We start from the raw sequence: 124,744 nt of genomic DNA, 5'->3' as shown, positions 1-124,744 counted from the left end.
AGGTTTTTTAGTTGCATGACCAAATTATGGCATTCTGGAGTGTATCTTTGATTTTTGACATCATACAAAATTACTTCTTCGCCACGAGGTTGGGACTTACAACCAGTTTTTTTATTTGCCAAAACTTTATTATTATTAGCCTTCGCGCGAATCAATTCTTTTGAGGTCTTCCTTAGTCGATTTTTTAAACGGAATTTTTTTTTTATACGTATTGACCCTTCTTAATAAATTCTTATTTTTCCTATTTAATTTGGTCAAAGTCGCAGCATCGACAGATGGCTGTGTCTCTCTATTTATTAAATGTATCGTGCTGGTATCTACCGATGGTGTCTTGTCCACTAACCCGGGGAAAAAAGGACTGTCGAGATAATCGTCATATAATTTTAAAGCGTTATTAGAATTATTTTTATTTTTACCCAGCTTTCTAGTCTTTGTCTTCAGTCTGACCAGCCTACTTTGAATACCCTTGTCATCAAACGTCACGCAGTCGTCATGTAAAGCAGTAATTATAGACCGGTGCTCCGTATTGGTCGGAAATTTATTAATAATGCCTAGTACTAGCCTATTTGTAATTCTTGAAAAGGGACGTTTAGTTATTGTACTGAGATCATAGTGATTGGTCGGAAATTTATTAATAATGCCTAGTACTAGCCTATTTGTAATTCTTGCGAAGGGAAGTTTAGTTATTGTACTGAGATCATAGTGATCGCCCAAACCAATGCTGGATAGTAATTCATCGTTGGACGTCATGTTTGCTAATTGAATGGGTTGACAACAAATTAAAACAAGTCCGTCGGTCAATTCCTAAACAAATTAAAAAGATTTGTTTACCTTTAACCCTAAAAGCCAATAGTCTCGAACAGTAAATATAGTCAACCGAGACTATTGTGCGTTTCGATTAATTCCCGGTAGCAAATTTAAGTGCGAAACAATTTGTTTATTTTCTAACTTGACATCAGTCGTCTGGTCTTAGCAATTCCACGAAGATTTTAGGAACCTTTAAAAGATTAAAAGATAACTACGGCTTTTTTTCTTATCTCGTCTAAAACAAGTTCTACGGAGATGTGATATCGCCGAAACTAAATGACAACACTCTGTAGATAAATAGCGAATTGAAAAATAAAAACGACAATAATTTTTAGAATTTTGAACGTAGTTTGCGATCAAATAATTTCCAAAGACAAACGCGTGGTGAAATAAATTTTAACTTGTCTTTATATATCATCTGATGTTGTGACAATACCACGTGCATGGCCATATATAGTGGATATTTGCTGCGATGAATTACTCGCACGTGCTCCCAGTGGACCCGGCGCTGTTTCGTCATCATTCAGAAATTCGTCGTTGGACAATTAACAACTCTCCAGGTAAGACCGAATTTCTTAGCGGATAAATTATTGTAATTGTTGCATGGGTCACCCTATCATTGCAACATTCGATATAAAAGCAGGCCAGAGCGCTGCTGACCAAAATAAATTTCCCCCATAGTTCACTGCATGACCCATGTCCGTTTCATTAGACTAGTTAGAGGTTGCTGAGATTCTTCATATAACCAACAGAAGTGACTTTAAATATGAAAGCTTTCATATCTGCGTTGCAGATCTAGTTATTATTATTTTTTTTTTTTGTGTACTTTCTGCAAATCGGATTTCTCAGAATCTAACCATAGGATCTTTCTGAAACTTTGACCTACTCCCCCCCCCCCCAAAAAAAAAAAAAATTGGGTGGCAGCTTTTGACTAAATATATTTTCAAAACGTTTTAGGAACCCGAAATCACCGAATTTTACGAACGAAGATATTAACCTACATACCAATAACTCTGTGACTATGTGACCTATTTTACTAATTCTTTTTTCTTTGAGTACCTTGAAATATTGACTTGAAATCTGCTATTTCCGATTTCGAATTTCGAAAATAACCTCATTGACATTTTGTCCCGGAAGTAAAACAGAATTGACAACTTCTTTAATATTGGTACGATTTTCATGAAATTTGGAATGTATGTAGATCCCATTGACCCAACTTCGACGATACCATTAAAAATGCCCTAACTTATCTCCCCTTGGAGGAATTAAGGATTAAAATTTTCAAAAAAATCGACTAAATATAGGTCAGATTGCCTTGAATTTTTTTTTTCTTTACTAGCTACGACACTTCTGATTCGTTCACAGAAAATGGAGTTTGTAGCCCATTCCGGAAGTGCCACCATCTTGAAATGTGAAATATCGCTAAGGCTTTTTTGATATTTTACTTACAGACAAGGGAATTATATTTTCCGAATCCTTGAAGAAAAGCCCATAAATTGTAGGAATTAGCCTTACTCACATTTTGATCCGATTAAAAAAAAAGAGTTTTAGCAAAAAAAAAAAAGATTTTCGGTCAACTGATGGTCTCCATTTGGAATTGAATATGAAGAACAGTGAAAAATCCACTTGAACAGACGTGAAAATGAACCACAATAGGCTGTAATATGTTCAATGCGTCTCTTATTTCTGAAATTAATGCATTTCAGGATAGCTCGAGATCAAGATCGATTTTTTGGTGTTTGAAAATTTTCAAAATTTCGTATTTCGCCTTTGACCTTTTACGTGCCGACAAAGTTGTTAACAGGACAATTTATGCCTTTAATTTTCAAAATTTACAAATTTAACCTAAATATTCGAACAGCTAAGGTCAATCTGATTCAAACAATGTTAGTTCCGTTCAAAGTTATTTCATTTATTTTTTTGATATTTTCCTGTCTCTTTTTAGTTCTTTCCCGCCATTTTCGTTTCATGTTCTCATCCGTCCCGTTTTTAAACGGCTTGATCCATTTTTCTGAAACTTCTGGAACGGAAAGTCATTCCGATTACAGCAATCCAACTCTCAGTTATTTCCCTTTAGTTTTCAGATTATTTTGTTGCCCGGGTGCAATGTTTCTCACATTTCAAGATGGTGGCACTTCCGGAATGGGCAACAAACTCCATTTGTTGTGTACGAATCAGTAGTGTCGTAGCTAGTAGAGAAAAAAAATTCAAGGCAATCTGACCTATATTTCGTCGATTTTTTTGTAAACTTTGATCCTTAATTTCATCAAGGGGAGATAATTTAGAAAATTTCTAATGACATTTTTCAAGCCGCATTGGTAAGATCGACATACATACTAAATTTCATGAAAATCGTGCAACTATTAAAGAAGTTGTCAAGTTGGTTTCAACTTCCGGTTCGAAATCACAGTGACGAATTTTCGAAATTGCAGATTTGAAGTAAATGTTTCAATGTACTCAAAGAAAAAAGAATTAGTAAAATAGGTCTCATAGTCACAGAGTTATTGGTATGTAGGTCAATTTCTTCTTTCGTAAAATTCGGTGATTTCGGATTCGTAAAACGTTTTGAAAATATATTTAATCAAAAGCTGCCACCCAATTTTTTGGGGGGGTAGGTCAAAGTTTCAGAAAGATCCCATGGTTAGATTCTGAGAAATCCGATTTGCAAAAAGTACACACAAAAAAAAAATAATAACTAGATCTGCTACTGTCCCATGCAGATATGAAAGCTTTCATATTCATCGTCACGTGACATGGATTATATCAAGTATCTTAAAAGAAAAAAGAACAACAAAAAATAATTATCAAAATCGGTGAAAAAGTCGCGAAGTTACAAGTCTAAATATAGTGAGAAACATTGCACCCGGGCAACAAAATAATCTGAAAACTAAAGGGAAATAACTGAGAGTTGGATTGCTGTAATCGGAATGATTTTCCGTTCCAGAAGTTTCAGAAAAATTATTTTTTGTTGTTCTTTTTTCTTTTAAGATACTTGATATAATCCATGTCACGTGATGATGAATATGAAAGCTTTCATATCTGCATGGGACAGTAGCAGATCTAGTTATTATTTTTTTTTGTTTGTGTACTTTTTGCAAATCGGATCTTTCTGAAACTTTGACCTACCCCCCAAAAAATTGGGTGGCAGCTTTTGATTAAATATATTTTCAAAACGTTTTACGAATCCGAAATCACCGAATTTTACGAAAGAAGAAATTGACCTACATACCAATAACTCTGTGACTATGAGACCTATTTTACTAATTCTTTTTTCTTTGAGTACATTGAAACATTTACTTCAAATCTGCAATTTCGAAAATTCGTCACTGTGATTTCGAACCGGAAGTTGAAACCAACTTGACAACTTCTTTAATAGTTGCACGATTTTCATGAAATTTAGTATGTATGTCGATCTTACCAATGCGGCTTGAAAAATGTCATTAGAAATTTTCTAAATTATCTCCCCTTGATGAAATTAAGGATCAAAGTTTACAAAAAAATCGACGAAATATAGGTCAGATTGCCTTGAATTTTTTTTTCTCTACTAGCTACGACACTACTGATTCGTACACAACAAATGGAGTTTGTTGCCCATTCCGGAAGTGCCACCATCTTCAAATGTGAGAAACATTGCACCCGGGCAACAAAATAATCTGAAAACTAAAGGGAAATAACTGAGAGTTGGATTGCTGTAATCGGAATGACTTTCCGTTCCAGAAGTTTCAGAAAAATGGATCAAGCCGTTTAAAAACGGGACGGATGAGAACATGAAACGAAAATGGCGGGAAAGAACTAAAAAGGGACAGGAAAATATCAAAAAAATAAATGAAATAACTTTGAACGGAACTAACATTGTTTGAATCAGATTGACCTTAGCTGTTCGAATATTTAGGTTAAATTTGTAAATTTTGAAAATTAAAGGCATAAATTGTCCTGTTAACAACTTTGTCGGCACGTAAAAGGTCAAAGGCGAAATACGAAATTTTGAAAATTTTCAAACACCAAAAAATCGATCTTGATCTCGAGCTATCCTGAAATGCATTAATTTCAGAAATAAGAGACACATTGAACATATTACAGCCTATTGTGGTTCATTTTCACGTCTGTTCAAGTGGATTTTTCACTGTTCTTCATATTCAATTCCAAATGGAGACCATCAGTTGACCGAAAATCTTTTTTTTTTGCTAAAACTCTTTTTTTTTTAATCGGATCAAAATGTGAGTAAGGCTAATTCCTACAATTTATGGGCTTTTCTTCAAGGATTCGGAAAATATAATTCCCTTGTCTGTAAGTAAAATATCAAAAAAGCCTTAGCGATATTTCACATTTCAAGATGGTGGCACTTCCGGAATGGGCTACAAACTTCATTTTCTGTGAACGAATCAGAAGTGTCGTAGCTAGTAAAGAAAAAAAAATTCAAGGCAATCTGACCTATATTTAGTCGATTTTTTTGAAAATTTTAATCCTTAATTTCTCCAAGGGGAGATAAGTTAGGGCATTTTTAATGGTATCGTTGAAGTTGGGTCAATGGGATCTACATACATTCCAAATTTCATGAAAATCGTACCAATATTAAAGAAGTTGTCAATTCTGTTTTACTTCCGGGACGAAATGTCAATGAGGTTATTTTCGAAATTCGAAATCGGAAATAGCAGATTTCAAGTCAATATTTCAAGGTACTCAAAGAAAAAAGAATTAGTAAAATAGGTCACATAGTCACAGAGTTATTGGTATGTAGGTCAATATCTTCGTTCGTAAAATTCGGTGATTTCGGATTCCTAAAACGTTTTGAAAATATATTTAGTCAAAAGCTGCCACCCAATTTTTTTTTTTTTTGGGGGGGGGGGAGTAGGTCAAAGTTTCAGAAAGATCCTATGGTTAGATTCTGAGAAATCCGATTTGCAGAAAGTACACAAAAAAAAAAAAATAATAATAACTAGATCTGCAAAGCAGATATGAAAGCTTTCATATTTAAAGTCACTTCTGTTGGTTATATGAAGAATCTCAGCAACCTCTAACTAGTCTAATGAAACAGACATGGGTCATGCAGTGAACTATGGGGGAAATTTATTTTGACCTGCTTTTATATCGAATGTTGCAATGATTCTTTTATGTGGATGACAATAGGGTTCTTAATGTTGCAGGGTAATGTGCACAAGGTACAGCAATTTTTGTTCGATCTGAATGACTGAACATTGCTCCATGCCATATACTGTCCATCGTGAGATTAGAATATTTATTTGATTCCCTGGTTGTATGGACAAGGAGTAGGGTTGTCTGATCCAAGTTTGGGGTTTTTCCCCCCGGTCCTCCGGTTTTCTCCCACTGCTGAAGAGACTACAGGATGCAAATTTTTGAAAGAAAATTGAACGATAAGTTAGTTCTGAAATGACCTAGTTTTGAGTAAACTCGATTTGTTTCTTTCCCTTCGTTTCAAGGTGGTGGCACTTCCGGTTCAATTGGTAGACTTCATATTTTGTGTACACATCAGTACGTTCTTTGCTAGTACAGAAAAAAAAATTCAAGGCAATCTGACCTATATTTCGTCGATTTTTTTTTTAAAATTTGATCTTTAATTTCATCAAGGGGAGATAATTTAGAACATTTCTAATGACATCTTTCAAGTCGCTTCGATAAGGTCTACTTACATACTAAATTTCATAAAAATCGTGCAACTATTAAAGAAGTTGTCAAGTTGGTCTCAATTTCCGGTTCCAAATCAAAGCGATTTGAAGTAAATGTTTCAAGGTACTCAAAGAAAAAAATAATTAGTAAAATTTAACCTCTAGAGCGTCCACAAGATTTTTTGAAGAGATCAATGGCCATAACTATTACAGTAAATATCGGAAATCGCCGAAAATCAACAGGCTTCTTCGTCTCATGACCTTAAACACTGTGTATAAATTTATTTAAAGTAGCTAAGTATCTAACTCAATATCATCCAAAGTCTTACACGTTGAAAATACGAATTATTTGTCAATTCAAATCAACATTGATGTTGTGATCTTACCAGGAAAAGACAGGCTTCTGATATCCAAGACAAAATAAACATTTTACCATTGGTACACGAACCGTGTACCATAGTCCGTTTTAGCGTCATTTGCAACAAGTGACCAGAAAGAACGAGGCTAGACATATTCAACTGGGGAGCCTGCGCAATAGACTGGAATAACCAGACGCTAGAAATTACTATAGGGTTGAGACACATCGCGTATTTCGCTGGTCATTTGAAATTGATTTGAAATTAAGAGTCAAAACGGGAACAATTGAATGTAAATCAGTTTATATACAATCAGATTACATTATTATATGCGTTGCGACCCATTTTGGTCAATTTCTAGGTCTCAAATATGAGCGATTTAGCTCCTTTAAAGTCAATCGGATACTAAATTTAGCCTCTAAAGCGTCACCAAGATTTTTTCAAGTGATCAAGGGCCATAACTCTGAGAGTAATTATCGGAAATCGCTGAAAATCAGTAGGCTTCTTCGTCTCATGACCTTAAACACTGTATAAATTTAAAGTAATCGGATATTAACTTTAGCCGGCCGGACGTGGGCGACGACAATATACGACCACATTTCAATGTGGGCGTATAAAATTAACCGCATGCAATATAATATTTAATATATGATAATATCAAAATAGTCGATTTCGGTTTTTAGTGTTGCGGTCATTTTAAAAAAATGTCTTTTAAGGACAATGTGTATAGTACTAATAGCAATCGCATACGGAAGAAGCGATAAGATCCCTTTGCATTTGCAATTTCAAAATTAATTAAAACAAAATTTAAATTCCGAAAATCTTTTTTTTTTTTTTTGCTAAAACTCTTTTTTTTTAATCGGATCAAAATGGGAGTAAGGCACAGAGTCCGGGGTGATAATGGGCGTATTGTGTCCAAATTTCATGGTTTTCGGACAATCGGCGCCGGTGTCGTGGCGAAATTCCACTTTTTTCGCCCTTACTAAAGCCGTAAATGGTGGAAAAACTCGAACGGCAGGAACCGTGTGAAGAACAAACGACCTGAACGAATGCAGGTATCGCCTTGAATTTTTCAGGGCACCTAGGTACCAACGTACCTTGGTTCCAGCGCGGCGCATGCGCGAAGTCAAAAGAAATTATGGTCGATTTTGGGATTTTGAGTATATTTCGGAGTGGTTTGGTAAGTGACGGTGTACCTAAGATGGCGGTCATAACACAATATTATAACTTTGAAGAATGAGCAAATTTTCGCGACTGGGTTGATTTGCTCTGCCAAGGCAACGTTCCTGTGGTCCGATTGCCTTCAAATTTGCACAGAATATACCTTGGGATTCTAGCTATCACATATTAAAAATAGAAGAGTGTAGGATTCCGAGAACGTTCAAAATAATTTCAAAACCCACCCCCAACCATCAAAGTTTTTTTGCTTAAAAAATTGCCGTATTTTATCGAATTTTTATTGTTCTTGATATCTGAACATTTTCTCATTTTAATATGTGATAAGTATCATCGAGGCGCAGCCAACCGCTAGAAATTCCAGAGATTTGGACCACCGGAAGGATGCCTCAGCAGTCAAAAAAGGTCAAAATAGGCGATTTCGGTTTCTAGTGTCGATACATCGTTATGGTCATTTTAAAAAATTGTCTTTTAAGGATAATGTGTATAGTACCAATACCTATCACACACGGAAGAGGCGATAAAATCTCTTTGCATTTGCAATTTCAAAATTAATTAAAACCAATATTAAATTCCGAAAATATTTTTTTTTTGCTAAAACTCTTTTTTTTTTTAATCGGATCAAAATGAGAGTAAGGCACAGAGTCCGGGGTGGTAATGGGCGTATTGTGTCCAAATTTCATGGTTTTCGGACAATCGGTGCCGGTGTCACGGCGAAATTCCACTTTTTTCCCCTCATGGAAGCCGTAAATTGACTTGAGGCCAGAGTCCTTGAAGTTGTACAGCTGCACCCGGTGACCGATATTTATTTAACGGGGAATAAGTGATAATTCATATTATAGCTGTAAATAATTAAAATATTTCATAGGGATTATAATAATATGTATATCATGTCTGGGTATTACAGGGTTAAAACCAATATTAAATTCCGAAAATCGTTTTTTTGCTAAAACTCTTTTTTTTTTTTAATGGGATCAAAATGGGGGTAAAGCACAGAGTCCGGGGTGGTAATGGGCGTATTGTGTCCAAATTTCATGGTTTTCGGACAATCGGACGACGAAAGGCAGGTGACAAGAACAAACGACTTGAACGAATGCAAGTATCACCTTGAAATTTTCAGGGTACCTAGGTACCAACGTGAAAAGTTGCCCGCCGGAATTTAGTACTCATGGTACCGTTGGTTCCTGTCTAGCGCGAAATCAAAACCAGCTAAACTCGAAAACAACCTTGTCAGCACGGAAAACATCAAAGGAGAAATTCGAATTTTTGAAATATTAAAATACCAAGCATTCGACCATGATCCAGGCTATCCTGAAATGTAATAATTTCGGTAATAGGAGACACATTCTCTAAGTCACGACCAATTGTGTATGTTTTCAAGCCCATTAATGTGGATTTTTCACTATTTTTCATTTTCAATTCAAGTCACTTGTTAATTCTCTGGTCACTTCTCGATTAGATAACTTTAATTCACTTTTAGTTGGTTTACCTTTAAAGATTATAGATAAATTACAAAAAGTACAGAATACTGCCGCTAGACTTGTTACTTTAACTAAGAAATGTGACCACATAACTCCTGTTTTATATAATTTACACTGGTTACCTGTTAAATATCGAATTGATTTTAAGATTTTATTACTTACTTTTAAATGTTTAACTAATTTAGCTCCTGTTTACCTCTCAGATCTTTTAGAACTTTATACACCTGGCCGAACATTACGTATATCAGATAAACTACTTTTAAAGCCCAAAACTGTTCAACTAGTCTCTTATGGTCAGCACTCTTTTAGTTATCAAGCACCTGTTTTATGGAATAATCTAGCATTTAGTTTAAGATGTTGTACATCTCTATATTCTTTTAAAAAAACAACTTAAAACACATTTATTTAATCAGGCTTTTAACTGACTCTGTATACAATCGTTAACATGCCCATAATCTTGTTGTTTATGTGTGATTTACATTGTCACTTTGTAAAGTGCCCCTGAACATGTTATATGAAAGGGTGCACTATAAATATGCTGGAATAATAATAATAATAATAATAAATCAAAATTCTACTGCCTACATTTTATGGGCTTTCCTTCAAGGATTTGGAAAATATAATCCCCTTGTCTGTAAGTAAAATATCAAAAAAGCCTTAGCGATATTTCACATTTCAAGATGGTGGCACTTCCGGTTTGGGCTACAAACTCAATTTTTTGTGTACGAATCAGTAGTGTCGTAACTAGTAAAGAAAAACCATTTTAAAGCAAACGGACCTATATTTCGTCGATTTTTTTTAAAACTTTGATCTTTAATTTCATCAAGGGGAGATAATACAGAAAATTTCTAATGACATTTTTCAAGTTGTATCGGTAAGATCTACTTACAGACTGAATTTCATGAAAATCGTGCAACTATTAAAGAAGTTGTCAAATTGATTTTAACTTCCGGTTCGAAAACACAGCGACGAATTTTTGAAATTCGAAAATCCGAAATTGCAGATTTTAAGTAAATGATTCAAGGTACTCAAAGAATTTTTTTTTTAGTAAAATAGGTCAAAAAGTCACAAAGTTACAGCAATGTAGGTCAAATGCATTCGTTCGTAAAATTCGGTGATTTCGGATGTGTAAAACGTTTTGAAAACAAACCTATTCCAAAGCCACCACCCATTCTTGGGGGGGGGGGGGTAGGTCAAAGTTTCAGAAAGATCCCACGGTTAGATTCTGAGATATAAGATTTGCAGGAAAAACACACAAAAAAAAAAATAAATAAATAATAATAACTACATCTGCTACTGTCCCATGCAGATATGAAAGCTTTCATATTCATCGTCACGTGACATGGATTATATCAAGTATCATATAAGAAAAAAGAACAACAAAAAATAATTATCAAAATCGGTGAAAAAGTCGCGAACTTAGCTACGAGAACGTAACTAAAAACGATGAGATATACTGTTGTGCTTGTTTTTAGCTACGATTGGATGCCTTTAGTTCCAAGTGGCAAACTCAATTTCTTTATTAATGTGTGTACCATCTTAAAAATAAGTTAATTTTATACTATTAGTACTTATTACACATACGCAGTCCAGTCTACTGAAACAACATTCATTTATCAGCAAATATTGAAAATAAAGTAAATGAAGCGTTGTTTTTAGGCAGTGTCTATTTTGCCGGCAGTCGCGCTCTGATTGGTTCATTTTCACTTCCGTTTGACATGCGCAGTTCTCTTATTCCTGGACTTTCGCTTTGGCAATGATGCCGGCTATTTCAACTCGTGGGCTACTTTGCCGTCTGACATTAACCCATAACCAGAACCAGAACCCTAACCCTAACCCAACAGTTTTATTCCTCTTTTGTCTAACATTACTTCTTTCTCCGTTTCTTATAAAGGGACGAAATAGCCATTCTTGAATTTCTATGGTAGAAACTCTTAAAAGAAAATAAGATAATAAATGTAAATTGTAGAAAAGCATTTAGAATATTATTCTATTTTGGTCGAGGGCGCATTTCTGTTCTGCGGAATTTGGTTTTTAATTTAAGTACTAAGACTGTCAGTGTTTTTTGTTTTTCCCGTAAAATCGTGCTTCTGCGCCGAACTTTAAAGACAGAGTCGTCAAAATGGTGGAATATATCAAGAATCGCACAACAGCGCATGTCGAACGGAAGTGACGGCAAAATAGCGTAAACGGAAGTTTTGCCGGTGCCGGCAAAATAGACACTCCCTTGTTTTTATCAAAATTGATTCGGACGTTCATAATTACGCCGTAATACCTACTGCGCAACTCTGATCAGATGGGTACTTTGATTGGCTATTGCACACGAGGCCCCGCCTTTATGTGTGTACAGACGTAAATTTAAAATGTCGGAAAAAGCGATCTACTGTCACTTTGATTTAAAAAGAGGGGATTTGTACCCGTTTAAGGTAGGATTATATGCTTAATTGTAGTTGGGTATGGCAGAAATATTATAAATAACAAAGACCAATCGTTGTTTTGATTAAAAATATTGTCAATTTTGTTTACAAATGCCGAGTGCGAATCGCTCCCGCATGTGCTACATTGAAGGCAATGGCCTCATCTCAATCTCGAAACACGGAGGATTGAGGGATTAAGGTTTGTTATCTAGTGTAAACTAGGCTCGGCTTGCTCAACTCTACTTATTCCACTTTTTTCGCAGTTACTGAAGCCGTAAATGGCGGAAAAAGCCGAACGACAGGAACCGTGTGAAGAACAAACGACCTGAACGAATGCAGGTATCGCCTTGAATTTCTCAGGGCACCTAGGTACCAGCGTGAAAAGTTCCTCGCCGGAATTTGGTACTCATGGTACCTTTGTTTCCAGCGATGCGCATGCGCGAAGTCAAAACAAGCTAAACTCAAAGCAACCTTGTCGGCACGGAAAACATCAAAGGCGAAATTCGAATTTTTGAAATATTCAAATACCAAACATTCGACCATGAGCCAGGCTATCCTGAAATGTATTCATTTCGGTAATAGGAGACAGATTCTTTAAGCCACGACCAATTGTGGATGTTTTAAAGCCCATTAATGTGGATTTTTCACTATTTTTCATTTGCAAAAAAATCAAAATTCTCGAAAATGTGGGCGTATCCTGCCTGGCAGCCGCTGGTTTCTCAATAAGGAATCACATAAAATTTGTTAAAACGCAACAGATATAAGTCAGCCATAGTCAGTTTTAAATTGACAGTTGAGTGGAAATAAATAGATGTAAAGCAAGATGAAGCCATAAAAATAGAGATTCCACAAGAAATATTAATAAAATTTAGATGAACGAAAGAAAGTTGTGTTACGGCCTCAAATTTTGGAGCGTTATGAAAAGAAAGAAAGAAATAGACAATTCATTTTTAGATAACACATTTGACAATTCATTTTTATTCTGTTCCCACTTCTTATGGGTGAGCAAATGAAACCATTGCAAAACAAATGTATATCAAGCAGCCCGGGAATCATATTCATTACATTGGACTTGTCATAAATCCAGCTTTTCCATTTTTAGGTGCTACACCAGATGCAAGTGTTTGTGATAAAGGCGAGACTGAGCTCATTGAAATTAAATGTCCTTTTTCAGCTCGAGATATGACACTTACAGAAGCATGCAATACACTGAAAGATTTCTTTTCAGTGCAATCTGATGATGAATATAAATTGTAGAAACCATATTCACTGGTTTCAGATTCAGGGACAATTTCTCATAACTGGGGCTCAATTTTGCGACCTTTTCACTTTTACAAGACAGGGTTTCTGCATAGAGAGAATATATCCTGCAAAAAGAAACCATGCAGCAACTTGTCTCAAAATTATCATGTTTTTATGTTGAACATTTAAAGCCATTTTATCTTATAAAATATTCTACATGTCTATAAAATAAGTTTAGCTAACCTTTGGCAGCATCATCTATATTCCCTATCTGTACCATTTTATTAAAGCATTTTCTTCACAGTTTTCATACTCAATCAGATTTGACTTGATAGAATATCTGTAAAGAAATTTGTACATACATGATTATATTTTAGATGTCTGAAAGCCCTCAACATATTGAGAGTCCTATCAAATACTGACTGGGGAGCAGACCGTAAGGTCTTGCTTCGATTATATCGAGCATTAATTAGAGCAAAACTCGATTATGGGTGTATTGTGTATGGGTCTGCTCGCGAGTCTTATCTCAAAGAGCTCGACACCATACACAACCAGGGACTTAGAATTCAGATTCTGAATATAGTTCAAGTTACAAGTATTCCTACCAGAATCAACCAGAAATGAGACAACCAGAAAACCCTAATCAAAGTACCAATACAATTAATTTAGAAAATGTATTGTATCCTGAAATGAAACTTGAAGAAGTTTGGGAAGATGTAAGAAGAATTGAACCTATAGCTGAGAAAATAGAAGTTGGAAATTCTGGAGTTGTTTCAAGTTTTCACCCAGATAAAGGTGTATTTATTAATACTAAGTTAGATGGAATTGATGTCAGAGCACTTACCGACACCGGAAGTGATATTTCTATTTCATCATTGAAGTGGCTGAATAAACATTTACCAGAGATAAACTTGCGACACGTTAATACTAAAGTTTCTGTAGCATCTGAACAAACTTTGCCAGTTGCAGGATCATTTGTTGCAGCAATCACTTTACCCATGAATGATAAAACTTATTCCCATACAATATTGGTAACTGGAAAGTTGAATTGCGATCTTAATTTAGGTACTGATTTCATGAGAAGATATGGTTGTAATTGTAATGTAGATCTATTGAGAAATGTATTCACTATTGAAGGTCAAGACTTGATGTTAGTTTCTTCAAATGGAAAGCCCCTGACCGATGTAAAGCAAATACCTTCAAATAAAACAATACTTGTTAAAAACACAGTTATTCCCCCTTATTCAGAACGTGTAGTACTAGCTGAAGTAAACTGGGACTCTGAAGATGTGCCTAACCTAGATAATAGACAATTTAGTATTAATCATAATGGTAATTTTCAGATGGAAGGACTTGTTGTAACTAATTGTTTCGTAAAACCTGAAAGAGACTTAGTAAATATACTTGTTGTAAATAAAACCTGCAAGCCAATTCAAGTCAAGCGTGGAAGCTGTTTTGGTGAAGTTGAAGAAGTGGAAGCATTTTTCCATGAACTTGCTGAATTAGACTCAAAATCAATGAGCCAATTGAATAGAATCGTTCAAAGTACAAGTGAAATTCAATTTAATTCTAATCATTTAACTGTTAAACGCCCTGAAGATGTGAAAAATGACAAAATTGTAGACTTTGAAAGCATTGACATTTCTCCTGACTGTAAGAAGAAATTAGAAAATGTGTGTGCTGATTATCATGAAGTTTTCTCCAGAAATAAATGGGATTTGGGAGAATGTGACATTGTACCACACAAGATACAATTAAAACCTGATGTCAGGCCAATTCAGTCATTGCCTAGACGAGTACCCTACCACCTTAAGGAGAATCTAAAAGAAGAACTGAAGAAAATGTTAGATGCTGGAACCATAGAGAAAAGCACAAGTAACTGGTCAAGCCCATTAGTAATAGTACAGAAAAAAGATAGAGGTATAAGAATATGTGTAGATCTTAGAAGAGTTAATGCCCAAGTGTATAATGAAATTTTTCCAATAACCAACATCGAAGATGTATTAAGCCAACTACATGGAATGAAATATTTCACCAATCTTGATTTAAAGTCTGGTTTCCACCAACAAGTTTTAGATGAGGAAAGTAGACCAATCTCAGCCTTTGTATGTTCTGAAGGTACTTTTCAATATCGCCGTACCCCATTTGGTTTGAATCGAAGCCCTGGAAGTTTCTGTCGTATGATGAAGGCTGTTTTAGGCGATCTTGAAGGAACAGTATGTTTCGTATACATAGATGATATCATAATATGCAGTAAAGATGAAATTAGTCATGTTGAAGCCATAAGACAGGTCCTTGCCCGCCTTAAGAAACACAATCTACACATCAAACCTTCTAAATGTACCTGGTTTAAGACAGAAACACGTTTTGTTGGATATAAGATTTCTTCCGATGGTATCGAGATGGATCCTGATAGAATACAGATTATCAAAGATTGGCCGTGTCCTGAAAATGTAAAAGATATCAGAAAATTTATGGGAATGTTACAGTATTATCGAAAATTTATTAAGGACTTTGCAAAGATGTCAACCCCCCTTACAGAATTAACTAAAGATGATGTTAAATGGAACTTCACAGATGAAAGACAAAATGCTTTCCAAAAACTGAAAGAATTCTTATTCATGCAAACTTTGATAAGCCATTTCTGTTGACAACCGATGCAAGTGGATTTGCGATTGGTGCTGTCTTATCACAGGAAATTGATGGTCAAGATAAACCTATAGCTTTTGGTTCGAGACAGTTAAATGGTGCAGAGAAAAACTATTCAGCCCATAGACAAGAAGCTTTGTCAATGATTTATTTTGTACAAAAGTACAGGCATTTTTTATTAGGTCGTAAATTCATTCTTCGAACAGACTGTCGTGCCCTAACTTACTTGATGTCGAGCCAATCAAAGCAGTCAGCAATTTTAGCTAGATACATTGAAATATTGTCAAATTATGATTTTGAAATACGTCATCGCCCAGGTATGTCGAACCGGGTTGCTGATGCTCTTTCGAGGTATCCTTCATATGAAAAATGTCAAGATTGTTTGATTACAGAAGATGATGTTGTGACTGCAGTAAATTTGCAAGATTCTTCATGGTTATCCTATTTATCTAAAGAGGAGATGGAACTTGCACAGTCTGATGATAAATATCTTTCTGTCGTTATTGGTTGGATTAATGATGGTAAAAGTGTTCCCTTGAAGAGATTGTAGATAATACTGAGCTGAGATCTTATTGGAACATTTATTCTAAATGTAAAATTGAGTATAGACTATTATGGTATGTACATCCAGATGATAATGTGCATAGACTTATCATTCCTGAAAAATTTAGATATAGAATTCTGGAATTGATGCATGATCATATCTTAGCTGGTCACAGAGGTGTTGCCAATACACTTAATAGATTGCGTTCAAAATTCTTTTGGATTGGTATGAAAAGAGACTGTAAAAATTGGATTAACTCGTGTAAATCGTGTGTTGCATGTAAACGTAGTGTCCAAGTGCCTCCTTTATAAGAACCGTTAAGGCCCATGTCTCCAGATCAAAAACTTTGTATTGATTGTATAGTTCCTTTAACTCGATCGAAAGAAGGATATCTTTATGCAGTATGTGTAATGGACGATTTCTCTAAGTTTTCACAACCTTTCCCTTTAAGGACTTTAACTGCGAAAGAAACTGCTGATACTCTAGTGAGAGAATACTTCTGTAAACAAGGTGTTATTCCTAAAACAATTTTGTCCGACCGTGGAAGTAATTTCACAAGTGAACTATTTAGAGAAATGTGTAATGTACTTAATGTTAAAGGTGTCAGAACTCTTCCTTATTCTCCTACAAGTAATGGTGCTATTGAGAGGTGGAACAATACTTTAAAAAGTATGCTAAAAGTGTACACAAATAATAATTATCGTTGGGTTGATATGTTGCCCTTTCTTTCTTTGGCGCATAACTCAACAGTCCATAGTGCAACAGGATTTACTCCTAACTTCCTACATCGTGGTCGTGAAACCCAACTTCCTGCTGAAATGATGTTTCCTACAATGAATGTTGACAATAAAACTTCGAGTATAAATGATTACGCTAGGAATTTGGAAAGGAAGTTTACAAAAGCAGTTCAATTTGCTCGTAGTAATTTAGAACTTACTCATAATCGTTATAAATTAGAATCTTTAGAAGTTGGCGACAATGTGCTAATTAAGGACTGTATTAATCAAACGTGGGACCACAGTGGTCGTGTAGTTGAGAAATTCAAAGATAACCCTGTGTTGTATAAAGTAGAGAGAAATGATGGTAGAAAAGTAATGATTCATCATAACAAGTTGAAGAAAGTGTGTAATCGAACTTTATTCCAAGATAAAATTATAAATAATAATAATGAGAAGTGTCGGTATACAAAACAGAAACAGTGTACTTATCCTTCAGTGAATACCGAACAATATGACTGTGATTATTATTCTTCTGATGAGGATGACAATTTAATTGGTTATGTGAAATTCCCCACTCCTGTATTACATGAACCTAATGTGTATAGTGATACCGATACCACTGAAATTCCTCAGTGTGATAATGACAGTAATGATAATTTGTTACCAAATACACTTGTTAACCCTCAAGTTGAATATGTTAATCAACCAGTGTTGGGACAATCTAAAAGACAGCGCTTTACAAAACATTATGATGGTTTTGAATTATATTTATATGGTGATGCAGCAAAATGTGGACAATATAATAATTAATTCTTAAAACTATTAAAGTCTAATTGAACTGTTGGTAATATACATCTACGTAGGTTAGAAAGTTAAAAGAAACATTTTGATATTATGATATTGGCTGTTGTTATGAAAACTGAGAATCTTGAAGTACCGTACATGTAGTTTATAGTAAATATGGAACTATAAGAAATAGTTATAGAATTTTGTGTTATTTTCGTATGAATTGTTATTTGGTAAACTTATAAATGCTTGTTGGAGTCATAATAATAACCATTAGTTTCTATCATCACTTGAAATGTTAATATTAGATGTTGAATTATTATTCATTGTTTTAAAATGAGTTGAATTTAAATATGTGTGTACATCTTCATAATAACATTATAATGACGAGGACGTCATTCAAGCTAAGTGTGGGAGGATGTCAGGATTCGGGTCCCTTTGATTAATTAGGAAATCTATTTAAGGAATTATTAAATGTAGTTGCCTCCCTTTAACTGTGTGGAGATGAGTCGGTTAATTATAATTATGCATGACGTGGGTTTTGGCGCGTGCTGGAGAAGCGAGGGGGCGAGAGGAAGACAGGTGGTGGAGCGGTTAGCTCGGCGGTCAGCCAATAAGTTTTCTAATGAAGTTGTGAGGCGGTTAGCCATATGAAACTCCTACAGACTTATAATAATATGTAGATATATGCTGCTACGTAATGACTTATTTGGAGATGAATAAATTTTCAAGTTTATGATGAACATAATTAGTCAAGTCTTATTTGATTTGTGAATGTGATGAACGATACACCCGGCCGGTGACAAAACTTATTTAGTCAAATAAATAAAAGTGTAAAGAATATTTCAGGGTGTGTAGTGTTTCCCTCTTATTGGGACATTTTTGCGCTATCACCCTGATTTATTAATTAATAGTTTTATTTGTGGTGTAGGACAGGTGGCGATTCCCTCTAGGGGACGATTTTTCGCTTCATCCTACATTGTATAATTTGATTTATTAATTTTATCGAAGTTTTATTAGTAGTGTAGGGCGGTTTACGCTTCCTTCTAGAGGACATTTTTACGTTCCGCCCTACTGTTAATTGATTAATTTTATTAATTGCTTTATTAATTTTATCGGAGTTTTATTAGTAGTGTAGGGCGGTTTACGCTTCCTTCTAGAGGACATTTTTACGTTCCGCCCTACTGTTAATTGATTAATTTCATTAATTGATTTATTTGGTCATGCCTATATTTATTATTAGTGTAGGGCGGTTTACGCTTCCTTCTAGAGGACATTTTTACGTTCCGCCCTACTGTTTAATTTTATTATTTTATATATTTGGTCATCCCTATATTCTCAATAAAATCCCAGACAAGTTGTGATGTCCAGTATCTATCGTCGGGTTGTGGAGAAAGGAGAGATTTGAGACAGAGAGTTTTTCCCCTCTCTGCTAGATTCTTAATTACGGATTGACGTTCTTTGTTTAATTGATTACAGTTGATTAGCAGGTGTGACGTGGTCGCAATTTGTCCACATGGGCATTTAATTGGTGTAAAGGTGAAGTCTTTTATTACGTTTATCGTTTTAAGCCTCGTGATGAGTTTGCATATTTTGATTGAGGGATGATTGATGTAAACCTTGTCTACAAGATTGCTGGAAATACCTTAACCTTTATTTACGTGTCTGACCATAGATATCATTAGTGATTGGTTGATTTATTGTTTTGATTATGCAGTCACGTGATCAGCACCGATTAAGATAACTTATTTTCGAGAACAGTACGCTAATTATATAGTGATTTTGAAAATATTTCACTACAAAGTCAATAGGGGGCAGATCATATATCTAGTTGGTAATTGGCTGATTGGGACCATGGCTGATTGGGACCTGGCTGACTGGGACCAGATTTGTGGCTGACTGGGACCAGATTTGTGGCTGATTGGGACCATATTCTTGGCTGACTGGGACCAGATTTATGGCTCATTCGGATCATATGTTTGCATGACAATAAATATTTTAATTGGTAAATATCATTTTATTTCATATATAACGAGACATTTGGTGGCGATTCAATTCCTTTACAAACCAATATTTTATTATTTAGTAGTAGCCGAGACAGAGACCTTCCTGATCTAGTCAAGTGTTGAATGCAATACACTAAATTGGTTGACAAATGTGTAAAATTTTCTTAGTAATATACACATTAAACAAAGTTAATTAAATCACACTTTATAGTATAAAACTCCGGTAGCAATATATACAAGACCCTTTTCACACCATTTATTGTTAATTAAGGCGACATAAAAAAAATTAGTTGGTGATCGTCCCCGCCCGCCCAGAAAATTCTACCCGACCAGAATTTTTTTTTATTTTTTATTTTCAAAATTTACCTTCTTACGACGTTTAAAACCAATGGTTAAAGTTACAAAAATAGCCAGACTAAGAAATTCCTAAGCGCAAGAATTAATGAAGTGGATATAATTATTGACACGTGTTCCAATACTCTTAAAAAAATGCGTAGGACTGAATGAAATAAACAAATTGCGACCTGTTTAACGGCAGCAATGGCCGACATTTTCGTTTGCACGCGTACAGCACCAAATACAATAATTTGAATTACAATACAACCTGGAACTATATGTTAAGATGGACGTCTCGCCGATTCTGAATGACATGGAACAGTCTCTCGAATAAATGTAACAACAGATTTTTCGGAATGGCCATTGGTGGTATGAAATTCTATGAATGACTAAATCGACTGATCATTAGATCTAGTGATCGTAAGTCATTATGCAAAATGTTTTTTTTTCGGGTTTTTTTTCACACACTATACGGGTTCTTCTGGTCTTACTTTTCGCAAAATACAATATTATGAAAGTTGAATGTCTACAAAGAATATCAGTCCAAAGACATGATATGAATTGAAAATTTTGCAACATTTGATATCCTGCAACATTAAACCAGCACCACCTATAGGCCTAAGTGTTCAGTTATAAATCTCTTTATATTATTATCTGATATTAAACCCAAGCCGGAATATCTAAAGTTTAAATAATTAATCTGAACAATTCAAATGACGATCAGCGGCTTTATATGCAGATGAGTTGTGTTTTGACATGAAATAAAAGGTTAATATTCCTGAAGTATATTGCTTATTCTGTATATTCATTAAAAAAAAAAAAAACCTCCCCCCCTCCCTCCCACATTTTTTGAAAAAAAGGACGATCACCAACTATTTTTTTTTTAGGTGACCTAATGACAAGCCTAGTTATAAAAACCAATAAAAAATCAGATCCAATCACACATTGAGTCAATAAGACATGACAATATAGACACATTTTCAAATAATCTAAATAAGGCTGTCTAGCCAAAAGTATCAAAAGTTTTGAGTTTTAAAATTTTGTTTTTGTGATCTTTATTTTTGACATACCTATCAGTCCGTTCATTTCACCGACACCCTCCCCTCCGAATCAAAGTGGTCTGAGCTTCATTTGTCTAGCTTACCCTTCTAATTTTACCAGAATCTCTAAAATCTAAAGCAACAAGGGTGGTGGTTGTGAAGGGTGTCGGGGTATATTACATAATCACTATATATAAAGGCAGAATCAGTCTCTTTTTATTTCCTGAAGAAGGGGCCGGGGGTGGTGGAGGGGGGATAGTTAGTACTGGCAAGGAAAAGTTTGGCATAGAAATTCACTTTTTTCTTCTATTGATTGATGGGCATGTGGGACAAACCAGTAGTTGGACTAAGTCCCAGAAGAGGCATGATTTTTTTTTATCATTTTATAGTAAACTAGACCTTTTACTGATAGCAATAGTACTAGTAGGAGATTACTACATCCACTAGCTTTGTGATGATAGGGCAACTATAATTGGCTGGCGTCCTGCAAAAGAGGTCTTAAGAAATGAAATGGGGCTTAACGTCCTACTGTTCTGCTCCGACTGAGCTAATGAAGTCAGCTAGGCCTTAGTTAAGGATAGCAATATGCCAATAGTGCAATAGTATATATATTAGGCTTGTAGTTAAAGTAAGAATTACTACGCCCACTAAAATTTAAGATGACAGGGCATCTATAAATCATTAACTCCGAGGCCAGCCTAGACAGTTAATAAGGTGTCCAGGCCAAGCGCTACAACTTGGAACTAAACAAACTACAGTGTATGCTATTGGTTTGGGAATGATATAATATATAATGATACATAACCAATCAAATGGCATGCTCACTCAGCTTTTTTTTGTTTTGTAATTTATTGAAAAATAGGCTAGTCTGTGTGCTGTCTCTAGGCCTAATCTATGACTATGTTCCTTTTAGATTCGAGACACCAGTGTTGGACTTTTAGGCCTAGCAGTTTACTTTGAACTTTAAGAAGACTATTCATTCCCATTCTTTTTCTGGGAAGCCTACCGACGGACCAGGATGTCTAGCTTAGCTACAGTTACAGTACTATTCACTATATATTCACTACTACTTAGCCTACTAGACTAGAGCCAGACGGATATTATCTATGGCCTAGACGAGTACTGTGACCCGAGGAGTAGCGTAGGCCTACAGAGCAGGGACAGGTAACAGTTACAACAGGCCTGATTCGTAGTCGAACCCTAGCGCAGTAAATTAAAATTACATAAATAGATCCTTCTTTCCGCTCCAATCTCGCGCCAAATGGTCCGGGAAAGATAACTCACAATACCGAGTGAGAAAGACGAGATAGTCCAGTCCCTTGTTAAGTGATCGGCCGTTGTTATCTATTGGTATAAGATATTATGGTACCGTACGGTACGGACGGCCTGCCGTTGTTACCAGTAGTATAAGGATTTTGTTACTAACAGATTCCTTATAGTAGTGGGTAACATTGCTGGATCGGGTGCTCCTTCTGTTAACTATTGTCTTCTGTACATATATATAAAAACCTAATTATCCTCTTTTTCACTAATCACATTGTAAATTATTGCACCTTGAATACATAACATGTTATTGTCTGCGATATCACCTCGGTGGAAGCGGACGTAAAATACAACTAACTAACAACAACAACTGTCAGTGGACATCGTCCGCTCCGAGACAGTTCCTAAAGGAACTACGCTAGGGATGAAGATTGCGCCTAACATCTAATAGACACTATAGTAGACGTCATTGTTACCGTCATACAGCCGAGATGTCTCATGTAGAGTAACGGAATCCACCGAAGTTTGCCGAGTGTACGTCGGATGTTAATATGACTACGCCATCTTGTTGATTAGAGAAGTGCATGCGATTTTGTGTTTTCAGAAACTAGGCTACTGGCTAGTAGTTTCAAGCAAAAGCAATGGCAACCCTTTCACCAGATGCGGTAAGCTTATAGTGAAGGCATGGACGGAATAAGGATTAGAGTTCAAGTATAGGCCTAACACTTTTAGACTAGATACGTAGAGTTGAGCAAGCCGAGCCTAGTTTACACTAGAGTAGATAACAAACCTTATTCCTTAATCTCTCAACCCTCCGTGTTTCGAGATAAGAGATGAGGCCATTACCTTCAATGTAGCACATGCGAGAGCGATTCGCACCCGGCATTTGTAAACAAAATTGACAATATTTTTAATCAAAACAACGATTGGTTATTGTTATTTATAATATTTCTGCCACACCCAACTACAATTAAGCATATAATCCTACCTGAAACGGGTACAAATCCCCTCTTTTTAAATCAAAGTGACAGTAGATCGCTTTTTCCGACATTTTAAATTTACGTCTGTACACACATAAAGGCGGGGTCTCGTGTGCAATAGCCAATCAAAGTACCCATCTGATCAGAGTTGCGCAGTAGGTATTACGGGTTATGGACATAACGGCCAAAAGCAAAAACGGCCAAAACATATTTGGTCATAATGGTCAAAATTTGGTCACAATGGCCAAAATTTGGTCATAACGGCCCAAAAAAATTTTGGTCACAACTCCCAAATTTTCTCCTACCTGCCCTTAATAATAGCCAAGTTTACAGAGTTTTAGATTAAAAAAAAAATAATTAAAATTTTGTTAATGGTTGTCAAAACATCCTTTATAACTTTTTCAATCTTGCAATTTATAAAGTTTTAAAGTTCTTTTGTCTTATGTGATTGTCACAACATTATCCCAAATTAACCATCTGGTATAATTCGAGCCTTTTCTCACAATGATGAGACATTCTTGTCTCAATGATTATCAAAACATCCTTTATAACTTTTTCAACTTTTAAAAGACACCATTGTTTAAAGCTTTTTTTTTATGTAATTGTTGAAACCCCTTATTAAATTAGCCCTCTTTAATTGGACCATTTTTGTATAATGTTGAGGCATACTTGTCTCATGTTCTCACGACAATTTAGATTATATATAAATTAAAATGAAGTGAATCATAATCATATTTTGTCTACAATATCACCTTAGGTGGAAGTGGACGTAAAACCCCAGAAACGAACGAAACGAATCATAATCATTCGTTGATCTATATTTCCTAAGATCAGATGCTTGACTCTACTCTTGTGTCATAATGAAGTGTGTTTATTGTGCCAAAACTGTCAAAAAAATCAGCATGCTGTTTCTTGTGATGCATGTGGTAGTTGGACACACAGATTATGTGGTACAGACATTTCGAAGGAAGACTACTTAAGAGCCCAAGACCAGACTATCAGTTTTGTGTGTTCTGTCTGCAATGTCCCTGTTGGAAACTTTTCACTAAATGCAACAATTGAATCATCACTATTAGCTTCTTCTGAAAGGTAGGTTCAGATGTTTTATCAATTTATTTATTTAGATTATAAATAAATGTATACGGTGCATTTTCCATATGTTATGAAGATCATATTAATGTTTTTCAGAATTATATACAGTGTATGCATATGTATTTGATAATTTTAATTTTATGTTTTTCAGAATAAATATAAAGTTCATGGTGGCACCCATAGCTTCATAAAAAAAACTAATGAGTTTACCTTTTTTGCCAAAGTCACACATACGTGACATTTTACCAACTTCAGGGTAAAACCACAAACGATAAACTAATTGAGTTAATGGATTATATGGAACGTCAGTGGATTGACCATAGCCTTTTTAAAATGTCATCTTGGAGTGTGTTTAACCAGACAATAAGGATAAACAATAACATAGAAGGTATGTAAAGTGTACAGACTATTCAAAAATTAAGTTTTATCTGGCTTAAATGCATGGTCGCCTATAATGTAATATACCATTTTATTCTACATGAATTTAATTATTTGTTAAATTTTATTTCAGGGTGGCATCGACGCATCAACCACAAGGCTGGTGAGCAGCAGTTGGGGATGTATGTATAAGCTGATAAGCTTTCTTTTTGGAGAAGTCGACATGTTGCCCCTTCAAGCCGCATTATTGTTCGAAGGAAAATTGAGGCGTTATTTCATCCGAACATGTACGAACGCCCAAGAAGAGATTTACCATGCTTGGAGAGAATATGAGAATGGAGATTTGAGTGCTAGCATGATGTTACGGATATGTTCCCGTCACCGTGGACCCGTTGAATAGATAGTCTGGGGCCATAACTCTGGCAGTAATTATCAGAAATCGCTGAAAATCAATAGACTTCTTTATCGCATGACCTTAAACACTGTGTATGAATTTAAAGTCAATCGGATATTAACTTTAGCCTCTAGAGCATCCACAAGAGTTTTTAATGTGATCAAGGGTCATAACTGGCAGTAATTATCAGATGTCGCTTAAAATCAATAGGCTTCTTCGTCCCATGACCTTAAACACTGTGTATAAATTTAAATTCAATCGGATATTAACTTTAGCCAACTCTAATCTCCCTTAATGTATCTTTAAGTGTTAAAACACATTGTATTTTAATACATCGCATTCCTGATATTTCTTCTTCCTCTTTTGAATTAATATATTTGTTTCAATTGATCATGAACATATGCCTCCGTGTTTATTTTTTGTTGTTATTTTTGTTATAAAATAATTTATGGCCATTCAAAAATAAAATATATTAAAATTGTTTTTGTTCTTATGTTTTTTGAATATTTTGATTCATTAAACCATTACCAAAAAATATTTTGGCCGTTATGACCAATGTTTTGGCCGTTATGACCAGAAATTTTTGACCGTTTTTTCTTTTGGCCGTTATGTCCATAACCCGATATTACGGCGTAATTATGAACGTCCGAATCAATTTTGATAAAAACTTCCGTTCGACATGCGCTGTTGTGCAATTCTTGATATATTCCACCATTTTGACAACTCCGGCTTTCAAGTTCGGCGCAGAAGCACGATTTTACGGGAAAAACAAAAAACACTGACAGTCTTAGTACTTAAATTAAAAACCAAAATCCGCAGAACAGAAATGCGCCCTCGACCAAAATAGAATAATATTCTAAATGCTTTTCTACAATTTACATTTATTATCTTATTTTCTTTTAAAAGTTTCTACCATAGAAATTCAAGAATGGCTATTTCGTCCCTTTATAAGAAACGGAGAAAGAAGTAATGTTAGACAAAAGAGGAATAAAACTGTTGGGTTAGGGTTCGGGTTCTGGTTATGGGTTAATGTCAGACGGCAAAGTAGCCCACGAGTTGAAATAGCCGGCATCAAGTCCAGGAATAAGAGAACTGCGCATGTCAAACAGAAGTGAAAATGAACCAATCAGAGCGCGACTGCTGGCAAAATAGACACTGCCTAAAAACAACGCTTCATTTACTTTATTGTCAATATTTGCTGATAAATGAATGTTGTTTCAGTAGATTGGACTGCGTATGTGTAATAAGTACTAATAGTATAAAATTAACTTATTTTTAAGATGGTACACACATTAATAAAGAAACTGAGTTTGCCACTTGGAACTAAAGGCATCCAATCTTAGCTAAAAACAAGCACATCAGTATATCTCAGCGTTTTTAGTTAGTTCTCGTAGCTAAGTTTACACTAACGGATGGCCCATTCACTTCTTGATTTGATATTTGGAAAACAAGGAGGGGTACGGCAACACTCCCTTGAATAAGTAGAAAAGCTGGACAGGCTTGTACACCTGCGTAGGATCTGGATCAAAAAATGATGCCGGCGGGGCGGAATAGTAGAATAGATAAAATTCAAGAATCCCCGCCAAACAGAACCAGCAACAGACTTGTAGATTTAAAAGATCTTTATATTAATCCAACGTTTCGGGTGCAATACCCTTTTTCAAGAATCTTGGCGGGGATTCTTTAATTTTATCTGATTTGATATTTGTTTATTTGGTGCAATGTCTATTTTCTGTCTTGTCTGCAGGTTTATCTTGTAGATTTTTGTTTTACTTGTAGTGCGGTCCTCCTGCACTTACTATTAGAGTAGAGATTTAACCCTTCGTACTGCAGAATGACTAAATGTTCTCGTCAGATTTTGCTCCGGTTTGCTCACTAGACTAGGCCTACACTTATTATTTTAGCGTTTTCCGAGATTCTATCCGGATTATCGCCCATATAAATATTGTAGGGTGACCCACCATAAATAAATATCTCCAAATATCTTGACAATTTCACCATAATTTCTATCATTAACTCCGTCATTCGCCTGGTGAATCTGTGTCATTGTCTGTGTCAGACACTTTGTCATTCATCCGTTCGGTTAATTCTGTCATTCACTTTGTCATTCGTCCTGCAAATCTATTGTATTCTCTGTCATTTGTCTGGTGAGGCTGTGACATTCTCTTTGTCATTCGTCTGGTGAACGTGTGTTTCATTCTCTGTCAATCGTCTGCTGAACTACTGTCATATTCATCTGGCTGATATTCACTTTGTTAACCATCCAGTTATCATCTTGTCATTCTTTTGGTGAACCTGTGTCAAGACTCATTCGTCTAGTGAAGCTCTGCCATTCACTTTGTCATTCGTCTTGTTAACCTGCCATTCTTTTTGTCATTCGCCTTGAGAGGCGGCCTGATGAATCCCTGACAGTCACTTTGTCGTTTGACTGGTGAACCCCTGCTGAATTCGTCTTGTCATTCACGTCAGTCGGCTGGTGAACCAGTGTCATTTAGTTTGTCATTCGCTACGTCATTCGTCTGGTGATTTCTGTCATTCACTTTGTCATTCGTCTGGTGTAGCTCTGCAATGACAAAATGGCACAGGTTCACACACGAATGACAAAGGTTCAATACACGATTGACAGAAAATGACAGAGGTACACCAGACAAATGACAGACAGAATGACAAACAGAATGACAGAGGTTCACCAGACGAATGACAAACAGAATGACAGAGGTTCACCACACGTATGACAAAGAAAAATGACAGATGTCCACCAGACAGATGAAAAACAGAATGACACAGGATCACCAGACGAATGACGGAGGAACACCAGACGAATGACAAACAGAATGACAGGTTCACCAGACGATGACAGAGGTACACCAGACGAATGACAAAGAATGATATAGAGATTCATCACACCAATGACAGAGGTACACCAGACGAATGACAAACGGAATGACAAGTTCAACACACGGATGACAAACAGAATGACAGAGGTTCACCAGACGAAGGGCAAAGAGAATGACAGAGGTTAACCACACGAATGACAAAGTGAATGATAGAGATCAACAAGAAGAATGAAAGGTTCACGAGAGGAATGAAATAAAATGTACACAAGTTCACCAGAAGAAGAGCTTCGCCAGACAAATGACAGAAGTACACCAGATGAATGACAAACAGAATGACAAGTTTAACACGCGAATGTCAAACAGAATGACAGAGGTCCACCACACGAATGACAGACAGAATGACACATGCCCACCAGACGAATGACAAACAGAATGACAGAGGTTCAATACACGAATGACAAACACCAATGACAGAGGTACACCAGACGAATGACAAACGGAATGACAGGTTCAACACGCGAATGTCCAACCTCGTGGGTTTTCTCCGGGTCCTCCGGTTTCCTCCCACTGCTAAAGACCCCTACGTGCAAGCGAATTATGTAAATAAAATTAAAACCATATGTTAGTCCCGAAATGACCTAGTTTGTGTCGAGTGGACGTTAAACCCCATTTCTCTCTCTCTCTCTCTCAACACGCGAATGACAAACAGAATGAGAGAATTTAACCAGACGAATGACAAAACAGAATGACATAGGCTCACCACACCAATGACAGAGAATGCCAGAGGTTCATCACACAAATGACAGAGGTTCACCGGACGAATGACAAACAGAATGATAGAGTTTCACCACAGAATGACAATCAGAATGACATAGATTCACCACACGAATGACAAACAAAATGAAAGAGATTCACCACACGAATGACAAACAAAATGACAAAGGTTCACCACATGAATGACAAACAGAATGACAGAGGTTGACCACACCAATGACATAGAATGACAAAGGTACACCAGCCGAATGACTAACAGAATGTCAGAGGTTCACAATACGAATGACAAACATAATGAAAGAGGTTCACGGGACGAATGCCAAACAGAATGACAGAGTTTAACAACACCATTGACAGAGATGCACCAGCCGAATGACAAACAGAATGACAGAGGTTCACCACATGAATGACAAACAGCATGACAGGTTCACCAGATGAATGGTGAACTGAATGACACAGGTTGACCACACGAATTACAAAGTGAATGACATAGGTTCACCACACAAATGACAAACAAAATCTATATGACCTTATGAATTTTATTAATATGTGAATGTAAACCAAAAGTTAAAATTATTAATACATATTAAATAATTCTTGGTTGAACAAAATATTGATTTTAAAATTTAAAAATGCATTTTTTGACAAAATGGCGTCACTTTCGGTGTCAATTTTAAATTGTAATCAATTTGATACGACGCATACTTGCTTTTTGAATCAAATGGTGTCACTTTTGTGAAAATCCAATAATAATTGACTATTTTACAGGCAAAATAACGAAAACAGTGACTTATGCAAAATTGCCCATTTCTAGGTAACTGCTTATATTACAAACTTATTTTAACATACATTTTCTTCGTATGGATTATAGCTACAAGTTTATAAAAGTTACGTAGAAATATTTTAAAATCTGAAAAGCCCGAATGGGTTGTAAATAGGTCAATTTTACACCTTGAAATGTGGACGTATATTGCCGTCGCCCCCATCTGTCTGTCGGTCCGTCCATCGTCCACAATTTCTTGTAAACGCTCTAACGCCAAAAGTTATCATCCAATTGTTTTAAAATTGATATATGTTGTTTACATTTGTGAGATGAAGAAGCCTATTTAATTTCAATAATTTCTGTTTATTATGTCTAGAGTTATGGCCCTTGTTTCACTTTGTTGAACCTTGTGAACGCTCTAACGCCAAAAGTTATCATCCGATCTTTCTGAAATTTATATGCATTATTTAGATTACTGAAACGAAGAAGCCTATTGAATTTCAGCAATTTCCGTTTATTATGTCTAGAGTTATGGCCCTTGTTTCACTTTATTGATCCTTGTGAACGCTCAAACTTCAAAAGTTATCATCCGATCTTTCTGAAATTTATTTGCATTATTTTGATTACTGAAACGAAGAAGCCTATTGAATTTCAGAAATTTCCGTTAATTACGTCTAGAGTTATGGCCCTTGTTTCACTTTATTTATCCTTGTGAACGCTCAAACTTCAAAAGTTATCATCCGATCTTTCTGAAATTTATTTGCATTATTTTGATTACTGAAACGAAGAAGCCTATTGAATTTCAGCAATTTACGTTAATTACGTCTAGAGTTATGGCCCTTGTTTCACTTTATTTATCCTTGTGAACACTCTAACGTCAAAAGTTATCATTCGATCTTTCTGAAAATTATATGCATTATTTAAATTAGTGAGACGAAAAAGCCTATTGAATTTCAGCAATTTATGGCCCTTGTTTCACTTTATTGAACCTTGTGAACGCTCCAACACCCAAAGTTATCACCCAATCTTTGTGAAATGTATATGCATTATTAAGATTAGTGAAAAGAAGAAGCCTATTGAATTTCAGCAATTTCCGATTATTACGTCTAGAGTTATGGCTAGAGGTGGGCGATATAACCGGTATACCGGTGTATTGCGATTCAAACTTGCCAATACATCATATCGTGATACACGTCCAAGAACCGGTTCAGTCAATACGATCGGCAACTTCCGTAATAATTATCGGAATATTCCGTGAGATTGTCAATTTTATTGAAAACTTGAGAATTTCCTTAATAATATTACACACTAATAGTTGCGAGAATGTCATTTGGTCATTTAAGAAATAAAACTATGCTTTATTTATGGCTAAACCATGTAAATTAAAAAAAGATAGTCTCGTTCATCTTTCGTTGTCCCGTAAACAAACCAAAATGGCGGGCGTCGAAGCAGACGCCAATTTTACAAAAGTGGCCAATACTAAGGCAAAAGCTGGTATCTGGAAACATTTCAGTTTGAAGAAAATGAAAACAGATGGGCATTTAATGTTGAATGTTGCATTATGCAATAAATGTAACGCGGAAGTGAGGTATTCCGGGGGGACAACAAATTTAAACACGCACATGAGGCGACACTATTCGTTTACAATAGGCCTATCATCACAATCAAATGAATCGAAATCTGTCAGTAACACAACACTATACAGTCAAGCTCCCAGCAGGTTTCTACTGTCAAAAAACGAGAGTCAAGCACGATCTCAGGATATTTTGGAAACACAACCAAATACAGCTCAAAATCAATACGTGCTTTATTAATCACGGACAAGATTGCTAACTTTATTGTGAAAGATCTCAGGCCTTTTCGAATTGTTGAATCAAAGGAATTTCGAGAATTATTATCTACTTTGGACCCACGATATCAAGTCCCGAGTCGTAAGCAGTTCTCTGAAATAATCATCCCTAAGATGTATGAAGAAATGAAACTACTTGTTCAGAAGGACTTGTCATCAGCTGAAACGGTAACTTAACATGAAATTCTTATTTTCTGTATAATCATGCTTCTTGCATTTGATATGTAAACTGAAGCGTAATAAAATCATGAATAATTGTAGACACTTTGAATGATAATTGTTAATTTGTTATAAAAAAATTTGTTATTTCAATATCTGCCTTATTTTAATATGTTTTTTTAATTTTAATCTGGTGTATTTGAATTTTTTGAAGTGTTTAGTTTAATTTCCATTATTAAAAAATCAAATCAAATCTATTGTGCAAGCTATAACAAATTTTGATCAATTCAATTTTTTTCAAAAACCAATATAACACAGTAAACTATAGGCCTAATAACAGTGCACAATCACAGCCTGTATTCAAACGTATTCAATGACTGAGTGATCAATAATCAATAATCAGTTATGTAAATAGATCCATTTTAAAAGTTCATTATCAATTAAATATTTATGTTTGTGTAATATATATTTTAAAGACTAGTAGTTTTTATTCAAATTTAAATCATTGGCTCATAATTTAAATTTACAGGTAGCACTTACAACAGATGGCTGGTCCTCACGTGCAACAGAATCATACATGACGATTACTTCCGTCCACATTAATGTTGATTGGGAGCTTGTGAACTATGTGCTGCAAATACGTGCACTCCCAGAAAGTCACACAGGTAGATGAATATAAGTTGACATTTAAGTTAAAATTCTAAATATTCCATATTAATGTATTCTTCATTCAATGACTCCTGAGAGAGAAATGAATACATTTAAAATGTATATTCCAAATTCAAATCTCATTATTTATTTATTTTTATTTATTACTTCATAGAATAGTCTTTACTCATTTGACTGATATCTTTGATTCAATGTCTAATAGTCTATTATCTGACCTAAAATAGGGAAACTTAAAATTGGTATGAATTTTAGATAATTAGACAAATGTAATTGTAAATTCAGTAAATTGTAATGAATGAAATAGACAACTCTCCATGTTTGCTTTATATTTACAAATTTTGAATAATTATATTAAGTCTTTTCAAACCTCACCGTTAATTTCAATTTTCAAATGTGATGAATGATAATAATTTAATGAATAATGTTTAAGTAAACAAAACATTTCTTAATACAACAGTTTGTTTCTTAGCTGTAATTTGCTTTATTAAGTTCATTATTTGAAAATTTACAGGTGAACATGTGGCAGAGGTTCTAAACGAAGCAGTTACTGAATGGAACTTGCCAGCAATTGATGGAGCCCCTCCCTTGGTTACCGACAATGCAAGTAACATGTTGAAAGCAGGAAAACTTTTCGAAACCAAGCTGCATGTCACCTGCTTTGCTCACACACTTAACCTTGCCTGTCAAAAATGTCTAAAAGTAAAGCGTGTGAGTCATCTACTTGCTAGGATTAGGCAACTGGTCTCGTACTTTCATCGAAGCAACATGGCATCAGCAGTATTGAAAACTAAAGCCCATCTTCTTTCTGTACCAGAGCACAAACTCATCATCGACGTGTGTACCCGTTGGAACAGCTCTTACGACATGTTACAGCGATTCCTCGAAATGCATGTGGCTGTTTTTGCTACACTTCGGTCCAAAGAGTTAAAAGTTAAGGACTATAAGTCTTTTTCAGATGAAGACCTTACACTAGCTGAAGAGGTTACCAAGCTTCTCAAGCCCCTGAAGGATGTGACAGTTGCTCTGTGTTCAGAAAAGATTCCCACGGTTTCTCTCATCATGCCTTTACAACATCAGCTGATGAACTGAGTTTTAGTGCTATCTGATGACGACTCTCCAATGATCCAGGAGATGAAAGAATCTCTGATTGAAGACCTGAAAAATAGGTATCTTGAACAAAAACCAATGCTGTACATATGCTCTGCCTTAGATCCAAGGTTCAAGATGTTACCCTTCCTCTCAGAAGAAATCCGCTTTGATGTCTTCAACCAGGTTGCAGCTAAAGCTGCTACGATTCACATCAATAGTCCTGCAAAGAAACTCAAGATCAAGAAAGAAATTGATCCAGCACTTCCTGAACTTCCTACTCTGCCAGATGATCCCACAGAAGATGATGGACATGATGGAAAAGATGCAGATGCAGTAGTATGTCCAATTTTCCCATCACCTTTGAAGAAGATCAAGCAGGAGCCAGAAAGTTGCGGAAGTACCAGCAATTTCCTTGGTGACATCTTTGAGGAGGTATATATCTGTGGACAAGATCCACGTCAAAAGCAAAGCCCACATGTTCTTGCTCAAAACGAATGTAAACTTTACAACGAGCTACCCCCGATTGCTCTCACAGAGTGCCCGCTGGCATGGTGGAAACAAAATGAATACAGGCTTCCAGTTTTAGCAAGACTTGCTAAACAAGTCTTGTGCATTCCTGCTACTAGTGTACCCTCAGAACGTGTGTTTTCTACGGCTGGCAACATTTTAACAGCTCAAAGAGCTACACTGAAATCCAAACATGTTGATGTTCTCCTGTTCTTGAAAAAAAACTCAAAATGACTTGTGCGGCTATTGCCTCAATAGTGAAAGTGGTTACATTGTCACAAACTGACACTAAGTAGATTTTTACTCAACTTTTTTGACAGACAATCATTAGAATAATGTCTCACTTGCTTTTTAAGTTGTTCACCAGTTAAGGAGTTTTTACCAGTAAAGAGGTTTTAACCAGTTAAGAAGTTTTAAATTGTTAACAATGTTATTCAAGTTTGAAGTGTTGAGATTTCCAGGTGCCTTATTCTAGTCACTCCTCAGTCCTCAGTTAAGACTTTGTTGTGACTTGTGAAGTTGTGAGTGACAAGACAATCATTTCAAAACTATTTTGAATTGATCATTGAATGACATTTAATCATTGATAGATATTATTCTGCAATGTACTCATTGTACTATCAGTCTGTCAGACTGTCACTCCCAGTGTCACATTGGACATTTTTTCAAAGATTACTTATTGTTGAAAGAAAGAAATAAACACATGGGTTTTGTGGATATCTTGTTCTTGTAGTTGACTAGTTGTACAATAGAGGAATTGCATGTTCAAAGACCTTCACATGAGTTTCAGTGTTGCTATGAGATACATTTAAGGCTTTACTTTTGCAATAAATCTGGAGTTAACACTTTCACAATATATTGCAATATGTATTGCAATACAACAAATCGTATCGCAATATATCGCAATACGATTTTTTTGATCCTTGTGAATGCTCTAACGTCAAAAGTTATCATTCGATCTTTCTGAAAATTATATGCATTATTTAAATTAGTGAGACGAAAAAGCCTATTGAATTTCAGCAATTTCTGTGTATTACGTCTAGAGTTATGGCCCTTGTTTCACTTTATTGAACCTTGTGAACGCTCCAACGCCAAAAGTTATCACCCAATCTTTGTGAAATGTATATGCATTTTTTAGATTAGTGAAACGAAGAAGTCTATTGAATTTCAGCAATTTCTGTTTATTACGTCTAGAGTTATGGCCCTTGTTTCACTTTATTGATCCTTGTGAACGCTCTAACGCCAAAAGTGACAATTTATATTGTGAAATTTATATGCATGATTTAAATTAGTGAAATGAAAAAGCCTATTGAATTTCAGCAATTTACAATAATTACTTCTAGAGTTATTGACCTTGTTTCATTTTGTTAAACCTTGTTAATGCTCGATTGATGAAAGTTATCATCCGATATGTATGAAATTTATATGCATTATTTAAATTAGTAAAACGAAAAAGCCTGTCAAATTTCAACAATTTCTGTAGATTACTTCCAGAGTTGAGACCCTTGTTTCAGTTTTTAGAACCTTGTAAACCCTCAAACGACAAAATTTATAATCTGATCTGTATGGAACTGTCTTGTAAAGGCCCCCAATTACCTTCAAAGGAATAAAAATGCGACAACCCTTGTCAACCGCTCGGACGATTTAGCTGCTTTGGGCGTATGTTTTGTTGCCTGGCAACCTAACTTTTCACCTCTTAATCGAATTTGCTCGAAAATGAAATCGAAATTAAAAAAAACGATCCCAACATTTTATGCGCCTTTAAAGGGCACACTCTTTTAGTTATATCAGTTTTTTAAAAAAATAATATTTGCTTTCGAAAAATGGTACCTAACTGTCAAAATTGTTATTTTTGGTAAAATTAAGCCACTTCCGGTGCCGACAGATAACTCTATCAGTAACAAAAAAAATGACAATTGAGACAACGGAGTATATGAACTTTGTTTTATACAAATCGAGCAATAAATAATTAATCTAGGACTGAAAAACTGAATTAACCAATGACGACTAAGGAAAATTACTGAGACAAAAAAATTTCATATTTTTGCCCAAGTCAGATGACTCGTTAATTTTGTGTAAAACACGACTAAAAAATATTCATAAATAAAAAAGTTTTTTGTAAAAATTTAAATTTTCAAATTTCGAACGACAAAAGCCATAGATGATACATTTGTTACATGTAAGAGTACAGTACTTCCTGTGATAATGAAAATGTTCAATTAGTTTTATGAAATCAGTAATGGCATAAGGCATCACATGATGAAAATTTTATGTAAATCGAATAATAATTGCCACTTTTATAGACCAAAAACCTTGAAAAGTGACTTGTAGAAAAATGTCTATTTCTCTGCAACCGTACAAGTTAGAAACCATTTTCTGGTATCTGTATGATCGTATGGGTTCAATCTATTTGTTGATTGGAATCAAATATCATAATTTTAAAAACATTACAAATCAGACTCATTTGAATAAAATATCTGTTTTGAAGGCTAAAAATACAGTTTTTGCCAAAATGACGTTACTTCCGGTGATAATGAAATTTAAATTACTTGTATGAAATTGTAAATGGCATTAGGTATCACTCACACAGTGAAAATTTTATGAAAATCGAATAATAATTGACACTTTTATGGACCAAAAACCTTGAAAAGTGACCTGTTGAAAATCGCCTATTTCTCCGCAACTGAACAAGTTAGAAACAATTTTGTGAAATCTATATGACCGTATGAATTTTAGTAATATGTGAATGTAAACCAAAAGTTAAAATTATTAATACATATTAAATAATTCTTGGTTGAAAAAAATATTGATTTTGAAAGTTAAAAATGCATTTTTGACAAAATGGGGTCACTTCCGTGTCAATTTTAAAATGTAATCAATTTGATACGACGCATACTTGCTTTTTGAATCAAATGGTGTCACTTTTATGAAAATCCAATAATAATTGACTATTTTACAGGCAAAATAACGAAAAAGGTGACTTGTGCAAAATTGCCCATTTCTAGGTAACTGCTTATATTACAAACTAATTTTAACATATATTTTCTTCGTATAGATTATAACTACAAGTTTATAAAAGTTACGTAGAAATATTTTAAAATCTGAAAAGCCTGAATGGGTTGTAAATAGGTCAATTTTACACCTTTTTATGCGCCCACATTGAAATGTGGACGTATACTATTCAAAAAAAGTAGGGGATATTTGATTTTTAAGTGTTATTAAAGTCACCTAATGAAACTGACGAAGAAACAAATGACAAAATGAAATGAAGTTCACATTCATCGATTTATTCCAAATGATCGTTAGACTAAGTAAGGCACAGACTGACCATTATAAGGGTAAAATGATACCCGGGGTCAAACAGCAAAGTTACCACAGCATCACAACCAAGTCAGTAACGGGTAAATCCTCCTGTGTTTGCCAAACAAGCATTGATCCGACGTTGCATACTCCTAATGAGACATCTTAGGTCATTTTGGTCCAGATTGTCCCATTCCTGTTGCAACGCAGCAGCAAGTTCTTGGACATTGGCAGGACGTTGTTGACGTTGACGTAACCTCTGTCCAAGCATGTCCCAGACATGCTCGATGGGGGAGAGGTCGGGACTCAGTGCTGGCCAAGGTAATGTGGTGATGTTCTGTTGTTGGAGGTAACCTGTAACGATCCTGGCCCTGTGACATCTTGCTTGTCATCCTGGAAGATGAAACGGCGGCCATGACGTCGTGCGAACGGCACAACATGGACTGCCAAGATGTTGTCCCGGTAGTACTGGCCTGTAACACGCCCTGCAACAACATGTAAAGCCGTTCTTCCAGAAACAGTGATGCCTCCCCACACCATAACAGAACCACCCCCAAATCGATCATGTCTGATGACGTTAACGTCTTGGAAGCGCTCGTTTCGACGACGCCACACCCTCCTACGTCTGTCCAAAAAATCAACAGTGAACCTTGACTCATCTGAAAACATCACATTGCTCCAGCGTCGATTATCCCAGTGTTGACGATCCCTACACCAACGACGTCTTGCCTGAATGTGATGATCTCTCAAACAAGGGATCACGCGAGGACGTCGGGCGCGAAGGTGACCCCTATGCAGTCGATTCTGAATCGTCTGGCCACTCACTCTCACACCAGTGTCTGTTTGAAGACGGGCGCTGATCTGATTTGCTGTGATGACACGATTTCTCAAGGCCAAGGTACGGATAAATCGATCCTGGGCTTGAGTTGTCGCCCTTGGTCGACCTGAGCGTGGTCTGTCCTGTACAGATTGTGTATCACGGTATCTGGACCATAGCCTGCTTATGACAGACTGAGAAACATTCATCGTCCGCGCCACAACCGCCTGTGTTGTGCCGATCTGTAGCATGCCAAGGGCACGTAACCTTTCATTTTGGGTAAGCCGACGCATATCAAAATTTGTTTTCTGGTCACTAAAACAATTAAACTGATGTTTCCACCCTGGAATTCAATGCCACAATGACTGTAACATTCAAAGTCAGAGTCGTGCAAATCTTGGGTTGGACCCCCATGATGATCCCAAGCATCACCTGCATTCCATGCGGTAGCTATTGGTGCGTTTGGGCGTCACATGTAACTGGAAATGTTTCTTCTGTTAGGTTCTATAGTGACGTTTTTCGTAGTCATTTGCATATTTTAGTATTATGCCCCCAAAATCAAATATCCCCTACTTTTTTTGAATAGTATATATTGCCGTCACCCCCGCCCGTCCATCCATCGTCCACAATTTCTTGTGAACGCTCTAACACCAAAAGTTATCATCCAATTGTGTTAAAATTGATATATGTGGTTTACATTAGTGAGATGAAGAAGCCTATTTAATTTCAATAATTTCTGTTTATTACGTCTAGAGTTATGGCCCTTGTTTCACTTTGTTGAACCTTGTGAATGCTCTAATGCCAAAAGTTAACATACGATCTTTGTGAAATTTATATGCAATATTTAAGTTAGTGAAACGAAGAAGCTTATTGAATTTCAACAATTTCTGTTTATTACGTCTAAGAGTTATGGCCCTTGTTTCACTTTATTGAACCTTGTGAATGCTCTAATGCCAAAAGTTAACATACGATCTTTGTGAAATTTATATGCAATATTTAAGTTAGTGAAATGAAGAAGCCTATTGAATTTCAACAATTTCTGTTTATTACGTCTAGAGTTAGGGCCCTTGTTTCACTTTATTGAACGTTGTGAACGCATCTAACTCCAAAAGTTATCATCCAATCTTTCTGAAATTTACATGCATTATTTAAATTAGTGAAACGAAGAAGCCTATTGAATTTCAGCAATTTCCGTTAATTACATCTAGAGTTATGGCCCTTGTTTCACTTTATTGAACCTTGTGAACGCTCCAACGCCAAAAGTTATCATTCGATCTTTGTGAAATTTATATGCATGATTTAAATTAGTAAAACGAAAAAGTCTATTGAATTTCGGCAATTTCCGTTTATTACGTCTAGAGTTATGGCCCTTGTTTCACTTTGTTAAACCTTATAAATGCTCGATTGATGATAGTTATCATCCGATATGTATGAAATTAATATGCATCATTTAAATTTGTGAAACAGGTCTATTGAATTTCAGCAATTTCCATCAATAATTTCTAGAGTTATGGCGATTGTGAACGTTTGAATGACAAAAGTGATCATGTGATCTGTGTGAAATTTATATGCATTATTTAGATTAGTAAAACGAAAAAGCCTGTCAAATTTCAACAATTTCTGTAGATTACTTCCAGAGTTGAGACCCTTGTTTCAGTTTGTAGAATCTTGTAAACCCTCAAACGACAAAATTTATATTCTGATCTGTATGGAACTGTCTTGTAAAGGCCCCCAATTACCTTCAAAGGAATAAATATGCTACAACCCTTAAGAACCACTCAAACGATTTAGCTGCTGTGGGCGTATGTTTTGTTGCCTGGCAACCTATCTTTTCACCTCTTAATCGAATTAGCTCGAAAATGAAATCGAAATTAAAAAAAACCGAGCCCAACATTTTGTGCGCCTTTAAAGGGCACACGCTTTTAGTGATATCAGTTTTTTAAAAAAATAATATTGGCTTTCGAAAAATGGTACTTAACTGTCAAAATTGTAGTTTTTGGTAAAATTAGGCCACTTCCGGTGCCAACAGATAACTCTATCGGTAACAAAAGTGACAATTGGGACAACGGAGTATATGAACTTTGTTTTATACAAATCGAGCAATAAATAATTAATCTAGAACTGAATTAGCCAATGGCGGCCAAGGAAAATTACTGAGACAAAAAAAATTTCACATTTTTGCCCAAGTCAGATGTCTCGTTAATTTTGTGTAACACATGACTAAAAAATATTCATAAATAAAAAAGTTTTTTGTAAAAATTTAAATTTTCAAATTTCGAACGACAAAAGCCATAGATGAATGTTCGAAATTGAAAAATGTGAGATAGCCATTGTCTCGGAAAAGATTCAGGGTTTCCAAAAATGTGAATTGTTTCCGATAGAAAATTGAACCCCAGATCGATATCTGTTTTCGATCATGGAGAAAATGGCTCCCGCAGTAAATAATAATAATAATAACTAGATCTGCTACTGTACCACGCAGATATGAAAGCTTTCATATTCATCATCACGTGACATGGATTATATCAAGTATCTTAAAAGAAAAAAGAACAACAAAAAATAATTATCAAAATCGGTGAAAAAGTCGCGAAGTTACAAGTCTAAATATAGTGAGAAACATTGCACCCGGGCAAAAAAAATAATCTGAAAACTAAAGGGAAATAACCGAGACTTGGATTGCTGTAATGGGAATGACTTTCCGTTCCAGAAGTTTCAGAAAAATGAATCAAGCCGTTAAAAAACGGGATGGATGAGAACATGAAACCAAATTGGCGGGAAAGAACTAAAAAGGGGCAGGAAAATATCAAAAAAATAAATGAAATAACTTTGAACGGAACTAATATTTTTTTAATCAGATTGACCTTAGCTGTTCGAATATTTAGGTTAAATTTGTAAATTTTCCTGCAAACAACTTTGTCGGCACATAAAAGGTCAAAGGTGAAATACAAAATTTTCAAACACCCAAAAATTGATCTTGATCCCGAGCTATCCTGAAATGCATTAATTTCAGAAATAAGAGACGCATTGAACATATTACGGCCGATTGTGTTTATTTTCACGTTTCTTCATATTCAATTCCAAATGGAGATTATAAGTTGACCGAAATCAAAATTCTGTTCTGAACGTTTTTAGGCATTCCTTCAAGGATTCAGAAAATGTAACTACCAGGTCAATAAGTATAATATCGCAAAATTTTTCTCCTTTTAATATGTGATAAATATTATCGCTGCGCAGCCAAGCATTGGAAATTCCAGAGATTTTGACCACCGGAAGGATGCCTCAGCAGTTAAAAAATGTCAAAATAGGCGATTTCGGTTTTTAGTGTTGCGGTCATTTTAAAAAATTGTCTTGTAAGGATGATGTGTCTAGTACTAACACCTATCACATACGGAAGAGGCGATAAGATCCCTTTGCATTTGCAATTTCAATATTAATTAAAACCAAATTTAAATTCCGAAAATCGTTTGTTTTGTTTTTTTGCTAAAATCCGTAAATTGACGAACGGCAGGAACCGTGTCAAGAACAAACGACCTGAACGAATGCAGGTATCGCCTTGAAATTTTCAGGGCACCTTGGTTCCAACGTGAAAAGTTCCTCGCCGGAATTTGGTAGTCATGGTACCTTTGGTTCCAGTGTGGCGCATGCGCGAAGTCAAAAAAAATTAAGGTCGATTTGGGGATTTTGGGTATATTTCAGAGTGGTTTGGTAAGTGACGGTGGATGAGTTGATTTGCTCTGCCCAGGCAACGTTCCGTTGGGCCGATTGCCTTCAAATTTCCACGGGATGTACCGTGGGATTCAAGCTATCACATATTAAAAATAGAAGAGTCTGGAATATCGAGAATGTTGAAAATAAATTCGAAACCCCCCCCCCCCCACCGATCAAAGTTTTTTTGCTTAAAAAATTGCCGTATTTGATCAAATTTTTATTGTTCTTGATATCTGAGCATTTTCTCCTTTTAATATGTGATAAATATCATCGTGGCGCAGCCAACCGCTAAAATTCCAGAGATTTGGACCACCGGAAGGATGCCTCAGCAGTCAAAAAAGGTCAAAAAAGGTCAAAATAGGCGATTTCGGTTTCTAGTGTCGATACATAGTTACGGTCATTTTAAAAAATAGTCTTTTAAGAATAATGTCTATAGTACTAATACCTATCACATACGGAAGAGGCGATAAAATCTCTTTGCATTTGCAATTTCAAAATTAACTAGAACTGCGATGCAGTAATGACGGGTTTCACCGGTGCCACGTTACCCTAAACATGTCACTTCCGGTACCAATGAAACCATTAAACAGGTTTCCACATAAGCATTGCACACATCAAATAAAATGGACGCCGAATCAACCAAATCAAACAATATCAATTCATTTTATACATTTGTTACATGTAAGTGTACAGTACTTCTGGTGATAATGAAAATGTTCAATTAGTTTTATGAAATTAGAAATGACATAAGGCATCACATGGTGAAAATTTTATGTAAATCGAAAAATAATTGCCACTTTTATAGACCAAAAACCTTGAAAAGTGACTTGTAGAAAACCGTCTATTTCTCTGCAACCGTACAAGTTAGAAACCATTTTCTGGTATCTGTATGATTAGATGGGTTCAATCTATTTGCTGATTGTAATCAAATATCATAATTTTAAAAAAACATTACAAATCAGAATCATTTGAATAAAATATCTGTTTTGAAGGCTAAAGGGGGGGTTGGATTGCTGAATGGTTAGCGCGCGCTGTATCATAAAGTCTGTCATTGAGTCGACTGGTGTGGTTTCGAATCCCCGGTTGTACGTGACAAGGAGTAGGGTCGCCTGTCCAACCTCGTGGGTTTTCTCCGGGACCTCCGGTTTCCTCCCACTGCTAAAGACCCCTACGCGCAAGCGAATTATGTAAATAAAATTAAACCGTATGTTAGTCCCGAAATGACCTAGTTTGTGTCGAGTGGACGTTAAACCCCATTTCTCTCTCTCTCTCTCTCTTGAAGGCTAAAAATACAGTTTTTGCCAAAATGACGTTACTTCCGGTGATAATGAAAATTTTAAATTACTTGTATGAAATCGTAAATGGCATTAGGTATCACACAGTGAAAATTTCATGAAAATCGAATAATAATTGCCACTTTTGTGGACAAAAAAACTTGAAAAGTGACCTTTTGAAAATTGCCTATTTCTCCGCAACTGAACAAGTTAGAAACCATTTTGTGATACCTATACGATCGTATGGGTTCATTCTTTTAGTTGATTAGATTCAAATATCAAAATCTTAAACAAACACTAAATACGACTCATTTGAATAAATTATTTGTTTCGAAGGCTATAAATACAATTTTTGCCCAAATTTCGTCATTTCCGGTGACATTGAAAATTTTAAATTGAGTTGAACTAGTCACAATTGACATTATGCATCAAATGGTGTCACTTTTATGAAAATCCAATAATTGACTCTTTTACAGGCACAATAGCGTAAAGAGTGACTCATGCAAAATTGACCATTTCTCGGCAACTGCACATATTACCAATTAATTTTCACATACATTCTCTCCGTATAGATTATTGCTACGAGTTTATGAAAGTTATGAAGTAATATTTTAAAATATGAAAACGCTGGATGGGTTGTAAATAGCCTAATTTTACACCTTTTTTCACCTTTTGATCGAAATAGCCCGAAAACGGAATCGAAATTAAAAAAACTGGGCACAACATTTTGTGCGCCTTTAAAGGGCGCACCCTTTCAGTTATACCAAATTTGAAAAAAATATTTGCTTTTGAAAAGTGGTACCTAACTGTCAAAATTGTAGTTTTTGGTAAAATTACGCCACTTCCGGTGCCGACAGATAACTCTATCGGTAACAAAAAAAAATGTCAATTGAGACAACGGAGCATATGAACTTTATTTTATACAAATCGAACAATAAATAATTAATCTAGGACTGAAAAACTGAATTAGCCAATGGCGGCCAAGGAAAATTACTGAGACAAAAAAAAATCAGATTTTTCCTCAAGTCAGATGACTCGTTAATTTTGTGTAAAACATGACTAAAAAATATTCATAAATAAAAAAGTTTTTTGTAAAAATTTTAATTTTCGAAATTTGGCGCCTAATATCTGCGAAGATTTGCCGAAAATCAAAAATCAAAAGTAGCGTAGCTATGTGCCCCGTCTCCGGCTATGCCAAAATGTTTCGAAAGTTAAAATCCAATGATTATTGTTAAAATTACTGTAATATTTCTAAAAACGATAGCTTCTGTGATTTCAGACATTTCGCATTGTCGCAGAACGTTCAAAATAGCTTTATCCTCTAAGTCACACCCACTTTTCCTATTAAAACCGAAGAAATTGTAACGATCCGACAAGCAGTTGCTGAGATCTACTCAAAACAAAAGAAGAATAATAATAATAAGAATAATAATTTTAACAAAAACAATAGTGTTTCACACAAGCTACTCAGTGTGAAACCCTAATTAAAACCAATATTAAATTCCGAAAATCGTTTTTTTGCTAAAATTCGGTGATTTCGGATTCATAAAACGTTTTGAAAATATATTTAATCAAAAGCTGCCACCCAATTTTGGGGGGGTAGGTCAATGTTTCAGAAAGATCCCATGATTAGATTCTGAGAAATCCGATTTGCAGAAAGTACACAGAAAAAAAAAAAAAAAAAAAAATAATAATAATAATAACTAACCCTGCAAGCAGCGCTGAACCGGCTTTCAGGAATAAGACAGGAAGTGAGTCATACAATAGCCCATTCATCGAGCTACCAAACGATACTTTCTGTGTTTTTATCCGGTCACACCCGACGGTGAAATCACGATTTTTGCAATAACACCTATTTTTACTGGGTTTTTTTTAATATCAAATATTATTTCGACTTCTTCCGGTTTACAGATCATTGTCGGGATAGATTTAACACGTTGTATGGGAATTTAACTTCCTGTACCAGAAGTTTCAGAAAGATCCATTGGACAGTTTTTAAAAGAAAGGAAAATCAGAAGATATTTAACGATATTTAGCAAATAGAACTGCGATGCAGTAATGACGGGTTTCACCGGTGCCACGTCACCCTAAACATATGTCACTTCCGGTACCAATGAAACCATTAAACAGGTTTCCACATAAGCATTGCACACATCAAATAAAATGGACGCCGAATCAACCAAATCCAGCAATATCAATTCATTTTATACATTTGTTAGATGTAAGTGTACAGTACTTCCGGTGATAATGAAAATGTTCAATTAGTTTTATGAAATCAGAAATGGCATAAGGCATCACATGGTGAAAATTTTATGTAAATCGAATAATAATTGCCACTTTTATAGACCAAAATCCTTGAAAAGTGACTTGTAGAAAACCGTCTATTTCTCTGCAACCGTACAAGTTAGAAACCATTTTCTGGTATCTGTATGATCGTATGGGTTCAATCTATTTGTTGATTGGAATCAAATATCATAATTTTAAAAACATTACAAATCAGACTCATTTGAATAAAATATCTGTTTTGAAGGCTAAAAATACAGTTTTTGCCAAAATGACGTTACTTCCGGTGATAATGAAAATCTTAAATTACTTGGATGAAATTGTAAATGGCATTAGGTATCACACAGTGAAAATTTTATGAAAATCGAATGATAATTGACACTTTTATGGACCAAAAACCTTGAAAAGTGACCTGTTGAAAATCGCCTATTTTTCCGCAACTGAACAAGTTAGGAACAATTTTGTGAAATCTATATGACCGTATGAATTTGATTAATATGTGAATGTAAACCAAAAGTTAAAATTATTAATACATATTTTATAATTCATGGTTGAAAAAAATATTGATTTTAAAAGTTAAAAATGCATTTTTTGACAAAATGGCGTCACTTCCGGTGTCAATTTTAAATTGTTATCAATTTGATACGACGCATACTTGCTTTTTGAATCAAATGGTGTCACTTTTGTGAAAATCCAATAATAATTGACTATTTTACAGGCAAAATAACGAAAAAGGTGACTTATGCAAAATTGCCCATTTCTAGGTAACTGCTTATATTACAAACTAATTTTAACATACATTTTCTTCGTATGGATTATAGCTACAAGTTTATAAAAGTTACGTAGAAATATTTTAAAATCTAAAAAGCCTGAATGGGTTGTAAATACGTCAATTTTACACCTTTTTTCACCTCTTAATCGAATTTGCTCGAAAATGAAATCGAAAATTAAAAAAAAAGAGCCCAACATTTTGTGCGCCTTTAAAGGGCACACTCTTTTAGTTATATCAGTTTTTTGAAAAAATAATATCTGCTTTTGAAAAATGGTACCTAACTGTCAAAATTGTAGTTTTAGGTAAAATTAAGCCACTTCCGGTGCCGACAGATTACTCTATCGGTAACAAAAAAAAGGACAATTGAGACAACGGAGTATATGAACTTTGTTTTATACAAATCGAGCAATAAATAATTAATCTAGGACTGAAAAACTGAATTAGCCAATGGCGGCCAAGGAAAATTACTGAGACAAAAAAATTTCACATTTTTGCCCAAGTCAGATGAATCGTTAATTTTGTGTAAAACGCGACTAAAAAATTTTCATAAATAAAAAAGTTTTTCGTAAATAGATGAATTTTCGAAATTGAAAAATGTGAGATAGCCATTGTCTCGGAAAAGACTCACGGTTTCCAAAAATATGAATTGTTTTAAAATAGGTAAAGAATTGACGAAACCATGGCCGATTTTTGATTTATTGCTACCGTTCCAAATTCGGCCACTTCCGGTCTGCGCAGAGAGAAAATTGAACCACAGATCGATATCTGTTTTCGATCATGGAGAGATAGGCTCCCACGGTAAATAATAATAATAATAATAACTAGACCTGCAAGCAGCACTGAACCGCAAGATCACCATTTTTTTTACTTTTTATGGGTTTTTTTTTCTCAATATATCGGATATTTTATCGACTACTTCCGGTTTTTGGATCATTGTCGGGATAGTTATAACAAATTGTTTGGTTACCTAACCTTCTGTACAAGAGGTTTCAGAAAAATCCATTCAGCTGTTTTCCAAAGAAAGAAAAATAGAAGAGCATTTTCAGTAATTTAAGGATTTTTCAACTTTTTTCCAAGATTGAGGCTCTGTTTGGACCACTTATATTATTTCAATGCTTTTATTTTTGGACTCAAGCCATAGTCCACCGATAGGACTGTGAGTAAAAGAAGTTTAAGAAAAATCGTAGTTTTAGTTTCCGAGAAAATGGCGTCTCAAAATGCTCCAAAACGGAAAATACTTGATTTTCGGCGTACCATAATTTATTTTCTAGCCATCTAAATCGTATCATTCAGATGTCAAATGATAGTCCATTAATGGGGCTATCCAGCGATACTTTAGTTCTTTTGATCCGCTAACATCTGATGGAGAAATCAAGTTTTTCGCAAGAGTGCTATTTTTTTTAACCTTTTTTCTTCATTTTTGTCGTCGCCCCCGTCTGTCCGTCCGGTGGTCCGGCGTCCACAATTGCTTGTGGACGCTCTAGAGGCTAAAGTTAATATCCGATTGACTTTAAATTTATATACAGTGTTTAAGGCTATGAAACGAAGAAGCCTCTTGATTTTCAGCGATTCAAGATAATTACTGCCAGAGTTATGGCCCTTGATCACTTCAAAAAATCTTGTGGACGCTCTAGAGGTCAAAGTTAATATCCAATTGACGTTAAATTTATACACAGTGTTTAAGGTCATGAGACGAAGAAGCCTATTAATTTTCAGCGATTTCCAATAATTACTGCCAGAGTTATGACCCTTGATCACTTCAAAAAATCTTGTGGACGTTCTAAAGGCCCAAGATAATATCCGATTGACTTTAAATTTATACACAGTGTTTAAAGTCATGAGACGAAGAAGCTTCATTGATTTTCAGCGATTTCCGATAATTACTGCCAGAGTTATGGCCCTTGATCACTTTAAAAAATCTTGTGGACGCTCTACAGGCTAAAGTTCATATCCGATTTACTTTAAATTTATACACAGTGTTTAAGGTCATGAGACGAAGAATCCTATTGATTTTCAGCGATTTCCGACAATTACTGCCAGAGTTATGGCCCTTGATCACTTTGAAAAATCTTGTGGACTCTCTAGAGGCTAAAGTTAATATCCAATTTACTTTAAATTTATACACAGTGTTTAAGGTCATGATACGAAGAAGCCTTTTGATTTTCAGCGATTTCCTATAATTACTGCCAGAGTTATGGCCCTTGATCACTTTGAAAAATCTTGTGGACACTCTAGAGGTCAAAGTTAATATCCGATTGACTTTAAATTTATACACAGTGTTTCAGGTCATGAGACGAAGACATCTATTCATTTTCAGCGATTTTCAATAATTACTTCCAGAGTTATGACCCTTGATAACTTCAAAAATCTTGTGGAAGCTCTAGAGGCCAAAGTTAATATCCGATTGACTTTAAATTTATACGCAGTGTTAACGGTCATAAGACGAAGAAGCGTATTGATTTTCAGCAATTTCCGATTATTACTGCCCTTGATCACTTCAAAAAATCTTGTGGATGCTCTAGAGGCCAAAGTTAATATATGATTGACTTAAAATTTATACGCAGTGTTCACGGTCATAAGACGAAGAACCGTATTGATTTTCAGCAATTTCCGATTATTACTGCCCTTGATCACTTCAAAAAATCTTGTGGATGCTATTGTGGCTAAAGTTAATATCCGATTGACTTTAAATTTATACACAGTGTTTGAGGTCATGAGACAAAGAATCCTATTGATTTTCAACGATTTTTGATAATTACTTCCAAACTTATGGCCCTTGATCACTTTGAAAAAACTTGTGACGCTCTAGAGGCTAAAGTTATCATCTGATTGACTTTAGATTGATAATTACTTCATGAGTTGTTACTCTTAATCAGATTTTAGTGTATTATAAATGTTTCATTACCAAAAAAAGTAAAAAATATGCGACAACACTTGTTGACTGCCCGGACGATTTAGCTGCTGTGGGCGTATGTTTCGTTGCCTGGCAACCTATCCTTTGAATACTTCCGATATGGAGATTATTGTCGGGATAGTTTTAATAACCAGATTGGCTTATCAAATAGCCACAGGGCTATGTAATGAAATATTACATTGTCTAATCAGATTTAGGCCGAATTCTCGGGGTGAAAATCTTGTCACCTTCGCTCCCACTAAACCGGTCTACAAATCGGACTATCAATAATCGTGCAATCAATATGTCAACAAAGTTCTCCAATAAAATTTGCCAATTTTATAGTTTAAGCTCGAAATAGGCTAGAAATCGATGACTTATTTCTTTATAGTGCGGAGCCATATTTGCGTAGATGTGAGTTGGATCCTGCGCAGCTATTTAAAATTTGGCCAATCAGCGGTCGCGCTTGCAGGGTTGCGGTCAAAAATGATGGGGTCAAGTGCCAGGTCATAGCATTTGTAAACAAAGCCATGTGCACTATTTACCTTGCAAATTGCTCGCGATCAGGACGAACAGAGATGAAATTAACCCAAAAAACGTCCCATCCGTGTAGAGAAGTGGTGTATGAGAGCCACAAAAGGTATTTTGATCACCCACTGACATAAAATGTGGCAGTCAGTCAGGTTTTTTCGACACTGATTAAGGATATTGGACCTGTCGATTTCACTAGAAAAATGCCTTAATTTCAAGGGAGACTACAGAGAATACAACAAGGTCGCTTCTTCTATAAGTGTAATTCAAATAAAATCATTCATTTTACATAACAACATACTTAAAACCTGTCTAGCCTACTGTCTTAATAATGATCATGGATAGGCTAGTGTATAGCTAAGATTAAGAATGAAAAAACATATTTTGAAATAAAGGTTGGAACTTAAAAAGTTGCAGAAATATTAAGAATAAATACTTAAATAATTTGAACTAGCTCAGAATTGTCAGGGAAAAGTCCATATGGACGAAATAAAATTATGCATCTACAATGTATAAGCTTACAAAAGATATATAAATTCAAATAACACTTGACTGTAATTAAAAGTTGTCATATTTCATTCTCATATAGAAAAATGATTTTTGTCTGCAATTGCGTAGTGTACATGTAATCATCGATAAAAGTGCCAAACACATTTTCAATGTTCGAATCTTGCTTCTGATTAATAAATATTCTGATTTCTTTAAACAATTATAACAGATACTGTACATGTAGTTGATCAAATCCAAAACTAATTGCCTTTGATTTGAAAAATATTTTTGATCGCCTAAGATAAATAAAATACAATTTAATAGAGGATTTACACTAAGAGTAAGGCACTAACTCATTTAGTAGTTAGAATAAGGCTACCGGTATTTGTTTCACTGGACTTATCAAAGCAGCAAAAATGTTATTGGTGCTTTAAATAAAATAATAAAAATGCTGTTTTTATTTCGCACTGGACTAAATTGTCCCTCTTTTGTGTGGCCCTTGCTCGAACATACTTGGATTTTTTCTTGCAAATTATACAGATCTCTGATAAAACTGGCTTCTTTAACTCTGATGAAGTAGTAACAAGTACTGTACCATCATGTGATTCCTTTGGTGAGATTAATTAAGGAGTAGGGGTGAATGAGACACACTTTTAATTTTTAAAGTTGTCAAGTACTAGGCCTAGTAGTAGGGGTTTTGGACATAAAGGCCCTAAACCAAAATGGCTCAAGTATTTGGTCATAACGGTCAAACATTTTGGTCATAACTACATAATGGCCAAAACATTAGGGTCATAATGGCCAAAAAGAACATTTGAATTTTGATATATTATGTATCATATGATATTTATTAATATAAATATTGCATAATATAAATACCAATATTTCTTAATAGATAATATTTTCATATACATTATTTAATACATAAATTTAAATACACTGTAGACATTTATACTTATCTCACTGTATAACTATAACATACATAATTTACAAAGACATCTACTTAATATGGAGGGTGGGTGGCGAATGGTTTAACATTTACACATGAAATCATAAGGTCTGCCATTGCGTCAAGTGACGTAGTTTCAATTCTCCGCTTGTATGTAACGAGGACTAGGGTCACTTGTTCAACCTTGTGGGTTTTCTCCGAGTCCCCCAGTTTCCTCCCTCTGATACAGACCCTTACACGCAAGCGAATTATTTAAATAAAAAGGAACCATATGTTGGACCCCAAAATGACCTACTAATGTTCAGCTCATGTTACTTTATCAGTGGGGTGTAAAGGACTTAATTAGGGATTATCAAAAACTTTGATTAATTAGTATTCCCCTCTTTCCTTTGAATCACAGCATGCAATGTTCTGGGTTGACTTGGATGGTTATATTCAATTCTTTCATTCACAAATTTTTCTGGACTTATGGTCTGTAGCCTATGATGCACCTTTATTACATTTATTTATTACTTCTACTAGTTGGAATAGAAGTGGTAATATCTTGTTGAAGGTTCGGTGAAACCGTTTTTAAAATATTATGTTATGAGTGAATTGTTATTTTTGTTGAATGATTAACATACTAATAGTCAGTTGTTAAATAATGTTTGGTAAAATATATTATGACCACATGAATCACAGTAATAATAGTCTGTATGTGATGACAGTTTTAGTTGCGGTTGGACTGACTGAATGTAGATCTCACTCTCTTTCTTTCTCGCATCATTGAATTGTTTTGTTCTTAAAACATCCATAAAACGTTGGGTGAAATCCAAAATCACTGCCGACTGTATCTTCAATATAGTATCCTTCGTAATAAATCCATTTGTATCGAAAAATGCTGCAATGGATTGGTCATTTCCAAACGATTGATGAAACCAGTCTATAGCTACCTCACGATATTTGTCTCACCTTCTGTTTGTAAAGGGTTCTGCACCTCCTTTATTAACACTGTCTAAGTGAACAATACAAGTTACTTCAGCCTTTGTCGCCATTTCATGTAGCTTCTACATGTATAACTGCAATGTGATCCTCGTGAAGCACACCATTTTGTGTTTACCAACAACACATGCGAATGTAGACAATAACGTGATTGGCCGATTGTGGAAAAAAAGATCACGTGACGCGGCGAACAACGCTGAATTCTGTCCAGTGACCTCGCGCACTATGAATTTTACTATCAATAAATAGTCCGGATTTCAAAGAAGAATATCACCGAAGAACTATGAACTTTTTTGGAGAAAATTACAACAAACGAATATCTCTATATGAACTATACGCTGACAAAATTTCTTCTAGACCGGATTTGTAGGAACGAAAATATTTTTGCAACGACAATTTGTGCCGATAGAATGCGGCCTAATTCAAAAGTGTCAAAAATTTCAAAATATCGAAAATTAAATTTCAATAACTCAATACATATTATACATGGTTATAATCGTAATTAGGACAGCTATCTGAATGTGTAACTTTTTTGTTAAAAATTTTTTAAATAATAAAGTAATAAATCTGTTAAAATAAAGAAATAATAGAGCATTTTCTAAAATTTGACGATTTTTCAACTTTTTTCGATTTTCAGTACGTTATTTTACCTATTCCAGAAATTTCAATGTCTTATTGGATGGATTCATGCACAAGACTACCAGAGGGACTCTCGATAGGGAAAGTTTAAAAAAAATCCTTTGAGCAGTTTTCGAGTTACAGGCGTCCAAAAACGCTCCAAATCAGAAAATACCTGATTTTCTATATGTCATATTTTGCTACCCTCTCATAGGATCCATGTGAAATGGGCATCATATGACAGTCGAATCCCTGGACCACCCAACGATACCTTAATTTCTTTAATCCGTTGATATCGGGTGAAGAAATCATGTTTTTCCCAAAAGCACCCATTTTTCGTGTTTTCTTCAAAATATCGGACATTTTTTCGACCACTTCCGGTTTAAGGATTCTTGTTGAAATAGTTTTATCAGTTGGTTTTGACTATAACTTCATGTTCCATAAGTTTCAGAAACGTCAATTCGGCTGTAAAACGAAACTCGGACACACAAAATGGGCAGAAAATTCGATAAAAAAATTCGAAAAATAAAGGGTGATAACTCTGAAAGAAAGTTATATTCCTGGAATCGGATTGCCATCAGGTATCCAAAAATGTAGGTCAAATTTGAAAATTTTGAAAAACTACAAAAATTGTCTCCTTAACAACTTATTTTCAAATTTCGAACGACAAAAGCCATAGATGAATGTTCAAAATTGAAAAATGTGAGATAGCCATTGTCTCGGAAAAGATTCAGGGTTTCCAAAAATGTGAATTGTTTTAAAATAGGTAAAGAATTGGCGAAACCACGGCCGATTTTTGATTTATTGCTACCGTTCAAAATTCGGCCACTTCCGGTCTGCGCAGAAGTTTCAAAAATACTTTATCAAGTAACCACCACATGGTTTCCCGATAGAAAATTTGGTTCCAGATCGATATCTGTTTCCGATCATGGAGAAATAGGCTCCCGCGGTAAATAATAATAATAACTAGACCTGCAAGCAGCACTGAACCGGCTTTCAGGAATCAGACAGGAAGTGTGTCATACAATAGCCCATTTATCGAGCTATCAAACGATACTGTAGATGTTTTGATTCAGTCACACCCGACGGTGAAATCTCGATTGTTGCAAGAGTACCGATTTTTTTACTTTCTTTTTTTAAAAAAAAAAAAATATTGAATATTTTTTTGACTACTTCCTATTTACGGATCATTATCGGGATAGATTTAACAAGTGGTATGGGAACTTAACTTCCTGTACCAGAAGATTTAGAAAGATCTATTGGACAGTTTTACCTCCCTTATACCATTAGAACTAATAGAAGCAGATTTACAGATGTAACGATTTTTCGGCCTTTTTCAAAGATTGTGGCCTTTTTGGACCATTTATACAATATTGAGGCTTTTTGTCCCCCGCCTTTCGAAGAAAGCAGGGGACTATTAAAATGGGTTCGTCCGTCTGTCTGTCTGTCCGTCTGTCTGTCCGTCTGTCTGTCCGTCACACTTTTTGGGACACAATAACTCTCTTCCTAATTGAGCTAGAATGTTCAAACTTGGTGTATGTGTTTATTAGGTCAATGCCTTGATGGAGTTCGAAGATGAGCATTTTCCGCTTAGGGTAAGCAGAGATAAGCAATTTGATTGGTTGATGCTTTGGGACACGATAACTCTCTTCCTGAGTGGGCTAGAATGTTCAAACTTGGTGTATGTGTTGATTAGGTCAATGCCTTGATGGAGTTCGAAGATGAGCATTTTCCGCTTAGGGTAAGCAGAGATAAGCAATTTGATTGGTTGATGCTTTGGGACACGATAACTTTTAATTGAGCTAGAATGTTCAAACTTGGTGTATGTGTTTATTAGGTCAATGCCTTGATGGAGTTCGAAGATGAGCATTTTCCGCTTAGGGTAAGCAGAGATAAGCAATTTGATTGGTTGATACTTTGGGGCACGATAACTCTCTTCCTAATTGAGCTAGAATGTTCAAACTTGGTGTATGTGTTGATTAGGTCAATGCCTTGATGGAGTTCGAAGATGAGCATTTTCCGCTTAGGGTAAGCAGAGATAAGCAATTTGATTGGTTGATGCTTTGGGACACGATAACTTTAATTAACTCTAATTAAGTGAGATTGATGATTGATGATTGGTGTATAGTTTCATTACAGTAATACCTTGACTAAGTTTGATAATGAGCATTTTCTGCTCAGGGTAAGCAGAGCGATACGCAATTTGATTGGTCGAGACTTTGGAAAACAATAACTCTCCTACTTTGATTGTCCCCCGCCTTTCGAAGAAAGCAGGGAACTATTAAAATGGGTTCGTCCGTCTGTCTGTTTGTCTGTCTGTCCGTTCCGCTTATGGTAAGCAGAGATAAACAATTTGATTGGTTGATCTTCGAATTGAGTAAATGTTCATGCTTATTGTCCCCCGCCTTTCGAAGAAAGCAGGGAACTATTAAAATGGGTTCGTCCGTCTGTCTGTTTGTCTGTCCGTTCCGCTTAGGGTAAGCAGAGATAAACAATTTGATTGGTTGATGCTTTGGGACACTATAACTTTAGTTCTAATTAAGTAGATAAACAATTTGATTGGTTGATGCTTTGAGACACTATAACTTTAGTTCTAATTAAGTGAGAGTGATGAAACTTGGTGTATAGTTTCATTACAGTAATACCTTGACTAAGATCGATAATGAGCATTTTCTGCTCAGATTAAGCATAGCGATAAGCAATTTGATTTGCTGAGACTTTGGAACACAATAACTCTCCTTCGAATTGAGTTAAAATGTTCAAAATTGGTGTGTATGCTTATTGTCCCCCGCCTTTCGAAGAAAGCAGGGGACTATTAAAATGGGTTCGTCCGTCGTCTGTTTGTCTGTCTGTCCGTCACACTCCTTCGAATTGAGTTAAAATGTTCAAAATTGGTGTGTATGCTTATTGTCCCCCGCCTTTCGAAGAAAGCAGGGGACTATTAAAATGTGTTCGTCCGTCTGTCTGTTTGTCTGTCTGTCCGTCACACTTTTTGGGACACAATAACTCTCCTCCCAATTGAGGTAGAAGGTTCAAACTTGGTGTAGGCCTTTATTAGGTCAATGCCTAGATGGAGTTCGAAGATGAACCTTTTCTGCGCAGGCTAAGCCGACATAAGTCATTTGATTGGTTGATGCTTTGGGACACGATAACTTTAGTTCTAATTAAGTGAGAGTGATCAAACTTGGTTTATAGTTTCATTACATGAATACCTCGATAATGAGCATTTTCTGCATAGGCCGAGATAAGCTATTTGATTGGTTGATGCTTTGGGGCACGATAACTTTAGTTCTAATTAGATGAACCTTTTCTGCGCAGGCTAAGCCGACATAAGTCATTTGATTGGTTGATGCTTTGGGACACGATAACTTTATTTACACTGGTTACCTGTTAAATATCTTATTGATTTTAAGATTTTATTACTTACTTTTAAATGTTTAAATAATTTAGCTCCTGTTTACCTCTCAGATCTTTTAGAACTTTATACACCTGGCCGAACATTACGTACATCAGATAATGTATAGTTTCATTACATCAATACCTTGACTAATGTGATAATGAGCATTTTCTGCTCAGGGTAAGCAGAACGATAAGCAATTTGATTGGTTGAAACTTTGGAACACAATAACTTGCCTTCTAATTGAGGTAGAATGTTCTAACTTGGTGTAGGCATTCTTTAGGTGAATGCCTTGATGGAGTTTGAAGATGAGCATTTTCTGCTAGGGGTAAGCGTAGATAAGCAACTTAGTGTATAGTTTCCCTACCAAACCAGATACTTCAAAACCTTTACTGGATTTGATTGTGAACATTTTATGCTTAGACTAAGTATAGATAATCAGTTTGCTTGCTCTATACTTTTGAAAAAAATAAATGTGCAATTAAGCAATATGTGTCATCTATTTATTTTAGTATTTTGGCGGGGGACATCAGCCTCACTGTTGGCTTGTAAATTTGGATTCACACCATAGACCACCGTTAGGACTCTAAGTAACAGAAGTTTAAGAAAGGAAATAAGAGAAGTTTTCGAGATAAAAGCGTCTGAATAGCCTCCAAAAAGGAAAATAATAGATTTTCAGCGTTTCATTATATATTGCCTAACCCGCGAAATTTTACCATTTAGATGTCATAGGATCGTCCATTGTTCAGGCTCTCCAATGACTCTTTAGTTATTTTGATTCGGTGAAATATTACGTAGTAATAACTTTTTTCGCAAGATCACCATTTTTTTTCCTTTTTTATGTTTTTTTTTTCTCAAAATATCGGATATTTTTTCGACTACTTCCGGATTTTGGATCATTGTCGGTATAGTTTTAACAAGTTGCTTGGTTACCTAACCTTCTGTACAAGAATTTTCAGAAAAATCCATTCAGCTGTTTTCCAAAGAAAGAAAAATAGAAGAGCACTTTCAGTAATTTAAGGATTTTTCAACTTTTTTCCAAGATTGAGGCTCTTTTTGGATCACTTATATTATTTCAATGCTTTTATTTTTGGACTCACGCCATAGTCCACCGATAGGACTCTGAGTAAAAAAAGTTTTAAGAAAAATCGTAGTTTTCGTTTTCGAGAAAATGGCGTCTCAAAATGCTCCAAAACGGAAAATACTAGATTTTCGGCGTACCATAAATTATTTTCTAGCCATCTAAATCGTATCATTCAGATTTCATATGATAGTCCATTAATGGGGCTATCCAGCGATACTTTAGTTCTTTTGGCCTGCTAACATCTGATGGAGAAAACAAGTTTTTTGCAAGAGCGCTATTTTTTTAAACCTTTTTCTTCATTTTTTGCATACTTCCGATATGGAGATTATTGTCGGGATAGTTTTAATAACCGGATTGGCTTATCAAATATCCACAGGGCTATGTAATGATATATTAAATTGTCTGATCAGATAAAATGCCCCTGGGAAATCATATGTTCAATATTGCCAAGAATGCAAAAATGTCAATATATCGAAAATTAAATTTAAATATTTCAATACGTATTATACATCGTTAGAATTGTAATTACGTCAGCTATCAGAATATGTAACTTTTTTGTAAAAATTTGTTTAAATAATAAAGTAATAGAGCATTTTCCAAAATTTCACGATTTTTTAACTTTTTTCGATTTTCAGTACGTTATTTTACCTATTCCAGAAATTTCAATGTCTTATTGGATGGATTCATGCACAAGACTACCAGAGGGACTCTCGATAGGGAAAGTTAAAAAAAAATCCTTTGAGCAGTTTTCGAGATACAGGCGTCCAAAAACGATCCAAATCAGAAAATACCTGATTTTCAGCATGTCATATTTTGCTGCCCTCTCATAGGATCCGTGTGAAATGGGTATCATATGACAGTCGAATCCCCGGGCCACCCAACAATACCTTAATTTCTTTAATCCGTTGATATCGGGTGGAGAAATCACGTTTTTCCCAAAAGCACACATTTTTTGCGTTTTCTTCAAAATATCGGACAATTTTTCGACCACTTTCGGTTTAAGGATCCTTGTCGAAATAGCTTTATCAGTTGGACTTGGACTATAACTTCATGTTCCAGAAGTTTCAGAAACGTCGATTCGGCCGTAAAACGAAACTCGGGCTCACAAAATGGGCAGAAAATTCGAAAAAAATCGAAAAATAAAGGGTGATAACTCTGAATAAAAGTTATATTACTGGAATCGGATTGCCTTGAGGTACCCAAAAATGTAGGTCAAATCGTATCATTCAGATGTCATATGATAGTCCATTAATGGTGCTATCCAGCGACACTTTAGTTCTTTTGGTCCGCTAAGATCTGATGGAGAAATCAAGTTTTTCGCAAGAGCGCTAATTTTTTTTAACCTTTTTCTTCATTTTTTGAATACGTCCGGTATGGAGATTATTGTCGGGATAGTTTTAATAACCAATTTGAGCAATTAGATAGCCACAGGGCTCTGTAATGATATATTACATTATCTGATTAGATAAAATGGCCCTGAGAAATCCTATGTTCAAAAATTCAAAAATGTCAAAATATCGAAAATTAAATTTCAATAACTCAATACATATTATACATCGTTAGAATCGTAATTAGGTCAGCTATCTGAATGTGTAACCTTTTCGTAAAAATCTGATTAAATAATAAAATATTATAGCATTTTCCAAAATTTCACGAATTTTCGACTTTTTTCGATTTTCAGTCCCATTTTTATCCTATTCCAGACATTTCAAAGTCTTATTAGATGGTTTCATGCACAAGACTACTGAAAGGACTCTTGATAGAAAAAGTAAAAATTAAATTGTAGGTTAAGTTTTTGAGATAAAGGCGTCCAAAAACACTCCAAATCAGAAAATACTTGATTTTCAGCTTGTCATATTTTGCTGCTTGGTCATAGTATCCGTATAAATTGGGTATCATTCGACAGTCTATTCCTCGGGCCACTCAACGAAAGCTTAATTCGTTTAATCCATTGATAATGGACGGAGAAATTGAGTTTTTCCTCCAAAACACCCATTTTTTGCTTCTTTTTTTTCAAAATATCTATAATTATTTCGACTACTTCCGGTTTCCGGATCATTTTTGAAATTGCTTTATGCAGTGGTCTGACTAAATAGCTTTATGTTCCAGGACTTTCAGAACTATCGATTTATCCTTTCCAAAGAATATAAGGGTTGGGAAATGGGCAGAAAATTCGAAAAAAATCGAAAAATAAAGGGCGATAACTCGGAATGAAACTTATATTTCTGGAATCGGATGGTCTTCAGGTATCCAAAAATGTAGGTCAAATTTGTAAATTTTGAAAAATAACAAAAATTGTCTCTTAAACAACATTTTTCATTTTTTGAACGGTAGAAGTCAGCGACGAAGTTTCGAAATTTCGAAATTTTCAACTGCTATTGTCCGAGAAAAGACTCAGGGTTTCTGAAAATGTCATTTGTTTGAAAATAGGTAAAGAATTGACAAAACAACGGCTGTTTTTTATAGGCCCACATTTTCATGTGGACGTATATTGTCGTCGCCCCTGTCCGTCTGTCCGTCCACAATTTTTTGTGAACAGTCTACAGGTCACAATTTTTATCCGATTACAATGATCTCGGTTCCTTTCGATATTGGCATGTATCGGAGCGTAACTTCATGGATTATGGCCCCTGATTGTAAGAAAAATCACGTTTTTAGCTTGTGAACACTGTAGAGGTCACAATTTTTATCCGATTTGGTTTAAACTTGAAAGGTATGCTTATAACCCAAAGATCTCGGTTCCTTTCGATATTCGCGCATATCGGAGCTTAACTTCCTGAATTATGGCCCCTGATTGTACGAAAAATTGCGTTTTTAGCTTGTGGACCCTATAGAGGTCATAATTTTTATCCGATTAAAAAAAACGTATTATTACATCACCGTTACACCCTAAGGATGACTGAGTTCGAATTTCATGAAAATCGGCCCAAAACTGACAGACAAAATGGCCGCCCTTCGTTCTCAAATAGCGTAAAAATATGGTATATCAAGGTTGTGACCCTATAGAGGTCACAATTTCTATCCGATTTTGTTGAAACTTGAAATATAAGTTTATAACCGAAAGATCTTGGTTCCTTTTGATATTCGGGCATATCGGACCGCAACTTCCTGAATTATGGCCCCTGATAGTTCGAAAAATCGCGTTTTTAGCTTGTGGAACCTATAGAGGTCATAATTTTTATCCGATTTAAAAAAACGTATAATTATATCACTGTTACACCCTAAGGACGGCCAAGTTCGAATTTCGTGAAAATCGGCCCACAATGGACAGACAAAATGGCCGCCACTCGTTCTCAAATTGCGTAAAAATATGGTATATCAAGGTTGTGGACCCTATAGAGGTCACAATTTTTATCAGATTTTGTTGAAACTTGAAATGTAAGTTTATAACCCAAAGATCTCGTTTCCTTTTGATATTTGCGCATATCGAATTGTAATTTCCTGAATTATGGCCCTTGATTGTAGGAAAAATCACTTTCGTTTTAGCTTGTTTTCTATCCATCTCTCGAAAATGTGGGCGTATCCTGCCTGGCAGCCGCTGGTTAACTTTTTGACACCATACCAAATTCGGCCACTTCCGGTCGGCGCAGAAGTTTCAAAATTGTTTTATCAAGTAGCCACCACATGGTTTCCCAATAGAAAATTTGGTTCCAGATCGATATCTGTTTTCGATCATGGAGAAATAGGCTCCCGCGGAAAAAAATAATAATAATGATAATTTTAGTAAAAACAATAGTCGTCTGTGAAAGCCTAATAATTTTAGTAAAAACAATAACTTCAGACGAAAGTCTGAAAGCCTAATAATAATAATTTTAGTAATCTCAATAATCTTAACAAAAACAATAAGCTTAATAATAATAATAATAATAATTTTAGTAATTTCAATAATTGTAACAAAAACAGTTCTGTTTCACACAGACTACGCAGTGTGAAACCCTAATTAAATGTTTGAGATTACCCAAATCCGATTGACTTTAAATTTATACACAGTGTTTAAGGTCATGTGACGAAGAAGTCTAATGATTTTCAGCGATTTCCGATAATTACTTCCAGAGTTATGGCCCTTGATCACTTCAAAAAATCTAGAGGTCTAGAGGTCAAAGTTAATATCCGATTGACTTTAAATTTATACGCAGTGTTTAAGGTCATGAGACGAAGAAGCCTATTGATTTTCAGTGATTTCCGATAATTACTGCCAGAGTAATGGCCCTTGATTACTTTGAAAAATCTTGTCGACGCTCTAGAGGCTAAAGTTAATATCCCATTGACTTTAAATTTATACACAGTGTTTAAGGTTATGAGACGAAGAAGTCTTCATTTTCAGCAATTTTTGATAATTACTGCCAGAGTTATGGCCCTTGATCACTTCAAAAAATCTTGTTGATGCTCTAGAGGCCAAAGTTAATATCCCATTGACTTTGAATTTATACACAGTGTTTAAGGTCATGAGACGAAGAAGCCTATTGATTTTCAGCGATTTCCAATAATTACTGCCAGAGTTATGGCCCTTGATCACTTTGAAAAATCTTGTGGATGCTCTAGAGGCTCAAGTTAATATCCGATTGAGTTTAAATTTATACACAGTGTTTAAGGTCATGAGACGAAGAAGTTTATTCATTTTCAGCGATTTTCGATAATTACTGCCAGAGTTATGGCCCTTGATCCCTTCAAAAAATCTTGTAAATGCTCTAGAGGCTAAAGTTAATATCCGATTGACTAATATTTCCTTCGAAGACCAAAAGTTGTTATATGGGACTGTAAGAGGATACCTGACAATTCAATAAAGTAATTGAATGTCATTAGATAAGAGAACACGAGAAAAATAGAAATAGTCCGTACATTCCCTTGTTTATATTCATTCTATACCTTATAAAAACATGGTAATGCACAGACTTTTTCTGTTTTTCTTTCGTGTTCTCTTATCTAGTGGCAGTCAATTCTTTTTATGAATTGTCAGATATCCTCTCACAGTCTCACACAACAAAACTTTTGGTCTTGGAGGGAATTATTAGTGAGCAGAAATTCGGCCATGTATCTGTTATCACTCGTCACATCAGTCAGTTATATAGGAGTATGACTTGTGTTTTCCTTTGGCGTTCGTCACTTCCGATTCAGGAAACCTGTATTACTCAGCTATCGTAGCAATGATCTCTGTGTTAAAATTATATTTGGAACGTGTTTAATTAGTTCTATCACATATGTGATAATGTCTGACACCAATATTGTATTACTCAGCTATCGTAGCAATGATCTCTGTGTTAAAATTATATTTGGAACGTGTTTAATTAGTTCTATCACAAATAGAAAATTTGGTTCCAGATCGATATCTGTTTTCGATCATGGAGAAATAGGCTCCCGCGGAAAAAAATAATAATAATGATAATTTTAGTAAAAACAATAGTCGTCTGTGAAAGCCTAATAATTTTAGTAAAAACAATAACTTCAGACGAAAGTCTGAAAGCCTAATAATAATAATTTTAGTAATCTCAATAATCTTAACAAAAACAATAAGCTTAATAATAATAATAATAATAATTTTAGTAATTTCAATAATTGTAACAAAAACAGTTCTGTTTCACACAGACTACGCAGTGTGAAACCCTAATTAAATGTTTGAGATTACCCAAATCCGATTGACTTTAAATTTATACACAGTGTTTAAGGTCATGTGACGAAGAAGTCTAATGATTTTCAGCGATTTCCGATAATTACTTCCAGAGTTATGGCCCTTGATCACTTCAAAAAATCTAGAGGTCTAGAGGTCACAGTTAATATCCGATTGACTTTAAATTTATACGCAGTGTTTAAGGTCATGAGACGAAGAAGCCTATTGATTTTCAGTGATTTCCGATAATTACTGCCAGAGTAATGGCCCTTGATTACTTTGAAAAATCTTGTCGACGCTCTAGAGGCTAAAGTTAATATCCCATTGACTTTAAATTTATACACAGTGTTTAAGGTTATGAGACGAAGAAGTCTTCATTTTCAGCAATTTTTGATAATTACTGCCAGAGTTATGGCCCTTGATCACTTCAAAAAATCTTGTTGATGCTCTAGAGGCCAAAGTTAATATCCCATTGACTTTGAATTTATACACAGTGTTTAAGGTCATGAGACGAAGAAGCCTATTGATTTTCAGCGATTTCCAATAATTACTGCCAGAGTTATGGCCCTTGATCACTTTGAAAAATCTTGTGGATGCTCTAGAGGCTCAAGTTAATATCCGATTGAGTTTAAATTTATACACAGTGTTTAAGGTCATGAGACGAAGAAGTTTATTCATTTTCAGCGATTTTCGATAATTACTGCCAGAGTTATGGCCCTTGATCCCTTCAAAAAATCTTGTAAATGCTCTAGAGGCTAAAGTTAATATCCGATTGACTAATATTTCCTTCGAAGACCAAAAGTTGTTATATGGGACTGTAAGAGGATACCTGACAATTCAATAAAGTAATTGAATGTCATTAGATAAGAGAACACGAGAAAAATAGAAATAGTCCGTACATTCCCTTGTTTATATTCATTCTATACCTTATAAAAACATGGTAATGCACAGACTTTTTCTGTTTTTCTTTCGTGTTCTCTTATCTAGTGGCAGTCAATTCTTTTTATGAATTGTCAGATATCCTCTCACAGTCTCACACAACAAAACTTTTGGTCTTGGAGGGAATTATTAGTGAGCAGAAATTCGGCCATGTATCTGTTATCACTCGTCACATCAGTCAGTTATATAGGAGTATGACTTGTGTTTTCCTTTGGCGTTCGTCACTTCCGATTCAGGAAACCTGTATTACTCAGCTATCGTAGCAATGATCTCTGTGTTAAAATTATATTTGGAACGTGTTTAATTAGTTCTATCACATATGTGATAATGTCTGACACCAATATTGTATTACTCAGCTATCGTAGCAATGATCTCTGTGTTAAAATTATATTTGGAACGTGTTTAATTAGTTCTATCACATATGTGATAATGTCTGACACCAATATTGTCCTTTAAAAGTTTCCTATACTAAACGTTAGCATGGGGCAAAATATAAAAACCAAACAAATTCTAATGGTTTTCTGATAATTACTTTTAATCAGATTTTAATGTATTATAAATGTTTCATTACCGAAAAAAGTAAAAATATGTGACAACTCTTGTTGACTGTCTGGACGATTTATCTGCTGTGGACGTATGTTTCCTTACCTAGCAACCTATCTTTGTAGTTTTGAAAGTAGCTTAACTAGTAGACCAGTTAACAGGGAGTTCAAGCAATCAAGACGAGAAATAACAAGAGATTGAATTAAAGTTCTAGTAGCATCATTAGATAAATATTTACGTTTTCTGCTGATATTGTGCAGATTATAATAGCCATTCTTACAAATATTATTAACATGATTTTCCATTGTAAAATATGAGTCAATGATGGCTCCTATGTTTCTTGCAGTTTGTGATGGAGATTTAACAGTTTTACACACTTGAAGGATCAGAGTCAACTTTACTAAGCACATTTTTAGAACCACTTTGGATAGATATTCATTTTTGTCATCGTTTAACTTGAGAAAGTTTGAAGTCATCCAAGTTTTAATGTCATCTATATGCACTGTTTAAGTTTTGACTTAGAAAATATGAAATGATTGTGAACAGAGGGTTGGATTGATAGTTAAATCTGAGTATCGTCAGCGTATAATTGGAAACACAGCCCATGCTTACGTACTGTGTCTCCCAGGGGTGATGTATAAAGACTAAAAAGTATTGGTCCCAGAACTGATCGTTGCGGAGCGCCACAAGTGAGAATGTTTTTGGGTGAAGCGTGATCACCAACTATAACTGTTTGATGTCGGTTTGTTAGATACGAAGTAATAAGTTCAAGAGCATTTTCTTTGATTCCAAACACATTCTGTAGTCGATTTAGATGGTCAACAGTTTCGAAAACTGCCGATAAGTCTAGCAGTACAAGTAGAACACATTCACTCTTATCTACAGATACGTGGATGTTGTTGTGTACACGTATGAGAGCAGTTTCAGTACTATGGTATTTTCTGTAGGCGCTTTGTAACTTTTCCAATAAATCATGATCACTTACAGTAGAATCTGTATTAAGCAGCCACTCAAGGGAATTTTCATGACTGGCCGCCTAACGGGAGTGACCGCTTAATAAAATCTGAGTGTTTGTTAGTGCTGACATCAAGTGTTATGCTTGGATGCATTGGGAGCAAACATCAATACTTGCATCAGTAAATTTGGCCGTCGCTAAAACTTGCTTGGGACGAAAATTATTTGACACAAATCTATGATATATCTTCTGTAAACGTGTCATTTTGTACCAACATTGATACTACTGTCAACCACTGTGATGTATTCAATATTATTTATCCATTTTTGTGAAGAAAATCCATGAATTAATTATATTATACGCCCACATTTTCATGTGGACGTATATTGTCGTCGCCCCTGTCCGTCCGGACATCCGTCCACAATGTTTGTGTACAGGTCACAATTTTTATCCGATTTGAAATATAGGTTTATCACCCTAAGATCTTGGTTTCTTTCGATATTGGGGGATCACGTGGCTAAGTGGGTAAGGCGCTGGCTCGCTAGCCTGGAGGTCAGGTGTTCGATCCCTGCATTGGCCGAGAAAGTTCATCCCGATTTTCCAGCGTGGTTTCTCCTTGTTAGTGATGAAGGACGGAGGGCCTGACAAGGACAGCTGTTAAGTCGTTCGGATGGTACGAAAAACCGAGGTCCCGTGTACACATTGGCGTGCACGCAAAAGATCCCTTGGCAGTAGGAATTCGATATAAGAGTAGGCCGTAGCGCCGCTGCCCGGGCAAAATTTCCCTCATAGCACACTGTATGGCGTATGCCCGTCTTCATTAGCCCAGGTTAGGAGCAGAACAGTAGGAGGTTAAACCCCATTTCATTTCCTTTCGATATTGGCATGTATCAGACTGTAACTTCATGGATTATGGCCCCTGATTGTACGAAAAATCACATTTTTAGCTTGTGAACACTGTAGAGGCCACAATTTTTATCGGATTTGGTTCAAACTTGAAATGTATGCTTATAACCCAAGGTTCTCGGTTCCTTTCGATATTCGCGCATATCGGAACGTAACTTCCTGAATTATGGCCCCTGATTGTACGAAAAATAGCGTTTCTAGCTTGTGGACCCTATAGAGGTCATAATTTTTATCCGATTTAAAAAATGGTATTATTATGTCACCGTTACACCCTAAGGACGACTGAGTTCGAATTTCGTGAAAATCGGCCCAAAACTGACAGACAAAATGGACGCCCTTCGTTCTCAAATAGCGTAAAAATATGGTATATCAAGATTGTGGACCCTATAGAGGTCACAATTTTTATCCGATTTTGTTGAAACTTGAAATGTAAGTTTATAACCCAAAGATCTTGGTACCTTTCGATATTTGCACATATCGGACCGTAACTTCCTGAATTATGGCTCCTTATTGTACGAAAAATCGCGTTTTCAGCTTGTGGACCCTGTATAGGTCATAATTTTTATCAGATTTAAAAAAACGTTTTATTATATTACCGTTACACCCTAAGGACAGCTGAATTCGAATTTCATGAAAATCGACCCAAAACTGACAGACCAAATGGCCGCCCTTCGTTCTCAAATAGCGTAAAAATATGGTATATCAAGGTTGTGGACCCTATAGACGTCACAATTTTAATCTGATTTTGTTGAAACTTGAAATTTAAGTTTGTAACCCAAAGATCTTGGTGCCTTCCGATATTCGCGCATATCGGAATGTAACTTCCCGATTTATGGCCCCTGATTGTACGAAAAATCGCGTTTTTAGCTTGTGGACCCTATAGAGGTCATAATTTTTATCCGATTTAAAAAAACCTATTAATATATCACCGTTACACCCTAAGTATGGCTGAGTTCGAATTTCATGAAAATCGGCCCACAATGGACAGACAAAATGGCCGCCGCTCTTTCTCAAATAGCGTAAAAATATGGTATATCAAGGTTGTGGACCCTATAGAGGTCACAATTTTTATCCGATTTTGTTGAAACCTGAAATGTAAGTTGATAACCAAAAGATCTCGTTTCCTTTCGATATTTGCTCATATCAAATTGTAATTTTCTGAATTATGGCCCTTGATTGTAGGAAAAATCACTTCCTTTTTAGCTTGTTCTCTATCCATCTCTCGAAAATGTGGGCGTATCCTGCCTGGCAGCCGCTGGTTTTATCAAAAAGCACATGTCCAAAAAACATTGCTGAATTTGTCAACGATTTTTAGGGGGTGTAACTCTGTATGTAATATAGGGGTGCTAAACCCCATTTCTCTCTCTCTCCCATTCTTCTTAGATTTAAAAATTTCCTTATTGAACATGAAGTTGGGTCTTATACCAGGTTTTATCTGATTTTGTTGAAACTTGAAATGCAAGTTTGTAACCCAAAGATCTTGGTTCCTTCCGATATTCGCGCATATCGGAATGTAACTTCCCGAATTATGGCCCCTGATTGTACGAAAAATCGCGTTTTTAGCTTGTGGACCCTATAGAGGTCATAATTTTTATCCGATTTAAAAAAACATATTAATATATCACCGTTACACCCTAAGGATGGCTGAGTTCGAATTTCGTGAAAATCGGCCCAAAACTGACAGACAAAATGGCCACCCCTCGTTCTCAAATAGCGTAAAAATATGGTATATCAAGGTTGTGGACCCTATAGAGGTCACAATTTTTATCCGATTTTGTTGAAACTTGAAATGTAAGTTTATAACTAAAAGATCTCGGTTCCTTTCGATATTTGCTCATATCGAATTGTAATTTTCTGAATTATGGCCCTTGATTGTAGGAAAAATCACTTCCTTTTTAGCTTGTTCTCTATCCATCTCTCGAAAATGTGGGCGTATCCTGCCTGGCAGCCACTGGTTTTATCAAAAAGCACATAAAAAACATTGCTGAATTTGTCACCGATTTTTAGGGGGTGTAACTCTGTATGTAATATAGGGGGTGCTAAACCCCATTTCTCTCTCTCTCCCATTCTTCTTAGATTTAAAAATTTCCTTATTGAACATGAAGTTGGGTCTTATACCAGGTTTTATCTGCCTTTGTGTTGGGCTTTTTTAGTTCAAGGAACTCATCAGTAAACCAAGCATTATTTGGTTGGATATTAATAGTTTTGGACTTGAGTGGTAGGATTTGATCAAGAACTTATACTATTATAAGCACTGGCTTTTTGATTGACTCTTTCTAGTTGAGAAATTGAGAAATAATTAGCATTCTGAAGTTTTATTAAGAAAACACCTGTTATCAAGTTTCTTGAAGTTTCTTAAAGTGAGTGTTTTAGTTTGAAGTGAAGGCTTTCGAATACTCAGATTAAAATTAACTGGAAAATGAGATTATTCGAAACACTTACGTTATGAATAAGATTTCCACAGTCTAGATATAACTAAATCCAAAATATTACCAAAGGGAATGTGCTCTAAGTAAGTCATTAAATCGAACAGATCCTGCAAGTGAAAATTAAAATCTCCAAGAAGTAGAAGTCTATTGTACGAACAATTGTGTTTTTAGCTTGTGGTCCCTCTAGAGGTCGCAATTTTTATCCATTTAAAAAAAACGTTTGAATTTATCACTGGTACATCATAATGACAGTCAAGTTTAAATTTTGGACCGAAACTACTGGACAAAATGGCCGCTCCCTGTACGCAAATAGTGTTAAAATATATAATATCAAGGTTGTGGACCCTCTAAAGGTCATAATTTTTATCCGATTTTGACGAAACTTACATGTGTTTATATCCCAAAGATCTTGGTTCCTTTATATATTCGCGCATATCAGACCGTGACTTCATGGATGATGGCCCCTGATTGTATGAAGAAAATGCGATTTTTAGCTAGTGGAACTTCTAGAGTTCACAACTTTTATCCGATTTTAAAAATCCTTTAAATATATCATCGTTACACCCTCATTATACAAAAAAATCGCATTTTTAGCTTGTGATCCCTCTAGAGGTCACTATTTTTATCCAATTAAAAAAAACGTTGGAATATGTTGCTGTTTCATCAAAATGATGGTTGAGTTCAAATTTAGCAAAAATCGGACTGAAACTGCCTGACAAAATGGCCACTCCTTCTATGCAAATAGTGTTAAAATATATAACATCAAGGTTGTGGACCCTCTAAAGGTCACAATTTTTATCCGATTTTGACGAAACTTAAAACATGTGTTTATATTCCAAAGATCTTGGTTCCTTTATATATTTGTGCCTATCAAACTGTGATTTCCTGGATGATGGCCCCTGATTGTATGAAGAAAATGCAATTTTTAGCTTGTGGAACTTCTAAAGGTCACAATTTTTATCTGATTTAAAAAAAACGTTTAATTATATCACCGTTACACTATAATGAAGGTTGAGTTCAAATTTCGGGAAAGCAGATACGAAACTGCCCGACAAAATGACTGTTCCTTGTATGCAAATTATGTAAAAATATGTAAAATGAGGCTGTGGAGCCTCTATAGGTCAGAATTTATGTCCGATTTTCATGAAACTTAAATCCCAAAGATCACAGTTCCTTTTGATATTCGCGCATTTCAAACCTTAACTTTATGGATTATGGCCCCTGATTTTATGAAAAGTCACATTTTTGTTTTAGCTTGTTCTCTATCCACCTCTTGCAAAATATAGGCGTATCTTGCCTGGCAATCACTGGTTAATTTAATCATGTTTAAATGTGTTGACCAATGGACTAATGAACTAAAATGGAAAACAAGTTTTATTAGATGCTGGGTAGACTTTTGGGTAATCTGTCATACAGTCTGATCTTAGAAATATTATATAGTATAATTTGTTTCTTGTTTTTTCAGGAAAATGATGTTCAGGTGACATTTGAAGATCAACAAAAAATAAATAGATTTGCTAGACACAATGCCAGATTACAAGATATTAAGGAAGAACTTGTTGCAAAAAAGGTTTCTTCTTTACATTTAGTTTATTGTCCCCTGTCTTTTGAGGAAAGCAGCAGACTATACATTAAAATGGAATAGTCCGTCCATCTGTCTGTCACACTTTTTGGGTCATAATAACTCTCCTTCTAATTGAGCTAAAATGTTTAAACAGGATGTAGGTGTTCATTAGGTGAATGCCTTGATGGGATTTGAAGATAAGCATTTTCTGCTTAGACCAAGCAGAGATAAGCAGTTTGATTAGTCTATTCCATGGGAAACAATAACTAAGTTAGACTAGAGTGATGAAACTGAATGTATACTTTCATTACATCAATACCTTGACTAATAATATCAACACAATGAACATTTTCTGCTGAGTGATAAGCAATTAGATCAAGACTTTGTTTGGAGCACACTAACTTTGATTCTCATTGATTGAGAGTTGTGAAACACAATAACTCTGCTTTTAATTTAGGTAGAATGTTCAAGCTTGGTGTCGATATTTATAAGGTTCAGTGATTAGCATTTTCTGCTAAGGCTCAGCAGATGTAAAGGCCCGGTCCCAGTGGCCGATGGACACAAAACGTATGCAAAAAGGACACAGCGGACAAGCAAACTTTCGGGGGTGGCTCCATCCGTTTTCATCCGCTCCAGAAATGGACAAAATTGAGGAAAATTTGCGAAAACAGAACGGAAAAGAACAAATGTGGGAAGTATGTAGCGGGGAAGTTAAATGGATGTTCATCGGAAGCCTAGCGGATGGAAGTGGATGACAGCTCCGAAGGGGTTAGGCAAACTCCAGACATCCTTCAATATACCAGATACATCCCAGATACAAACGCTTTGTCCGTTTTGAAAACTTTATATACGAGATGCATACGCTTACATCCTTTCTATTTCCGTCCTACTAACGATGTATAGACGTTCCATGTACCTTATCTTTCCTTCCTCTTTCCGTTTTCAGCTGGAGCGGATGTGAGTTGCGAGGATGCCCAGCGGATGCAGAGAGGATATAGTAGTGGACGTTTAACGGATGATAAAGGACATGGAACGTTTGGTGCTCGTATATGTCGCGCATTTACATCGTACACAACAGAAAGTTCATCCGTTATAAAGGTTTTGTGCAGCTCAAAACTTTTTGCGCGTATGAAATCAAAGTGAACGGATCCTCGATGGATAGAGCGTATGAAACACGTATGCAATGAGTATACAGCAGATGCATGTTGTTTTCAAACGGAGGGCACGTTTTTTCCCCCCGTTTTACATCCTCTTTGCATCCGTAAGTGCAGTGGGACCGGGCCTTTAGCAATTTGATTGGTGAATGCTTAGGGGCACGATATATTTGACTCTAAATTCTAAGTGAGTGAGAGTTGTGGAACTTTTTAACCCTGGAGCCCAGTGAGATTTAATCAAAATATTAAGCCAAAAAGGTTGAGGTGTACAACACATATTTTACCTCTAATCATTTTAGAAAGGCAGGTCTTATTTTTGTAAACTGTGAATATAACTGGGATCACTCCCCTTAACCCTCCCAAATTTAATGGGAGTTAAAATTCAATGTGATTATCTCCATCCACAATTTTCTTGCAAACGTTTCATACTTAACATTAAGAAACAGAATGCATGACTTAAAAGCATAAAATGTTGTTCTAATGTAGAGCTTAATTAATTAGCACTAATTAGTGACCGTAATTAAATTTTAGAGTCCATATCTGAAACGAAGCCTAAAAGCTAGCTAACCAAGTCATGAAACCAAAAATATCATTTATGAGTGACAAAAGTTGAACAAACCTTGCTTCAGACTGGTTCAAAGGTGTCAAAGGTCACTAATTAGTGACCGTAATTAAAATTAACTGGGATCACTCCCCTTAACCCTCCCAAATTTAATGGGAGTTAAAATTCAATGTCCATCCACAATTTTCTTGCAAACGTTTCATACGTAACACTAAGAAACAGAATGCATGACTTAAAGTAGCTAAGTCTCTAACTCAATATTATTATTATTATTATTACAGCATATTTATAGTGCACCCTTTCATATAACATGTTCAGGGGCACTTTACAAAGTGACAATGTAAATCACACATAAAAAACAAGATTATGGGCATGTTAACGATTGTATACAGAGTCAGTTAAAAGCCTGATTAAATAAATGTGTTTTAAGTTGTTTTTTTAAAAAGAATACAGAGATGTACAACATCTTAAACTAAATGGTAGATTATTCCATAAAACAGGTGCTTGATAACTAAAAGAGCGCTGACCATAGGAGACTAGTTGAACAGTTTTGGGCTTTAAAAGTAGTTTATCTGATGTACGTAATGTTCGGCCAGGTGTATAAAGTTCTAAAAGATCTGAGAGGTAAACAGGAGCTAAATTATTTAAACATTTAAAAGTAAGTAATAAAATCTTAAAATCAATTCGATATTTAACAGGTAACCAGTGTAAATTATATAAAACAGGAGTTATGTGGTCACATTTCTTAGTTAAAGTAACAAGTCTAGCTGCAGTATTCTGTACTTTTTGTAATTTATCTATAAGCTTTAAAGGTAAACCAACTAAAAGTGAATTAAAGTTATCTAATCGAGAAGTGACTAGAGAATTAACAAGTGACTTAGTGGCCTCTACAGTTACACATTTACGTACTTTACCTATATTTCTAATATTAAAATAGCACAATTTACAAATATTATTTACTTGAGCTCCCATAAGCATAAAACTATCAAAGATAGCGCCAATATTACGAGCAGAATAAGATGAAAATATATCACAATTACCAATTACAACAGGGGGGTTGGATGGTGAATGGTTAGCGTGCGCGCGCTGTATCATAAAGTCTGTCATTGAGTCGACTGGCGTGGTTTCGAATCCCCGACTGTACGTGACAAGGAGTAGGGTCGCCTGTCCAACCTCGTGGGTTTTCTCCGGGTCCTCCGGTTTCCTCCCACTGCTAAAGACCCCTATGCGCAAGTGAATTATTGAAATAAAATTATACCATATGTTAGTCCCGAAATGACCTAGTTTGTGTCTAGTGGACGTTAAACCCCATTTCTCTCTCTCTCTCTCTCAATATCATCCAAAGTCTTACACGTTGAAAACACAAATTATTTGTCAATCAAATCAACATTGATGTTGTGATCTTACCGGGAAAGGGTAGGCTTCTGATATCCAATATTTAAGACAATATAAACACTTTACCATTGGTACACGAATCGTGTAGCATAGTGTTTCAGAGTCATTTGTAACACATGACCAGAAAGAACGAGGCTAGACATATTGCACAACTCATGTCAAACGGTGACGCCATATCTTATCTGGAGAGCATGAGCAATAGACTGGAATAACCAGACGCTAGAAATTGGCATTCGGTTGAGACTCGAATGCCGTATTTCGCTGGACATAGCTGATTTGAAATTAGAGTCAAAACGGAAACAATTGAATGTAAATCAGCTTATCCACTGATCACACTTGCTACATGCCATTGCCTGTTGGTTTTTCTTCACTGCCCTACTACACTTTACACAATTCTCAACCATTTTGAATGACAGTTTTTCAATTGACAAAAATTATCAGCCATTCCTTTTATAAATACGGGCTAACTGCTATCATTATAAGCCATTCTCTCTTCCAAATTACAAAGAATCCATTCTGTTTTTTAGTATACAGTGGACTCTTTCACATCCGACATCATACGGGATTGTTACAATATTTCGGATCACACAGCGTGTCGGAATACCGAGCTTTCTCCAAAACCGGAAATCCTGTAACTTCGAAAACCGGAAGTATTTTTATGTTGTAGCTTCGAATCACCAGAATGCTATTCCCTTTAAAAATGATAAACCTTTCTGTACTTTCAAAATTTTATTACATTAAATAATTAACAATAACAATGCAATTTTGAGTTGGTGTAAAATTGTTTCATACTGCAGTTTAAATTATCGGCAAATTTCTGTTTAAATTCATCTTTACGCTTTAATTTGTCTGACACTGTAGCTCGGCCAATTGAATACTTAACGGCTAATTCCTTCTGCGCAGGTCGTGGAACTTTCTCGAAATCTGCTATAAGTCTATAAGTTACCGCTTACATCTAATGTCTAATCTGTTCGGGCACGCTTTGCAGGACGTTCATACATTTTGAATACAATAATGTATAATGATTCTTCAATCGCGGCAATTTTTATAAGCCCACATTTTCATGTGGACGTATATTGTCGTCGCCCCTGTCCGTCCGGACGTCTGTCTGTCCACAATTTGTTTGTGGACTCTCTACAGGTCACAATTCTTGTCCGATTTTGACAAAACTTGAAATATAGGTTTATCCCCAAAAGATCTTGGCTGCTTTCGATATTGGCATGTATCGGATCGAAACTTCATGGATTATGGCCCCTGTTTGTACGAAAAATCACGTTTTTAGCTTGTGGACCCTATAGAGGTCACAATTTTTATCCGGTTTTGTTGAAACTTAACATGTAAGTTTATAACTCAAAGATCTCAGTTCCTTTAGATATTCGTGCATATCAGACCGTAACTTCCTGAATTATGGCCCCTGATTGTACGAAAAATCATGTTTTTATCTTGTGGACCCTATAGAGTTCATAATTTTTATCTGATTTAAAAAACCGTATTATTATATCACCGTTACACCCTAAGGAAGGTTGAGTTCAAATTTCGTGAAAATAGGGTAAATCAAGGTTGTGGACCCTGTATGGGTCACAATTTTAATTCGATTTTGATGAAACTTGAAATGCATGTTTGTAACCTAAAGTTCTTGGTGCCTTTCGATATTGTCGCATATCGGATCGTAACTTCCTGAATTATGGCCCCTGATTATACGAAAAATCATGTTTTTAGCTTGTGGACCCTATATAGGTCATGATTTTTATCCGATTTAAAAAAAACGTATTAGTATATCACCGTTACACCCTAAGGAAGGTTGAGTTCGAATTTGGGGAAAATTGGACCAAAATTGCCAGACAAAATGGCCGCCGTTTGTACACGAATAGTGTAAAAATAGGGTAAATCAAGGTTGTGGACCCTTTAGTGGTTACAATTTTAATCCGATTTTGATGAAACTTGAAATGCATGTTTATAACCCAAAGATCTTGTTTCCTTTCGATATTTGCGCATATCGAATTGTAACTTCATGAATTATGGCCCTTGATTGTTGGAAAAATCACTTTCTTTTTAGCTTGTTCTCTGTCCATCTCTCAAAAATGTAGGCGTATCCTGCCGGGCAGCCGCTGGTATACTATTCAAAAAAAGTAGGGGCTATTTGATTATTAAGTGTTATTAAAGTCACCTAATGAAACTGACGAAGAAACAAATGACAAAATGAAATGAAGTTCACATTCATCGATTTATTCCAAATGATTGTTGGACTAAGTAAGGCACAGACTGACCATTATAAGGGTAAAATGATACCCGGGGTCAAACAGCAAAGTTACCACAGCATCACAACCAAGTCAGTAACGGGTAAATCCTCCTCTGTTTGCCAAACAAGCATTGATCCGACGTGGCATACTCCTAATAAGACGTCTAAGGTCATTTTGGTCCAGATTGTCCCATTCCTGTTGCAACGCAGCAGCAAGTTCTTGGACATTGGCAGGACGTTGTTGACGTTGACGTAACCTCTGTCCAAGCATGTCCCAGACATTCTCGATGGGGGAGAGGTCGGGACTCAGTGCTGGCCAAGGTAATGTGGTGATGTTCTGTTGTTGGAGGTAACCTGTAACGATCCTGGCCCTGTGACATCTTGCGTTGTCATCCTGGAAGATGAAACGGCGGCCATGACGTCGTGCGAATGGCACAACATGGACTGCCAAGATGTTGTCCCGGTAGTACTGGCCTGTAACACGCCCTGCAACAACATGTAAAGCCGTTCTTCCAGCAACAGTGATGCCTCCCCACACCATAACAGAACCACCCCCAAATCGATCATGTCTGATGACGTTAACGTCTTGGAAGTGCTCGTTTCGACGACGCCACACCCTCCTACGTCTGTCCAAAAAATCAACAGTGAACCTTGACTCATCTGAAAACATCACATTGCTCCAGCGTCGATTATCCCAGTGTTGACGATCCCTACACCAACGACGTCTTGCCTGAATGTGATGATCTCTCAAACAAGGGATCACGCGAGGATGTCGGGCGCGAAGGTGACCCCTATGCAGTCGATTCCGAATCGTCTGGCATCTCACTCTCACACCAGAGTCTGTTTGAAGACGAGCGCTGATCTGATTTGCTGTGATGACACGATTTCTCAAGGCCAAGGTACGGATAAATCGATCCTGGGCTTGAGTTGTCGCCCTTGGTCGACCTGAGCGTGGTCTGTCCTGTACAGATTGTGTATCACGGTATCTGGACCATAGCCTGCTTATGACAGACTGAGAAACATTCATCGTCCGCGCCACAACCGCCTGTGTTTTGCCGATCTGTAGCATGCCAAGGGCACGTAACCTTTCATTTTGGGTAAGCCGACGCATATCAAAATTTGTTTTCTGGTCACTAAAACAATTAAACTGATGTTTCCACCCTGGAATTCAATGCCACAATGACTGTAACATTCAAAGTCAGAGTCGTGCAAATCTTGGGTTGGACCCCCATGATGATCCCAAGCATCACCTGCATTCCATGCGGTAGCTATTGGTGCGTTTGGGCGTCACATGTAACTGGAAATGTTTCTTCTGTTAGGTTCTATAGTGACTTTTTTCGTAGTCATTTGCATATTTTAGTATTATGCCCCCAAAATCAAATATCCCCTACTTTTTTTGAATAGTATATAACGTCCTGGAGGTATTTTCCCCAACCTATTCTTCGAACACAATCGCAGCATGTGTAAGACGTTATATTACGCCTGGTCGAGGAAATCTAATTGAAGGGAGACAACTCTATTTACCGTTAGTTTTAATTTGGTTTCAGACTACCAAATTTTGTATTCAGGAATGAAAAGGTCAAAAATGACGTTTTTCGGTCAAATTAATTACGCAATAGGGGGTAGTTAACGTTTTAAAAACTACGCAGTTAAGGGGCTAAGATTCTTTTTAAAAATACTGAAAGTTGGGCTAGTTTTTGTGGTGATGGACATATCATTCCAACGTTTAGGAGCTGCCACCAGAAAGAACGTTCACTAAAAAGAGATTTGGATTTTGGAATGTTGAGATGTTGGTTTACTGAACGTAGTTGGCGTGAGGGTTCGTACTTTGATAAAATATCAAAGGTAGCTTTTCTTCATACCTGTCGCTTCAGTAAATAACCTTTCACTCTCAATTATCAAACTTAAAGACTAATCACATCAAACATATCCATACATGTAGGTACACACGCACGGGGTTAGGTCTTTGCGAACACTGCTCTATATAAATATCGTAATATGAAACCTTTTTATTTCTTCGACATCGGATTACCTAAAAGTTCTTGAAAGTCGGCGAATCTGCTTTGGCTCAGCGACTCGAAGATTCGTACAATTCTATCATCCGTATCCAAGTGAATTCCGCAAAGTATCATGGTACCACACTTCCGTACTAAATCGAATACTTCACCGTTGAGTTGTAGAATTCAGATTTTAAAATATTCGTAATAAATTGAATATCAAAACACAAATCACACCTGTGCATGGCGCCCTATTTACATCTACCGCGTGCGAAGGACAGATAACGCCACCTGGAATTCCATTCTCACATATCTGGACTATATTTACGCTACAAACTATATTTATATATAAAATATTTTTCCGACCTGATTTTTTGATTTTGTCAAATTGTCTTATAAATTATTGATAGCCTTTATTTATGGAAATTGTTTAAAACTTTTTAAATGATTAAATACACCAAGCAACGAGCCGTGTGCATTTCCATTACAACCACTACTATATTTACTGTGGTGTCATTACGGTAGAATTATTTCAGGTGACTTGGGGGGTGCGTTTTAATTTATTTAGATATAATACTCCATAATGCTATAAACTAGTGTCAAGCAGATGAAAACAAGCGTAGATAATGTGAAATTCATTGATATAAAATTGTCTTCTTCCAAACTGTGTGAGTAACTGTAGCCTACGACAGAGCGAAATGTAAACAGTGCACATTGCGGCTTTTCACGGTATTTCCATGCTTAATTCTTGCATTTAGAAACAAATAATTAAATGTACGTGACGTGGACGTGAGTATTGTGGTCAATTTACTGAACATCAAGTGAAATTTAGTCCACCTGTCGCTTCCGACAGGTAGTTTTATTTGCTACCTGTCAGACGAAAAATTCGCCTGTCGGCGACAAGTAGACAGGCGAACATTTCGAGCCATGTAGACTGGCGATCCTGGACAATGTAAAGATAAATAAGTGAGACAGAGAACTTTAAAATCAATCCTAAAGGGAATAGGGAGCCAGTGAAGCTGCTTTAGAACTGGGGTAATAGGGTAGCGTGATGGGGTTAATGACACAATTCTTGCTGCTTTATTTTGTATAAGTTTTAAAGGGTATAGTGTTGTAGCAGGAAACTAGGCCAACTAATAGAGAGTTACAATAATCTAAACATGAGGTTATAAGAGAGTTTACTAGCATTTTACAAGTTTCAACATTCAGATATGGTCGAATTCCACCGATCTTATATAGGTTGAAATAACAGGCTTTACATACCGACAAAGTATGAGACTGCATATTTAATGATGAGTCGAACATGACTCCAAGGTTGCGAACACTGGGTGTCGGTCCAACAATTGAGTCTCCAATTTTCACGGAATCACAGTTTATATTCAGAACACTTTTACATTTTACATTGGAAAAGTGGGTATCTAGGTGCTGCCGTTGTGATAGAACTATAGAAAAAATATAATGAATGTTGGAAATTTTATTAAAATTATGTTTAAAATATATCAAAGTCAACTTCTGAAAAAAAAAAGATTTATAATATTAAATTATTATACCTATAAATTTCCAGTTTCTGGAAGGACACTGGTGTTCCCACTTTTGGAAGAATCACCCATGTATAGGAGCAGAACAGTGAATATAAGAACCTGAACAGCACATTAGAAACCGTTCTCCAGTATTAATACACTTGTATGGAAATATAATGAATGTTGGAAATTTTATTAAAATTATGTTTAAAATATATCAAAGTCAACTTCTGAAAAAAAAAAAGATTTATAATATTAAATTATTATATCTATAAATTGCCAGTTTTTGGAAGGACACTGGTGTTCCCACTTTTGGAAGAATCACCCATGTATAGGAGCAGAACAGTGAATATAAGAACCTGAACAGCGCATTAGAAACCGTTCTCCAGTATTAATACACTTGTATGGTATTGATGTGTACAAGGAAATTTATATAATAGCATTTGTTTATTTTTTTTTTTATTTCTTTCTTTAAATAAATGTACATATTTTAACCTATCTTATAGAGGGGTTGGGTAGCCGAATGGGTATCATAAGGTCTGTCATTGAGTCCACTAGCGTGGTTTAGATTCCACGGTTGTACGTGACAAGGAGAAGGGTCGCCTGTCCAACCTCATGGGTTTTCTCTGGGTCCTCAGGTTTCCTCAGGTTTCCTCCCACTGCTAAAGACAACTACGCGCAAGCGAATTATTGGAATAGAATTGAACCATGTGTTAGTCCTGAAATTACCTAGTTTGTGTCGAGTGGAAGTTAAACCCCATTTCTCTCTCTCTTATAATAAGTCTTATTGTTTTCTTTTTTAAAAAAAATAGAATAATTGATGAAGGTGAATTATTATTAATCTTATCGTTCAGATCACATGGTATAATTATTTTTGTTTTTTCTTAACATTATTTGAATCATGCCAAAATCGTTTTCATCTGTATTAAGTATATATTTCTCTTGGATATTGTTTCACTGAAATAGTTTTGAAAAAATACTTGTTTCCAGAAAATAACAGATTCATTCAATCATTGGGATATTTTTCTATTATTGGCCATATTTATGCCACAGATCATGGGTTAGTCGTCTTCACCGTGTCAATGCAACATTTAACAGGTGGTATTATCCAGTAATCCGGGCATATTTGCAGAGAAATTCTCTCTGACAAATGTAAACAAGTCCACGTGTTCTGTCTCGTAAAAGGTATTCCCTGGTCTATTTATGGCTATTGAATTGTGACCCTATGACAATCTTTGCTTTTATGGTTTCTGATTGGCGTAATTCGAGTGCAAGCCGTATTGTGCAATGCATCGGAAAAGAAATGTATGCGACATAGACGGCCTATTGTTTTACTTATGTAACAAAGCGTCAGATTTTCACCCGGAATTTGCTGGGACGAGATGAAACGATTTTCGGGGCTATGTAATACAATATCATTTGGGATCTAAATTTTAATATTGTATTCTGAATTCATATTTTATTTGTAACTCATTTTGGACATATATTAAGTGACGGATTAATTGTAAAATTTAATCTATGGCAGGTGTGGGGTATTGACATAGTATTATGTAAGATGTAATGGATTGTAACTTGTATACTCAGAGTGTCTATATGATATAAGATTTAGGCTTAACACGTATTGACACCTTTTGTCTTGAGCTAAGATGTGTGATTCTTAATAATTACTTTTCATTGTTCTGATTACTAATTCTATTAACTATGGCGTGCCTAGCTGACGCGACAGATATTGCTCCGCAATATAAAAAGCCTAGTTGAGAATTAGGAAGTGAGGCAGACCTGGGGAGACCTAGAGGTCTTCCGAGACCTCAGAGATGGTCTGCCCTCGGACCCCGGGAATTGGGTCTTCTGAGACCTAGTAGGACCAGCTGTATATAGACGTTATTATATCTAACCACAATGACTTGTGTAAATATGTTATCCAGTATTAAAATATCCTTTTTAATAAAAAAGAGTTATGTATTCTATCACTGCTAAATCACAGCCTATCTTGTCATTAAATCATATATCTGGTCAGTATTCTAAACTAATGTTTAGTATATCATCGACTGGGAGTCAAAACCACGTAAATCAAAATTGTCAAGTTTTCAGGAGAGACAAAAAACTGTACAATTTCATTAAAAATATTAATTATACAACAAGCATCGGCATGGATGATCTAATTGGCACATCGGATAAAACTGTAAGCTGAGTTTCTGCTAAGGTGTGATATCTTGCCTAGTTTCAGACTTACGAGATTTTGAGTTACGATTTTCAAGTGGTTGTCGAGCTACAAGGTTTTACCTAATGCAGAACTATATACATACAATGTGTAAGGCGCATGATCACTAACCAGGAAGTCCAGGGTTCGATTCCTGTGTTGGCCGAGAAACAACCACAGGATTTTCCAGTGTATTATTTTCCCCTTTCAGTGGAACACGACAAAGTTCCTGGTAAGGATATGTGTAGTCTTTCGGGAGGGTCGAAAAACCGAATGTTGTGTACATGTTGGCCTGGCAAGTGACAGTGTATAGTCGTTCTGATGGGACGATTAACTGAGGCCCAGTGTACAAATTGGCGTGCACGTTAAAGAACCCTTAACAGTTAGCTCTCTGGTGTGTCAAGATAGATAGCACAATTAAATCATCTTTATTTCATTCAGAACAAATGGTACACATGACATTGTAAATCAACCAAGATAATTATATTATTATGCTTTATAACTTAACTTGTAGCTTATTCGAAATAATATTTCTTATCTACCGACCAGTGAAATAACGCAATCATGTAATTGACAACGTTTTGTTTAGTCATGTTTTAGACTATCGTAAAATCCATGATAATCGCGGGGCATAACAGCTTTAAGTTCTGACAAATGTTTAACTTTGAAGCTTTGATCTATAGACAGGATGTGTAAAATGGTTGTATTTGTAAAATAGCACTGGTACTTTGTGACTTCCTATACTTGCGCGGTGATGGCAAGGACTCGAACTCGTCGGAATACTTTGTTTTAAACTGAATTGTCCCGTCTGGTGTATATTTAAGAACGCGCAAGTCTGCTACATTTTTATCCCCAACGTTCATCCCGGGTCGAATTGACTTGTAGTAATTCAAATTGGAAAAATCGCTGAAAAACGTATGATCTAGATATTTGACTATGGTCTGGCTCGTTTGATGGCATCAACATAATCAGCTGGAACATAAATTGGTTTGCGACGGATGGTTCTTTCAATCGTAGAGTGGATGGAGTCACACTCCATCTGTGCGTAGCCCTTTTCAAGTATTTTCTGATATATGATTATACCTCTAGAAATCGCAATATAGAGGAGCGTGTTGGCTAATATGCAATTTTTGTTTGGTTCATACACCCGTAACTATAAATGCTAAGTCGTTCACCGGCAGAGTCAATAATATTGTTAATATAATCAAAGAGGCACAATGCAAAATGATTTGCTTCCAGACCCCCTTCTCCCTCGTGCCAAAAATAGCAATATACATTTCCAGATGCCAGATCATAAATTGTATAATTATGGCATGCAAGTTTTGTTTTATAGTACATTGAACTTGCTTGTAAAGATTGAGCTAACAAAACTGCCTGTAAATCTAACGTGATCACTTTACACTCATTCTGAACAGCTCTTTCCTTATCTCTAATCTTTTCTTCTCTGGCTTGTGTCTTCTTTTCAATATGCTCTAAATATACTTCTTCAGTGACATTACCAGTGTCATGGCCACAACAAACATCACACTGATCCTTTTGAGGATGGAAGATCGAAACTTTTTCTTCATCTATGACCTCTTTAAATACTCTTATGGAAACACTGGCGACACTTTTATCGGCACAATACTCAATATACCGCTCATATAATTTGGCAAATGATGGCATAACTGGTTGCAAGTATAATCTAAATGTAGATGACCTGCAGTAGTGAGAAGGCAATTTTGGAAGATCTCCTATAAAGTCCTTTACAAACTGTCGGTTAATTGCATTCTTCTCGTGTTTTCTATTGGGGGTGGTTTGTAGCAAAGATGAGGTTTGAGATGAAGATTCTCGAGTCCACTGTAGCAACTGCCATTCTCCAATTCCAGTTGTTGATAGGAGCATAGATTTGCAAATACGAATTCGGTTATCTTCTCTTTTGAGATGGTATGTGAGGGTTCGTTTTCTTCTGGACTGTTCTGCCATTGTCGTTCTTTCTGCAGGTTTATCAGAGTCAACATTACTGGAAATAAAAACTCTTTTTTGGTTGCAATCCATTTTCCAAACACCATCAGAAATAATCTGTCGGTCTTTGTCTGTGAATTCATCACACCGGGTCTGCTTGTTCTTTTTGCAGGATGGTTTACAACCTCGAGGTAAATAGCCTTGGGTTGTTTGACCATAGAATAAGTGTGTTTTCCCTCTGTGGTTTTCTTATACAACTGACCCTGCATCCTTGCTAAATAATTTATTCGTCTTTGGCTAAGTTTTGTACTTGAATTGTACACATTCATGGGATTTTCATTCGGGACAACTGGATCGTTGTCAGTAGAGGAATCAAGATCAGAAGCGTTTTCTAAACAGGTCATTTCAATACTTGGTGATTGCGCAGGGATTGTTTCGAATGGGAGGGTCCATTTCGATGATTTGGCTTCTGGAACCCATTCCGGGTCTTCAGCATCAGATATATCTTCAGAATCACCAGAGTTATTCGGACTATGATTGATAGTAAAACAGCGACGTTTACTTGTCAAAGGATTAGGATCGCTGGCCGACGAATAAAGATTAGATGTCCTACTCTGTGGTTGAAAATTCGGGGCAGATGGTTCTTTGGTTGTACTAGCCTGTTGTAGAGCCATTCGGACACATGCTCCGCCTCTGGTAAATGTCCAGTTGCTGAATTTATTTGAGATCATTGTGATTCAGAAATTAAAAAAAAAATATGATGTCAATTGTTATAATCTATTCTTTCATTTGATTTACCGCAGCCAAGGTGGGTCAGTGAGTAAGGCTCTGTCTCACTAAGTAAGAGGCCTGGGGTTCGATGGTCTAGTCGTTAGGATGGGACGAAAAACAGAGGCCTCGTTTATAGATTGGTGTGCACGTAAAAGAACCATTTACAGTTGGAATTCTATTGATGTCCGGGCAAAATTTCCCCCGTAGCACATTGCATGTCGTATGCCCGTCTTTATTAGCCGTGTTGGAACAAAAAGTAGGACGTTAAACCCATTTTCTTTCATTCATTCTTTCATTTGACTTGTCGAGGGATATGTGCAAAACCACGTAAGTCGATATAATTAAAACAAATTAGGAGAATGCAAAAACACGTAACTCTGATTCAGACTCAAAATAGGACGTTGTCAAAGCATTTTCTATTAGATTGTTCTCATATAACACATTCTATAAGACACAATTTACTTCTGTCAGTCATACAATATGCCAAATTTGAAAATTCCAAAATCTGACACAATTGTCCTCATTAAACAAATTAGGGGAAAAGTTTAATTCGAAAACCAATTCATATCACACCAGAAGTAATATATATCTTAGTTTATGTTTAAAATATCAAGCATATAGTAATAAAACTTACCAAAATACACCATTTAACTCTATTTGGACGTCGTCTAAGGCTTCCTCAGGCTAACACGTGGTCGAATGCAAGGTACGTGGTTTTGGCGCGCATCAGTTCTAACCAATCGAAATACAAGGTTTTGCTCATGTGACTTTTACGCCAAATTTTATTGGTGTAGACGTACAAGTTTTTTAGGCAGTATGTATCACTGCGGGAATTGTCGATTTAAGCAAAAACACGAAAATCGCAAAAAGCCGAGTTATGCGGTTTTGACTCCCGATCGACGATATATAGAAAGTGATTAGAAATTATACACTTGTCATTAATTAGTAAATGTGTAACTAGCTGTAAAAAATATGAGTTGTAAACCTCAAACCTTTTGGACTCAATATTTTGATTAAATCTCACTGGGCTCCCGGACTATTTTGTATATATACTATTCAAAAAAAGTAGGGGATATTTGATTTTGGGGGCATAATACTAAAATATGCAAATGACTACGAAAAAAGTCACTATAGAACCTAACAGAAGAAACATTTCCAGTTACATGTGACGCCCAAACGCACCAATAGCTACCGCATGGAATGCAGGTGATGCTTGGGATCATCATGGGGGTCCAACCCAAGATTTGCACGACTCTGACTTTGAATGTTACAGTCATTGTGGCAATGTGATGTTTTCAGATGAGTCAAGGTTCACTGTTGATTTTTTGGACAGACGTAGGAGGGTGTGGCGTCGTCGAAACGAGCGCTTCCAAGACGTTAACGTCATCAGACATGATCGATTTGGGGGTGGTTCTGTTATGGTGTGGGGAGGCATCACTGTTGCTGGAAGAACGGCTTTACATGTTGTTGCAGGGCGTGTTACAGGCCAGTACTACCGGGACAACATCTTGGCAGTCCATGTTGTGCCGTTCGCACGACGTCATGGCCGCCGTTTCATCTTCCAGGATGACAATGCAAGATGTCACAGGGCCAGGATCGTTACAGGTTACCTCCAACAACAGAACATCACCACATTACCTTGGCCAGCACTGAGTCCCGACCTCTCCCCCATCGAGCATGTCTGGGACATGCTTGGACAGAGGTTACGTCAACGTCAACAACGTCCTGCCAATGTCCAAGAACTTGCTGCTGCGTTGCAACAGGAATGGGACAATCTGGACCAAAATGACCTTAGACGTCTCATTAGGAGTATGCCACGTCGGATCAATGCTTGTTTGGCAAACAGAGGAGGATTTACCCGTTACTGACTTGGTTGTGATGCTGTGGTAACTTTGCTGTTTGACCCCGGATATCATTTTACCCTTATAATGGTCAGTCTGTGCCTTACTTAGTCTAACGATCATTTGGAATAAATCGATGAATGTGAACTTCATTTCATTTTGTCATTTGTTTCTTCGTCAGTTTCATTAGGTGACTTTAATAACACTTAAAAATCAAATATCCCCTACTTTTTTTGAATAGTATAGTTTCACTGGGAGGACATCAGCCTTACTGTTGGCTTTTAATTCATTTTAATGTAACTTTGCACATAAATAAATTTAGAGAAGGTGTACTGCCTTACTTTATAATCAACACAGGGATGCAAAATGTGCCTCGGAATTACCAAACTTGAACACATTTGATCTTGAAATACTGCATTGTTTAACTATATCTAATCTAATTTGATTGTGTTGTAGAAAGAGGTACAAAATTTAGAAGATGCTACAGATGAACTTGTATTGGTAGATTCAGACGAATTAATTCCATATCCTTTTGTGAAATAAGTTAGCTTACTGTTAAGTTAAAGGCAGAGTTTCGGCCATTGGGGTGTACACTTACACCCCTTTGCTTGAAAAAGGTGGGTATGCACCCCCCTTCAGTCTGCCGAGTAATGTTTTCAAAAACTGTGTTTTGTGTAAGGAAAAAGGTGTTTAGATGATCTGTAACTAAAGAAATTATCATATTACATGGTTTATTCAAGTTATTTAGTTCACAGCATCCAAATTCCCAACCCCCTGTTGTGCTGACTTACACTGCAACCTGGGTATTACTTAATCTAGTGTATTTAGCACTAATTTCTTTCACATTCATTCAATATCAAATCTCTGTTTAATAATTCGTAAAAATTGTTTAAAATCACCAAAAATCATCTAAATGCTTGTGGATGCTCTAGAGGCTAAAGTTAATATCTGATTGACTTTAAATTTATACACAGTGTTTAAGGTCTTGAGACGAAGAAGCCTATTGATTTTCAGCGATTTCCGATAATTACTGCCAGAGTTATGGCCCTTGATCACTTCAAAAAATCTTGTGGATGCTCTAAAGGCCAAAGTTAATATCCGATTGACTTTAAATTTATACACAATGTTTAAGGTCATGAGACGAAGACACCTATTGATTTTCAACGATTTCTGATAATTACTGCCAGAGTTATGGCCCTTGATCTCTTCAAAAAATCTTGTGGATGCTCTAGAGGCGAAAGTTAACATCCGATTGACATTAAATTTATACACAGTGTTTAAGGTCATAAGATGATGAAGCCTAATGGTTTTCAGCGATTTCTGATAATTACTGCCCGAGTTATGGCCCTTGATTACTTCAAAAAATCTTGTGGATGCTCTAAAGGCCAAAGTTAATATCCGATTGACTTTAAATTTATACACAATGTTTAAGGTCATGAGACGAAGAAACCTATTGATTTTCAACGATTTCCGATAATTACTGCCAGAGTTATGGCCCTTGATCACTTTGAAAAATCTTGTGGATGCTCTAAAGGCCAAAGTTAATATCCGATTGACATTAAATTTATACACAATGTTTAAGGTCATAAGATGATGAAGCCTATTGGTTTTCAGCGATTTCTGATAATTACTGCCAGAGTTATGGCCCTTGATTACTTCAAAAAATCTTGTGGATGCTCTACAGGCTAAAGTTAATATCCGATTGAGTTTAAATTTATACACAGTGTTTGAGGTCATGAGACGAAGATTCCTATTGATTTTCAACGATTTCCGATAATTACTGCCAAAGTTATGGCCCTTGATCTCTTTGCAAAATCTTGTGACGCTCTAAAGGCTAAAGTTATCATCCGATTGACTTCAGATTGATACACAGAGTTTAAGATCTTGAGACGAACAAGTATATTGATTTTCAATGAATGTTTATGACTTGAACAGTTAAATCCATGATATTAAAAGCTTTGCATACAAAACATTAGCATGGGGTACAACTTTATAATAAAAACCAAACAAATTCTAATAGTTTTCTGATAATTACTTCGTGAGTTGTTGCTCTTAATCAGATTTTAGTGTATTATAAATGTTTCATTACCCAAAAAAGTAAAAATATGCGACAACCCTTGTGGACTGCCCGGACGATTTAGTTGCTGTGGGCGTATGTTTCGTTGCCTGGCAACCTATCTTATGTATTTATTGTGGTATAACAAGATCACATTAATATCAGCATTTACATGTATCAAATGTTTAAGCTTGCAGGTAGTCGAATAGACCCTATAATTTAAATGCTGGGTAGCCCTAATAAATGTTTTCATTTCTTGCTTTAAACACAACACTGAACCAGAATTAAGAAATTACTAGTTGTTTAAATTTATGATAGAAAGCAATGGGATACACTATGTAAATGACATCAAAATCATTTCCCTAATAAGGAACAGACAAAATAATCATTTATTTAGATACGAATTCGTCCTTTTACTTTAGATTTAATACGTACAAGATAGTGCAAGCTCAAACTACATCTGTGTAAGACCATGTGCCTTGTAACAATGTAAGTTATAAGTAAAATTAACACGTGTGGATGTCTGTGGTCCATGCTAAAAAATAGATATATCAATATTGGGCTTTCATAGACCTTAAAGCACAAATTATGGCATTGTATGTAAATTTCTATGAATTGTATTCATTTTATATAAAGTCTCTTTGTATATAGAACAAAAACAAGCCCGTCTTCGTTGATAGATCTCAATACCACAAGAAAATATTGTATCCACCGCCATGTTTAATGGGGTCGTTGCTGATTGGCTACAATTTTCAGAGTTGGGTAGAGGTTCTAATAATTACATTCCTTGGCTATATTTTTAATTATTATTGTTTTTGGAAAACAGGAAAAGGGTACGGCAACACTCCCTTAGAGAGTTATTATAGCTGGACAGGCTGGTACATCTGTGTGGTAGCTGGATCAAAAAATGATACCGGCGGGCCGGAGTAGAGAATAGAATTAAAGAATCCCCGCTCAACAGATAACCACAACAGACTTGTAGAAGTAGAGGATCGTTTAATAAATCAACGTTTCGGGTGTGGTACCCTTTATCAAGATTGAAATTATAATGATCCTGTGACGCCTTATATATAATAAAGGTGGTGACGTCACAGGATTTTTAAATTTATTATATGTACAATGCAGGATCTTTAAAAATAGGATTGTTAAAATTAGGATTGTTAAAAAAGAAGGATTGTTTAATTTAACTATGTACAAATGTAATATAAAATAGTGATTAAAAGATTATGAATAATTATTAAGATAATAAGAAAAATTATAATTTGAGAGTATGGTTCAAATTTTTACTGTTGCAGCGGCTGTTTCTTCTTCCTCATTTGATTTTATGTTGGTGGGATTCGTTGATGGGCTCGACAGGGCTGGAGGATCTTCTTCTACTGGTTTTGTGATAAATTGCTTATTTCTGACCTTTAATATGTGTTTGAAGCCGTTAATATAAACGTATTTCGGCCGGGATTCGAAAGGCCGGATCCAGTCTGTTGGAGGCCGGACTTCTATGGCTTCGTCAGTGATGTTTTCAGGGTGAATCGTATTTGCCGTAACTTCTTTATCTGTATTAGTATCATTCTTAGTGGTAGTTGTATTGGTGGCGAAAATCTGTTGTTTAGCGGCAGACTTCTTATAAATTATTCCATTCATTCTTGGCTTGCGTTTTTTTTGTACTTTGTAAACGTTTCTTATATGGCGTTTATCATTACTGGCGTTTAAAAATTCCTTATTGCAGAATGGACATTCAAACATCTTCTTGCTTGGTTAGTTTTGTTCATTCAAACCTCCAGGCGCTTGGGTTGCTAGGAGGTCAATAATGGATTCTTCGTGACGTAATCTGACGTTGGTGTTACGTGACGTTTTCGTGACAATTTGTACCTGGAATTGGTGTCCCGTGGTGTTAAAATGTTTAGCTACAGGGGTGTCGTTGAACTTTTTAATATCGTTGTTATGTCCGTATAAACGGACCCTTAGAGAGTTGCCGGATTGGCCTACATATTGTATTCTACAGTTTTTGCAGGTAATTAGATAAATGATGAATTTAGTGTTGCAATCAAGGTGATTATTGATTCTGTAAATTTTGCCATTATATCTGGATATTACTTCGGTTGATTCTAATAAAAACTTGCAGCAGATGCAATTCCTCTTACATCTGTTACAGCCGTGAGGTTTGATATTGTCTTTGTTGGGTATATCAGATTTGACGAGTAGATTCAGATATTTTTTCGGTAGGTGAGTTGACCGCTGAGACAATCGGTCTGCCTGGATTGTTGATTTTATGGATCTTTTCTGAAAACTACACACTTGAAACTCCTACAACAACTCGGTAATAATACAGATATTATCATCAAACCAGCAGACAAAGGCGGGAAAATAGTATTAATGAATAAAGAAGATTACATCAAAGAAGGAATTCGTCAATTAAACAACGCACTTTTTTACAAACCACTCCGTATAGATACCACTAATAAAATCAATGATGAGATTGATAAATTCCTGACTTTCCTTTCAAAAAAAGAACTTTTACCTCTACAAACGATCAAATATCTCCGAACGAAACATCCAAGAACACCTATTTTTTTTACATGCTCCCGAAGATCCATAAAATCAACAATCCAGGCAGACCGATTGTCTCAGCGGTCAACTCACCTACCGAAAAAATATCTGAATTCCTAGATTTTCACCTAAAACCCTTAGCCATGGCGTCAGAATCATATATTAAAGACACCACAGATTTCCTTACCAAATTAAGGAATATTAAAAATATTCCTGCCAATTATATTCTATGTACCGCGGATGTATCCAGTCTCTACACCTCCATTCCACACAATTTAGCCAAGATATCCTGCAAAGAAGTTCTTCAAAAACGCGATGATCAAACCATACACACATGGATCTTATTAAGATTTCTTAACTTTATATTAAAAAAGAATGCTTTCAAATTCAATGGAAAATACTATCACCAGATTTCAGGCATCAGTATGGGAACCAAAGCAGCACCCAACATAGCGATAATAGTTATGGATAAAATAGAAACGGACTATCTCAAAACAGCCAGTATTAAACCTACAGTTTGGTGGCGCTACATTGATGACATCTTTTTCATCTGGCCTTCCACTCGAGATGAACTCTTTTCATTCATGGATGGACTCAACCAACATACTCTTGGCATCAAGCTCACCTTAGAACACAGTCTCAATTCCATTAACTTTCTCGATGTCACTATCTACCGGGACTCTTATCACAAGATTCAAACCAAACTTTATACCAAACCCACAGATTCCTTTTTTTACCTACACTATACGAGCTGTCATCCAACTCATACCATTAATAATTTACCTTTTAACCAGGCACTCCGTATCAAAAGAATTTCTAGCACACCAGAAGAACTAAAGAAATCGCTAACAGTACTCAAACTTAAACTCAACCGCAGAGGTTACCCTAACAATGTTATACATCAAGGGATCTTGAAAGCCTTGAACGAACCCCTATCAATCTCTACCAATTTAACAACTACTAATCCCCAAACCAACATCCTCACCTACACAACTAAATACTACCCTAAAGTCAACCTGAGATCTATCATCACTACCAATCAAAAACTTTTAGAAAATCAAGGAGATACAGAATCACTACACAACTGCCAAATCCGTATATGCTACAAAAGAAATCTAAATCTAAGAGATCTACTCGTCAAATCTGATATACCCAACAAAGACAATATCAAACCTCACGGCTGCTACAGATGTAAGAGGAATTGCATCTGCTGCAAGCTTTTATTAGAATCAACCGAAGTAATATCCAGATATAACGGCAAAATTTACAGAATCAATAATCACCTTGATTGCAACACTAAATTCATCATTTATCTAATTACCTGCAAAAACTGTAGAATACAATATGTAGGCCAATCCGGCAACTCTCTAAGGGTCCGTTTATACGGACATAACAACGATATTAAAAAGTTCAACGACACCCCTGTAGCTAAACATTTTAACACCACGGGACACCAATTCCAGGTACAAATTGTCACGAAAACGTCACGTAACACCAACGTCAGATTACGTCACGAAGAATCCATTATTGACCTCCTAGCAACCCAAGCGCCTGGAGGTTTGAATGAACAAAACTAACCAAGCAAGAAGATGTTTGAATGTCCATTCTGCAATAAGGAATTTTTAAACGCCAGTAATGGTAAACGCCATATAAGAAACGTTCACAAAGTACAAACAAAACGCAAGCCAAGAATGAATGGAATAATTTATAAGAAGTCTGCCGCTAAACAACAGATTTTCGCCACCAATACAACTACCACTAAGAATGATACTAATACAGATAAAGAAGTTACGGCAAATACGATTCACCCTGAAAACATCACTGACGAAGCCATAGAAGTCCGACCTCCAACAGACTGGATCCGGCCTTATAATAAATTTAAAAATCCTGTGACGTCACCACCTTTATTATATATAAGGCGTCACAGGATCATTATAATTTCAATCTTGATAAAGGGTACCACACCCGAAACGTTGATTTATTAAACGATCCTCTACTTCTACAAGTCTGTTGTGGTTATCTGTTGAGCGGGGATTCTTTAATTCTATTATTGTTTTTAGATGGATTTAAATTATCTTTAACAAAACAGTTAAAATAGCATTGTCTAGTTTCTCATATAAAAATGCAAAAATACGTCACCCAAACTTATTCACAACATGTCTAATTTTGACATTTCCCTTCGAGCCTCACAGTGAGTCACACGTGTTTGTTTATGTACGGTAAATATGTCTCCGAAATAACTTCGCCCTTCACTAAATATACAGCGACACAAGGGCGACTTCAACTTCGCCCTAGGTTCTTAGTAGGGCAAAATCAGCGGTGGTTGGGCGACTATTTCGCCCGCGTCGCCCACTAGTTTGAGCCCTGCTTCAAAGGTGAATATTGACGACGTTTGGTATGATGGAACGTTTGTAGCCTCTGTGCAGGTCTCTTCAGTTACAACTTTACCTTTAGTACAAAAAATAAACAGAGCATACAACACAGCAATGAGCTTCTGGGCCCATACCAGCTCCACAATCACATTGACACTTGTCGATTAGGCCATGTGAATTTACAGCAATGTCAATATTGTATTTTACATGCTTTCGCATTTCAGCTCTACACTGACTTTTAATAAAAGAATGCTCCTGTTTAATCTACGGTCTTGATGTATATAAGGAATTTTTCATTCACAAGATTTATGCTCTCTCTACTTAAACTCTTATTCAGGGAACCCAGATAGCTTTCAATGTTGTCCATAGTTATTTCTGGTATGACACTTCCCTCATGTAAATCTTTATATAAGTGTTCTTTCGGTGTGTCCATTTGATACTCAGACTGATTCACCACTTGGGATTTTCCAAAATTAAAATTCCTTTCATATGCTTCCAAACTGAAAATATAAAAATAAATGAAAGGTAAATAAAACATTCAATCAAAAAGAAAATAGTTCAGAATTAACATTTTCCCAGTTTTCTTGGATTTTAAACCAGTCTCTTGTGCATGATTTATCAGAAAAAATAATATTTGAAATTCTATTTCTTCTATATTACATATATTATAACTTTTCTAAGTGTGATTAAAATGAATGCAATGAACTGATATGGTATGTTGCCCGATAATCTAAAATTCACATTTTTCTGGCATAGGCCTAAGCCTACATTACAAAAAGGCCTACAAACCTACAGCCCAATACTACCACATATACTACCTTTACTATTGTGAAAAACTGACATAATACTTGAATTATATGAAATAAAATTTAGTTAATTTGCGGAAAACTTGAGCTACTCGATCAGTTTAGGCCTAATAATAAAGCTAAATAGACTTACCGGTACATTTACAAGTTTAATATTTATTGTACAATTTAGGCAAGTTTTCTGCATATTAATTGATTTTTTTAAAAATATAATTAAAGTGTTCTCTTTGTTTTTAACAATAATAAGGTAGTATGTGGTGGTATTTGGTAGTATTTGGTAAATCGTGCTGCCGTCAAAAAGTAAACAAAAAAGGCCTATTATACTAACCAATCGATCAACTCCTGTTTACGGCATGATAACTTGGTGCCCCTTCTGCTTAATTCTTTTCTTAACTCCGTGGTGCTCAAAGAACCAAACTTCAAAGTTTCACCAGTGAATTCCATTGTAAAAGATGTAAGAAACGTAACAGTTTACTAACAAACAGTAACTAACTAACTGTGTGAAATACTGACTTCTGCTTTGCAATGGCGTAAACAAAAAGTCACGTGGAACCATATATTTATACTATAAACACTAGATAGCGCTCAGCCTACACGAGTCTAATAATAGAATGGTCTCGCTCAGGTTAAACAAAATGGCGGCTATAGAGGGGCAAACGTCAATGGTGGTGAATGGCAGTCAATAATGTTTTGGCCGGTTTTTTTTGGGGGGGGGGGAACATTTGGTGATTTGGGAGCGCATAATATCTCAAAATTTACATATTTCATGTACTTTAATACTAAACTACATTTAATATGAAATTTTGAATTCCCAAAATGTCTTATATTTAATTTGCTAGGCCCATTATTGGCATGTTGTGTCTAATATCTGCATAGTGTTCCTTTATTCGTTTTGAAAAGACACGTTTGCTTTCTCCTACGTACGTATTGTTTTTTGTTTTTTGGAGGAGCATGTTAATAGTTAGATTATATTTCTACTTAAACAATTATAGCCCGTGCGGCAGGAATATTTCTTGGCAGTTTTACCACTAATAAAGTAGTTATTTTGGTCTAATTTGTAGCAGATATCACAGTCCTTCTTGATACATTTTTCGAATAGATTTTGAACCGTGACTCCGCTGGTTTGCGGGTCCTGTGGTGGATAGATGAATCTTGCTTTCTGCAGCGTATCCTTCAAATTAGGATTCCTCCTAAATGCCGTGATTGGTTTGATGTTTGAGATGGAATGGCACATGATAGAAACTAGCTAACTTGAACAGCAGTTGGATTATAATCCGTGATAAAAACAAGCAACTTTCGTTTTTTCAAAATGGTAGCCCTAGTCGCGCTTAACAGGTCTTTTCTGGCTAGAGAATTTGCCCTGGCTCCAAGTTCACAAAGCATTCTCAGACTTAAGTTAAGAATTTACTCAAAATTATTCGCCTTTTTTTAACTAAAATATAGCCCTTTATAAAACTTTTGTTGTTTTAATGTATCAAATACATCAATAAGAAACTATGTGTAAAGTTTTGTGTTTCTGGATCAAAGATATTTCTCATGAACAGTGATTGAAAGTTGAGTAAATTCTTAACTTAAATCTGAGAATGCTTTGTGAACTCGAGACCTGTTCTTATTTTCCGACACTACTTTGTGTGGGTAGCCTCTTTTATGATAAAAATTGAGAAGATTTTGGCCATGACTTTCATAGTCTATTTCTAAGCAACATACTGTTGTATGTAGTAAAGCCAGAGTTCATTCTCAGCCTAAACTGTCTCGGTATCATTTGTTTATTCAGGCACGCCTGGTGGTAGTCTATTTGAATACCCAGGCGGCTAATTTTGCTGCTCAAGTTTCGGAGTGTTTTGCGCTCCGGTACCAGTGACGAAAAAACTGCCTCATAAGTAATAGAAGGTTTGACCATATTAATTGGCAGCTATTGATAGAACAAATTCAAAACATCCAGTCTTACGAGGTTCCAGTGGGGCATTTGGCTGGGAGGGGCAGATAAAAAGGGCTAAAATATGCCTCATAAGTAATAGGATCAGAATTATTTCTAAAATGTTGCCATACAATGTATGAATATAAAAAATATAAATCTGACCGGAAAACGTGAGGCCATGCCTTTTCTGACTGGCTTCAAAAGTGCCAACGGGGGCCAAAATTTGCCTCATAAGTAATATAGTTGAAATTGGTGCCAAATGTTAGCTATGTATGAGCTGATTCTAAAAATATCAAATCTGACTGGTTTCAGTGGGGCACGTCCCTAATTTGACCACTTAAAATCTGCCCGATCTGCCACGGCCACTTAAAAGGTCCAAATTTGCATCATAAGTAATACGATCAGAAATAGTTTTGAAATGTTGTGGTGCTAAATCTGAATCTTAAAATGCAAAATCTGACCGGAAAAAATGGGGTCATGCCCCTTTCTGACTGCCCTAAAAAGTGTGGACGGGGGCCCAAAAATGCCTCTTAAGTAATAAGATTGAAATTGGTGCCAAATGTTAGTTAATTGTGAGATTGTTCTAAAAATATCAAATCTGACTGGTTTCATTGGGGCAAACCCCTAACTGACCACTTAAATGTACCTAATCTGCCACGCCCACAAATGGGGTCAAAATTTGCCTCATAAGTAATATGACTGAAACTGGTGTCAAATGTTAGATGTGTATTAGTCGGTTCTAAAAATATAAAATCTGACTGGTATCAGTGGGGCATATCCCTAATCTGACTACTTAAATATCACAACCCACCACACCAGCAAGGTGAATAAACATTTTGTTATCACTTAAAAGTTAAATCCACGAACTGAAATATACTATTCAAAAAAAGTAGGGGATATTTGATTTTTAAGTGTTATTAAAGTCACCTAATGAAACTGACGAAGAAACAAATGACAAAATGAAATGAAGTTCACATTCATCGATTTATTCCAAATGATCGTTAGACTAAGTAAGGCACAGACTGACCATTATAAGGGTAAAATGATACCCGGGGTCAAACAGCAAAGTTACCACAGCATCACAACCAAGTCAGTAACGGGTAAATCCTCCTCTGTTTGCCAAACAAGCATTGATCCGACGTGGCATACTCCTAATGAGACGTCTAAGGTCATTTTGGTCCAGATTGTCCCATTCCTGTTGCAACGCAGCAGCAAGTTCTTGGACATTGGCAGGACGTTGTTGACGTTGACGTAACCTCTGTCCAAGCATGTCCCAGACATGCTCGATGGGGGAGAGGTCGGGACTCAGTGCTGGCCAAGGTAATGTGGTGATGTTCTGTTGTTGGAGGTAACCTGTAACGATCCTGGCCCTGTGACATCTTGCGTTGTCATCCTGGAAGATGAAACGGCGGCCATGACGTCGTGCGAACGGCACAACATGGACTGCCAAGATGTTGTCCCGGTAGTACTGGCCTGTAACACGCCCTGCAACAACATGTAAAGCCGTTCTTCCAGCAACAGTGATGCCTCCCCACACCATAACAGAACCACCCCCAAATCGATCATGTCTGATGACGTTAACGTCTTGGAAGTGCTCGTTTCGACGACGCCACACCCTCCTACGTCTGTCCAAAAAATCAACAGTGAACCTTGACTCATCTGAAAACATCACATTGCTCCAGCGTCGATTATCCCAGTGTTGACGATCCCTACACCAACGACGTCTTGCCTGAATGTGATGATCTCTCAAACAAGGGATCACGCAAGGACGTCGGGCGCGAAGGTGACCCCTATGCAGTCGATTCCGAATCGTCTGGCCACTCACTCTCACACCAGTGTCTATTTGAAGACGAGCGCTGATCTGATTTGCTGTGATGACACAATTTCTCAAGGCCAAGGTACGGATAAATCGATCCTGGGCTTGAGTTGTCGCCCTTGGTCGACCTGAGCGTGGTCTGTCCTGTACAGATTGTGTATCATGGTATCTGGACCATAGCCTGCTTATGACAGACTGAGAAACATTCATCGTCCGCGCCACAACCGCCTGTGTTGTGCCGATCTGTAGCATGCCAAGGGCACGTAACCTTTCATTTGGTCACTAAAACAATTAAACTGATGTTCCCACCCTGGAATTCAATGCCACAACGACTGTAACATTCAAAGTCAGAGTCGTGCAAATCTTGGGTTGGACCCCCATGATGGTCCCAAGCATCACCTGCATTCCATGCGGTAGCTATTGGTGCGTTTGGGCGTCAAATGTAACTGGAAATGTTTCTTCTGTTAGGTTCTATAGTGACTTTTTTTCGTAGTCATTTGCATATTTTAGTATTATGCCCCCAAAATCAAATATCCCCTACTTTTTTTGAATAGTATATGATTCAAATTTGTGTCAAATGTCTGTGAGTAGGTTTCAGAACTTTCTATATCTGGCATAATTTACACTTGTTAAATGACATAATCCATATGTGCAACAAACAAACTTTTCTATTGTAGGTATATCTTCGTCATTCATATATTGGTGGCATCCAAAGTTGGAAAGTTATTCTTGGGACTCAGAATTGCCCTAAGGACCTTCATTGGACAAAACTGCCCCATTCTGAAGAATGCAGCAGTGTAGTCACAGTCAGTGAACCAGTGAAAAGCTGGCACATCACTGCATAATGAGGGAACTAATTGTCTCAATATATCTCAAATTATTTTGCGACTGTATTCCAACCAGTATCCACACATTTCCAACACAAGGATTTCCAAGTAGAATGATCATAACATCTGTTGCTATGGAACGGACAATATAATGTTTGGGCAGGTTTGTCGCAGCTATACGAAAAAGCATTCTTGAATCTGAGTATTCGTGCATACATGTCAATGTAGAATCCTTGTTACACTGAAGAGACCCGTTTACATTTGTAAAACATAACAGTCCGTCCCGAGTTACATACAATGGCAAATAGTCAGAACTCATTCAATTGTTACCTATGTACTGCAGAAGAAATTTTTTTAACTTGTCATTTTTGAATCCTGATGTAATTTGATGATGGCAGTCTCATGTTTGGACCTGAAATGGTGTATTTTCTTGGTCTAGATCTAAGGAACCAGCACGCCTATCTCTCTCTATGTCCTTTATCGATGGTTTTTAATTTCTGTCAAATACAGCATGGATCTCTTGACTCAACACACTAAATATTTTAACCAAAATATAATGAGCAATTGCACCAATTGTTGCTGTGATGTCTCCAAGTAGATGAGGAAAAACCTTTCCATCTATCACTGTACAGTGTACAGTCAATCCATTTAGGCTCACGGGACTATTCTGCTTTCAAGGGCCTCCAAACGCAAAGATGTTTGAGTTGATATCATGGTTTCATATGGCATTGTGTGAGCGGATAAGATATAGTAATCATCAGGTCTAATTTATTTTCGATAAAGCAATCTACTCATTATATCTTTCTCTATTTTTAACTGTAACCTACATCTTGCCGGTTTTTTTCGTTTGTTTTAGGTACCATTAGATGCAATTGGGCTTGGTTTTGACAATTTTATGGGTTTATCAAATCAGGAGGGGTCAGCAATAACTTCTGAAATAAATTTGTCACGAGACATGTTACCATTTTCAAAAATGTTTAAAAGGAAATCTGTTGATTAATGTTAATTAATATATCTTGTTCCGCATTATGCTTGAATGGATTAGACATGTTTACAATTCTTTCAGTAATTTCAATGTGATGTGCTGTGTTCTTCTGAATATTAGCTTGTCCCAATTCAGAAGTTACATCTTTAGGTCTGGAAATGCCTAAATGTACAAACTCCCAACTATAATTGCCCTCATATAATTTATTGAGATATGGACCATCTCTGTCTAGCTGCTATGGAATTTCTATGATGATACTAATACCTGAAAAACAATTAGCAGCATCTGCATTAACTGTCTGTTCTACGTATGGGAAGGACACCTATTTGGAATTTGTCAGATATTCCAGGATGTGTTGCAACCAGAGAATCCATCTGGCATAGTTTGACTGATATAGACTGAAGAATAAACTTGACATTTCAAAGCGGCAGTATGTAAATACCTTGTGAAAAAAGGTGAAATATTTGAATTATTTTCACTTCCGTGTACCAATATTTGGCTGTTTTCCCATGTTCACTGGCCAGCGTCTTTTGTGCATAATCAATTATTTCATTCATTTCTTTGGAAACATTGTAGCTGTTGAAGAATTTGGTTCACAAAACTGTCTGAAATGTAATACCTCCAAAGATAAAGCCAGCAAAGGGTGCATCCGTTTAAATCGATTATAGCAGGTACCTGCTAAAAATCAAGTAAGAGAACCATCAGCTATTATCCCAGCTTCCCTCAATTACAATGGTCCTTCAGATTCTCCAATATGCTTCCCAACAGTTTTGAAATATTCCTTTGATAATAATAATAATCTATTTATAAAGCACTGAATATCCAACAAACTGGTTGCTCAATAGCACTATCTACCATTATGAAGAGGTTATCAAATAAAGGACTTTCTGCAGTCTGAATTGTATATGCCATCTTTGCAATAGCCAAGTCATATGTCACTATCATGTATTCCTGACCACACTCTTCACCATTCTGTTGGAATCTCTTCATTGTTTCCAAAACAAAATTGAGGGAGGTTGGAGTATGATTGATTTAAGGAAGATAACATATTTGTTGTTGAGGAAGGTTATCTTTTACTACAAGTGAATTCCATCCTACCCACATTTGTGTATCAGTAGTTTCTAATGCATGTGATATCATCCATATGACATCCAAAATCTTGCCATCTGCACAACTACTAGGAATAATAGATCTTCTGTGATAAATCCACTGTTAGTCATACTAAGCTTCTTCCGGTTCCAGATTTAAAAGGATTGGAGTAAATGACCATCTTGTCCGACAAACAGGAAGCTGGTTATAACTGTCAGTTGTTTCAGTACAGGGAGTACAGGTAACCAATGATATCTTCTGTAATCCATGTGGAACCATACTAAGGATGTAACGAGTCAAAAAAATTTGAACCGGTTAACTGATGGGCAAAAAACCGACCGTGACCGGTCAACCGATTCAATTTGTGTATAGTTAATTAATTGTCGGTAAGAGTTATTAATTGTCGGTACCGTACAAAACAACATTAAAGTTTACTTTTCACACTGTTTAACTTCATTTTAAATATAAATTATAAGGTCCTAAGTTATAAGAAGAGTTTATTTATTGCAGCTTATTTTCGATTTCATTCAAATTTCACCGAAAGAAACATTGACATGATGTACCGGTAATACGACGGTATGCTACCACGTGGTTGTCACTCGCCCCGATATCACATGATGCCGAACGTTGTGTGACTGACAGATCGGAAAAATAATTAGATATTTTTAGTGTTCAACCTGTTATGAATATAGGAATATTCTAAGGCCCCAACCTACCTCCATCTCAATGTGCAATATTGGAATGTAATCCAATAATATATTTAGTTCGGCGTCTTTATTCGCGCGCACGGCATTACGTTTATATTCATACGCAGTCAAAAGTGAATTTGTAGTCAAGATTACCCAGTCCGAACATACAACGCAAGACGTCGCTCTTTTCTGGGGAGTCTTAATAGATCACGCACACTTTACATTAGGTGAAAACATTATTATAGTATGCGTACAACTGGTGGGGAATCTAATGATTAATGGCGGGTATTATTAACTGTAGAGACAAATCACACCAAATCGAAACTATGTTTTTACGGACAGAGCATGGCAGACTCGCTTGTCATGATTCTTTGAATATAAAAAAAAATAATGACCCGCCCACTTTCTATAAAAATCGTAGTTGAAAAAAACCAAAGTGAACTACAGTAACAAATATGAATTTATTTAAATCGTAACACTAAAACAACAAATTCTAAAACGTTTTTTAAAACGATTAGTTATGACCACCAGATTAAACTCGAAGCACGTGAAAAAAAATTACAAATTATAGGCCTACTTAGCCTGTTAATAGATTTTATGTTCACGTTTAGTCTGTGTGGTATAGTCCTAAACTTATTGGAACAGTCAAAATTCGTGATTTTTATTCAAAAATAGCAACTTGTCCACATTCTCTGGTAACAAATTAGATCTGTGTTTAGTCACGGTTCTGCCTGCTGCACTAAACGTACGTTCGCTCGGGACAGATGTTGCGGGAATTGATAAATACTTGTATGCCAGCTTAGCAATATTGGGGAAATTTGATTCATTCAGGCGCCACCACTCTAAAGGGTCAGAAATTCGCACTAAGGCATTTTTAAATTCTGTTAGTTCTGATGCTATATTGTCAACGCCACTTGAGGAAGGGCCTATATCGCCCGTCAAATAATCAAAAACTCGACTCTTTTTCGCCACCGGTGCTAGATCATCAATCACTGTATTGTGTAATTGCGGGTCGGCAGGAGTACTATTGTCGGACTTATTTAATTCAGTTAAAAGAAGCTCAATTTTGTCCCAAATCAAAATTCTCTGGTTTTCTGCTAAAAATCTCAGAGATTTGTACCGTGGATCCAGGGCTGTTGAGAGCATTAATGGTGAAAGTAGACCAACGTCATTGGGAAGTCCATCCGTATTAATATCCAGTCGTTTGACAAGGCCATTTTTAATGACACTTTTTAACTCTAATACGAGATTTGAGTCACAATCATTACCAGGTAAATCGCGTTCAAAAAGACCAGCCAACAAGACATGTACACCGCTAGATGATGGTACTTTTTCTGTTGCCAAGATCTCCGTGGCGTCGGCTAACGGCTCCAGTATCGGTACCAAATCTTCAATTACTTTCCAAAACGAGTCCTTTAAATCAAGGGCAATACGATCTGATATTTTTGTAACAGAGTCGTCAAAAATTACTGAATACACGGGAATCCTTAATTTGAGAAGTCGCTCTAACATCATATACGTGGAATTCCAGCGCGTGGCAACGTCCTGGATTAGTTTTAGGGGATGATCACCCTGGGCCTTACGTAGCGCTTCTGTGGCTAAAACGGAATGGTTAAAATGGCTAACAAGTTTCCGGGCCGCACTGATGACCCTAGCAATAGCCTGCAGCTTTAACCCATCAGTTATTGCCAACTGTAAAGTGTGGGCGAAACACCCAGTGTGGGCAAGACCAGATTCTCTTGCCGCCACCTTCATATTTGCGGCATTATCGGTAACTAGGGAAACGACGCTTTTAATCTGAAATTCATTTATCAAATCTTTTATAACTTTAGAAATATTCATCCCTGTATGGTGGTCTTCTATAGCACGGGTAGCAAGCAAAGTATTACACATTTTCCACGAGTTTTCACAAATAAAATGTGCGGTTAAACTGATGTAACTAGTGTTAGTCAAACTGGTCCATATGTCGGACGTAAGTGAAACATCGACATCTTTAATTTTATTTACAACATCTTTCTTTGTTTCTTCATATATAGATTCGATATGTTTACTTATTGTAGCCCTACATGGCATTTGAAAATCTGGATTCAGGGCAGCCGAATACTCTCGGAACCCCACCCCTTCTACAATACTAACGGGACGTATATCCCTAGCGCACATGAGCGCAAGCTTTTTATTTATATAATTAGTTCTTACTGGTAAGAGTTTTTTACTTGTGAAACAAGATATGCTAGGTTGTGTCGTCGAACTATTTATCTTACCGGCATCCGTAATATTTGTAGTACCGGTACCGATATTTATTGATTTATGATGGATATTTTTCAAATGATTCCGCATGGTTGACGTACCGCTAGAATAGGCCAATAGCGTTCCACATAATGTGCATTTTGTCTTCTTCTTGTTATCGGCTAATTCAAAATATTTCCACACTGGTGAACGGTTTTCGTCTTTTGTAGTAGCCATTATTCCCTTAAATTTATATTTATAAATATTGCTGTATTAAAAGCCTGTTTTGTTTTTATTAAAATACTACGAACGCTACTACAAAATTAATTCTTGTGTTTACCACACGTGACTGAACACGTGACCCCATCGAGCCAATGAAACGACAAAAAGATTATAGCATTTGGCCACGTGCAAGAGAGACGAAAGATACTTTGTTCACGGCATGATTTTTCTACTACGTTTTCGAGCAGTGAATACGGTCGTTTTATAACCGGGAAAGTTTTGTATCAACGTGCAATATGAACAAGCGAGTGTTGGTTAATGCTAGTGTACTACTAGTGGATATACCTGACATTTTATATAGAGCGAGTAACGGTCAAGGGAATATCGAACCGGTCACCTTGTCGAACCGAACCGTAACCGGTCAACCGAGTAACCGTTTACATCCTTAAACCATACTCTGTTCTTCCTGTGAACTGTATGTTAATTCGTCTCCAGTTCTTCAATGCCGATTCAAAATTAAAATATCAATTAATTTTCTTCGGCTTCCTGTTATACTCGTCATCGCCATTACAAGAGTCAAATGTTTGGATGTTTTAATTTTGCCACACAAAACATTGTACATGGCATCTTGAGAAATTAATGCAATTTTTCTTACATTTTTTTCTGTGTTTCTTCTCTCTGGGTGGGCCCTCCTAATAAAAAAAGTCGATTACTAAATCTGCCATAGAAAGCTATCCTTGAGTTATATCTTGCACAGTTAATTTTCATGACAAACTGGACTTTGGTACATTTAGTATTTCCTTTTGTAATACGTATGCTATGTCACAAATCTTTGCATTTATCGATGATTTTCTAAGAACACCTCTTTAATGGCCTCTTCAACATTCATTCTATTGTTATAAATGATATTTCCTTTAGTATTTGATGATAATAATGTCAATTTCTCTGATCCAAAGTAATTCACTATCTTTCAAAATTGAAAATAGTAAAATCACCAAATATATTATCTTTGCTGCTATTCTCCGAAAACAGATTTGCCATGTACTGATTATACAGTTCTTTTGTTGTGTATACGTTTTCTTCTTCAATAATAGATTCTTGTAAAAAAGATAATGCCATGAAATAATGTAATAATATATTTAAAGGAGATAAATCGCTATTCTTTGGCACCTGGAAATGAACACAAATGGGTCACAACGCATATAATAATGTAATATGAATGTATATAAACTGATTTACATTCAATCATTTTTGTTTAACTGTAATTTCTAATCAGTTATGTTAGACGAAATAAGCGACGAGTCCGAATTGAATGGCAGTCTTTGCCATCTGGTTATTCCAGTCTACGCTGGTAGTATTCTCCTACATGGGATATGTTTAGCCTTTCATCGCGTCGCTTCATACAAATGTTGGATATCAGAAGCCCAACTTTTCAAGGGTAAGATAATAACACCAATGTTGATTTAAATTGACGATTAAGTCGTGTTTGCAATGTAGAAAACTGGGGATGATATTGAGTTCAAGAATGATACCACTTGGAGGTCAGTCGTTCTGTATTGAATTTCCACTATGTTGTTGAAAACTGCAAATTAATAGTGGGGGCGTCAAACTAGTCAGCATGAGTATTCAACCTTTGGGTGGGTAGTGACAATTAAGTGGTCAGATTAGGAGTTTGCCCCACAGAAACCCATCAGATTTGATATTTTTAGAACCGACTAATACATAGTTAACATTTGGCACCAGTTTCAGTCATATTGCTTATGAGGCAAATTTTTACCCCATTTGTGGGTGTGGCAGATTAGGCACATTTAAGTGGTCAGATTAGGGGTTTGCCCCAATAAAACCAGTCAGATTTGATATTTTTATAAAAGTCTCTAATTAGCTAACATTTGGCACCAATTTCAATCTTATTACTTATGAGGCATTTTTGAGCCCCCGTCCACACTTTTTAGGGCAGTCAGAAAGGGGCGTGGCCCCATTTTTTCCGGTCAGATTTTGCATTTTAAGATTCAGATATGGCACCACAACATTCCAAAACTATTTCTGATCGTATTACTTATGATGCAAATTTGGACCTTTTATGTGGGCGTGGCAGATCGGGCAGATTTTAAGTGGCAGGGATCTTAATCGGCTGTTTTTTGTCGGCTTTAGCCGATTGATCTTTAATCTAGCCGATTGGTAAAACAATGAACCGGCCACTAAGGTATCACAAATCAATCTACTTTCGGCCGATTTACAAAGAATTAATTATCAGGCCGATTGGTAAAACAATGAACCGGCCACTATCATAAATCAATCTACTTTCGGCCGATTACAAAGAGTTAATTATTACTCATCGATTAAGAAACCCATCAAAGAGTCAATCATTACAATGAATACCTTCGGCTTATTTCATAAATAAACAACTTGATTGAGGTAATCATGCCAAGTACTTGAACACCTCGCAGAATGACACCAGGAAACGTAAACGAGATTTAACTGAAGATAGAGATGGCGGCGTTGACCTTGAACTTCAAGCATGCACGTCGTCAATGGAAATTCCAAAAGCCGGAGATCCTCCCACGTCCAATATAGGTCAAGCAAATTATCGGCAATAAAATACCATATTAATCTGACGATCATACCTACGTAGCAAAGAAAGACGATGGCAGAACAAAGAGTTTAATTCCTAAATCTATAGAAATTATTTCAAACCGGGCGTTAATCCGAACTGCGTATTTCATAGCAAAAATAAACATTGCCATCGAAAATTATGATTATGAACAATAATTGAACGATTTGACAGAACGGGACATGAAATGACAAAAAAATTATATCGTGATTTTAGTTATTGTGGTGAATACTGGTAACACTATATTTAAACTAACCTGAATCACGACAATTGGCCACGTGACCTTTCGTACGTACAGCATATTTCCGAGTTCCGACTACACGGAAACTGATTTTTGCTACTTTGTTATTTATATACTTTTTTATTTTTATATATATTAACATGTGCTTACGAATAATATAATTTAAAAAAAAACATTTGTATGTACTTGTAGTTTTTACTAATTTATAACTTCCGTTTAGTTGGATGAAAGCAAAAGTAGGAATATGCAATGCAAGTAGCTGAAATAATAATGACTATAAATGTCGATATTATAGCGATGTATGGATACAAGTATGCAATTATAAAGGTCCTGTTTATTCGGAGTTTCAGCTATTATTATCCCGAATACGTTATGCAATTAGTGAATTATGCAATTACTGTCGTGAATAGAGTATAAATAAACCAACATGTTTGTTGTTGAAAAGACGACTATCCGTTAGGCCTACCCGTGGCCGGTTCATTTCAAAATGGATTAAGAACCCTGTTAAGTGGTCAGATTAGGGACATGCCCCACTGAAACCCATCAGATTTGATATTTTTAGAATTGGCTTGTACATAGCTAACATTTGGCACCAATTTCAACTATATTACTTATGAGGCAGATTTTGGCCCCCGTCGGCACTTTTTAAGGCAGTCAGAAAAGGGCATGGCCCCACTTTTTCCGGTCAGATTTATATTTATTATATTCATACATTGTATGGCAACATTTTAGAAATAATTCTGATCCTATTACTTATGAGGCAAATTTTAGCCCTTTTTGGCCCGTTTTATCTGCCCCTCCCAGCCAAATGCCCCACTGGAACCTCGTAAGACTGGGTGTTTGGAATTTGCCCTATCAATAGCTGCCAATTAATATGGTCAAACCTTCTATTACTTATGAGGCAGTTTTTTCGTCACTGGCTCTTGGACTAAAGGGCAGAACAAGCGTTTTCTGATTGGCGGACTTTGCTCCCCCACTTTATTGTTTACTCTTTTTCCCCACTGACCCCTTTGCACGATGATTTGGCAGAATCAAACATCAGTAAAGAAGACTGGGTATTTTTACAACGTTTCAATCGAGAAACGCAAAAACAACCTCGTGAGCTCAGTGTTGAATGCAAGAAATCTTTTCCTAGAGCCACTTTTCAAAGTATGCGAAATAGCAGCATAATTCTCAGCCTAACTCAAGGCCGAATATGAAAAACAATGACGAGTTCCCAATTAATTTAGCCGTGGTACCCCTACGGCGAAAGCTACACGCCCATAACCTAATAGAGTTATTTTTAAGCCCTCGATAGTTTAGGAAACTTTAAACTTGCAGATCAATAGGGTTAGGAGCCTTGAGTCAATGCAAATAAGCATAATCATGACGGCAAATTCTTAGCCGAATATCTTTGCACACTTTTCGGAATAATCGACTCCGGTGCCAAAGATCGATTCCGGTCCATCTGTGACATCACATGTGCTCCGGTGCCCACCGACACTTTGTATAGAGGGCCACCGCACATCCTCATTTAAACCTGAAGAGTTCGAATAAGAACGAAACTAGTAGCTGAGAGAAATCTGGGAAGACTATTCGTCTATTTACAGATTTTTTACTAAAACTAAAATAGAATTTGTCAACTTGTGGCGTTTTGATGTTTGGTTATCTTTAACATATCTTTCATTAATAATATTTTTATGATGATGCACAATCATGGTTACAAATGCTACAGATTTGATTTATCATCTGTGATCCATGATCATCTTCATATGGGAAATTTAATGTTTCCATGAAGTGGTCATCATACTCCTTGAAAACATCACCTCTAAGCTGTGAACACACAGCCACTTGGACTTTTGGTAAAAAACTTTTGTTGATGGCATTAATTGGTCCTGCCTGTGCAACATATTCCCTGAAATAAAATATATTCAATATAAAGTCACCAAAATAAGGAGAGGATAATGCGACATGAGGTCAGGTGTGTGTACGTGCGTATGATCTTTTTTTATACGCTCACATTTTCATGTGGACGTATATTGTCGTCGCCCCTGTGTGTCCGTCTTTCCACAATTTGTTTGTGGACACTCTACAGGTCACAATTCTACCACTGCTATATGACGTAACTTAGAGATGCCCATGAGATGCGCATGCGTAGCCATCGAACTTCATTAGCATGCTAGCTTTCGCGGTGTACGCATCGCTGAACTTGAACTCTTGATAATTCAGAGTTCTTTTGTTAATACATTCACAATTGAATGTACATATGAATATTTTAATTCACAATTGAATTAACCAAATTTATAATTGGTAGAAGCCAAATACTTTAGACATTTTCGTCACTAGCCAAATTTCTGACGAAAAATCTAGACCACGTTGTCTGAAAATCTAATATGGCGGATAAAAGTGGTTTCGATATTGCCGCAGCTTTGTTTGATGGTAACAAAACACCGGCTAAAAATAGTCAGAAGAAGCGAGGCAATATGGCTAATAACAATAACGTTAAAACGAGTAATAAAGACACTGTTGAGCCAAAAGACTTACTACTAATAGACTTGGAGAAAACTCCGCTAAAAGTAGGTCAACGAAATGAACACATGGCCAGTGGCGGTGACCATTATGATCGAGATACAGACAGTACCGGTGATACGACAGGGCCCAAAAACAAATCTGAAGATATGGTTTCAATGAATTTGTTTAAGACTGAGATGAATAGAATGCGCTCTGAATTAAAAGGTTTACTTGTCAACTCCGTCAAACAATTATCGAAGAATAATTCACCTCGGGACAGTAAAAACAGGAAGCGACGTCATAATGTAAACATTCATGATATCTCTCAGAGTGAAGATGAAACAGACTCCGGTAAATCAGGGGATATGTCAAATATGACTCAGAGACGCTATAAAATTCCAAAATTGTCCGACAAACGTCAAGAAGATGTGGGTGAGCAAATTAATGAATTGCTCGAGGAAAATGATGACAATGAACCGCCGGTGGGCGATTGTGAAGTGGAAGATAATGGTGAATTCGTAGCGAGTCTCGAAAGTGAATACATTGTGCAAGATAAGGTTGGGAGAGACATTAATCCTAATTTAGCTAAAATAGTTAATAATTTGTTTAACAACAATACTTTGGAGGGTCAAGTGAATGATAAGATTGGAAAAGCAACCAGACCAGCTAATTTGGAAGTGTATTTTTCCAGAGTAAATAAAGAAATTTGGGGCTGTGGAAATGTTAAACCCATTACACGGTCAAAGGACATTAAATTGCAAAAGTTGGGGGAAAAGATTGTCAAAATCTCCTATTCAGTAACTACTCTAACTGATCAACTGTTGACTTTAAAGAAACAAATGCCTAAAATGGCAAAACAAGATTTGAATGAAGCGACAGAGGGCAACAAAACTGTTCAGTTACAAATAACCGAGGCCATTCGAACAACTATGGACTCGTTGGCAATACTGGGTGCTGCTTTGACAGATTTTAATCAAGGTCTTAGAGATTTATTTAAGCCAGATCTGAGGCCCAAAACTAAACCGATTTGCAATTTTTCAAACAATTTGGAAGTTGGAGCGGGACAATTGTTGTTTGGTGAAGATCTTAATAAAAAATTGAAAGATCTTAAAGATACTGATCAGGCACTTGGATTCGGCTTTTCTAATCAAGGTACTAGTTATCAAAGATATAATAACTTTGGTGGTTCCAATAGGAACTATACTAATCAACGACCTAAATACGGCTACAATAACAGCTACAATAAAAGTGGACCAAAGCCTTTTTTAGAGTTGGGCTACAAGAGAGGGCCACAGAGGGGGAAGAGAGCTCCACCACAGAGGAAGAAGTAATTCGTTCTGTTGAGAAAAATCCAAAACTTTTGAAGGTAAGTGATTGGAAATTTACTCATAGATCATGGGAAATATTTATAAGTTGTGTAAAATTTTATTTGCCAAATTTAATACTCAATTATAAGGCTGGCAATTTGAAAAATAATTTAGAGTTTTGGAAAACAATGACCTCTGACAGAAATATTTTAAAAGCCATTTGTGGTACTGAAATTGAATTTGCAAATAAACCAAATCAAGTAACTGTCAGTTATCCATATAAGTTTGCAAAAGATAAACAAATAGCAATTTCTGATCAAATATTTAAGATGATAAACAAAAACATTATTGAAGTATCAAAGCATGAAAACGGTGAATATATATCTAATATTTTTACAAGAGACAAGAAGTATGGGTCATTAAGAATTATATTAGATTTGAAAGAATTGAATGATGAAGTCATTTATAGACATTTTAAGATGGAAACTTTACAACATGCTGTTGATCTAATTAAGCCAAATTGCTTTATGGCATCAATTGATTGGACGGATGCATATTTTTCTGTAAATATTGCTCAGTCACATAGAAAATATCTTAAGTTTTATTTTAATAATATTTTGTATCAATTTACATGCCTCCCCATTGGCTTGGGCTCGGCACCTCGTTTATTTACGAAAATAACAAAAGTTTTGTTTTCTCATCTAAGAAAGATGGGTCACATGAACACATCTTTTATAGATGACTGTTTGCTTGTGGGTGACACATTAGAAGAGTGTAAATTAAATGTAATAGACACAGTCAATAGTTCAATACAAGCTGGATTTACTGTACATTCTGGAAAATCAGTATTTGAGCCAACACAAGTAATTATTTATTTAGGCTTTATACTAAATTCTGTAGATATGACCATAAAATTGACAACTGAAAAAGCTCTTAAATTAAGAAATTCTTGTCAGCAGTTGCTTGTTTCTAAAATTATCACCATTAGACAGTTAGCAGAAGTGGTTGGTCTGATGGTAGCCTCGTTTCCGGGTGTTCAATATGCACCATTATTTTATCGCAGATGTGATAATTATAAAACTGAGGCATTAAAACATAACAAGGGCAATTTTGATGCAAAAATTGAATTGCCATATGACTGTAAAACCGATTTGAATTGGTGGGTTAAGAATATACTTATTGAATTTAAAATGATGAAAAATTCTAACCCCGATTTTATTTTAAGATCAGACGCCTCAAGATTAGGGTGGGGTGGAATATTTGATAATCAGGTCACTGGTGGTCATTGGTGGTCATTGGTCTATAGATGAGAAGACCAAACATATTAATCATTTAGAATTGTTAGCAGCAAAGTACACTTTGATGACATTTTGCAAAGAACTAAAACATGTTCATGTGCAGATGCAAATTGATAATACTACTGCAGTCTCCTATGTTAATTCTCAAGGTGGACAAGTTTCTGTTTACCATGAGATTTCTAGAGAAATGTATGAATGGGTCATGTCTAGAAACATTACTTTGTCCGCTACCCACATTGCAGGCGTGTTAAATGTAGAGGCAGATGAACAGTCGAGACTAAAACATGATTATTCAGAATGGGAACTGAATTCTAATGTTTTCCTAAAAATTTGTAATCATTGGGGCTTGCCTACAGTGGATCTGTTTGCATCTCGGTTGAATTTTAAAGTTCTAAATTATTATGCCTATAAACCTGACCCATTTGCTAGTGCAATAGATGCATTCTCTGTGTCATGGAAGAATTCTTTCTTTTATGCTTTTCCACCTTTCTGTCTCATGGGTCGAGTGTTAACTAAGATTGAACAGGATAAAGCTACTGGCATACTTATTGTTCCTTGGTGGATCACTCAGTATTGGTTTACCAAATTGACTAGAATGTTAATAGATTTTCCTTTTATTTTGCCTAGATCAGAAGTCTTGTTAACACATCCATTGAAGGATCCAATGGTTCACCTACCAAAGATGAAGTTTTTGGCTGTTTTGGAGTCGGGAGAGCACATGAAGACAGAACTCTTTTTAAGCAAGCTAGAGAAATCTTATCTTCCTCTTGGAGACAATCTACCAAGCAACAGTACAGTGTTTACGCAAAACAGTGGTTTTGTTTCTGTACTAAAAGGAAAATTGATCCCTTTTCAACGGATACAGTAAATGTGATTGAATTTCTAACATCTCTATACAACAAAGGATTGAAGTATAGTGCAATTAATACGGCCAGGAGTGCCCTGTCAGCTTTTGTTTTTATTGACCGTAAACCGGTTGGAACTCTTCCGGTGATTATCAGGTTTCTTAAAGGAGTGTATAATCTTCGACCTTCTTTGCCAAGAACAGGTGTTACTTGGGATGTCGATGTTGTTTTGAAACATTTAATAACTTTATCCCCAGTGAGGAAACTTTCTTTAAAAATGTTAACGTTTAAGTTACTTTGTTTAATGGCGTTATTATCTGGCCAAAGGATACAGACCTTTCAGTTATTGGATATCAGGAATATTTCAATTACTAAAGTAGCTATTAGAATTAGAATTGGTGATTTTCTAAAACAGACTCGCCGCGGTTATCAACAGAGTGAAATTGTGCTTAAGTGCTACCCTCCAGATAGGAGGTTATGTGTTGTAACTATATACAAGGAATATATTCTGAGAACCGAGACTTATCGTGGAGATTATACAAGTTTATTTCTGAGTCTGAATAAACCTTTCAAACCGGTATCCAAGGACACGTTGTCAAGATGGTTAAAAACTATTTTGGGTTTATCAGGTGTAGACACCAGTATTTTTGTGCCTTATTCTGTGCGCTCAGCATCCACTAGTGCGGCTAATAGAGCGAAGGTGCCAATTAATGTTATTCTTAAGACTGCTGGTTGGACAAGAAATACAACATTTCAACAGTATTATAATAAACCTTTAATACTAGAAGGTGTTTATGGAGACAGTATTTTAAGAAATGTTAAACATTCTTGAATGGATTCACATTAGCATATTTTGAAACTTACTTAATTTAGTTGAATGTTTAAGTTTGCATTTATTGAAAGTAAAAGTGTAATTTTTGATTGATAAAGCTTTGGGTTACTTGAGTAATTTGTTCATGATAGCAACTTTAAAAATCTCATGGGCATCTCTAAGTTACGTCATATAGCAGTGGTAGAATTTAATAATTAAACGAGACTTACCTGTAAGGTGAAGTTTGATTGTAATTCTACCATTGCTATTGACGTACTTAGAGATCACATGCCCACCCTAAGAGAAATTGCTTTTTAGGTTGTTTCTCTTTTCCCTCCCTTATCGTAGTTCTGGGTTTTTTGCTATCATTCACTCTTTGAAGTATGAAGTTCGATGGCTACGCATGCGCATCTCATGTGATCTATAAGTACGTCAATAGCAATGGTAGAATTACAATCAAACTTCACCTTACAGGTAAGTCTCGTTTAATTATTAAATTTTTATCCGATTTCAACGAAACTTGAAATATAGCTTTATCTTCCTAAGATCTCAGTTCCCTTCGATATTGGCATGTATCGGACCATAACTTCGTGGATTATGGCCCCTGATTGTACGAAAAATCACGTTTTTAGCTTGTGGACACTCTAAAGGTCACAATTTTGATCTGATTTTGATGAAACTTGAAATGCATGTTTATAACCCAAACATCTTGGTTCCTTTCGATATTCGCGTATATCGGATCGTAACTTCCTGAACTATGGCCCCTGATTGTACGAAAAATCGCGTTTTTGACGTGTGGTTCCTCCAGAGGTCACAATTTTTATCCAATTGAAAAATACGCGAATAGTGTAAAAATATGGTATATCAAGGTTGTGGACTCTGTAGAGGTCACAATTTTAATCCGATTTTGATGAAACTTGAAATGCATGTTTATAACCAAAAGATCTCGGTTCCTTTTGATATTCGCGCATATCGGACTGTAACTTCTTGAATTATGGCCCCTGATTGTACGAAAAATCGCATTTAGCATATCGGACCGTAACTTCCTGAATTATGGGCCCTGATTGTACGAAAAAATCAAGGTTGTGGACCCTATAGAGGTCACAATTTTTATCCGATTTTGTTTAAACTTGAAATGTAAGTTTATAACCCAAAGATCTCGGTTCCTTTCGATATTCGCGCATATCGGACTGTAACTTCTTGAATTATGGCCCTGATTGTACGAAAAATCGCATTTTTAGCTTGTGGACCCTTTAGAGGTCATAATTTATATCCCATTTAAAAAAAACATATTATTACATCACCGTTACACCCTAAGACGGCTGAGTTCGAATTTCGTGAAAATCGACCCAAAATTGACAGACAAAATGGCCGCCGTTCGTTCTCAAATAGCGTAAAATTATGGTATATCAAGGTTATGGACCCTATAGAGGTCACTATTTTTATCCGATTTTGTTTAACTTGAAATGTAAGTTTATAACCCAAAGATCTCGGTTCCTTTCGATATTTGCGCATATCGGACTGTAACTTCCTGAATTATGGCCCCTGATTGTATGAAAAATCGAGTTTTTAGCTTGTGGACCCTATAGAGGTCATAATTTTTATCCGATTTAAAAAAACGTATTATTATATCACCGTTACACCCTAAGGACGGCTGAGTTCGAATTTCGTGAAAATCGGCCCAAAACTGACAGACAAAATCGCCACCCTTTGTTCTCAAATAGCGTAAAAATATGGTATATCAAGGTTGTGGACCCTATAGAGGTCACACTTGAATGCGCATATCAAATTGTAATTTCCTGAATTATGGCCCTTGATTGTAGGAAAAATCACTTTCTTTTTAGCTTGTTCTCTATCCAACTCTCGAAAATGTGGGCGTATCCTGTCTGGCAGCCGCTGGTTGATTTTTTGGCTTGTAGTCAGTAAACAATAAGCCTTAGACCTGGATGGTATCAGGATCAGGAATTATGGAGGGTGGGGGGTCAATGTGGAAGTAATATAGTAATTCTCACCTGCCTTTGTGTTGCAACTAATACCTCATTTAGATGACAAAAGTTTTGAGCTATTAGTATTACTCTGGTAAGCAAAGATCTCTCAAATAAATTTCTAAAAATATATTTGAAATTTTTCTATGCCAAATATCTGGCTGTATGTGAGGCTGACTTTAAAAATATCTTTGTTTCGCCTAACGCGACCGACTAACTAAAACCACCCCCGACTTAAATTATTTTATTGCACTTTTCCGCGATTTTTTTATTTTATTTTGTGTGTCAACCTGAAATATATCACGAGAGTTATTTCCCTTTACTATGGCTATGGTTTGATTCATTATTGAAACTGGTTGATCAAGACGAAAGCATCATAGGTGTCGCTTCTCAACAAAATGGTTGTAGACGAAAGCACGTCCATTCCCACGAAATGATTTTCGAGAAAAATGAAGGCACAACCCGCACGATCGATAAATAACGTGTTGAGGGAGTTTCAAACGTCAGTTTCTGGCAATTCGTGTGCGAGTCGTGCATCACGAAAAATCCCGATGTCATTGATTTGTTTGACAATAAAAGAAGACGAATGTTTGCACCCGGAAAATTATCAAGCTGTCAAATTAGCTCTTAAAAAAAAATCTGAAAAAAACCCCGACCTACCGACCCTTCTCCTCGATTGTGGGTCGGGTTTGGTGAAACAAAGATATTTTTAAGGTCAGCCTGATGAAAATCATAGAAATCTCCCAATCTAATATGAATATGGAAAGTATTCCTGTAAAATTATACGATGTCGTTTCCAATCCACAATGTTTAACTGATTTTAGCAAGCTTATCAGTTAACCTAGAATAAGACTACTTGTCACAAATTTAACAAGCAGGTGCATGGGATCATTGAATTAATAAGATTTGTTATCAGTTAAAAATCATCAAGATCAAATTACATTTTATAACAAAAAATCAAAGGCAACAATTTAATTAACTGTTTTAATAACAATTGTATTACAATTATTTGATACAGAAATAAAAATTAGTTTAATAATATTAATAACATAATATAGTAGTAAACAATTAGTTTAACTTTAATAACAATAAAATGAATAACAATAATATACAGTAATAATAAACAGGGTGGGGTGTGGTCACGAGTGGTTTGACACATACACTTTAGATCATAAGCCATAAGGTCTGTCAAGTGGCTTGGTTACTATTCCAAAGTTTTACGATGTAGGTGACAAGGAGTAGGGGCTGTCTGCCCAGCCTTGTGGGTTTTCTGCACAGTTTTCTCCCACAGCCTAAGATGCCTATAAGCAAGCGAATTATTGAAATAAAATTCTACCATATGTAGTCCCGAAATGACCTAATTTGTGTCAAGTGTATGTTGAACACCATCTCTCTCTCTCTCTCTCTCTCTCTCCCTCATATAATATACAGTAATAAATAATTAGTTTAATTACAATAATAAACAATTAATTTGATATAAATAATATGCAATTAGTTTAATAACAATAATAAACAATTCAAATCCAACAAGAAACTTAAATTATCAGATAATTCACATAATATACCTGACTACACTGTCTACACATTTGACAACTTTAAACATATCTTTTGATGATGTGATAAATCCACCCGATCTTTTCTTCCCGTTAACTCTGAACTTTGACTTTGAGTTTTGTAGGAGTATGAGTGTTCATTGGAAATCTCTTTAAGAATTGAGGAGCACACTGAACACTTTTAAGACTTATCCAGTTTTCTAGCAATGTAGCCAGCAATGTAAAACAATACATGATTGTGCCAAATTGTGGGCTTTTTAATTATTTCATTGAACATATCAAGTTACTCCTTTAACTTTAAGTCTGATTTGGGAAGGGGTGTGTTACTGTTGCTTTCTGTCCTAGAAAACAAAGTATTAATGGGTTCCTCAACACTGACTAAGTCTGGTTGGACTTTATTAGCCCTGTCTGATGGTTGAATACCATTTTTCATTAATATTGTCCGAAGAGCCCATTTAAATTGCATACAGTTTGGATTGTTATTCCAACCTCCTGTTCTCCTTATTCGACTAAACAACATTTCCAAATGATCCTGGCTGAATTTATATGTTAATACATACTTAAAAGGTACCTCTTCACTACTTTTTGGAAAAAGCAAAGCATCACACACTTCCTGTATTGATTTAGATGTACATATAAACCCTAAAAAGGCAGTTTTACGTTTAGATAAAATTAGTTTATTTCCGGCTGCATCTGTTAAATTCAATATATATTCCGAAACACTGTCCAGGAAATCCACTACACTCTTGAAATTATTAGCAGTTATTGGTTTCTTAAAGCCTTTCCCAAAAGGGTTGTGAGAATTACAAATGTCGAACAATTATCAAACAATCTGATAAATTGTGTTGTTGATTCACTTCCTTGAAACTGTACTAGCTTCATATCTTCACGTAGAAAGTCTATAGCATCTGCCACTGATGAACTTAACGTTTGAACTGCAAGTTTAACATTCATTTTGTGTCTCTGAAAATTGATATGCTTAACTTTAATTTTATTTACTAAATATAAGTTGTCACCCATTTGAAGTTTATTTAATTCGACAATATAATTCCAAATGATTGGCATGGAATTATACTTTAAAACACTTAAATCAGCGAAACAGTTTCAGATACATTTCATTAGATGGCAAGCGTCAAACATAAAGTAAACTGGTTTTTATACGCCCACATTTTCATGTGCACGTATATTGTCGTCACCCCCGTTCGTCCGTCCGTCCACAATTGTTTGTGAACAGTCTACAGGTCACAATTTTTATCCGATTTCAACGAAACTTGAAATATAGGTTTATCACCCTAAGATCTCGGTTCCTTTCGATATTGGCATGTATCGGACTGTAACTTCATGGATTATGACCCCTGATTGTACAAAAAATCACGTTTTTAGCTTGTGAACATTGTAGAGGTCACAATTTTTATTCGATTTGGTTTAAACTTGAAATGTATGCTTATAACCCAAAGATATTATTTCCTTTCAATATTCGCGCATATCGGAACGTAACTTCCTGAATTATGGCCCCTGATTGTACGAAAAATCGCGTTTTTAGCTTGTGGACCCCATAGAGGTCATAATTTTTATCTGATTAAAAAAAACGTATTATTATATCACCATAACACCATAAGGACGGCTGAGTTTGAATTTCAAGAAATTCAGCCCAGAATTGACACAAAATGGCCGCCCTTCGTTCTCAAATTGCGTGAAAATATGAGATATCAAGGTTGTAGACCCTATAGAGGTCACAATTTTTATCTGATTTTGTTGAAACTTGAAATGTAAGTTTATAACCCAAAGATCTCGGTACCTTTCGATATTTGCGCATATCGGACCGTAACTGTAGAAATATGGTAGCATCTACCAGTAACCGAGCTACCAAATGTGTGGGCTTCATTGTAATCCGTACATTATTTACACTGTCTATAGTTACAAGCACCAAAAGACAGACTACAAAATTCACAATTAATATTCGAATCAATTTAATTAGGTTGGTTACCCATATGGGTAAAATTTGATGTCACATTAGTCGAAATTCCTCCCCCCGCAGCCAATTCATCAGAAGCCTATTGAATTTCAGCAATTTCTGTTTATTACTTCTAGAGTTATGGCCTTTGTTTAACCTTGTGAACGCTCTAACCCCAAAAGTTATTATCCTATCTTTCTGAAATTTATATATGCATTATTTAAATTAGTGAAATGAAGAAGCCTATTTAATTTCAATAATTTCCGTTTATTACATCTAGAGTTATGGCCCTTGTTTCACTTTATTGAACCTTGTGAAAGCTCTAATGCCAAAACATCCGATCTTTGTGAATTTATATGCAATATTTAAATTAGGGAAACGAAGAAGCCTATTGAATTTCACCAATTTCCGTTTATTACTTCTAGAGTTATGGCCCTTGTTTCACTTTGTTTAACCTTGTAAACGCTCTAACCCTAAAAGTTATCATCCTATCTTTCTGAAATTTATATGCATTATTTAAATTAGTGAAATGAAGAAGCCTATTTAATTTCAATAATTTCCGTTTATTACATTTAGAGTTATGGCCCTTGTTTCACTTTATTGAACCTTGTGAATGCTCTAATGCCAAAAGTTAACATCCTATCTTTGTGAAATTTATATGCAATATTTAAATTAGGGAAACAAAGAAGCCTATTGAATTTCAGCAATTCCCGTTTATTACTTCTAGAGTTATGGCCCTTGTTTCACTTTGTTTAACCTTTCGAACGCTCTAACCCCAAAAGTTATCATCCTATCTTTCTGAAAAATATATGCATTATTTAAATTAGTGAAATGAAGAAGCCTATTGAATTTCAGCAATTTCTGTGTATTATGTCTAGAGTTATGGCACTTGTTTCACTTTATTGAACCTTGTGAACTCTCTAATGCCAAAAGTTAACATCCAATCTTTGTGAAATTTATATGCAATATTTAAATTAGGCAAACGAAGAAGCCTATTGAATTTCAGCAATTTCTGTGTATTATGTCTAGAGTTATGGCCCTTGTTCCACTTTATTAAACCTTGTGAACGCTCTATTGCCAAAAGTTATCATCCAATCTTTCTGAAATTTATATGCATTATTTAAATTAGTGAAACGAAGAAGCTTATTGAATTTCAGCAATTTCTGTTTATTACGTCTAGAGTTATGGCCCTTGTTTCACTTTATTGAACTTTGTGAATGCTCTAACATCAAAAGTTATCTGTCGATCTGTATGAAATTTACATGCGTCATTTAAATTAGTAAGGAGAAGAATCCTATTGAATTTCAGCAATTTCCGTTTATTACTTCTAGAGTTATTGCCCTTGTTTCACTTTGTTCAGCCTTGTTAATGCTCAATTGATGAAAGTTATCGTCCGATATGTATGAAATTAATATGCAACAATTTCTGTAGATTACTTCCAGGGCTGAGACCCTTGTTTCAATTTGTAGAACCTTGTGAACCCTCAAACGGCAAAAATTATAATCTGATCTGTATGGAACATGCAGCAAAAGTTCAGAATTGCAGCCTGTGGACGATAACACTAAAATCTGGTGTTGCTGTGCCCCTTGGGGTCGGGCATGCACCAAAAATAGTAACAGTCATCCTTTGGGTATAAGGAATATATTTGAATAGTTTTTAAGACAATCCATTAAGAATTGCGGCCTGTAGGCAAAAAAAAAAAAACACACAGACACACCAAGAAAAAATGGGCGTTGTTCTGCCCCTGGGGGCTGGTCATGCACAAAAAACAATAGCGATCTTTCTTAGGGTATAAGAAATAAGTATGCACAACTTCAAGACAATCCATTAAGAATCCTGGCTTGTAGGGGACAAAATGACACATGCAAAAATTGAGTGTGGCTCTCTGCCCATGGGGGTCTGGCACGCACCCAAAAAAATAGGGAACAATAGTGTATGCAATAGTGACTTTGCCGGTGACTGTGGAAATCCTGAAAAAAAAAGTGAATAGTTCATTTGTTCCACATTTTTCCACCTGGTGGCACGAACTGTGTGAATCGCACATTGCGTGTGATGCTAAATCCATAATCTACACCCAAGGTTGTCTTAGATTACAAAATTAGAGACTTATACTCTTATTAGAAATGTGACTTTAAAGCACCCAAAAAACCTGAAAAAAATTACTGAATTTATGATCCATTTCAGTGCCCTAATTTCAAAAGGCCATATCTCATTGAATTTTCGATTTAGAGAGGTATAATTTCGGATTTGTTAGCTTAAGTCCATGCACCGTCACATATATTTTTTATAATTTTTTTGGAGGGGGTCATGTTCCCAACTTTCCAAAATTTGGTCCACTTAACATGGAATGACCCTTCAGCAATTTTCGTTAATTTCTTCTTGAGTTATGGCCCTTGTTTTACTTTGTTGCACCTTGTAAATGCTCTAACGATAATAGTTATCATCCGATCTGTCTGAAATTTACACAGATGATTTAAATTCGTGAAACGAAGAATCCTATTGAATTTAAGTATTTTTAAATAATTACTTTTAGACTTATTATGCATCATTTAAATTAGTAAAACAAAGAATCCTATTGAATTTCAGCATTTTGAAATAATTACTTGTAAAGTTATGGCCTTTGTTATACCACGTTGAACTATGTGAACGCTCAAATGATGAAAATTATCATCAGATCTGTATGAAAATTATATGCATTATTTAAATTAGTGAAATCAAGAATCCTATTGAATTTCAGCAATTTCTGTTGATTACTTCTAAATTTATGGCCCTTGTTTTACTTTGTTGAACTTGTGAACGTTCAAATGGCAAAAGTTATAATCCAATCTGTATGAAATTTATATGCATTATTTGAATTAGTAAAATGAAAAAGCCAGTCAAATTTCAACAATTTCTGTAAAATACTTCCAGAGTTAAGGCCCATGTTTCAGTTTGAAAATCCTTGTGAACCCTCAAACGACGAAAATTATAATCTGATCTGTATGAAATTGTCTTGTAAATAAATGCCCCCAATTATCTACAAAAGAATTTTTTGCTGTTATGACGTAACGTATTGTAACAGCATAGTAACGCATTAAAATGGCCTGACGATTCGTTTGATAACAATGAAAGTAGGCCTACTAGCCAAAAATTTAATTTTTCGTGTTTTTTCTCTTATATTTGAATTTTACTTATATGTTTAACTGAGAGTTAGGTCGTTTTATTTATTTTTGTTTATCCTTAATAAGAATACATATCAAATAGGTGAAGTATTTATAAGTTCTAATATAGATAATGCTACAAGTATGATAGAAAAGGGCAAAGAACAGACATTGCAAGACATCAAAGACTTAGAAGAAAATGCTGGTACACATAAACAGATATTATCAGATTTAAAAGTTCAACTTTATGCCAAATTTGGTACCAATATTAATTTAGAAGCAGAGGAAGAATCTTAACTTATTTGAGTAGAAATCATTTTGAACTGACTTTGAAAAAATGTTTTAAGTTTTAATATTGGTGAACAGGCCATATACTGAAATGCTTTAGATGAAAATATAATAGAGCAATCTAATCATATATAAAATAAAAGCTATGATCATCAATAAACATTAATATCAACATAGAACTTGTATTGTTTTTATACGCCCACATTTTCATGTGGACGTATTATGCCGTCGCCCCTGTCCGTCCAGACGTCCACAATTTGTTTGTGGACACTCTAGAGGTCACAATTTTTATCCGATTTTGACAAAACGTAGAATATAGGTCTATCTCCCGAAGATCTCGGCTCTTGTCGATATTGGCATGTATCGGACCATAACTTCATGGATTATGGCCACTGATTGTACGAAAAATCACGTTTTTAGCTTGTGCACACTCTATAAGTCACAATTTTCATCTGATTTTGATGACACTTGAATTGCATGTTGATAACCCAAAGATCTTGGTTCCTTTAGTTATTCGCACATGTCGGATCATAACTTCCTGAATAATGGGCCCTGATTGTACAAAAAATCACGCTTTTAGCTTGTGGTCCCTCTAGAGGTTACAATTATTATCCGATTTAAAAAACGTATTATTATATCACCGTTACACCCTAAGGACGGCTGGTTAACTTGTTCTCGGAGATCAGTTTACTACAACACAGCACAGTATATTTCCAAATTGCTATCGCCTATAGCAACCAGCGCTAATTCCTACATTAAAAACTCAGCAGATTTTTTGCGAAAGACTTAAGCAAAAGGATGAAAATGGTCAGTTAGTTAGTTATGATGTAGTTGATTTGTTCACCAATATACCAAGAGATGAAGCAGTAATTTTTTTACGACGACGAATTAAAGCTATTTACCATGAATTGTCCACAAACCTCAAAATAGAGGATTGTATCAACTCTACTTACTTCTCATGGTACACGGGTTACCCATGGGTTCTCCAATAAGTCCACTCATAACGGAAGTGTACATGATGCATTTTGAAGAAACTGCCCTATTGTCTGCACCTTTCCAAGAGGGTGGGTTGGGTCTAGATTTATACATTTTAAAAAATTTTATCCTCAAATTCGTGTAGGCCTACAATACGGCAGTCAGATAACCAATAAAGGGGAGGGGTGGGGTATAATTATATTAACGTTGGTTGCAGAATAACGTAATCACTACGATAGAACGAAACTAGTTTAAAGCGAGATTGGGGGAGGGGTATAATATTTATTAACGTTCGCTATAGAATATAGTAATATCTACTATGGGGTGGGGGGGGTATAATATTTATTAACGTTGGTTATAGTATAACGTAATGACTACGATAAAACCAAACGGCGGTCTGCACCGAAATGCGGGTTTTGGGTAATAATTGATATTTAAAATATTTATTATTAACACAAAATTTAATACCAATACTTATATTATTCTAAAGTCATTCCACTATAAATTACATTTATCAACACATGCGTATTAACAGGTGTCAGACGACAGTTACTTAATATTCTTAGGAGGGTGGAAAATTTATAATAACGTTGGTTATAGTATAACGTAATGACTACGATAAAACAAACGGCGGTCTGCACCGAAATGAGAGTTTTGGGTAATAATTGATATTTAAAATATTTATTATTAAAACAAAATTTAATACGCAATACTTATATTATTGTAAAGTCATTCCACTATAAATTACATTTATCAACACATGCGTATTAACAGGTGTCAAACAACAGTTACTTAATATTCTAAGGAGGGTGGAAAATTTATAATATTTTCATAGCGTCACATAGTTCAGTCTCTATATGTCTGCAATAAGTCTGTATTGTACGAAAGTACCAGGGGTTCTTGATAACGCTGTATATAACTGTATATTAATGAAAAGAAATGAAATGGCGTCTGCTCCGACTGGGTTAATGAAGACGGGCATACGCCATACGGTGTGCTAATGATGGAAATTTTTTCGGGACAGTGGTGCCACAATCTACTCCTATATCGAATTCCAACTGTCAAAGAATCTTTTACGTAAATGCTAATTTGTGGACGGGACCTCGGTTTTTCGTCCCATCCGAACGACTAGAGGTTGTCATTCCATCCGCCCTGCACCATTGAGAAGGGGGACCCAATCCGGAACATCTCGATGAACTTCTCGACCAAAACCGGGAGCGAACTTCGACCTCCAGCGTCTTACCCACTTAGCCACCATGGCTCCCTTGGATTAACGGACGATGGAAATATCGGTCTGTTAGATTTACTCACCATCTACCAGAACGTCTGGAGAACGAACTTTCGCTATAATGGACAGGCTGTCAGGTGTATAGGTTGTTAACTATTTAAAACTAGTAAAAAGTCTGAAAAACAAATTGTCGTATTAATATATGTTCGTAATAACGGTTGGCATATGTACGGGGCGAGAAAGTTATCTGGATTTTCCGACGTGGTTTCCCCTTGTCAGTGGTGCAGAACAGAAGGCCTGACAAGGACAGCTGTCTAGTCCTTCGGATGAGACGAAAAACCGAGGTCCTGTGTATACATTAGAATGCACGTAAAAGATCACTTGGCAGTTGGAATTCGATATAAGAGTAGGCGATAGTGCCGCTGCCCGGGCAAAATTTCCCTCATAGCACACTGTATGGCGTATGCCCGTCTTCATTAGCCCAGTAAAGGAGCAGAACAGTAGAACTTAAACCCCATTTCATTTCATTTCATTGCTTTAACTATGTATTTAATGCTAGAAATACGGGCTCGGGTTGTGATACAACCACAGGTTCAGGAATCACGGCACCACTTAAGAGTATGTGATAGAATACATAACTCTTATTTATTAAAAGATATTTTAATACTGGATAACATATTTACAGGTACATAACAACATCATTTGGTTGGGTAAAGTTACGTCTAGCTATAGCTGCTTCCCCTCGGCCTCACAGGACCCCTCTGCCCGGTGTCGAGGGCAGACCCTCTCCCGAGGTCCGGGAGACCTCTCAGCCTCTACGGGTCTCTCTTGTCCCTCCTCTGTACTTCTCCCTTTGCCTGCTTGTAAACTA

The 124,744-nt window shown here is 35.9% G+C and overlaps 3 long non-coding RNA genes across 3 annotated transcripts; all 3 read left to right on the top strand.

The window, feature by feature from the left end:
• Positions 1–22,954: 22,954 nt before the first annotated feature.
• On the top strand, positions 22,955–86,126 carry LOC126816730 (uncharacterized). Its single transcript, XR_007678528.2, has 3 exons — positions 22,955–23,111; positions 69,876–69,980; positions 86,054–86,126. It is a non-coding gene; the product is annotated as an uncharacterized LOC126816730 (long non-coding RNA).
• Positions 23,118–25,771, top strand: LOC126816737 (uncharacterized). Its single transcript, XR_007678546.2, has 3 exons — positions 23,118–24,515; positions 24,670–24,906; positions 25,030–25,771. It is a non-coding gene; the product is annotated as an uncharacterized LOC126816737 (long non-coding RNA).
• On the top strand, positions 29,735–34,707 carry LOC130012302 (uncharacterized). Its single transcript, XR_008787718.1, has 3 exons — positions 29,735–31,681; positions 32,202–32,337; positions 32,853–34,707. It is a non-coding gene; the product is annotated as an uncharacterized LOC130012302 (long non-coding RNA).
• Positions 86,127–124,744: the final 38,618 nt, after the last annotated feature.

This window comes from Patella vulgata, chromosome 3 (genome assembly GCF_932274485.2).
Source record: "Patella vulgata chromosome 3, xgPatVulg1.2, whole genome shotgun sequence".
NCBI classification, from domain to species: Eukaryota; Metazoa; Mollusca; class Gastropoda; family Patellidae; genus Patella; species Patella vulgata.
This window is presented reverse-complemented; position numbering and strand designations above follow the sequence as displayed.